Here is a 142,114-nt window from a genome sequence, read left to right on the forward strand (position 1 = left end):
GGAGCTCCATGTTGCTTTTGTGTGGGTGCTCAAGCTGCTTGATTCCATCCCACTGGGCTCAATGGGCATGGGACCAGAAGTGAGCAAACAGGGTTTCCTAGAGAGCGGCCAGGACAGCTGGTGTTATGTGAAGTGCATCAGGCAGGTGGAGTTGTTTTGGTACTGGAAGAGCTGTGCTGCTGCTTCGGGCAGTTGCCATTCACCACCACACTACCTTCCCTAGCTGTCATAGCCACGTTCAGACATATGTGCTGCCAGAGCCCTTGGTTTCCATGGCAGCGGGAAATGGCTTGGGCCCTGAACTTGTCTTTGGCTGTGGAGTTTTGAGCGCCTTCAGTGAGGAGGTGCATGTTAGTTTTGTGTGGGTGCTCAAGCTGCTTGATTCCATCCCACTGGGCTCAATGGGCATGGGACCGGAAGTGACCAAACAGGGTTTCCTAGAAATCTGCCAGGACAGCTGATGGTATGTGAAGTGCATGAGGCAGGTGGAGTTGTTTTGGTACTGGAAGAGCTGTGCTGCTGCTTCGGGCAGTTGCCATTCACCACCACACTACCTTCCCTAGCTGTCATAGCCACTTTCAGACATATGTGCTGCCAGAGCACTTGGTTTCCATGGCAGCGGGAAATGGCTTGGGCGCAGAACTTGTCTTTGGCTGTGGAGCTTTGTGTGCCTTCAGTGAGGAGCTCCATGTTAGTTTTGTATGAGTGCTCAAGCTGCTTGTTTCCATCCCACTGGGCTCAATGGGCATGGGACCGGAAGTGACCCAACAGGGTTTCATAGATAGCTGCCAGGACAGCTGATGGTATGTGAAGTTCATGAGGCAGGTGGAGTTGTTTTGGCACTGGAAGAGCTGTGCTGCTGCTTCGGGCAGTTGCCATTCACCACCACACTACCTTCCCTAGGTGTCATAGCCACTTTCAGACATATGTGCTGCCAGAGCACTTGGTTTCCATGGCAGCGGGAAATGGCTTTGGGCCTTGAACTTGTCTTTGGCTGTGGAGTTTTGAGCGCCTTGAGTGAGGATGTGCATGTTAGTTTTGTGTGGGTGCTCAAGCTGCATGATTCTATCCCTCTGGGCTCAATGGGCATGGGACCGGAAGTGAGCAAACAGGGTTTCCTAGATAGCTGCTAGGACAGCTGATGGTATGTGAAGTGCATGAGGCAGGTGGAGTTGTTTTGGCACTGGAAGAGCTGTGCTGCTGCTTCGGGCAGTTGCCATTCACCACCACACTACCTTCCCTTGGTGTCATAGCCACTTTCAGACATATGTGCTGCCAATGCACTTGGTTTCCATGGCAGCGGGAAATGGCATTGGCCCTGAACTTGTCTTTGCCTGTTGAGTTTTGAGCGCCTTGAGTGAGGAGCTCCATGTTAGTTTTGTGTGGGTGCTCAAGCTGCTTGATTCCATCCCACTGGGCTCAATGTGCATTGGACCGGAAGTGACCAAACTGGGTTAACTAGAGAGCTGCCAGGACAGCTGATGGTATGTGAAGTGCATGAGGCAGGTGGAGTTGTTTTGGCAGTGGAAGAGCTGTGCTGCTGCTTCGGGCAGTTGCCATTCACCACCACACTACCTTCCCTAGGTGTCATAGCCACTTTCAGACATATTTGCTGCCAGAGCACTTGGTTTCCATGGCAGCGGGAAATCGCTTGGGCGCTGAACTTGTCTTTGGCTGTGGAGTTTTGAGTGCCTTGAGTGAGGAGCTCCATGTTAGTTTTGTGTGGGTGCTCAAGCTGCTTGATTCCATCCCACTGGGCTCAATGGGCATGGGACCGGAATTGCGCAAACAGGGTTTCCTAGATAGCTGCCAGGACAGCTGATGGTATGTGAAGTGCATGAGGTAGGTGGAGTTGTTTTGGCACTGGAAGAGCTGTGCTGCTGCTTCGGGCAGTTGCCATTGACCACCACACTACCTTCCCTAGGTGTCATAGCCACTTTCAGACATATGTGCTGCCAGAGCACTTGGTTTCCATGGCAGTGGGAAATGGCTTGGGCCCTGAACTTGTCTTTGGCTGTGGAGTTTTGAGCGCCTTGAGTGAGAAGCTGCATGTTAGTTTTGTGTGGGTGCTCAAGCTGCTTGATTCCATCCCACTGGGCTCAATGGGCATGGGACCGGAAGTGACCAAACAGGGTTTCCTAGATAGCTGCCAGGACAGCTGATGGTATGTGAAGTTCATGAGGCAGGTGGAGTTGTTTTGGCACTGGAAGAGCTGTGCTGCTGCTTCGGGCAGTTGCCATTCACCACCACACTACCTTCCCTAGGGGTCATAGCCACTTTCACACATATGTGCTGCCAGAGCCCTTGCTTTCCATGGCAGCAGGAAATGGCTTGGGCGCTGAACTTGTCTTGGCTGTGGAGCGTTGAGTGCCTTGAGTGAGGAGCTCCATGTTAATTTTGTGTGGGTGCTCAAGCTGCTTGATTCTATCCCACTGGGCTCAATGGGCATGGGACCAGAAGTGAGCAAACAGGGTTTCCTAGATAGCTGCCAGGACAGCTGATGGTATATGAAGTGCTTGAGGCAGGTGGAGTTATTTTGGCACTGGGAGAGCTGTGCTGCTGCTTCGGGCTGTTGCCATTCACCACCACACTACCTTCCCTAGGTGTCATAGCCACTTTCAGACATATGTGCTGCCAGAGCACTTGGTTTCCATGGCAGCGGGAAATGGCTTTGGGCCTTGAACTTGTCTTTGGCTGTGGAGTTTTGAGCGCCTTGAGTGAGGATGTGCATGTTAGTTTTGTGTGGGTGCTCAAGCTGCATGATTCTATCCCTCTGGGCTCAATGGGCATGGGACCGGAAGTGAGCAAACAGGGTTTCCTAGATAGCTGCTAGGACAGCTGATGGTATGTGAAGTGCATGAGGCAGGTGGAGTTGTTTTGGCACTGGAAGAGCTGTGCTGCTGCTTCGGGCAGTTGCCATTCACCACCACACTACCTTCCCTAGCTGTCATAGCCACTTTCAGACATATGTGCTGCCAGAGCACTTGGTTTCCATGGCAGCGGGAAATGGCTTGTGCCCTGAACTTGTCTTTGGCTGTGGAGTTTTGAGCGCATTGAGTGAGGAGCTCCATGTTAGTTTTGTGTGGGTGCTCAAGCTGCTTGATTCCATCCCACTGGGCTCAATGGGCATGGGACCGGAATTGAGCAAATAGGGTTTCCTAGATAGCTGCCAGGACAGCTGATGGTATGTGAAGTGCATGAGGCAGGTGGAGTTGTTTTGCCACTGGAAGAGCTGTGCTGCTGCTTCGGGCAGTTGCCATTCACCACCACACTACCTTCCCTAGGTGTCATAGCCACTTTCAGACATATGTGCTGCCAGAGCACTTGGTTTCCACTACACCGGGAAATGGCTTTGGCCCTGAACTTGTCTTTGGCTGTGGAGTTTTGAGTGCCTTGAGTGAGGAGCTTCATGTTAGTTTTGTGTGGGTGCTCAAGCTGCTTGTGTCTGTCCAACTGGGCTCAATGGGCATGGACCGGAAGTGACCCAACAGGGTTTCCTAGATACCTGCCAGGACAGCTGATGGTATGTGAAGTGCATGAGGCAGGTGGAGTTGTTTTGGCACTGGAAGAGCTGTGCTGCTGCTTCGGGCAGTTGCCATTCACCACCACACTACCTTCCCTAGGTGTCATAGCCACTTTCAGACATATGTGCTGCCAGAGCCCTTGGTTTCCATGGCAGCAGGAAATGGCTTGGGCCCTGAACTTGTCTTTGACTGTGGAGATTTGAGCGCCTTGAGTGAGGAGCTCCATGTTAGTTTTGTGTGGGTGCTCAAGCTGCTTGATTCCATCCCACTGGGCTCAATGGGCATGGGACCGGAAGTGACCAAACAGGGTTTCCTAGATAGCGGCCAGGACAGCTGATGGTATGTGAAGTGCATGAGGCAGGTGGAGTTGTTTTGGCACTGGAAGAGCTGTGCTGCTGCTTCGGGCAGTTGCCATTCACCACCACACTACCTTCCCTAGGTGTCATAGCCACATTCAGACATATGTGCTGCCAGAGCACTTGGTTTCCATGGCAGCAGGAAATGGCTTGGGCGCTGAACTTGTCTTGGCTGTGGAGCGTTGAGTGCATTCAGTGAGGAGCTCCATGTTAGTTTTTTGTGGGTGCTCAAGCTGCTTGATTCCATCCCACTGGGCTCAATGGGCATTGGACCGGAAGTGAGCAAAAAGGGTTACCTAGAGAGCTGCCAGGACAGCTGATGGTATGTGAAGTGCATAAGGCAGGTGGAGTTGTTTTGGCACTGGAAGAGCTGTGCTGCTGCTTCGGGCAGTTGCCATTCACCACCACACTACCTTCCCTAGGTGTCATAGCCACTTTCAGACATATGTGCTGCCAGAGCACTTGCTTTCCATGGCAGCGGGAAATGGCTTTGGCTCCGAACTTGTCTTTGGCTGTGGAGTTTTGAGCACCTTGAGTGGGGAGCTCCATGTTAGCTTTGTGTGGGTGCTCAAGCTGCTTGATTCTATCCCACTGGGCTCAATGGGCATGGGACCGGAAGTGAGCAAACAGGGTTTCCTAGATAGCTGCTAGGACAGCTGATGGTATGTGAAGTGCATGAGGCAGGTGGAGTTGATTTGGCACTGGAAGAGCTGTGCTGCTGCTTCGGGCAGTAGCCATTCACCACCACACTACCTTCCCCAGGTGTCATACCACTTTCAGGCATATGTTCTGCCAGAGCCCTTGGTTTCCATGGCAGCGGGAAATGGCTTGGGCTCTGAACTTGTCTTTGGCTGTGGAGATTTGAGCGCCTTGAGTGAGGAGGTGCATGTTAGTTTTGTGTGGGTGCTCAAGCTGCTTGATTCCATCCCACTGGGCTCAATGGGCATTGGACCGGAAGTGACCAAACAGGGTTTCCTAGATATCTGCTAGGACAGCTGATGGTATGTGAAGTTCATGAGGCAGGTGGAGTTGTTTTGGCACTGGGTGAGCTGTGCTGCTGCTTCGGGCAGCTGCCATTCACCACCACACTACCTTCCCTAGGGGTCATAGCCACTTTCAGACATATGTGCTGCCAGAGCACTTGGTTTCCATGGCAGCAGGAAATGGCTTGGGCGCTGAACTGGTCTTTGGCTGTGGAGTTTTGAGTGCCTTCAGTGAGGAGCTCCATGTTAGTTTTGTGTGGGTGCTCAAGCTGCTTGATTCCATCCCACTGGGCTCAATGGGCATGGGACCGGAAGTGAGCAAACAGCGTTTCCTAGATAGCTGCCAGGACAGCTGATGGTATGTGAAGTTCATGAGGCAGGTGGAGTTGTTTTGGCACTGGAAGAGCTGTGCTGCTGCTTCGGGCAGTTGCCATTCACCACCACACTACCTTCCCTAGGTGTCATAGCCACTTTCAGACATATGTGCTGCCAGAGCACTTGGTTTCCATGGCAGCAGGAAATGGCTTGGGCCCTGAACTTGTCTTTGGCTGTGGAGTTTTGAGCGCCTTGAGTGAGGAGCTGCATGTTAGTTTTGTGTGGGTGCTCAAGCTGCTTGATTCCATCCCACTGGGCTCAATGGGCATGGGACCGGAAGTGACCAAACAGGGTTTCCTAGATAGCGGCCAGGACAGCTGATGGTATGTGAAGTGCATGAGGCAGGTGGAGTTGTTTTGGCACTGGAAGAGCTGTGCTGCTGCTTCGGGCAGTTGCCATTCACCACCACACTACCTTCCCTAGGTGTCATAGCCACTTTCAGACATATGTGCTGCCAGAGCACTAGGTTTCCATGGCAGCAGGAAATGGCTTGGGCGCTGAACTTGTCTTGGCTGTGGAGCGTTGAGTACTTTCAGTGAGGAGCTCCATGTTAGTTTTTTGTGGGTGCTCAAGCTGCTTGATTCCATCCCACTGGGCTCAATGGGCATTGGACCGGAATTGAGCAAAAAGGGTTACCTAGAGAGCTGCCAGGACAGCTGATGGTATGTGAAGTGCATAAGGCAGGTGGAGTTGTTTTGGCACTGGAAGAGCTGTGCTGCTGCTTCGGGCAGTTGCCATTCACCACCACACTACCTTCCCTAGGTATCATAGCCACTTTCAGACATATGTGCTGCCAGAGCACTTGGTTTCCATGGCAGCGGAAAATGGCTTGGGCTCTGAACTTGTGTTTGGCTGTGGAGTTTTGAGCAGCTTGAGTGAGGAGCTCCATGTTAGTTTTGTGTGGGTGCTCAAGCTGCTTGATTCCATCCCACTGGGCTCAATGGCATGGGACCGGAAGTGAGCAAACAGGGTTTCCAAGATTGCTGACACGACAGCTGATGGTATGTGAAGTGCATGAGGCAGGTGGAGTTGTTTTGTCACTGGAAGAGCTGTGCTGCTGCTTCGGGCAGTTGCCATTCACCACCACACTACCTTCCCTAGGTGGCATAGCCACTTTCAGACATATGTGCTGCCAGAGCACTTGGTTTCCATGGCAGCGGGAAATGGCATTGGCCCTGAACTTGTCTTTGGCTGTGGAGTTTTGAGCGCCTTGAGTGAGGAGCTCCATGTTAGTTTTGTGTGGGTGCTCAAGCTGCTTGATTCTATCCCCCTGGGCTCAATGGGCATGGGACCGGAAGTGAGCCAACAGGGTTTCCTAGATAGCTGCCAGGACAGCTGATGGTATGTGAAGTGCATGAGGCAGGTGGAGTTTTTTTGGCACTGGAAGAGCTGTGCTGCTGCTTCGGGCAGTTGCCATTCACCACCACACTACCTTAACTAGGTGTCATAGCCACTTTCAGACATATGTGCTGCCAGAGCACTTCGTTTCAATGGCAGCGGGAAATGGCTTCGGCTCTGAACTTGTCTTTGGCTGTGGAGTTTTGAGCGCCTTGAGTAAGGAGCTCCATGTTAGTTTTGTGTGGGTGCTCAAGCTGCTTGATTCCATCCCACTGGGCTCAATGGGCATGGGACCGGAAGTGACCAAACAGGGTTTCCTAGATATCTGCTAGGACAGCTGATGGTATGTGAAGTTCATGAGGCAGGTGGAGTTGTTTTGGCACTGGGTGAGCTGTGCTGCTGCTTCGGGCAGCTGCCATTAACCACCACATTACTTTCCCTAGGTGTCATAGCCACTTTCAGACATATGTGCTGCCAGAGCACTTGGTTTCCATGGCAGCAGGAAATGGCTTGGTCGCTGAACTTGTCTTTGGCTGTGGAGTTTTGAGTGCCTTCAGTGAGGAGCTCCATGTTAGTTTTGTGTGGGTGCTCAAGCTGCTTGATTCCATCCCACTGGGCTCAATGGGCATGGGACCGGAAGTGAGCAAACAGGGTTTCCTAGATAGCTGTCAGGACAGCTGATGGTATGTGAAGTGCATGAGGCAGGTGGAGTTGTTTTGGCACTGGAAGAGCTGTGCTGCTGCTTCGGGCAGTTGCCATTCACCACCACACTACCTTCCCTAGGTGTCATAGCCACTTTCAGACATATGTGCTGCCAGAGCCCTTGGTTTCCATGGCAGCGGGAAATGGCTTGGGCTCTGAACTTGCCTTTGGCTGTGGAGTTTTGATCGCCTTGAGTGAGGAGGTGCATGTTAGTTTTGTGTGGGTGCTCAAGCTGCTTGATTCCATCCCACTGGGCTCAATGGGCATGGGACCGGAAGTGAGCAAACAGGGTTTCCTAGATAGCTGCCAGGACAGCTGATGGTATGTGAAGTGTATGAGGCAGGTGGAGTTGTTTTGGCACTGGAAGAGCTGTGCTGCTGCTTCGGGCAGTTGCCATTCCCACCACACTACCTTCCCCAGGTGTCATAGCCACTTTCAGACATATGTGCTGCCAGAGCACTTGGTTTCCATGGCAGCGGGAAATGGCTTGGGCCCTGAACTTGTCTTTGTCTGTGGAGTTTTGAGTGCCTTGAGTGAGGAGCTGCATGTTAGTTTTGTGTGGGTGCTCAAGCTGCTTGATTCTATCCCACTGGGCTCAATGGGCATGGGACCGGAAGTGACCAAACAGGGTTTCCTAGATATCTGCCAGGACAGCTGATGGTATGTGAAGTGCATGAGGCAGGTGGAGTTGTTTTGGCACTGGAAGAGCTGTGCTGCTGCTTCGGGCAGTTGCCATTCACCACCACACTACCTTCCCTAGGTGTCATAGCCACTTTCAGACATATGTGCTGCCAGAGCCCTTGGTTTCCATGGCAGCGGGAAATGGCTTGGGCGCTGAACTTGTCTTTGGCTGTGGAGATTTGAGCGCCTTGAGTGAGGAGCTCCATGTTAGTTTTGTGTGGGTGCTCAAGCTGCTTGATTCCATCCCACTGGGCTCAATGGGCATTTGACCGGAAATGAGCAAACAGGTTTTCCTAGATAGCTGCCAGGACAGCTGATGGTATGTGAAGTGCATGAGGCAGGTGGAGTTGTTTTGGCACTGGAAGAGCTGTGCTGCTGCTTCGGGCAGTTGCCATTCACCACCACACTACCTTCCCTAGGTGTCATAGCCACTTTCAGACATATGTGCTGCCAGAGCCCTTGGTTTCCATGGCAGTGGGAAATGGCTTTGGCCCTGAACTTGTCTTTGGCTGTGGAGATTTGAGCACCTTGAGTGAGGAGGTGCATGTTAGTTTTGTGTGGGTGCTCAAGCTGCTTGATTCCATCCCACTGGGCTCAATGGGCATGGGACCGGAAGTGAGCAAACAGGGTTTCCTAAATAGCTGCCACAACAGCTGATGGTATGTGAAGTGCATGAGGCAGGTGGAGTTGTTTTGGCACTGGAAGAGCTGTGCTGCTGCTTCGGGCAGTTGCCATTAACCACCACACTACCTTCCCTAGGTGTCATAGCCACTTTCAGACATATGTGCTGCCAGAGCACTTGGTTTCCATGGCAGCGGGAAATGGCTTTGGCCCTGAACTTGTCTTTGTCTGTGGAGTTTTGAGCGCCTTGAGTGAGGAGCTCCATGTTAGTTTTGTGTGGGTGCTCAAGCTGCTTGATTCCATCCCACTGGGCTCAATGGGCATTGGACCTTGAAGTGAGCAAACAGGGTTTCCTAGATAGCTGCCAGGACAGCTGATGGTATGTGAAGTGCATGAGGCAGGTGGAGTTGTTTTGGCACTGGAAGAGCTGTGCTGCTGCTTCGGGCAGTTGCCATTCACCACCACACTACCTTCCCTAGGTGTCATAGTCACTTCCAGACATATGTGCTGCCAGAGCCCTTGGTTTCCATGGCAGCGGGACATGGCTTGGGCCCTGAACTTGCCTTTGGCTGTGGAGTTTTGGGCACCTTGAGTGAGGAGGTGCATGTTAGTTTTGTGTGGGTGCTCAAGCTGCTTGATTCCATCCTACTGGGCTCAAAGGGCATGGGACCGGAAGTGAGCAAACAGGGTTTCCTAGATAGCTGCTAGGACAGCTGATGGTATGTGAAGTGCATGAGGCAGGTGGAGTTGTTTTGGCACTGGGAGAGCTGTGCTGCTCCTTAGGCCTGCTGCCATTAACCACCACACTATCTTCCCTAGGTGTCATAGCCACTTTCAGACATATGTGCTGCCAGAGCACTTGGTTTCCATGGCAGCGGGAAATGGCATTGGCCCTGAACTTGTCTTTGGCTGTGGAGTTTTGAGCGCCTTGAGTGAGGAGCTGCATGTTAGGTTTGTGTGGGTGCTCAAGCTGCTTGATTCCATCCCACTGGGCTCAATGGGCATTGGACTGGAAGTGAGCAAACAGGGTTTCCTAGATAGCTGCCAGGACAGCTGATGGTATGTGAAGTTCATGAGGCAGGTGGAGTTGTTTTGGCACTGGAAGAGCTGTGCTGCTGCTTCGAGCAGTTGCCATTCACCACCACACTACCTTCCCTAGGTGGCATAGCCACTTTCAGACATATGTGCTGCCAGAGCACTTGGTTTCCATGGCAGCGGGAAATGGCTTGGGCCCTGAACTTGCCTTTGGCTGTGGAGTTTTGGGCGCCTTGAGTGAGGAGCTGCATGTTAGTTTTGTGTGGGTGCTCAAGCTGCTTGATTCCATCCCACTGGGCTCAATGGGCATGGGACCGGATGTGACCCAACAGGGTTTCCTAGATAGCTGCCAGGACAGCTGATGGTATGTGAAGTTCATGAGGCAGGTGGAGTTGTTTTGGCACTGGAAGAGCTGTGCTGCTGCTTCGGGCAGTTGCCATTCACCACCACACTACTTTCCCTAGGTGTCATAGCCACTTTCAGACATATGTGCTGCCAGAGCCCTTGGTTTCCATGGCAGCGGGAAATGGCTTTGGCCCTGAACTTGCCTTTGGCTGTGGAGTTTTGAGCGCCTTGAGTGAGGAGCTCCATGTTAGTTTTGTGTGGGTGCTCAAGCTGCTTGATTCCATCCCACTGGGCTCAATGGGCATGGGACCGGAAGTGAGCAAACAGCGTTTCCTAGATAGCTGCCAGGACAGCTGATGGTATGTGAAGTTCATGAGGCAGGTGGAGTTGTTTTGGCACTGGAAGAGCTGTGCTGCTGATTTGGGCAGTTGCCATTCACCACCACACTACCTTCCCTTGGTGTCATAGCCACTTTCAGACATATGTGCTGCCAGAGCACTTGGTTTCCATGGCAGCAGGAAATGGCTTGGGCGCTGAACTTGTCTTTGGCTGTGGAGTTTTGAGTGCCTTGAGTGAGGAGCTCCATGTTAGTTTTGTGTGGGTGCTCAAGCTGCTTGATTCCATCCCACTGGGCTCAATGGGCATGGGACCGGAAGTGAGCAAACAGCGTTTCCTAGATAGCTGCCAGGACAGCTGATGGTATGTGAAGTTCATGAGGCAGGTGGAGTTGTTTTGGCACTGGAAGAGCTGTGCTGCTGCTTCGGGCAGTTGCCATTCACCACCACACTACCTTCCCTAGGTGTCATAGCCACTTTCAGACATATGTGCTGCCAGAGTCCTTGGTTTCCATGGCAGCGGGAAATGGCATTGGCCCTGAACTTGTCTTTGTCTGTGGAGTTTTGAGCGCCTTGAGTGAGGAGCTCCATGTTAGTTTTGTGTGGGTGCTCAAGCTGCTTGATTCCATCCCACTGGGCTCAATGGGCATGGGACCGGAAGTGACAAACAGCGTTTCCTAGATAGCTGCCAGGACAGCTGATGCTATGTGAAGTGCATGAGGCCGGTGGAGTTGTTTTGGCACTGGAAGAGCTGTGCTGCTGCTTCGGGCAGTTGCCATTCACCACCACACTACCTTCAATAGGTGTCATAGCCACTTTCAGACATATGTGCTGCCAGAGCACTTGGTTTCCATGGTAGCGGGAAATGGCTTGGGCTTTGAACTGGTCTTTGGCTGTGTAGTTTTGGGCGCCTTGAGTGAGGAGCTGCATGTTAGTTTTGTGTGGGTGCTCAAGCTGCTTGATTCTATCCCACTGGGCTCAATGGGCATGGGACCGGAAGTAACCAAACAGGGTTTCCTAGATAGCTGCCACGACAGCTGATGGTATGTGAAGTTTGTGATTTGTGTGGAGTTGTTTTGGCACTGGAAGAGCTGTGCTGCTGCTTCGGGCAGTTGCCATTCACCATCACACTACCATGCCTAGGTGTCATAGCCACTTTCAGACATATGTGCTGCCAGAACACTTGGTTTCCATGGCAGCGGGAAATGGCTTTGGCCCTGAACTTGTGATTGGCTGTGGAGTTTTGAGCGCCTTGAGTTAGGAGCTGCATGTTAGTTTTGTGTGGGTGCTCAAGCTCTTGATTCCATCCCACTGGGCTCAATGGGTATGGGACCGGAAGTGACCAAACACAGTTTAATTGATAGCTGCCACGACAGCTGATGGTATGTGAAGTGCATGAGGCAGGTGGAGTTGTTTTGGCACTGGAAGAGCTGTGCTGCTGCTTCGGGCAGTTGCCATTCACCACCACACTACCTTCCCTAGGTGTCATAGCCACTTTCAGACATATGTGCCAGTAGAGCACTTGGTTTCAATGGCAGCGGGAAATGGCTTGGGCTCTGAACTTGTCTTTGGCTGTGGAGTTTTGAGCGCCATGAGTGAGGAGCTGCATGTTCGTTTTGTGTGGGTGCTCAAGCTGCTTGATTCCATCCCACTGGGATCAATGTGCATGGGACCGGATTTGAGCAAACAGGGTTTCCTAGATAGCTGCCAGGAGAGTGATGGTATGTGAAGTTTGTGATTTATGTAGAGTTGTTTTGGCACTGGAAGAGCTGTTCTGCTGCTTCGGGCAGTTGCCATTCACCACCACACTACCTTCCCTAGGTGTCATAGCCACTTTCAGACATATGTGCTGCCAGAGCACTTGGTTTCCATGGCAGTGGGAAATGGCTTTGGCGTTGAACTTGTCTTTGGCTGTGGAGTTTTGAGCGCCTTGAGTGAGGAGCTGCATGTTAGTTTTGTGTGGGTGCTCAAGCTGCTTGATTCCATCCCACTGGGCTCAATGGGCATGGGACCGGATTTAAGCAAACATGTTTTCCTTGATAGCGGCCAGGACAGCTGATGGTATGTGAAGTTTGTGATTTATGTAGAATTGTTTTGGCACTGGAAGAGCTGTGCTGCTGCTTCGGGCAGTTGCCATTCACCACCACACTACCTTCCCTAGGTGTCATAGCCACTTTCAGACATATGTGCTGCCAGAGCACTTGGTTTCCATGGCAGCGGGAAATGGCTTTGGCACTGAACTTGTGTTTCGCTGTGGAGTTTTGAGCGCCTTGAGTGAGGAGCTGCATGTTAGTTTTGTGTGGGTGCTCAAGCTGCTTGTTTCTGTCCCACTGGGCTCAATGGGTATTGGATTGGAAGTGAGCAAACAGGGTTTCCTAGACAGCTGCCAGGACAGCTGATGGTATGTGAAGTGCATGAGGCAGGTGGAGTTGTTTTGTCACTGGAAGAGCTGTGCTGCTGCTTCGGGCAGTTGCCATTCACCAACACACTACCATGCCTAGGTGTCATAGCCACTTTCAGACATATGTGCTGCCAGAACACTTGGTTTCCATGGCAGCGGGAAATGGCTTTGGCACTGAACTTGTGTTTGGCTGTGGAGTTTTGAGCGCCTTGAGTGAGGAGCTGCATGTTAGTTTTGTGTGGGTGCTCAAGCTGCTTGATTCCATCCCACTGGGCTCAATGTGCATGGGACCGGAAGAGAGCAAACAGGGTTTCCTAGATAGCTGCCAGAACAGCTGATGGTATGTGAAGTTTGTGATTTATGTGGAGTTGTTTTGGCACTGGAAGAGCTGTGCTGCTGCTTCCGGCAGTTGCCATTCACCACCACACTACCTTCCCTAGGTGTCATAGCCACTTTCAGACATATGTGCTGATAGAGCACTTCCTTTCCATGGTAGCGGGAAATGGCTTATGCACTGAACTTGTCTTTGGCTGTGGAGTTTTGAGCGCCTTGAGTGAGGAGCTGCATGTTAGTTTTGTGAAGGTGCTCAAGCTGCTTGATTCTATCCCACTGGGCTCAATGGGCATGGGACCGGAAGTGACCAAACAGGGTTTCCTAAATAGCTGCCTGGACAGCTGATGGTATGTGAAGTGCATGAGGCAGGTGGAGTTGTTTTGGTACAGGAAGAGCTGTGCTGCTGCTTCGGGCAGTTGCCATTCACCACCACACTCCCTTCCCTAGGTGTAATAGTCACTTTCAGACATATGTCCTGATAGAGCACTTGGTTTCCATGGCAGCGGGAAATGGCTTATGCACTGAACTTGTGTTTCGCTGTGGAGTTCTGAACGCCTTGAGTGAGGAGCTCCATGTTAGTTTTGTGTGGGTGCTCAAGCTGCTTGATTCCATCCCACTGGGCTCAATGGGCATGGGATCATAAGTGAGGAAACAGGGTTTCCTAGATAGCTGCCAGGACAGCTGATGGTATGTGAAGTTCATGAGGCAGGTGGAGTTGTTTTGGCACTGGAAGAGCTGTGCTGCTGCTTCGGGCAGTTGCCATTCACCACCACACTACCTTCCCTAGGTGTTATAGGCACTTTCAGACATATGTGCTGCCAGAGCACTTGGTTTCCATGGCAGCGGGAAATGGCTTGGGCGCTGAACTTGTCTTTGGCTGTGGAGTTTTGAGCGCCTTGAGTGAGGAGCTGCATGTTAGTTTTGTGTGGGTGCTCAAGCTGCTTGATTCCATCCCACTGGGCTCAATGGGCATTGGACCGGAAGTGAGCAAAGAGGGTTTCTTCGATAGCTGCCAGGACAGCTGATGGTATGTGAAGTGCATGAGGCCGGTGGAGTTGTTTTGGCACTGGAAGAGCTGTGCTGCTGCTTCGGGCAGTTGCCATTCACCACCACACTACCTTCCCTAGGTGTCATAGCCACTTTCAGACATATGTGCTGCCAGAGCACTTGGTTTCCATGGCAGCGGGAAATGGCTTGGGCTCTGAACTTGTCTTTGTTGTGGAGTTTTGAACGCCTTGATTGAGGAGCTGCATGTTAGTTTTGTGTGGGTGCTCAAGCTGCTTGATTCCATCCCACTGGGCTCAATGGGCATGGGACCGGATTTGAGCAAACAGGGTTTCCTAGATAGCTGCCAGGAGGGGTGATGGTATGTGAAGTTTGTGATTTATGTAGAGTTGTTTTGGCACTGGAAGAGCTGTGCTGCTGCTTCGGGCAGTTGCCATTCACCACCACACTCCCTTCCCTAGGTGTCATAGCCACTTTCAGACATATGTGCTGCCAGAGCACTTGGTTTCCATGGCAGTGGGAAATGGCTTGGGCTTTGAACTTGTCTTTTGCTCTGTAATTTTGGGCGCCTTGAGTGAGGAGCTGCATGTTAGTTTTGTGTGGGTGCTCAAGCTGCTTGATTCTATCCCACTGGGCTCAATGGGCATTGGACCGGAAGTGACCAAACAGTGTTTCCTAGATAGCTGCCTTGACAGCTGATGGTATGTGAAGTGCATGAGGCAGGTGGAGTTGTTTTGGTACAGGAAGAGCTGTGCTGCTGCTTCGGGCAGTTGCCATTCACCACCACACTACCTTCCCTAGGTGTCATAGTCACTTTCAGACATATGTGCTGATAGAGCACTTGGTTTCCATGGCAGCAGGAAATGGCTTGAGCAATGAACTTGTGTTTGGCTGTGGAGTTTTGAGCGCCTTGAAGCAGGAGCTGCATGTTAGTTTTTTGTGGGTGCTCAAGCTGCTTGATTCCATCCCACTGTGCTCAATGGGCATTGGTCTTGAAGTGAGGGTTTCCTCGATAGCTGCCAGGACAGCTGATGGTATGTGAAGTGCATGAGGCAGGTGGAGTTGTTTTGGCACTGGAAGAGCTGTGCTGCTGCTTCGGGCAGTTGCCATTCACCACCACACTACCATGCCTAGGTGTCATAGCCACTTTCAGACATATGTGCTGCCAGAGCACTTGGTTTCCATGGCAGCAGGAAATGGCTTGAGCAATGAACTTGTGTTTGGCTGTGGAGTTTTGAGCGCCTTGAGGGAGGAGCTCCATGTTAGTTTTGTGTGGGTGCTCAAGCTGCTTGATTCCATCCCCCTGGGCTCAAAGAGCATGGGACCGGGAGTGAGCAAACAGGGTTTCCTAGATATCTGCCAGGACAGCTGATGGTATGTGAAGTGCATGAGGCATGTGGAGTTGTTTTGGCACTGGAAGAGCTGTGCTGCTGCTTCGGGCAGTTGCCATTCACCACCACACTACCTTCCCTAGGTGTCATAGCCACTTTCAGACATATGTGCCAGTAGAGCACTTGATTTCCATGGCAGCGGGAAATGGCTTGGGCTCTGAACTTGTCTTTGGCTGTGGAGTTTTGAGCGCCTTGAGTGAGGAGCTGCATGTTAGTTTTGTGTGGGTGCTCAAGCTGCTTGATTCCATCCCACTGGGCTCAATGTGCATGGGACCTGATTTGAGCAAACAGGGTTTCCTAGATAGCTGCCAGGAGGGGTGATGGTATGTGAAGTTTGTGATTTATGTAGAGTTGTTTTGGCACTGGAAGAGCTGTGCTGCTGCTTCGGGCAGTTGCCATTCACCACCACACTACCTTCAATAGGTGTCATAGCCACTTTCAGACATATGTGCTGCCAGAGCACTTGGTTTCCATGGTAGCGGGAAATGGCTTGGGCTTTGAACTTGTCATTTGCTTTGTAATTTTGGGCGCCTTGAGTGAGGAGCTGCATGTTAGTTTTGTGTGGGTGCTCAAGCTGCTTGATTCCATCCCACTGGGCTCAATGGGAATTGGACCGGAAGTGACCAAACAGGGTTTCCTAGATAGCTGCCTGGACAGCTGATGGTATGTGAAGTGCATGAGGAAGGTGGAGTTGTTTTGGCACTGGAAGAGCTGTGTTGCTGCTTCGGGCAGTTGCCATTCACCACCACACTACCTTCCCTAGGTGTCATAGTCACTTTCAGACATATGTGCTGATAGAGCACTTGGTTTCCATGGCAGCAGGAAATGGCTTGAGCAATGAACTTGTGTTTGGCTGTGGAGTTTTGAGCGCCTTGAGGGAGGAGCTCCATGTTAGTTTTGTGTGGGTGCTCAAGCTGCTTGATTCCATCCCACTGTGCTCAATGGGCATTGGTCTTGAAGTGAGGGTTTCCTCGATAGCTGCCAGGACAGCTGATGGTATGTGAAGTGCATGAGGCAGGTGGAGTTGTTTTGGCACTGGAAGAGCTGTGCTGCTGCTTCCGGCAGTTGCCATTCACCACCACACTACCTTCCCTAGGTGTCATAGCCACTTTCAGACATATGTGCTGCCAGAGCACTTGGTTTCCATGGCAGCGGGAAATGGCTTTGGCCCTGAACTTGTGATTGGCTGTGGAGTTTTGAGCGCCTTGAGGGAGGAGCTGCATGTTAGTTTTGTGTGGGTGCTCAAGCTGCTTGATTCCATCCCCCTGAGCTCAAAGAGCATGGGACCGGAAGTGAGCAAACAGGGTTTCCTAGATATCTGCCAGGACAGCTGATGGTATGTGAAGTGCATGAGGCAGGTGGAGTTGTTTTGGCACTGGAAGAGCTGTGCTGCTGCTTCCGGAATTTGCCATTCACCACCACACTACCTTCCCTAGATGTCATACCTACTTTCAGACATATGTGCTGCCAGAGCCCTTGGTTTCCATGGCAGCAGGAAATGGCTTGGGCTCTGAACTTGTCGTTGTTGTGGAGCTTTGAGCGCCTTGAGTGAGGAGCTCCATGTTAGTTTTCCTTGTTGGTGCTTAAGCTGCTTGATTCCATCCCGCTGGGCTCAATGGGCATTGGACCGGAAGTGAGCAAACAGTGTTTCCTAGAGAGCTGGCAGGAAAGCTGATGGTATGTGAAGTGCATGAGGCAGGTGGAGTTGTTTTGGCACTGGAAGAGCTGTGCTGCTGCTTCCGGCAGTTGCCATTCACCACCACACTACCATGCCTAGGTGTCATAGCCACTTTCAGACATATGTGCTGCCGAGCGCTTGGTTTCCATGCCAGAAGGAAATGGCTTCGGCTCTGAACTTGTCGTTGTTGTGGAGCTTTGAGCGCCTTGAGTGAGGAGCTGCATGTTAGTTTTGTGTGGGTGCTCAAGCTGCTTGATTCCATCCCACTGGGCTCAATGGGCATGGGAATGGAAGTGAGCAAACAGGGTTTCCTAGATAGCTGCCAGGACAGCTGATGGTATGTGAAGTTTGTGATTTGTGTGGAGTTTTTTTGGCACAGGAAGAGCTGTGCTGCTGCTTCGGGCAGTTGCCATTCACCACCACACTACCTTCCCTAGGTGTCATAGCCACTTTCAGACATATGTGCTGCCAGAGCACTTGGTTTCCATGGCAGCGGGAAATGGCTTTGGCCCTGAACTTGTGATTGGCTGTGGAGTTTTGAGCGCCTTGAGTGAGGAGCTGCATGTTAGTTTTGTGTGGGTGCTCAAGCTGCTTGATTCCATCCCACTGGGCTCAATGGGTATGGGACCGGAAGTGACCAAACACAGTTTAATGGATAGCTGCCAGGACAGGTGATGGTGTGTGAAGTGCATGAGGCAGGTGGAGTTTTTTTGGCACTGGAAGAGCTGTGCTGCTGCTTCCGGCAGTTGCCATTCACCACCACACTACCTTTCCTAGGTGTCATAGCCACTTTCAGACATATGTGCTGCCAGAGCACTTCGTTTCCATGGCAGCGGGAAATGGCTTTGGCCCTGAACTTGTCTTTGGCTGTGGAGTTTTGAGCGCCTTGAGTGAGGAGCTGCATGTTAGTTTTGTGTGGGTGCTCAAGCTGCTTGATTCCATCCCACTGGGCTCAATGTGCATGGGACCGGATTTGAGCAAACAGGGTTTCCTAGATAGCTCCCAGGACAGCTGATGGTATGTGAAGTGCATGAGGCAGGTGGAGTTGTTTTGGCACTGGAAGAGCTGTGCTGCTGCTTCGGGCAGTTGTCATTCACCATCAAACTACCTTCCCTAGGTGTCATAGCTACTTTCAGACATATGTGCTGCCAGAGCACTTGGTTTCAATGGCAGCGGGAAATGAAATGGGCTCTGAACTTGTGTTTGGCTGTGGAGTTTTGAGTGCCTTGAGTGAGGAGCTGCATGTTAGTTTTGTGTGGGTGCTCAAGCTGCTTGATTCCATCCCACTGGGCTCAATGGGAATTGAACCGGAAGTGACCAAACAGGGTTTCCTAGACAGCTGCCACGACAGCTGATGGTATGTGAAGTGCATGAGGCAGGTGGAGTTGTTTTGGAACTGGAAGAGCTGTGCTACTGCTTCGGGCAGTTGCCATTCACCACCACACTACCTTCAATAGGTGTCATAGCCACTTTCAGACATATGTGCTGCCAGAGCACTTGGTTTCCATGGCAGCGGGAAAATGGCTTGGGCTCTGAACTTGTCTTTGGCTGTGGAGTTTTGAGCGCCTTGAGTGAGGAGCTGCATGTTAGTTTTGTGTGGGTGCTCAAGCTGCTTGATTCCATCCCACTGGGCTCAATGGTCATGGGACCGGAAGTGAGCAAACAGGGTTTCCTAGATAGCTGCCAGGTCAGCTGATGGTATGTGAAGTGCATGAGGCAGGCAGAGTTGTTTTGGCACTGGAAGAGCTGTGCTGCTGCTTCGGGCAGTTGCCATTCACCACCACACTACCTTCCCTAGGTGTCATAGCCACTTTCAGACATATGTGCTGCCAGAGCACTTGGTTTCAATGGCAGCGGGAAATGGCTTTGGCTCTGAACTTTTGTTTGGCTGTGGAGTTTTGAGCGCCTTGAGTGAGGAGCTGCATGTTAGTTTTGTGTGGGTGCTCAAGCTGCTTGATTCCATCCCACTGGGCTCAATGGGCATTGGACCGGAAGTGAGCAAACAGGGTTTCCTAGATAGCTGCCAGGACAGCTGATGGTATGTGAGGTGCATGAGGCAGGTGGTGCTGTTTTGGCACTGGACGAGCTGTGCTGTTGTTTTGGGCAGTTGCCATTCACCACCACACTATCTTCCCTAGGTGTCATAGCCACTTTCAGACATATGTGCTGCCAGAGCCCTTGGTTTCCATGGCAGCGGGAAATGGCTTGGGCTCTGAACTTGTCTTTGGCTGTGGAGTTTTGAGCGCCTTGAGTGAGGAGCTGCATGTTAGTTTTGTGTGGGTGCTCAAGCTGCTTGATTCCATCCCACTGGGCTCAATGGGCATGGGACCGGAAGTGAGCAAACAGGGTTTCCTAGATAGCTGCCAGGACAGCTGATGGTATGTGAAGTTTGTGATTTATGTAGAGTTGTTTTGGCACTGGAAGAGCTGTGCTGCTGCTTCGGGCAGTTGCCATTCACCACCACACTACCTTCCCTAGGTGTCATAGCCACTTTCAGACATATGTGCTGCCAGAGCACTTGGTTTCCATGGTAGCGGGAAATGGCTTGGGCTTTGAACTTGTCTTTTGCTCTGTAATTTTGGGCGCCTTGAGTGAGGAGCTGCATGTTAGTTTTTTGTGGGTGCTCAAGCTGCTTGATTCTATCCCACTGGGCTCAGTGGGCATTGGACCGGAAGTGACCAAACAGGGTTTCCTAGATAGCTGCCTGGACAGCTGATGGTATGTGAAGTGCATGAGGCAGGTGGAGTTGTTTTGGTACAGGAAGAGCTGTGCTGCTGCTTCGGGCAGTTGCCGTTCACCACCACACTACCTTCCCTAGGTGTCATAGTCACTTTCAGACATATGTGCTGATAGAGCACTTGGTTTCCATGGCAGCAGGAAATGGCTTGAGCAATGAACTTGTGTTTGGCTGTGGAGTTTTGTGCGCCTTGAGGGAGGAGCTCCATGTTAGTTTTGTGTGGGTGCTCAAGCTGCTTGATTCCATCCCACTGTGCTCAATGGGCATTGGTCTTGAAGTGAGGGTTTCCTCGATAGCTGCCAGGACAGCTGATGGTATGTGAAGTGCATGAGGCAGGTGGAGTTGTTTTGGCACTGGAAGAGCTGTGCTGCTGCTTCCGGCAGTTGCCATTCACCACCACACTACCATGCCTAGGTGTCATAGCCACTTTCAGACATATGTGCTGCCAGAGCACTTGGTTTCCATGGTAGCGGGAAATGGCTTGGGCTTTGAACTTGTCTTTTGCTCTGTAATTTTGGGCGCCTTCAGTGAGGAGCTGCATGTTAGTTTTTTGTGGGTGCTCAAGCTGCTTGATTCTATCCCACTGGGCTCAATGGGCATTGGACCGGAAGTGACCAAACAGGGTCTCCTAGATATCTGCCAGGACAGCTGATGGTATGTGAATTGCATGAGGCAGGTGGAGTTGTTTTGGTACAGGAAGAGCTGTGCTGCTGCTTCGGGCAGTTGCCATTCACCACCACACTACCTTCCCTAGGTGTCATAGTCACTTTCAGACATATGTGCTGATAGAGCACTTGGTTTCCATGGCAGCAGGAAATGGCTTGAGCAATGAACTTGTCTTTGGCTGTGGAGTTTTGAGCGCCTTGAGGGAGGAGCTGCATGTTAGATTTGTGTGGGTACTCAAGCTGCTTGATTCCATCAAACTGTGCTCAATGGGCATTGGTCTTGAAGTGAGGGTTTCCTCGATAGCTGCCAGGACAGCTGATGGTATGTGAAGTGCATGAGGCAGTTGGAGTTGTTTTGGCACTGGAAGAGCTGTGCTGCTGCTTCGGGCAGTTGCCATTCACCACCACACTACCTTCCCTAGGTGTCATAGCCACTTTCAGACATATGTGCTGCCAGAGCACTTCGTTTCCATGGCAGCGGGAAATGGCTTTGGCGCTGAACTTGTGTTTGGCTGTGGAGTTTTGAGCGCCTTGAGTGAGGAGCTGCATGTTAGTTTTGTGTGGGTGCTCAAGCTGCTTGATTCCATCCCACTGGGCTCAATGGGCATTGGACTGGAAGTGAGCAAACAGGGTTTCCTAGATAGCTGCCAGGACAGCTGATGGTATGTGAAGTGCATGAGGCAGGTGGAGTTGTTTTGGCACTGGAAGAGCTGTGCTGCTGCTTCGGGCAGTTGCCATTCACCACCACACTACCTTCAATAGGTGTCATAGCCACTTTCAGACATATGTGCTGCCGAGCACTTGGTTTCCATGGCAGCGGGAAATGGCTTCGGCTCTGAACTTGTCGTTGTTTTGGAGCTTTGAGCGCCTTGAGTGAGGAGCTGCATGTTAGTTTTGTGTGGGTGCTCAAGCTGCTTGATTCCATCCCACTGGGCTCAATGGGCATGGGAATGGAATTGAGCAAACAGGGTTTCCTAGATAGCTGCCAGGATAGCTCATGGTATGTGAGGTGCATGAAGCAGGTGGAGTTGTTTTGGCACTGGAAGAGCTGTGCTGCTGCTTCGGGCAGTTGCCATTCACCACCACACTCCTTTCTATAGGTGTCATAGCCACTTTCAGACATATGTGCTGCCGGAACCATTGGTTTCCATGGCAGCGGGAAATGGCTTATGCACTGAACTTGTCTTTGGCTGTGGAGTTTTGAGCGCCTTGAATAAGGAGCTGCATGTTAGTTTTGTGTGGGTGCTCAAGCTGCTTGATTCCATCCCAATGGTCTCAATGGGCATTGGACCGGAAGTGAGCAAACAGGGTTTCCTAGATAGCTGCCAGGACAGCTGATGGTATGTGAAGTTTGTGATTTATGTGGAGTTGTTTTGGCACTGGAAGAGCTGTGCTGCTGCTTCGGGCAGTTGTCATTCACCATCAAACTACCTTCCCTAGGTGTCATAGCTACTTTCAGACATATGTGCTGCCAGAGCACTTGGTTTCCATGGCAGCGGGAAATGGCTTGGGCTCTGAACTTGTGTTTGGCTGTGGAGTTTTGAGCACCTTGAGTGAGGAGCTGCATGTTAGTTTTGTGTGGGTGCTCAAGCTGCTTGATTCTATCCCACTGGGCTCAATGGGCATTGAACCGGAAGTGACCAAACAGGGTTTCCTAGATAGCAGCCAGGACAGCTGATGGTATGTGAAGTGCATGAGGCAGGTGGAGTTGTTTTGGAACTGGAAGAGCTGTACTACTGCTTCGGGCAGTTGCCATTCACCACCACACTACCTTCCCTACTTGTCATAGCCACTTTCAGACATATGTGCTGCCAGAGCACTTGGTTTCCATGGCAGCGGGAAATCCCTTGGGCTCTGAACTTGTGTTTGGCTGTGGAGTTTTGAGCGCCTTGAGTGAGGAGCTGCATGTTAGTTTTGTGTGGGTGCTCAAGCTGCTTGATTCCATCCCACTGGTCTCAATGGGCATTGGACCGGAAGTGAGCAAACAGGGTTTCCTAGATAGCTGCCAGGACAGCTGATGGTATGTGAAGTTTGTGATTTATGTGGAGTTGTTTTGGCACTGGAAGAGCTGTGCTGCTGCTTCGGGCAGTTGTCATTCACCATCAAACTACCTTCCCTAGGTGTCATAGCTACTTTCAGACATATGTGCTGCCAGAGCACTTGGTTTCCATGGCAGCGGGAAATGGCTTGGGCTCTGAACTTGTGTTTGGCTGTGGAGTTTTGAGCACCTTGAGTGAGGAGCTGCATGTTAGTTTTGTGTGGGTGCTCAAGCTGCTTGATTCTATCCCACTGGGCTCAATGGGCATTGAACCGGAAGTGACCAAACAGGGTTTCCTAGATAGCAGCCAGGACAGCTGATGGTATGTGAAGTGCATGAGGCAGGTGGAGTTGTTTTGGAACTGGAAGAGCTGTACTACTGCTTCGGGCAGTTGCCATTCACCACCACACTACCTTCCCTACTTGTCATAGCCACTTTCAGACATATGTGCTGCCAGAGCACTTGGTTTCCATGGCAGCGGGAAATGGCTTGGGCTCTGAACTTGTGTTTGGCTGTGGAGTTTTGAGCGCCTTGAGTGAGGAGCTGCATGTTAGTTTTGTGTGGGTGCTCAAGCTGCTTGATTCCATCCCACTGGGCTCAATGGGCATTGGACCGGAAGTGAGCAAACAGGGTTTCCTAGATAGCTGCCAGGACAGCTGATGGTATGTGAAGTGCATGAGGCAGGTGGAGTTGTTTTGGCACTGGAAGAGCTGTGCTGCTGCTTCGGGCAGTTGCCATTCACCACCACACTCCCTTCCCTAGGTGTCATAGCCACTTTCAGACATATGTGCTGCCACAGCCCTTGGATTTCATGCAGCGGGAAATGGCTTTGGCCCTGAACTTGTCTTTGGCTGTGGAGTTTTGAGCGCCTTGAGTGAGGAGCTGCATGTTAGTTTTGTGTGGGTGCTCAAGCTGCTTGATTCCATCCCACTGGGCTCAATGGTCATGGGACCGGAAGTGAGCAAACAGGGTTTCCTAGATAGCTGCCAGGACAGCTGATGGTATGTGAAGTGCATGAGGCAGGTGGAGTTGTTTTGGTACAGGAAGAGCTGTGCTGCTGCTTCGGGCAGTTGCCATTCACCACCACACTACCTTCCCTAGGTGTCATAGCCACTTTCAGACATATGTGCTGCCAGAGCACTTGGTTTCAATGGCAGCGGGAAATGGCTTTGGCTCTGAACTTGTGTTTGGCTGTGGAGTTTTGAGCGCCTTGAGTGAGGAGCTGCATGTTAGTTTTGTGTGGGTGCTCAAGCTGCTTGATTCCATCCCACTGGGCTCAATGGGCATGGGACCGGAAGTGAGCAAACAGGGTTTCCTAGATAGCTGCCAGGACAGCTGATGGTACGTGAGGTGCATGAGGCAGGTGGAGTTGTTTTGGCACTGGACGAGCTGTGCTGTTGTTTTGGGCAGTTGCCATTCACCACCACAATATCTTCCCTAGGTGTCATAGCCACTTTCAGACATATGTGCTGCCAGAGCCCTTGGTTTCCATGGCAGCGGGAAATGGCTTGGGCTCTGGACTTGTCTTTGGCTGTGGAGTTTTGATCGCCTTGAGTGAGGAGCTCCATGTTAGTTTTGTGTGGGTGCTCAAGCTGCTTGATTCCATCCCACTGGGCTCAATGAGCATAGGACCGGAAGTGAGCAAACAGGGTTTCCTAGATAGCTGCCAGGACAGCTGATGGTATGTGAAGTGCATGAGGCAGGTGGAGTTGTTTTGGAACTGGAAGAGCTGTGCTGCTGCTTCAGGAAGTTGCCATTCACCACCACACTACCTTCCCTAGGTGTCATAGCCACTTTCAGACATATGTGCTGCCAGAGCACTTGGTTTCCATGGCAGTGGGAAATGGCTTGGGCGCTGAACTTGTCTTTGGCTGTGGAGTTTTGAGCGCCTTGAGTGAGGAGCTGCATGTTAGTTTTGTGTGGGTGCTCAAGCTGCTTGATTCCATCCCACTGGGCTCAATGTGCATGGGACCGGAAGTGAGCAAACAGCGCTTCCTAGATAGCTGCCAGGAGGGGTGATGGTATGTGAAGTTTGTGATTTATGTAGAGTTGTTTTGGCACTTGAAGAGCTGTGCTGCTGCTTCGGGCAGTTGCCATTCACCACCACACTACCTTCCCTAGGTGTCATAGCCACTTTCAGACATATGTGCTGCCAGAGCACTTGGTTTCCATGGTAGCGGGAAATGGCTTGGGCTTTGAACTTGTCTTTTGCTCTGTAATTTTGGGCGCCTTGAGTGAGGAGCTGCATGTTAGTTTTGTGTGGGTGCTCAAGCTGCTTGATTCTATCCCACTGGGCTCAATGGGCATTGGACCGGAAGTGACCAAACAGGGTTTCCTAGATAGCTGCCTGGACAGCTGATGGTATGTGAAGTGCATGAGGCAGGTGGAGTTGTTTTGGTACAGGAAGAGCTGTGCTGCTGCTTCGGGCAGTTGCCATTGACCACCACACTACCTTCCCTAGGTGTCATAGCCACTTTCAGACATATGTGCTGATAGAGCACTTGGTTTCCATGCCAGCAGGAAATGGCTTGAGCAATGAACTTGTGTTTGGCTGTGGAGTTTTGAGCGCCTTGAGGGAGGAGCTCCATGTTAGTTTTGTGTGGGTGCTCAAGCTGCTTGATTCCATCCCACTGGGCTCAATGGGCATTGGTCTTGAAGTGAGGGTTTCCTAGATAGCTGCCAGGACAGCTGATGGTATGTGAAGTGCATGAGGCAGGTGGAGTTGTTTTGGCACTGGAAGAGCTGTGCTGCTGCTTCGGGCAGTTGCCATTCACCACCACACTACCATGCCTAGGTGTCATAGCCACTTTCAGACATATGTGCTGCCAGAGCACTTGGTTTCCATGGCAGCGGGAAATGGCTTTGGCACTGAACTTGTGTTTGGCTGTGGAGTTTTGAGCGCCTTGAGTGAGGAGCTGCATGTTAGTTTTGTGTGGGTGCTCAAGCTGCTTGATTCCATCCCACTGGGCTCAATGGGCATGGGACCGGAAGTGAGCAAACAGGGTTTCCTAGATAGCTGCCAGGACAGCTGATGGTATGTGAGGTGCATGAGGCAGGTGGTGCTGTTTTGGCACTTTACGAGCTGTGCTGTTGTTTTGGGCAGTTGCCATTCACCACCACACTATCTTCCCTAGGTGTCATAGCCACTTTCAGACATATGTGCTGCCAGAGCCCTTGGTTTCCATGGCAGCGGGAAATGGCTTGGGCTCTGAACTTGTCTTTGGCTGTGGAGTTTTTAGCGCCTTGAGTGAGGAGCTCCATGTTAGTTTTGTGTGGGTGCTCAAGCTGCTTGATTCCATCCAACTAGGCTCAATGGGCATGGGACCGGAAGTGACCAAACAGGGTTTCCTAGATAGCTGCCAGGACAGCTGATGGTATGTGAAGTGCATGAGGCAGGTGGAGTTGTTTAGGCACTGGAAGAGCTGTGCTGCTGCTTCGGGCAGTTGCCATTCACCACCAAACTACACTCTCTAGGTGTCATAGCCACTTTCAGACATATGTGCTGCCAGAGCACTTGGTTTCCATGGCAGTGGGAAATGGCTTGGGCGCTGAACTTGTCTTTGGCTGTGGAGTTTTGAGCGCCTTGAGTGAGGAGCTGCATGTTAGTTTTGTGTGGGTGCTCAAGCTGCTTGATTCCATCCCACTGGGCTCAATGTGCATGGTACCGGATTTGAGCAAACAGGGTTTCCTAGATAGCGGCCAGGAGGGGTGATGGTATGTGAAGTTTTTGATTTATGTAGAGTTGTTTTGGCACTGGAAGAGCTGTGCTGCTGCTTCGGGCAGTTGCCATTCACCACCACACTACCTTCCCTAGGTGTCATAGCCACTTTCAGACATATGTGCTGCCAGAGCACTTGGTTTCCATGGTAGCGGGAAATGGCTTGGGCTTTGAACTTGTCTTTTGCTCTGTAATTTTGGAGCCTTAAGTGAGGAGCTGCATGTTAGTTTTTTGTGGGTGCTCAAGCTGCTTGATTCTATCCCACTGGCCTCAATGGGCATTGGACCGGAAGTGACCAAACAGGGTTTCCTAGATAGCTGCCTGGACAGCTGATGGTATGTGAAGTGCATGAGGCAGGTGGAGTTGTTTTGGTACATAAAGAGCTGTGCTGCTGCTTCGGGCAGTTGCCATTGACCACCACACTACCTTCCCTAGGTGTCATAGTCACTTTCAGACATATGTGCTGATAGAGCACTTGGTTTCCATGGCAGCAGGAAATGGCTTGAGCAATGAACTTGTGTTTGGCTGTGGAGTTTTGAGCGCCTTGAGGAAGGAGCTCCATGTTAGTTTTTTGTGGGTGCTCAAGCTGCTTGATTCCATCCCACTGTGCTCAATGGGCATTGGTCTTGGAGTGAGGGTTTCCTCGATAGCTGCCAGGACAGCTGATGGTATGTGAAGTGCATGAGGCAGGTGGAGTTGTTTTGGCACTGGAAGAGCTGTGCTGCTGCTTCGGGCAGTTGCCATTCACCACCACACTACCATGCCTAGGTGTCATAGCCACTTTCAGACATATGTGCTGCCAGAGCACTTGGTTTCCATGGCAGCAGGAAATGGCTTTGGCCCTGAACTTGTCTTTGGCTGTGGAGTTTTGAGCGCCTTGAGTGAGGAGCTGCATGTTAGTTTTGTGTGGGTGCTCAAGCTGCTTGATTCCATCCCACTGGGCTCAATGGGCTTGGGCCCGGAAGTGAGCAAACAGGGTTTCCTCGATATCTGCCAGGACAGCTGATGGTATGTGAAGTTCATGAGGCAGGTGGAGTTGTTTTGGCACTGGAAGAGCTGTGCTGCTGCTTCGGGCAGTTGCCATTCACCACCACACTACCATGCCTAGGTGTCATAGCCACTTTCAGACATATGTGCTGTCAGAGCACTTGGTTTCCATGGCAGCGGGAAATGGCTTTGGCACTGAACTTGTGTTTGGCTGTGGAGTTTTGAGCGCCTTGAGTGAGGAGCTGCATGTTAGTTTTGTGTGGGTGCTCAAGCTGCTTGATTCCATCCCACTGGGCTCAATGGGCATGGGACCGGAAGTGAGCAAACAGGGTTTCCTAGATAGCTGCCAGGACAGCTGATGGTATGTGAAGTTCAGGAAGCAGGTGGTGCTGTTTTGGCACTGGACGAGCTGTGCTGCTGCTTCGGGCAGTTGCCATTCACCACCACACTATCTTCCGTAGGTGTCATAGCCACTTTCAGACATATGTGCTGGCAGAGCACTTGGTTTCCATGGCAGCGGGAAATGGCTTTGGCACTGAACTTGTGTTTGGCTGTGGAGTTTTGAGCGCCTTGAGTGAGGAGCTGCATGTTAGTTTTGTGTGGGTGCTCAAGCTGCTTGATTCCATCCCACTGGGCTCAATGTGCATGGGACCGGATTTGAGCAAACAGGGTTTCCTAGATAGCGGCCAGGAGGGGTGATGGTATGTGAAGTTTGTGATTTATGTAGAGTTGTTTTGGCACTGGAAGAGCTGTGCTGCTGCTTCGGGCAGTTGCCATTCACCACCACACTACCTTCCCTAGGTGTCATACCTACTTTCAGACATATGTGCTGCCAGAGCACTTGGTTTCCATGGTAGCGGGAAATGGCTTGGGCTTTGAACTTGTCTTTTGCTCTGTAATTTTGGGCGCCTTAAGTGAGGAGCTGCATGTTAGTTTTTGTGGGTGCTCAAGCTGCTTGATTCTATCCCACTGGGCTCAATGGGCATTGGACCGGAAGTGACCAAACAGGTTTTCCTAGATAGCTGCCTGGACAGCTGATGGTATGTGAAGTGCATGAGGCAGGTGGAGTTGTTTTGGTACAGGAAGAGCTGTGTTGCTGCTTCGGGCAGTTGCCATTGACCACCACACTACCTTCCCTAGGTGTCATAGTCACTTTCAGACATATGTGCTGATAGAGCACTTGGTTTCCATGGCTGCAGGAAATGGCTTGAGCAATGAACTTGTGTTTTGCTGTGGAGTTTTGTGCACCTTGAGGGAGGAGCTCCGTGTTAGTTTTGTGTGGGTGCTCAAGCTGCTTGATTCCATCCCACTGTGCTCAATGGGCATTGGTCTTGAAGTGAGGGTTTCCTCGATAGCTGCCAGGACAGCTGATGGTATGTGAAGTGCATGAGGCAGGTGGAGTTGTTTTGGCACTGGAAGAGCTGTGCTGCTGCTTCGGGCAGTTGCCATTCACCACCACACTACCATGCCTAGGTGTCATAGCCACTTTCAGACATATGTGCTGCCAGAGCACTTGGTTTCCATGGCAGCAGGAAATGGCTTTGGCCCTGAACTTTTGTTTGGCTATGGAGTTTTGAGCGCCTTGAGTGAGGAGCTGCATGTTAGTTTTGTGTGGGTGCTCAAGCTGCTTGATTCCATCCCACTGGGCTCAATGGGCATGGGACCGGAAGTGAGCAAACAGCGCTTCCTAGATAGCTGCCAGGAGGGGTGATGGTATGTGAAGTTTGTGATTTATGTAGAGTTGTTTTGGCACTTGAAGAGCTGTGCTGCTGCTTCGGGCAGTTGCCATTCACCACCACACTACCTTCCCTAGGTGTCATAGCCACTTTCAGACATATGTGCTGTCAGAGCACTTGGTTTCCATGGTAGCGGGAAATGGCTTGGGCTTTGAACTTGTCTTTTGCTCTGTAATTTTGGGCGCCTTGAGTGAGGAGCTGCATGTTAGTTTTGTGTGGGTGCTCAAGCTGCTTGATTCTATCGCACTGGGCTCAATGGGCATTGGACCGGAAGTGACCAAACAGGGTTTCCTAGATGGCTGCCTGGACAGCTGATGGTATGTGAAGTGCATGAGGCAGGTGGAGTTGTTTTGGTACAGGAAGAGCTGTGCTGCTGCTTCGGGCAGTTGCCATTCACCACCACACTACCTTCCCTAGGTGTCATAGCCACTTTCAGACATATGTGCTGATAGAGCACTTGGTTTCCATGGCAGCAGGAAATGGCTTGAGCAATGAACTTGTGTTTGGCTGTGGAGTTTTGAGCGCCTTGAGGGAGGAGCTCCATGTTAGTTTTGTGTGGGTGCTCAAGCTGCTTGATTCCATCCCACTGGGCTCAATGGGCATTGGTCTTGAAGTGAGGGTTTCCTAGATAGCTGCCAGGACAGCTGATGGTATGTGAAGTGCATGAGGCAGGTGGAGTTGTTTTGGCACTGGAAGAGCTGTGCTGCTGCTTCGGGCAGTTGCCATTCACCACCACACTACCATGCCTAGGTGTCATAGCCACTTTCAGACATATGTGCTGCCAGAGCACTTGGTTTCAATGGCAGCGGGAAATGGCTTTGGCACTGAACTTGTGTTTGGCTGTGGAGTTTTGAGCGCCTTGAGTGAGGAGCTGCATGTTAGTTTTGTGTGGGTGCTCAAGCTGCTTGATTCCATCCCACTGGGCTCAATGGGCATGGGACCGGAAGTGAGCAAACAGGGTTTCCTAGATAGCTGCCAGGACAGCTGATGGTATGTGAGGTGCATGAGGCAGGTGGTGCTGTTTTGGCACTTTACGAACTGTGCTGTTGTTTTGGGCAGTTGCCATTCACCACCACACTATCTTCCCTAGGTGTCATAGCCACTTTCAGACATATGTGCTGCCAGAGCCCTTGGTTTCCATGGCAGCGGGAAATGGCTTGGGCTCTGAACTTGTCTTTGGCTGTGGAGTTTTTAGCGCCTTGAGTGAGGAGCTCCATGTTAGTTTTGTGTGGGTGCTCAAGCTGCTTGATTCCATCCAACTAGGCTCAATGGGCATGGGACCGGAAGTGACCAAACAGGGTTTCCTAGATAGCTGCCAGGACAGCTGATGGTATGTGAAGTGCATGAGGCAGGTGGAGTTGTTTAGGCACTGGAAGAGCTGTGCTGCTGCTTCGGGCAGTTGCCATTCACCACCAAACTACACTCTCTAGGTGTCATAGCCACTTTCAGACATATGTGCTGCCAGAGCACTTGGTTTCCATGGCAGTGGGAAATGGCTTGGGCGCTGAACTTGTCTTTGGCTGTGGAGTTTTGAGCGCCTTGAGTGAGGAGCTGCATGTTAGTTTTGTGTGGGTGCTCAAGCTGCTTGATTCCATCCCACTGGGCTAAATGTGCATGGTACCGGATTTGAGCAAACAGGGTTTCCTAGATAGCGGCCAGGAGGGGTGATGGTATGTGAAGTTTGTGATTTATGTAGAGTTGTTTTGGCACTGGAAGAGCTGTGCTGCTGCTTCGGGCAGTTGCCATTCACCACCACACTACCTTCCCTAGGTGTCATAGCCACTTTCAGACATATGTGCTGCCAGAGCACTTGGTTTCCATGGTAGCGGGAAATGGCTTGGGCTTTGAACTTGTCTTTTGCTCTGTAATTTTGGAGCCTTAAGTGAGGAGCTGCATGTTAGTTTTGTGTGGGTGCTCAAGCTGCTTGATTCTATCCCACTGGGCTCAATGGGCATTGGACCGGAAGTGACCAAACAGGGTTTCCTAGATAGCTGCCTGGACAGCTGATGGTATGTGAAGTGCATGAGGCAGGTGGAGTTGTTTTGGTACATAAAGAGCTGTGCTGCTGCTTCGGGCAGTTGCCATTGACCACCACACTACCTTCCCTAGGTGTCATAGTCACTTTCAGACATATGTGCTGATAGAGCACTTGGTTTCCATGGCAGCAGGAAATGGCTTGAGCAATGAACTTGTGTTTGGCTGTGGAGTTTTGAGCGCCTTGAGGAAGGAGCTCCATGTTAGTTTTTTGTGGGTGCTCAAGCTGCTTGATTCCATCCCACTGTGCTCAATGGGCATTGGTCTTGAAGTGAGGGTTTCCTCGATAGCTGCCAGGACAGCTGATGGTATGTGAAGTGCATGAGGCAGGTGGAGTTGTTTTGGCACTGGAAGAGCTGTGCTGCTGCTTCGGGCAGTTGCCATTCACCACCACACTACCATGCCTAGGTGTCATAGCCACTTTCAGACATATGTGCTGCCAGAGCACTTGGTTTCCATGGCAGCAGGAAATGGCTTTGGCCCTGAACTTGTCTTTGGCTGTGGAGTTTTGAGCGCCTTGAGTGAGGAGCTGCATGTTAGTTTTGTGTGGGTGCTCAAGCTGCTTGATTCCATCCCACTGGGCTCAATGGGCTTGGGCCCGGAAGTGAGCAAACAGGGTTTCCTAGATATCTGCCAGGACAGCTGATGGTATGTGAAGTTCATGAGGCAGGTGGAGTTGTTTTGGCACTGGAAGAGCTGTGCTGCTGCTTCGGGCAGTTGCCATTCACCACCACACTACCATGCCTAGGTGTCATAGCCACTTTCAGACATATGTGCTGTCAGAGCACTTGGTTTCCATGGCAGCGGGAAATGGCTTTGGCACTGAACTTGTGTTTGGCTGTGGAGTTTTGAGCGCCTTGAGTGAGGAGCTGCATGTTAGTTTTGTGTGGGTGCTCAAGCTGCTTGATTCCATCCCACTGGGCTCAATGGGCATGGGACCGGAAGTGAGCAAACAGGGTTTCCTAGATAGCTGCCAGGACAGCTGATGGTATGTGAAGTTCAGGAAGCAGGTGGTGCTGTTTTGGCACTGGACGAGCTGTGCTTTTGTTTTGGGCAGTTGCCATTCACCACCACACTATCTTCCGTAGGTGTCATAGCCACTTTCAGACATATGTGCTGGCAGAGCACTTGGTTTCCATGGCAGCGGGAAATGGCTTTGGCACTGAACTTGTGTTTGGCTGTGGAGTTTTGAGCGCCTTGAGTGAGGAGCTGCATGTTAGTTTTGTGTGGGTGCTCAAGCTGCTTGATTCCATCCCACTGGGCTCAATGTGCATGGGACCGGATTTGAGCAAACAGGGTTTCCTAGATAGCGGCCAGGAGGGGTGATGGTATGTGAAGTTTGTGATTTATGTAGAGTTGTTTTGGCACTGGAAGAGCTGTGCTGCTGCTTCGGGCAGTTGCCATTCACCACCACACTACCTTCCCTAGGTGTCATAGCCACTTTCAGACATATGTGCTGCCAGAGCACTTGGTTTCCATGGCAGCGGGAAATGGCTTGTGCTCTGAACTTGTCTTTGGCTGTGGAGTTTTGAGCGCCTTGAGTGAGGAGCTGCATGTTAGTTTTGTGTGGGTGCTCAAGCTGCTTGATTCCATCCCACTGGACTCAATGGGCATGGGACCGGAAGTGAGCAAACAGGGTTTCCTAGATAGCTGGCAGGACAGCTGATGGTATGTGAAGTGCATGAGGCAGGTGGAGTTGTTTTGGCACTGGAAGAGCTGTGCTGCTGCTTCGGGCAGTTGCCATTCACCACCACACTACCTTCCCTAGGTGTCATAGCCCTTTTCAGACATATGTGCTGCCAGAGCTCTTGGTTTCCATGGCAGCGGGAAATGGCTTGGGCTCTGAACTTGTCTTTGGCTGTGGAGTTTTGAGCGCCTTGAGTGAGGAGCTCCATGTTAGTTTTGTGTGGGTGCTCAATCTGCTTGATTCCATCCCACTGGGCTCAATGGGCATGGGACCGGAAGTGAGCAAACAGGGTTTCCTAGATAGCTGCCAGGACAGCTGATGGTATGTGAAGTGCATGAGGCAGGTGGAGTTGTTTTGGCACTGGAAGAGCTGTGCTGCTGCTTCGGGCAGTTGCCATTCACCACCACACTCCCTTCCCTAGGTGTCATAGCCACTTTCAGACATATGTGCTGCCAGAGCCCTTGGTTTCCATGGCAGCGGGAAATGGCTTGGGCTCTGAACTTGTCTTTGGCTGTGGAGTTTTGAGCGCCTTGAGTGAGGAGCTGCATGTTGGTTTTGTGTGGGTGCTCAAGCTGCTTGATTCCATCCCACTGGGCTCAATGGGCATGGGACCGGAAGTGAGCAAACAGGGTTTCCTAGATAGCTGCCAGGACAGCTGATGGTATGTGAAGTGCATGAGGCAGGTGGAGTTGTTTTGGCACTGGAAGAGCTGTGCTGCTGCTTCGGGCAGTTGCCATTCACCACCACACTACCTTCCCTAGGTGTCATAGCCACTTTCAGACATATGTGCTGCCAGAGCCCTTGGTTTCCATGGCAGCGGGAAATGGCTTGGGCTCTGAACTTGTCTTTGGCTGTGGAGTTTTGATCGGCTTGAGTGAGGAGCTGCATGTTAGTTTTCCTTGTTGGTGCTTAAGCTGCTTGATTCCATCCCACTGGGCTCAATGGGCATGGGACCGGAAGTGACCAAACAGGGTTTCCTAGATAGCTTCCAGGATAGCTGATGGTATGTGAAGTGCATGAGGCAGGTGGAGTTGTTTTGGCACTGGAAGAGCTGTGCTGTTGCTTCGGGAAGTTGCCATTCACCACCACAGTACCTTTCCTAGGTGTCATAGCCACTTTCAGACATATGTGCTGTCAGAGCACTTGGTTTCCATGGCAGCGGGAAATGGCTTGGGCTCTGAACTTGTCTTTGGCTGTGGAGTTTTGAGCGCCTTGAGTGAGGAGCTACATGTTGGTTTTGTGTGGGTGCTCAAGCTGCTTGATTCCATCCCACTGGGCTCAATGGGCATTGAACCGGAAGTGAGCAAACAGGGTTTCCTAGATAGCCGCCAGGACAGATGATGGTATGTGAAGTGCATGAGGCAGGTGGAGTTGTTTTGGCATTGGAAGAGCTGTGCTGCTGCTTCGGGCAGTTGCCATTCACCACCACACTACCTTCCCTAGGTGTCATAGCCACTTTCAGACATATGTGCTGCCAGAGCTCTTGGTTTCCATGGCAGCGGGAAATGGCTTGGGCTCTGAAATTGTCTTTGGCTGTGGAGTTTTGAGCGCTTTGAGGGAGGAGCTGCATGTTAGTTTAGTGTGGGTGCTCAAGCTGCTTGATTCCATCCCACTGGGTTCAATGGGCATGGGACCGGAAGTGAGCAAACAGGGGTTCCTAGATAGCTGGCAGGACAGCTGATGGTATGTGAAGTGCATGAGGCAGGTGGAGTTGTTTTGGCACTGGAAGAGCTGTGCTGCTGCTTCGGGCAGTTGCCATTCACCACCACACTACCTTCCCTAGGTATCATAGCCACTTTCAGACATATGTGCTGCCAGAGCACTTGGTTTCCATGGCAGCGGGAAATGGCTTTGGTGCTGAACTTGTCTTTGGCTGTGGAGTTTTGATCGGCTTGAGTGAGGAGCTCCATGTTAGTTTTCCTTGTTGGTGCTTAAGCTGCTTGATTCCATCCCACTGGGCTCAATGGGCATTGGACCGGAAGTGACCAAACAGGGTTTCCTCGATAGCTGCCAAGACAGCTGATGGTATGTGAAGTTTGTGAGGCATGTGGAGTTGTCTTGTCATTGGAAGAGCTGTGCTGCTGCTTCGGGCAGTTGCCATTCACCACCACACTACCTTCCCTAGGTGTCATAGCCACTTTCAGACATATGTGCTGCCAGAGCACTTGGTTTCCATGGCAGCGGGAAATGGCTTGGGCACTGAACTTGTGTTTGCTTGTGGAGTTTGAGCGCCTTGAGTAAGGAGCTGCATGTTAGTTTTGTGTGGGTGCTCAAGCTGCTTGATTCCATCAGACTGGGCTCAATGGGCATTGGACCGGAAGTGAGCAAACAGGGTTTCCTAGATAGCTGCCAGGACAGCTGATGGTATGTGAAGTGCATGAGGCAGGTGGAGTTGTTTTGGCACTGGAAGAGCTGTGCTGCTGCTTCGGGCAGTTGCCATTCACCACCAAACTACCTTCCCTAGGTGTCATAGCTACTTTCAGACATATGTGCTGCCAGAGCACTTGGTTTCCATGGCAGCGGGAAATGGCTTGGGCGCTGAACTTGTGTTTGGCTGTGGAGTTTTGAGCGCCTTGAGTAAGGAGCTGCATGTTAGTTTTGTGTGGGTGCTCAAGCTGCTTGATTCCATCCCACTGGGCTCAATGGGCATTGGACCGGAAGTGAGCAAACAGGGTTTCCTAGATAGCTGCAAGGGCAGCTGATGGTATGTGAAGTTCATGAGGCAGGTTTAGTTGTTTTGGCACTGGAAGAGCTGTGCTGCTGCTTCGGGCAGTTGCCATTCACCACCACACTACCATTCCTAGGTGTCATAGCCACTTTCAGACATATGTGCTGCCAGAGCTCTTGGTTTCCATGGCAGCGGGAAATGGCTTGGGCCCTGAACTTGTGTTTGGCTGTGGAGTTTTGAGCGCCTTGAGTGAGGAGCTGCATGTTAGTTTTGTGTGGGTGCTCAAGCTGCTTGATTCCATCCTACTGGGCTCAATGGGCATGGGACCGGAAGTGAGCAAACAGGGTTTCTTAGATAGCTGCAAGCACAGCTGATGGTATGTGAAGTGCATGAGGCAGGTGGAGTTGTTTTGGCACTGGAAGAGCTGTGCTGCTGCTTCGAGCAGTTGCCATTCACCACCACACTACCTTCCCTACGTGTCATAGCCACTTTCAGACGTATGTGCTGCCAGAGCACTTGGTTTCCATGGCAGCGGGAAATGGCTTGGGCGCTGAACTTGTCTTTGGCTGTGGAGTTTTGAGCGCCTTGAGTGAGGAGCTGCATGTTAGTTTTGTGTGGGTGCTCAAGCTGCTTGATTCCATCCCACTGGGCTCAATGGGCATGGGACCGGAAGTGAGCAAACAGGGTTTCCTAGATAGCTGCCAGGACAGCTGATGGTATGTGAAGTGCATGAGGCATGTGGAGTTGTTTTGGCAGTGGAGGAGCTGTGCTGCTGCTTCGGGCAGTTGCCATTCACCACCACACTCCCTTCCCTAGGTGTCATAGCCACTTTCAGACATATGCGCTGCCAGAGCACAAAGTTTCCATGGCAGCGGGAAATGGCTTCAGCTCTAAACTTGTCTTTGGCTGTGGAGTTTTTAGTGTTTGAGTGAGGAGCTCCATGTTAGTTTTGTGTGGGTGCTCAAGCTGCTTGATTCCATCCCACTAGGCTCAATGGGCATTGGACCGGAAGTGACCAAACAGGGTTTCCTCGATAGCTGCCAAGACAGCTGATGGTATGTGAAGTTTGTGAGGCATGTGGAGTTGTCTTGTCATTGGAAGAGCTGTGCTGCTGCTTCGGGCAGTTGCCATTCACCACCACACTACCTTCCCTAGGTGTCATAGCCACTTTCAGACATATGTGCTGCCAGAGCACTTGGTTTCCATGGCAGCGGGAAATGGCTTGGGCACTGAACTTGTGTTTGCTTGTGGAGTTTGAGCGCCTTGAGTAAGGAGCTGCATGTTAGTTTTGTGTGGGTGCTCAAGCTGCTTGATTCCATCAGACTGGGCTCAATGGGCATGGGACCGGAAGTGACAAAACAGGGTTTCCTAGATAGCTGCCAGGACAGCTGATGGTATGTGAAGTGCATGAGGCAGGTGGAGTTGTTTTGGCACTGGAAGAGCTGTGCTGCTGCTTCGGGCAGTTGCCATTCACCACCAAACTACCTTCCCTAGGTGTCATAGCTACTTTCAGACATATGTGCTGCCAGAGCACTTGGTTTCCATGCCAGCGGGAAATGGCTTGGGCGCTGAACTTGTGTTTGGCTGTGGAGTTTTGAGCGCCTTGAGTAAGGAGCTGCATGTTAGTTTTGTGTGGGTGCTCAAGCTGCTTGATTCCATCCCACTGGGCTCAATGGCCTGGGACTGGAAGTGAGCAAACAGTGTTTCCTAGATAGCTGCCAGGACAGCTGATGGTATGTGAAGTGCATGAGGCAGGTGGAGTTGTTTTGGCACTGGAAGAGCTGTGCTGCTGCTTCGGGCAGTTGCCATTCACCACCACACTCCCTTCCCTAGGTGTCATAGCCACTTTCAGACATATGTGCTGCCAGAGCCCTTGGTTTCCATGGCAGCGGGAAATGGCTTGTGCTCTGAACTTCTCTTTGGCTGTGGAGTTTTTAGTGGCTTGAGTGAGGAGGTGCATGTTAGTTTTGTGTGGGTGCTCAAGCTGCTTGATTCCATCCCACTGGGCTCAATGGGCATGGGACCGGAAGTGAGCAAACAGGGTTTCCTAGATAGCTGCAAGGGCAGCTGATGGTATGTGAAGTGCATGAGGCAGGTTTAGTTGTTTTGGCACTGGAAGAGCTGTGCTGCTGCTTCGGGCAGTTGCCATTCACCACCACACTACCATTCCTAGGTGTCATAGCCACTTTCAGACATATGTGCTGCCAGAGCTCTTGGTTTCCATGGCAGCGGGAAATGGCTTTGGCCCTGAACTTGTGTTTGGCTGTGGAGTTTTGAGCGCCTTGAGTGAGGAGCTGCATGTTAGTTTTGTGTGGGTGCTCAAGCTGCTTGATTCCATCCCACTGGGCTCAATGGGCATGGGACCGGAAGTGAGCAAACAGGGTTTCCTAGATAGCTGCCAGGACGGCTGATGGTATGTGAAGTGCATGAGGCATGTGGAGTTGTTTTGGCACTGGAAGAGCTGTGCTGCTGCTTCGGGCAGTTGCCATTCACCACCACACTCCCTTCCCTAGGTGTCATAGCCACTTTCAGACATATGCGCTGCTAGAGCACAAAGTTTCCATTGTTACGGGAAATGGCTTTGGCTTTGAACTTGTCTTTGGCTGTGGAGTTTTTAGTGTTTGAGTGAGGAGCTCCATGTTAGTTTTGTGTGGGTGCTCAAGCTGCTTGATTCCATCCCACTAGGCTCAATGGGCATTGGACCGGAAGTGACCAAACAGGGTTTCCTCGATAGCTGCCAAGACAGCTGATGGTATGTGAAGTTTGTGAGGCATGTGGAGTTGTCTTGTCATTGGAAGAGCTGTGCTGCTGCTTCGGGCAGTTGCCATTCACCACCACACTACCTTCCCTAGGTGTCATAGCCACTTTCAGACATATGTGCTGCCAGAGCACTTGGTTTCCATGGCAGCGGGAAATGGCTTGGGCACTGAACTTGTGTTTGCTTGTGGAGTTTGAGCGCCTTGAGTAAGGAGCTGCATGTTAGTTTTGTGTGGGTGCTCAAGCTGCTTGATTCCATCAGACTGGGCTCAATGGGCATTGGACCGGAAGTGACAAAACAGGGTTTCCTAGATAGCTGCCAGGACAGCTGATGGTATGTGAAGTGCATGAGGCAGGTGGAGTTGTTTTGGCACTGGAAGAGCTGTGCTGCTGCTTCGGGCAGTTGCCATTCACCACCAAACTACCTTCCCTAGGTGTCATAGCTACTTTCAGACATATGTGCTGCCAGAGCACTTGGTTTCCATGGCAGCGGGAAATGGCTTGGGCGCTGAACTTGTGTTTGGCTGTGGAGTTTTGAGCGCCTTGAGTAAGGAGCTGCATGTTAGTTTTGTGTGGGTGCTCAAGCTGCTTGATTCCATCCCACTGGGCTCAATGGGCATTGGACCGGAAGTGAGCAAACAGGGTTTCCTAGATAGCTGCAAGGGCAGCTGATGGTATGTGAAGTTCATGAGGCAGGTTTAGTTGTTTTGGCACTGGAAGAGCTGTGCTGCTGCTTCGGGCAGTTGCCATTCACCACCACACTCCCTTCCCTAGGTGTCATAGCCACTTTCAGACATATGTGCTGCCAGAGCCCTTGGTTTCCATGGCAGCGGGAAATGGCTTGTGCTCTGAACTTCTCTTTGGCTGTGGAGTTTTTAGTGGCTTGAGTGAGGAGGTGCATGTTAGTTTTGTGTGGGTGCTCAAGCTGCTTGATTCCATCCCACTGGGCTCAATGGGCATGGGACCGGAAGTGAGCAAACAGGGTTTCCTAGATAGCTGCAAGGGCAGCTGATGGTATGTGAAGTGCATGAGGCAGGTTTAGTTGTTTTGGCACTGGAAGAGCTGTGCTGCTGCTTCGGGCAGTTGCCATTCACCACCACACTACCATTCCTAGGTGTCATAGCCACTTTCAGACATATGTGCTGCCAGAGCTCTTGGTTTCCATGGCAGCGGGAAATGGCTTTGGCCCTGAACTTGTGTTTGGCTGTGGAGTTTTGAGCGCCTTGAGTGAGGAGCTGCATGTTAGTTTTGTGTGGGTGCTCAAGCTGCTTGATTCCATCCCACTGGGCTCAATGGGCATGGGACCGGAAGTGAGCAAACAGGGTTTCCTAGATAGCTGCCAGGACGGCTGATGGTATGTGAAGTGCATGAGGCATGTGGAGTTGTTTTGGCACTGGAAGAGCTGTGCTGCTGCTTCGGGCAGTTGCCATTCACCACCACACTCCCTTCCCTAGGTGTCATAGCCACTTTCAGACATATGCGCTGCCAGAGCACAAAGTTTCCATTGTTACGGGAAATGGCTTTGGCTTTGAACTTGTCTTTGGCTGTGGAGTTTTTAGTGTTTGAGTGAGGAGCTCCATGTTAGTTTTGTGTGGGTGCTCAAGCTGCTTGATTCCATCCCACTAGGCTCAATGGGCATTGGACCGGAAGTGACCAAACAGGGTTTCCTCGATAGCTGCCAAGACAGCTGATGGTATGTGAAGTTTGTGAGGCATGTGGAGTTGTCTTGTCATTGGAAGAGCTGTGCTGCTGCTTCGGGCAGTTGCCATTCACCACCACACTACCTTCCCTAGGTGTCATAGCCACTTTCAGACATATGTGCTGCCAGAGCACTTGGTTTCCATGGCAGCGGGAAATGGCTTGGGCACTGAACTTGTGTTTGCTTGTGGAGTTTGAGCGCCTTGAGTAAGGAGCTGCATGTTAGTTTTGTGTGGGTGCTCAAGCTGCTTGATTCCATCAGACTGGGCTCAATGGGCATTGGACCGGAAGTGACAAAACAGGGTTTCCTAGATAGCTGCCAGGACAGCTGATGGTATGTGAAGTGCATGAGGCAGGTGGAGTTGTTTTGGCACTGGAAGAGCTGTGCTGCTGCTTCGGGCAGTTGCCATTCACCACCAAACTACCTTCCCTAGGTGTCATAGCTACTTTCAGACATATGTGCTGCCAGAGCACTTGGTTTCCATGGCAGCGGGAAATGGCTTGGGCGCTGAACTTGTGTTTGGCTGTGGAGTTTTGAGCGCCTTGAGTAAGGAGCTGCATGTTAGTTTTGTGTGGGTGCTCAAGCTGCTTGATTCCATCCCACTGGGCTCAATGGGCATTGGACCGGAAGTGAGCAAACAGGGTTTCCTAGATAGCTGCAAGGGCAGCTGATGGTATGTGAAGTTCATGAGGCAGGTTTAGTTGTTTTGGCACTGGAAGAGCTGTGCTGCTGCTTCGGGCAGTTGCCATTCACCACCACACTACCATTCCTAGGTGTCATAGCCACTTTCAGACATATGTGCTGCCAGAGCTCTTGGTTTCCATGGCAGCGGGAAATGGCTTTGGCCCTGAACTTGTGTTTGGCTGTGGAGTTTTGAGCGCCTTGAGTGAGGAGCTGCATGTTAGTTTTGTGTGGGTGCTCAAGCTGCTTGATTCCATCCCACTGGGCTCAATGGGCATGGGACCGGAAGTGAGCAAACAGGGTTTCCTAGATAGCTGCCACGACAGCTGATGGTATGTGAAGTGCATGAGGCAGGTGGAGTTGTTTGGCACTGGAAGAGCTGTGCTGCTGCTTCGGGCAGTTGCCATTCACCACCACACTACCTTCAATAGGTGTCATAGCCACTTTCAGACATATGTGCTGCCAGAGCACTTGGTTTCCATGGCAGCGGGAAATGGCTTGGGCGCTGAACTTGTCTTTGGCTGTGGAGTTTTGAGCGCCATGAGTGAGGAGCTGCATGTTAGTTTTGTGTGGGTGCTCAAGCTGCTTGATTCCATCCCACTGGGCTCAATGGGCATTGGACCAGAAGTGACCAAACAGGGTTTCCTCGATACCTGCCAGGACAGCTGATGGTATGTGAAGTTCATGAGGCAGGTGGAGTTGTTTTGGCACTGGAAGAGCTGTGCTGCTGCTTCGGGCAGTTGCCATTCACCACCACACTCCCTTCCCTAGATGTCATACCTACTTTCAGACATATGTGCTGCCAGAGCACTTGGTTTCCATGGCAGCGGGAAATGGCTTGGGCGCTGAACTTGTCTTTGGCTGTGGAGTTTTGAGCGCCTTGAGTGAGGAGCTGCATGTTAGTTTTGTGTGGGTGCTCAAGCTGCTTGATTCCATCCCACTGGGCTCAATGGGCATGGGACCGGAAGTGAGCAAACAGGGTTTCCTAGATAGCTGCCAGGACAGCTGATGGTATGTGAAGTGCATGAGGCAGGTGGAGTTGTTTTGGCACTGGAAGAGCTGTGCTGCTGCTTCCGGCAGTTGCCATTCACCACCACACTACCTTCAATAGGTGTCATAGCCACTTTCAGACATATGTGCTGCCAGAGCACTTGGTTTCCATGGCAGCGGGAAATGGCTTGGGTGCTGAACTTGTGTTTGGCTGTGGAGTTTTGAGTTCCTTGAGTGAGGAGCTCCATGTTAGTTTTGTGTGGGTGCTCAAGCTGCTTGATTCCATCCCACTGGGCTCAATGGGCATGGGACCGGAAGTGAGCAAACAGGGTTTCCTAGATAGCTGCCACGACAGCTGATGGTATGTGAAGTGCATGAGGCAGGTGGAGTTGTTTGGCACTGGAAGAGCTGTGCTGCTGCTTCGGGCAGTTGCCATTCACCACCACACTCCCTTCAATAGGTGTCATAGCCACTTTCAGACATATGTGCTGCCAGAGCACTTGGTTTCCATGGCAGCGGGAAATGGCTTGGGCGCTGAACTTGTCTTTGGCTGTGGAGTTTTGAGCGCCATGAGTGAGGAGCTGCATGTTAGTTTTGTGTGGGTGCTCAAGCTGCTTGATTCCATCCCACTGGGCTCAATGGGCATTGGACCGGAAGTGACCAAACAGGGTTTCCTCGATACCTGCCAGGACAGCTGATGGTATGTGAAGTTCATGAGGCAGGTGTAGTTGTTTTGGCACTGGAAGAGCTGTGCTGCTGCTTCGGGCAGTTGCCATTCACCACCACACTCCCTTCCCTAGATGTCATACCTACTTTCAGACATATGTGCTGCCAGAGCACTTGGTTTCCATGGCAGCGGGAAATGGCTTGGGCGCTGAACTTGTCTTTGGCTGTGGAGTTTTGAGCGCCTTGAGTGAGGAGCTGCATGTTAGTTTTGTGTGGGTGCTCAAGCTGCTTGATTCCATCCCACTGGGCTCAATGGGCATGGGACCGGAAGTGAGCAAACAGGGTTTCCTAGATAGCTGCCAGGACAGCTGATGGTATGTGAAGTGCATGAGGCAGGTGGAGTTGTTTTGGCACTGGAAGAGCTGTGCTGCTGCTGCTTCGGGCAGTTGCCATTCACCACCACACTACCTTCCCTAGGTGTCATAGCCACTTTCAGACATATGTGCTGCCAGAGCACTTGGTTTCCATGGCAGCGGGAAATGGCTTTGGTGCTGAACTTGTCTTTGGCTGTGGAGTTTTGAGTTCCTTGAGTGAGGAGCTCCATGTTAGTTTTGTGTGGGTGCTCAAGCTGCTTGATTCCATCCCACTGGGCTCAATGGGCATGGGACCGGAAGTGACAAAACAGGGTTTCCTAGATAGCTGCCAGGACAGCTGATGGCATGTGAAGTGCATGAGGCAGGTGGAGTTGTTTTGGCACTGGAAGAGCTGTGCTGCTGCTTCCGGCAGTTGCCATTCACCACCACACTACCTTCCCTAGGTGTCATAGCCACTTTCAGACATATGTGCTGCCAGAGCACTTGGTTTCCATAGCAGTGGGAAATGGCTTGTGCTCTGAACTTGTCTTTGGCTGTGGAGTTTTGAGCGCCTTGAGTGAGGAGCTGCATGTTAGTTTTGTGTGGGTGCTCAAGCTGCTTGATTCCATCCCACTGGGCTCAATGGGCATTGGACTGGTAGTGAGCAAACAGGGTTTCCTCGATAGCTGGCAGGACAGCTGATGGTATGTGAAGTGCATGAGGCAGGTGGAGTTGTTTTGGCACTGGAAGAGCTGTGCTGCTGCTTCGGGCAGTTGCCATTCACCACCACACTCCCTTCCCTAGGTGTCATAGCCACTTTCAGACATATGTGCTGCCAGAGCCCTTGGTTTCCATGGCAGCGGGAAATGGCTTTGGCCCTGAACTTGTCTTTGGCTGTGGAGTTTTGATCGCCTTGAGTGAGGAGCTGCATGTTAGTTTTGTGTGGGTGCTCAAGCTGCTTGATTCCATGCTACTGGGCTCAATTGACATCGGACCGGAAGTGACCAAACAGGGTTTCCTAGATAGCTGCCAGGACGGCTGATGGTATGTGAAGTGCATGAGGCATGTGGAGTTGTTTTGGCACTGGAAGAGCTGTGCTGCTGCTTCGGGCAGTTGCCATTCACCACCACACTCCCTTCCCTAGGTGTCATAGCCACTTTCAGACATATGCGCTGCCAGAGCACAAAGTTTCCATTGTTACGGGAAATGGCTTTGGCTTTGAACTTGTCTTTGGCTGTGGAGTTTTTAGTGTTTGAGTGAGGAGCTCCATGTTAGTTTTGTGTGGGTGCTCAAGCTGCTTGATTCCATCCCACTGAGCTCAATGGGCATTGGACCGGAAGTGACCAAACAGGGTTTCCTAGATAGCTGCCAAGACAGCTGATGGTATGTGAAGTTTGTGAGGCATGTGGAGTTGTCTTGTCACTGGAAGAGCTGTGCTGCTGCTTCGGGCAGTTGCCATTCACCACCACACTACCTTCCCTAGGTGTCATAGCCACTTTCAGACATATGTGCTGCCAGAGCACTTGGTTTCCATGGCAGCGGGAAATGGCTTGGGCACTGAACTTGTGTTTGCTTGTGGAGTTTTGAGCGCCTTGAGTAAGGAGCTGCATGTTAGTTTTGTGTGGGTGCTCAAGCTGCTTGATTCCATCAGACTGGGCTCAAAGGGCATGGGACCGGAAGTGAGCAAACAGGGTTTCCTAGATAGCTGCCAGGACAGCTGATGGTATGTGAAGTGCATGAGGCAGGTGGAGTTGTTTTGGCACTGGAAGAGCTGTGCTGCTGCTTCGGGCAGTTGCCATTCACCACCAAACTACCTTCCCTAGGTGTCATAGCTACTTTCAGACATATGTGCTGCCAGAGCACTTGATTTCCATGGCAGCGGGAAATGGCTTGGGCGCTGAACTTGTGTTTGGCTGTGGAGTTTTGAGCGCCTTGAGTAAGGAGCTGCATGTTAGTTTTGTGTGGGTGCTCAAGCTGCTTGATTCCATCCCACTGGGCTCAATGGGCATGGGACCGGAAGTGAGCAAACAGGGTTTCCTAGATAGCTGCAAGCGCAGCTGATGGTATGTGAAGTGCATGAGGCAGGTGGAGTTGTTTTGGCACTGGAAGAGCTGTGCTGCTGCTTCGGGCAGTTGCCATTCACCACCACACTACCTTCCCTAGGTGTCATAGCCACTTTCAGACATATGTGCTGCCAGAGCACTTGGTTTCCATGGCAGCGGGAAATGGCTTGGGCGCTGAACTTGTCTTTGGCTGTGGAGTTTTGAGCGCCTTGAGTAAGGAGCTGCATGTTAGTTTTGTGTGGGTGCTCAAGCTGCTTGATTCCATCCCACTGGGCTCAATGGGCATGGGACCGGAAGTGAGCAAACAGGGTTTCCTAGATAGCTGCCAGGACAGCTGATGGTATGTGAAGTTTGTGATTTATGTGGAGTTGTTTTGGCAGTGTAAGAGCTGTGCTGCTGCTTCGGGCAGTTGCCATTCACCACCACACTACCTTCTCTAGGTGTCATAGCCACTTTCAGACATATGTGCTGCCAGAGCTCTTGGTTTCCATGGCAGCGGGAAATGGCTTGGGCGCTGCACTTGTCTTTGGCTGTGGAGTTTTGAGCGCCTTGAGTGAGGAGCTCCATGTTAGTTTTGTGTGGGTGCTCAATCTGCTTGATTCCATCCCACTGGGCTCAATGGCCTGGGACTGGAAGTGAGCAAACAGGGTTTCCTAGATAGCTGCCAGGACAGCTGATGGTATGTGAAGTGCATGAGGCAGGTGGAGTTGTTTTGGCAGTGGAAGAGCTGTGCTGCTGCTTCCGGCAGTTGCCATTCACCACCACACTACCTTCCCTAGGTGTCATAGCCACTTTCAGACATATGTGCTGCCAGAGCACTTGGTTTAAAATGGCAGCGGGAAATGGCTTGGGCTCTGAACTTGTGTTTGGCTGTGGAGTTTTGAGCGCCTTGAGTGAGGAGCTCCATGTTGGTTTTGTGTGGGTGCTCAAGCTGCTTGATTCCATCCCACTGGGCTCAATGGGCATTGAACCGGAAGTGACCAAGCAGGGTTTCCGAGATAACAGCCAGGACAGCTGATGGTATGTGAAGTGCATGAGGCAGGTGGAGTTGTTTTGGCACTGGAAGAGCTGTGCTGCTGCTTCGGGCAGTTGCCATTCACCACCACACTACCATTCCTAGGTGTCATAGCCACTTTCAGACATATGTGCTGCCAGAGCTCTTGGTTTCCATGGCAGCGGGAAATGGCTTTGGCCCTGAACTTGTCTTTGGCTGTGGAGTTTTGAGCGCCTTGAGTGAGGAGCTCAATGTTAGTTTTGTGTGGGTGCTCAAGCTGCTTGATTCCATCCCACTGGGCTCAATTGGCAATGTACCGGAAGTGAGCAAACAGGGTTTCCTAGATAGCTGCCAGGACAGCTGATGGTATGTGAAGTGCATGAGGCAGGTGGAGTTGTTTGGCACTGGAAGAGCTGTGCTGCTGCTTCCGGCAGTTGCCATTCACCACCACACTACCTTCAATAGGTGTCATAGCCACTTTCAGACATATGTGCTGCCAGAGCACTTGGTTTCCATGGCAGCGGGAAATGGCTTGGGCTCTGAACTTGTCTTTGGCTGTGGAGTTTTGAGCGCCTTGAGTGAGGAGCTCCATGTTAGTTTTGTGTGGGTGCTCAAGCTGCTTGATTCCATCCCACTGGGCTCAATGGGCATGGGACCGGAAGTGACCAAACAGGGTTTCCTCGATAGCTGCCAGGACAGCTGATGGTATGTGAAGTTCATGAGGCAGGTGGAGTTGTTTTGGCACGGGAAGAGATGTGCTGCTGCTTCGGGCAGTTGCCATTCACCACCACACTACCTTCCCTAGGTGTCATACCTACTTTCAGACATATGTGCTGCCAGAGCCCTTGGTTTCCATGGCAGCGGGAAATGGCTTTGGCGCTGAACTTGTCTTTGGCTGTGGAGTTTTGAGCGCATTGAGTGAGGAGCTCCATGTTAGTTTTCCTTGTTGGTGCTTAAGCTGCTTGATTCCATCCCCCTGGGCTCAATGGGCATTGGACCGGAAGTGAGCAAACAGGGTTTCCTAGATATCTGACAGGACAGCTGATGGTATGTGAAGTGCATGAGGCAGGTGGAGTTGTTTTGGCAGTGTAAGAGCTGTGCTGCTGCTTCCGGCAGTTGCCATTCACCACCACACTACCTTCCATAGTTGTCATAGCCACTTTCAGACATATGTGCTGCCAGAGCACTTGGTTTCCATGGCAGCGGGAAATGTCTTTGGCCCTGAACTTGTGTTTGGCTGTGGAGTTTTGAGCGCCTTGAGTGAGGAGCTGCATGTTAGTTTTGTGTGGGTGCTCAAGCTGCTTGATTCCATCCCACAGGCTCAATGGGCATGGGACCGGAAGTGAGCAAACAGGGTTTCCTAGATAGCTGCCAGGACAGCTGATGGTATGTGAAGTTTGTGATTTATGGGGAGTTGTTTTGGCACTGGAAGAGCTGTGCTGCTGCTTCGGGCAGTTGCCATTCACCACCACACTCCCTTCCCTAGGTGTCATAGCCACTTTCAGACATATGTGCTGCCAGAGCACTTGGTTTCCATGGCAGCGGGAAATGGCTTGGGCCCTGAACTTGTCTTTGGCTGTGGAGTTTTGATCGGCTTGAGTGAGGAGCTCCATGTTAGTTTTCCTTGTTGGTGCTTAAGCTGCTTGATTCCATCCCACTGGGCTCAATGGGCATTGAATCGCAAGTGAGCAAACAGGGTTTCCTAGATAGCTGCCAGAACAGCTCATGGTATGTGAAGTGCATGAGGCAGGTGGAGTTGTTTTGGCAGTGTAAGAGCTGTGCTGCTGCTTCCGGCAGTTGCCATTCACCACCACACTACCTTCCTAGGTGTCATAGCCACTTTCAGACATATGTGCTGCAAGAGCACTTGGTTTCCATGGCAGTGGGAAATGGCTTGTGCTCTGAACTTGTCTTTGGCTGTGGAGTTTTGAGCGTCTTGAGTGAGGAGCTGCATGTTAGTTTTGTGTGGGTGCTCAAGCTGCTTGATTCCATCCCACTGGGCTCAATGGGCATTGGACTGGCAGTGAGCAAACAGGGTTTCCTCGATAGCTGGCAGGACAGCTGATGGTATGTGAAGTGCATGAGGCAGGTGGAGTTGTTTTGGCACTGGAAGAGCTGTGCTGCTGCTTCGGGCAGTTGCCATTCACCACCACACTACCATGCCTAGGTGTCATAGCCACTTTCAGACATATGTGCTGCCAGAGCACTTGGTTTCCATGGCCGCGGGAAATGGCTTTGGCCATGAACTTGTCTTTGGCTGTGGAGTTTTGAGTGCCTTGAGTGAGGAGCTGCATGTTAGTTTTGTGTGGATGCTCAAGCTGCTTGATTCCATCCCACTGGGCTCAATGGGCATGGGACCGGAAGTGAGCAAACAGGGTTTCCTCGATAGCTAACAGGACAGCTGATGGTATGTGAAGTGCATGAGGTAGGTGGAGTTGTTTTGGCACTGGAAGAGCTGTGCTGCTGCTTCGGGCAGTTGCCATTCACCACCACACTACCTTTCCTAGGTGTCATAGCCACTTTCAGACATATGTGCTGCCAGAGCACTTGGTTTCCATGGTAGCGGGAAATGGCTTGGGCTCTGAACTTGTCTTTGGTTGTGGAGTTTTGAGCGCCTTGAGTGAGGAGCTGCATGTTAGTTTTGTGTGGGTGCTCAAGCTGCTTGATTCCATTACTCTGGGCTCAATGGGCATTGAACCGGAAGTGAGCAAACAGGATTTCCTAGATAGCTGCCAGGACAGCTGATGGTATGTGAAGTGCATGAGGCAGGTGGAGTTGTTTTGGCACTGGAAGAGCTGTGCTGCTGCTTCCGGCAGTTGCCATTCACCACCACACTACCTTCCCTAGGTGTCATATCCACTTTCAGACATATGTGCTGCCAGAGCTCTTGGTTTCCATGGCAGCGGGAAATGGCTTGGGCTCTGAACTTGTGTTTGGCTGTGGAGTTTTGAGCGCCTTGAGTGAGGAGCTGCATGTTAGTTTTGTGTGGGTGTTCAAGCTGCTTGATTCCATCCCACTGGGCTCAATGGGCATTGGACTGGTAATGAGCAAACAGGGTTTCCTAGATAGCTGCCAGGACAGCTGATGGTATGTGAAGTGCATGAGGCAGGTGGAGTTGTTTTGGCACTGGAAGAGCTGTGCTGCTGCTTCGGGCAGTTGCCATTCACCACCACACTACCTTCCCTAGGTGTCATATCCACTTTCAGACATATGTGCTGCCAGAGCACTTGGTTTCCATGGCAGCGGGAAATGGCTTGGGCTCTGAACTTGTCTTTGGCTGTGGAGTTTTGAGCACCTTGAGTGAGGAGGTCCATGTTGGTTTTGTGTGGGTGCTCAAGCGCATGATTCCTTTACTCTGGGCTCAATGGGCATGGGACCGGAAGTGACCAAACAGGGTTTCCTAGATAATTGCCATCACACCTGATGGTATGTGAAGTGTATGAGGCAGGTGGAGTTGTTTTGGCACTGGAAGAGCTGTGCTGCTGCTTCCGGCAGTTGCCATTCACCACCACACTACCTTCAATAGGTGTCATAGCCACTTTCAGACATATGTGCTGCCAGAGCACTTGGTTTCCATGGCAGCAGGAAATGGCTTGGGCCCTGAACTTGTCTTTGGCTGTGGAGTTTTGAGCGCCTTGAGTGAGGAGGTGCATGTTAGTTTTGTGTGGGTGCTCAAGCTGCTTGATTCCATCCCACTGGGCTCAATGGGCATGGGACCGGAAGTGAGCAAACAGGGTTTCCTAGATAGCTGCCAGGACAGATGATGGTATGTGAAGTGCATGAGGCAGGTGGAGTTGTTTTGGCACTGGAAGAGCTGTGCTGCTGCTTCGGGCAGTTGCCATTCACCACCACACTACCTTCCCTAGGTGTCATAGCCACTTTCAGACATATGTGCTGCCAGAGCACTTGGTTTCCATGGCCGCGGGAAATGGCTTGTGCGCTGAACTTGTCTTTCGCTGTGGAGTTTTGAACGCCTTGAATGAGGAGGTCCATGTTGGTTTTGTGTGGGTGCTCAAGCTGCTTGATTCCATCCCACTGGGCTCAATGGGCATTTAACCGCAAGTGAACAAACAGGGTTTCCTAGATAGCTGGCAGGACAGCTGATGGTATGTGAAGTGCATGAGGCAGGTGGAGTTGTATTGGCACTGGAAGAGCTGTGCTGCTGCTTCGGGCAGTTGCCATTCACCACCACACTACCTTCCTTAGGTGTCATAGCCACTTTCAGACATATGTGCTGCCAGAGCTCTTGGTTTCCATGGCAGCGGGAAATGGCTTGGGCTCTGAACTTGTCTTTGGCTGTGGAGTTTTGATCGCCTTGAGTGAGGAGCTCCATGTTAGTTTTCCTTGTTGGTTCTTAAGCTGCTTGATTCCATCCCACTGGGCTCAATGGACATTGAACCGGAAGTGAGCAAACAGGGTTTCCTAGATAGCTGCCAGGACAGCTGATGGTATGTGAAGTGCATGAGGCAGGTGGAGTTGTTTTGGTACTGGAAGAGCTGTGCTGCTGCTTCGGGCATTTGCCATTCACCACCACACTACCTTCAATAGGTGTCATAGCCACTTTCAGACATATGTGTTGCCAGAACACTTGGTTTCCATGGCAGCAGGAAATGGCTTTGGCCCTGAACTTGTCTTTGTCTGTGGAGTTTTGAGCGCCTTGAGTGAGGAGCTACATGTTAGTTTTGTGTGGGTGCTCAAGCTGCTTGATTCCATCCCACTGGGCTCAATGGGCATAGGACCGGAAGTGACAAAACAGGGTTTCCTAGATAGCGGCCAGGACAGCTGATGGTATGTGAAGTTTGTGATTTATGTGGAGTTGTTTTGGCAGTGTAAGAGCTGTGCTGCTGCTTCGGGCAGTTGCCATTCACCACCACACTACCTTCTCTAGGTGTCATAGCCACTTTCAGACATATGTGCTGCCAGAGCTCTTGGTTTCCATGGCAGCGGGAAATGGCTTGGGCGCTGCACTTGTCTTTGGCTGTGGAGTTTTGAGCGCCTTGAGTGAGGAGCTCCATGTTAGTTTTGTGTGGGTGCTCAATCTGCTTGATTCCATCCCACTGGGCTCAATGGCCTGGGACTGGAAGTGAGCAAACAGGGTTTCCTAGATAGCTGCCAGGACAGCTGATGGTATGTGAAGTGCATGAGGCAGGTGGAGTTGTTTTGGCAGTGGAAGAGCTGTGCTGCTGCTTCCGGCAGTTGCCATTCACCACCACACTACCTTCCCTAGGTGTCATAGCCACTTTCAGACATATGTGCTGCCAGAGCCCTTGGTTTAAAATGGCAGCGGGAAATGGCTTGAGCTCTGAACTTGTGTTTGGCTGTGGAGTTTTGAGCGCCTTGAGTGAGGAGCTCCATGTTGGTTTTGTGTGGGTGCTCAAGCTGCTTGATTCCATCCCACTGGGCTCAATGGGCATTGAACCGGAAGTGACCAAGCAGGGTTTCCGAGATAACAGCCAGGACAGCTGATGGTATGTGAAGTGCATGAGGCAGGTGGAGTTGTTTTGGCACTGGAAGAGCTGTGCTGCTGCTTCGGGCAGTTGCCATTCACCACCACACTACCATTCCTAGGTGTCATAGCCACTTTCAGACATATGTGCTGCCAGAGCTCTTGGTTTCCATGGCAGCGGGAAATGGCTTTGGCCCTGAACTTGTCTTTGGCTGTGGAGTTTTGAGCGCCTTGAGTGAGGAGCTCAATGTTAGTTTTGTGTGGGTGCTCAAGCTGCTTGATTCCATCCCACTGGGCTCAATTGGCAATGTACCGGAAGTGAGCAAACAGGGTTTCCTAGATAGCTGCCAGGACAGCTGATGGTATGTGAAGTGCATGAGGCAGGTGGAGTTGTTTTGGCACTGGAAGAGCTGTGCTGCTGCTTCCGGCAGTTGCCATTCACCACCACACTACCTTCCCTAGGTGTCATAGCCACTTTCAGACATATGTGCTGCCAGAGCACTTGGTTTCCATGGCCGCGGGAAATGGCTTGGGCTCTGAACTTGTCTTTGGCTGTGGAGTTTTGAGCGCCTTGAGTGAGGAGCTCCATGTTAGTTTTGTGTGGGTGCTCAAGCTGCTTGATTCCATCCCACTGGGCTCAATGGGCATGGGACCGGAAGTGACCAAACAGGGTTTCCTCGATAGCTGCCAGGACAGCTGATGGTATGTGAAGTTCATGAGGCAGGTGGAGTTGTTTTGGCACGGGAAGAGCTGTGCTGCTGCTTCCGGCAGTTGCCATTCACCACCACACTACCTTCCCTAGGTGTCATACCTACTTTCAGACATATGTGCTGCCAGAGCACTTGGTTTCCATGGCAGCGGGAAATGGCTTTGGCGCTGAACTTGTCTTTGGCTGTGGAGTTTTGAGCGCATTGAGTGAGGAGCTCCATGTTAGTTTTCCTTGTTGGTGCTTAAGCTGCTTGATTCCATCCCCCTGGGCTCAATGGGCATTGGACCGGAAGTGAGCAAACAGGGTTTCCTAGATATCTGACAGGACAGCTGATGGTATGTGAAGTGCATGAGGCAGGTGGAGTTGTTTTGGCAGTGTAAGAGCTGTGCTGCTGCTTCCGGCAGTTGCCATTCACCACCACACTACCTTCCATAGGTGTCATAGCCACTTTCAGACATATGTGCTGCCAGAGCACTTGGTTTCCATGGCAGCGGGAAATGTCTTTGGCCCTGAACTTGTGTTTGGCTGTGGAGTTTTGAGCGCCTTGAGTGAGGAGCTGCATGTTAGTTTTGTGTGGGTGCTCAAGCTGCTTGATTCCATCCCACAGGGCTCAATGGGCATGGGACCGGAAGTGAGCAAACAGGGTTTCCTAGATAGCTGCCAGGACAGCTGATGGTATGTGAAGTTTGTGATTTATGGGGAGTTGTTTTGGCACTGGAAGAGCTGTGCTGCTGCTTCGGGCAGTTGCCATTCACCACCACACTCCCTTCCCTAGGTGTCATAGCCACTTTCAGACATATGTGCTGCCAGAGCACTTGGTTTCCATGGCAGCGGGAAATGGCTTTGGTGCTGAACTTGTCTTTGGCTGTGGAGTTTTGATCGGCTTGAGTGAGGAGCTCCATGTTAGTTTTCCTTGTTGGTGCTTAAGCTGCTTGATTCCATCCCACTGGGCTCAATGGGCATTGAATCGCAAGGGGGCAAACAGGGTTTCCTAGATAGCTGCCAGGACAGCTGATGGTATGTGAAGTGCATGAGGCAGGTGGAGTTGTTTTGGCACTGGAAGAGCTGTGCTGCTGCTTCCGACAGTTGCCATTCACCACCACACTACCTCCCTGGGGTCATAGCCACTTTCAGACATATGTGTTGCCAGAGCACTTGGTTTCCATGGCAGCGGGAAATGGCTTGGGCGCTGAACTTGTGTTTGGCTTTGGAGTTTTGAGCGCCTTTAGTGAGGAGGTCCATGTTGGTTTTGTGTGGGTGCTCAAGCTGCTTGATTCCATCCCACTGGGCTCAATGGGCATGGGACCGGAAGTGAGCAAACAGGGTTTCCTCGATAGCTAACAGGACAGCTGATGGTATGTGAAGTTCATGAGGCAGGTGGAGTTGTTTTGGCACTGGAAGAGCTGTGCTGCTGCTTCCGGCAGTTGCCATTCACCAGCAAACTACCTTCCCTAGATGTCATACCTACTTTCAGACATATGTGCTGTCAGAGCACTTGGTTTCCATGCAGCGGGAAATGGCTTGGGCGCTGAACTTGTTTTTGGCTGTGGAGTTTTGATCGCCTTGAGTGAGGAGCTGCATGTTAGTTTTGTGTGGGTGCTCAAGCTGCTTGATTCCATCCCACTGGGCTCAATGGGCATGGGACCGGAAGTGAGCAAACAGGGTTTCCTAGATAGCTGCCAGGACAGCTGATGGTATGTGAAGTGCATGAGGCATGTGGAGTTGTTTTGGCACTGGAAGAGCTGTGCTGCTGCTTCGGGCAGTTGCCATTCACCACCACACTACCTTCCCTAGGTGTCATAGCCACTTTCAGACATATGTGCTGCCAGAGCACTTGGTTTCCATGGCAGCGGGAAATGGCTTGGGTGCTGAACTTGTCTTTGGCTGTGGAGTTTTGAGTGCCTTGAGTGAGGAGCTCCATGTTAGTTTTGTGTGGGTGCTCAAGCTGCTTGATTCCATCCCACTGGGCTCAATGGGCATGGGACCGGAAGTGACAAAACAGGGTTTCCTAGATAGCTGCCAGGACAGCTCATGGTATGTGAAGTGCATGAGGCAGGTGGAGTTGTTTTGGCAGTGTAAGAGCTGTGCTGCTGCTTCCGGCAGTTGCCATTCACCACCACACTACCTTCCTAGGTGTCATAGCCACTTTCAGACATATGTGCTGCCAGAGCACTTGGTTTCCATGGCAGTGGGAAATGGCTTGTGCTCTGAACTTGTCTTTGGCTGTGGAGTTTTGAGCGCCTTGTGTGAGGAGCTGCATGTTAGTTTTGTGTGGGTGCTCAAGCTGCTTGATTCCATCCCACTGGGCTCAATGGGCATTGGACTGGTAGTGAGCAAACAGGGTTTCCTCGATAGCTGGCAGGACAGCTGATGGTATGTGAAGTGCATGAGGCAGGTGGAGTTGTTTTGCCACTGGAAGAGCTGTGCTGCTGCTTCGGGCAGTTGCCATTCACCACCACACTACCTTCCCTAGGTGTCATAGCCACTTTCAGACATATGTGCTGCCAGAGCACTTGGTTTCCATGGCCGCGGGAAATGGCTTGGGCTCTGAACTTGTCTTTGGCTGTGGAGTTTTGAGCGCCTTGAGTGAGGAGCTGCATGTTAGTTTTGTGTGGATGCTCAAGCTGCTTGATTCCATCCCACTGGGCTCAATGGGCATGGGACCGGAAGTGAGCAAACAGGGTTTCCTAGATAGCTAACAGGACAGCTGATGGTATGTGAAGTGCATGAGGCAGGTGGAGTTGTTTTGGCACTGGAAGAGCTGTGCTGCTGCTTCGGGCAGTTGCCATTCACCACCGCACTACCTTTCCTAGGTGTCATAGCCACTTTCAGACATATGTGCTGCCAGAGCACTTGGTTTCCATGGCAGCGGGAAATGGCTTGGGTGCTGAACTTGTCTTTGGCTGTGGAGTTTTGAGTGCCTTGAGTGAGGAGCTCCATGTTAGTTTTGTGTGGGTGCTCAAGCTGCTTGATTCCATCCCACTGGGCTCAATGGGCATTGGACTGGCAGTGAGCAAACAGGGTTTCCTCGATAGCTGGCAGGACAGCTGATGGTATGTGAAGTGCATGAGGCAGGTGGAGTTGTTTTGGCACTGGAAGAGCTGTGCTGCTGCTTCGGGCATTTGCCATTCACCACCGCACTACCTTTCCTAGGTGTCATAGCCACTTTCAGACATATGTGCTGCCAGAGCACTTGGTTTCCATGGTAGCGGGAAATGGCTTGGGCTCTGAACTTGTCTTTGGTTGTGGAGTTTTGAGCGCCTTGAGTGAGGAGCTGCATGTTAGTTTTGTGTGGGTGCTCAAGCTGCTTGATTCCATTACTCTGGGCTCAATGGGCATTGAACCGGAAGTGAGCAAACAGGATTTCCTAGATAGCTGCCAGGACAGCTGATGGTATGTGAAGTGCATGAGGCAGGTGGAGTTGTTTTGGCACTGGAAGAGCTGTGCTGCTGCTTCCGGCAGTTGCCATTCACCACCACACTACCTTCCCTAGGTGTCATAGCCACTTTCAGACATATGTGCTGCCAGAGCTCTTGGTTTCCATGGCAGCGGGAAATGGCTTGGGCTCTGAACTTGTGTTTGGCTGTGGAGTTTTGAGCGCCTTGAGTGAGGAGCTGCATGTTAGTTTTGTGTGGGTGTTCAAGCTGCTTGATTCCATCCCACTGGGCTCAATGGGCATTGGACTGGTAATGAGCAAACAGGGTTTCCTAGATAGCTGCCAGGACAGCTGATGGTATGTGAAGTGCATGAGGCAGGTGGAGTTGTTTTGGCACTGGAAGAGCTGTGCTGCTGCTTCGGGCAGTTGCCATTCACCACCACACTACCTTCCCTAGGTGTCATATCCACTTTCAGACATATGTGCTGCCAGAGCACTTGGTTTCCATGGCAGCGGGAAATGGCTTGGGCTCTGAACTTGTCTTTGGCTGTGGAGTTTTGAGCACCTTGAGTGAGGAGGTCCATGTTGGTTTTGTGTGGGTGCTCAAGCGCATGATTCCTTTACTCTGGGCTCAATGGGCATGGGACCGGAAGTGAGCAAACAGGGTTTCCTAGATAATTGCCATCACACCTGATGGTATGTGAAGTGTATGAGGCAGGTGGAGTTGTTTTGGCACTGGAAGAGCTGTGCTGCTGCTTCCGGCAGTTGCCATTCACCACCACACTACCTTCAATAGGTGTCATAGCCACTTTCGGACATATGTGCTGCCAGAGCACTTGGTTTCGATGGCAGCAGGAAATGGCTTGGGCCCTGAACTTGTCTTTGGCTGTGGAGTTTTGAGCGCCTTGAGTGAGGAGCTGCATGTTAGTTTTGTGTGGGTGCTCAAGCTGCTTGATTCCATCCCACTGGGCTCAATGGGCATGGGACCGGAAGTGAGCAAACAGGGTTTCCTAGATAGCTGCCAGGACAGATGATGGTATGTGAAGTGCATGAGGCAGGTGGAGTTGTTTTGGCACTGGAAGAGCTGTGCTGCTGCTTCGGGCAGTTGCCATTCACCACCACACTACCTTCCCTAGGTGTCATAGCCACTTTCAGACATATGTGCTGCCAGAGCACTTGGTTTCCATGGCCGCGGGAAATGGCTTGTGCGCTGAACTTGTCTTTCGCTGTGGAGTTTTGAACGCCTTGAATGAGGAGGTCCATGTTGGTTTTGTGTGGGTGCTCAAGCTGCTTGATTCCATCCCACTGGGCTCAATGGGCATGGGACCGGAAGTGAGCAAACAGGGTTTCCTAGATAGCTAACAGGACAGCTGATGGTATGTGAAGTGCATGAGGCAGGTGGAGTTGTTTTGGCACTGGAAGAGCTGTGCTGCTGCTTCGGGCAGTTGCCATTCACCACCGCACTACCTTTCCTAGGTGTCATAGCCACTTTCAGACATATGTGCTGCCAGAGCACTTGGTTTCCATGGCAGCGGGAAATGGCTTGGGCTCTGAACTTGTCTTTGGTTGTGGAGTTTTGAGCGCCTTGAGTGAGGAACTGCATGTTAGTTTTGTGTGGGTGCTCAAGCTGCTTGATTCCATTACTCTGGGCTCAATGGGCATTGAACCGGAAGTGAGCAAACAGGGTTTCCTAGATAGCTGCCAGGACAGCTGATGCTATGTGAAGTGCATGAGGCAGGTGGAGTTGTTTTGGCACTGGAAGAGCTGTGCTGCTGCTTCGGGCAGTTGCCATTCACCACCACACTACCTTCCCTAGGTGTCATATCCACTTTCAGACATATGTGCTGCCAGAGCACTTGGTTTCCATGGCAGCGGGAAATGGCTTGGGCTCTGAACTTGTCTTTGGCTGTGGAGTTTTGAGCACCTTGAGTGAGGAGGTCCATGTTGGTTTTGTGTGGGTGCTCAAGCGCATGATTCCTTTACTCTGGGCTCAATGGGCATGGGACCGGAAGTGACCAAACAGGGTTTCCTAGATAATTGCCATCACACCTGATGGTATGTGAAGTGTATGAGGCAGGTGGAGTTGTTTTGGCACTGGAAGAGCTGTGCTGCTGCTTCGGGCAGTTGCCATTCACCACCACACTACCTTCCCTAGGTGTCATAGCCACTTTCAGACATATGTGCTGCCAGAGCACTTGGTTTCCATGGCAGCGGGAAATGGCTTGGGCCCTGAACTTGTCTTTGCCTGTGGAGTTTTGAGCGCCTTGAGTGAGGAGCTGCATGTTAGTTTTGTGTGGGTGCTCAAGCTGCTTGATTCCATCCCACTGGGCTCAATGGGCATTGGATTGGGAGTGAGCAAACAGGGTTTCCTAAATTGCTGCCAGGACAGCTGATGGTATGTGAAGTGCATGAGGCAGGTGGAGTTGTTTTGGCACTGGAAGAGCTGTGCTGCTGCTTCGGGCAGTTGCCAATCACCACCACATTATCTTTCCTAGGTGTCATAGCCACTTTCAGACATATGTGCTGCCAGAGTACTTGGTTTCCATGGCAGCGGGAAATGGCTTGGGCTCTGAACTTGTGTTTGGCTGTGGAGTTTTGAGCGCTTGAGTGAGGAGCTCCATGTTAGTTTTGTCTGGGTGCTGAAGCTGCTTGATTCCATCCCACTGGGCTCAATGGGCTTTGGACCGGAAGTGAGCAAACAGGGTTTCCTAGATAGCTGCCAGGACAGCTGATGGTATGTGAAATGCATGAGGCAGGTGGAGTTGTTTTGGCACTGGAAGAGCTGTGCTGCTGGTTCGGGCAGTTGCCATTCACCACCACACTACCTTCCCTAGGTGTCATAGCCACTTTCAGACATATGTGCTGCCAGAGCTCTTGGTTTCCTTGGCAGCGGGAAATGGCTTGTGCACTGAACTTGTCTTTGGCTGTGGAGTTTTGAGCGATTTGAGTGAGGAGCTCCATGTTAGTTTTCCTTGTTGGTGCTCAAGCTGCTTGATTCCATCCCATTGGGCTCAATGGACATTGAACCGGAAGTGAGCAAACAGGGTTTCCTAGATAGCTGCCAGGACAGCTGATGGTATGTGAAGTGCATGAGGCAGATGGAGTTGTTTTGGCACTGGAAGAGCTGTGCTGCTGCTTCCGGCAGTTGCCATTCACCACCACACTACCTTCAATAGGTGTCATAGCCACTTTCAGACATATGTGCTGCCAGAGCACTTGGTTTCCATGGCAGCAGGAAATGGCTTGGGCCCTGAACTTGTCTTTGGCTGTGGAGTTTTGAGCGCCTTGTGTGAGGAGCTGCATGTTAGTTTTGTGTGGGTGCTCAAGCTGCTTGATTCCATCCCACTGGGCTCAATGGGCATGGGACCGGAAGTGAGCAAACAGGGTTTCCTAGATAGCTGCCAGGACAGATGATGGTATGTGAAGTGCATGAGGCAGGTGGAGTTGTTTTGGCACTGGAAGAGCTGTGCTGCTGCTTCGGGCAGTTGCCATTCACCACCACACTACCTTCCCTAGGTGTCATAGCCACTTTCAGACATATGTGCTGCCAGAGCACTTGGTTTCCATGGCCGCGGGAAATGGCTTGTGTGCTGAACTTGTCTTTCGCTGTGGAGTTTTGAACGCCTTGAATGAGGAGGTCCATGTTGGTTTTGTGTGGGTGCTCAAGCTGCTTGATTCCATCCCACTGGGCTCAATGGGCATTTAACCGCAAGTGAACAAACAGGGTTTCCTAGATAGCTGGCAGGACAGCTGATGGTATGTGAAGTGCATGAGGCAGGAGGAGTTGTTTTGGCACTGGAAGAGCTGTGCTGCTGCTTCAGGCAGTTGCCATTCACCACCACACTACCTTCCTTAGGTGTCATAGCCATTTTCAGACATATGTGCTGCCAGAGCTCTTGGTTTCCATGGCAGCGGGAAATGGCTTGGGCTCTGAACTTGTCTTTGGTTGTGGAGTTTTGATCGCCTTGAGTGAGGAGCTCCATGTTAGTTTTCCTTGTTGGTGCTTAAGCTGCTTGATTCCATCCCACTGGGCTCAATGGGCATGGGACCGGAAGTGAGCAAACAGGGTTTCCTAGATAGCTGCCAGGACAGCTGATGGTATGTGAAGTGCATGAGGCAGGTGGAGTTGTTTTGGTACTGGAAGAGCTGTGCTGCTGCTTCGGGCATTTGCCATTCACCACCACACTGCCTTCAATAGGTGTCATAGCCACTTTCAGACATATGTGTTGCCAGAACACTTGGTTTCCATGGCAGCAGGAAATGGCTTTGGCCCTGAACTTGTCTTTGTCTGTGGAGTTTTGAGCGCCTTGAGTGAGGAGCTGCATGTTAGTTTTGTGTGGGTGCTCAAGCTGCTTGATTCCATCCCACTGGGCTCAATGGGCATAGGACCGGAAGTGAGCAAACAGGGTTTCCTAGATAGCTGCCAGGACAGCTGATGGTATGTGAAGTGCATGAGGCAGGTGGAGTTGTTTTGGCACTGGAAGAGCTGTGCTGCTGCTTCGGGCAGTTGCCATTCACCACCGCACTACCTTTCCTAGGTGTCATAGCCACTTTCAGACATATGTGCTGCCAGAGCACTTGGTTTCCATGGCAGCGGGAAATGGAGTGGGTGCTGAACTTGTCTTTGGCTGTGGAGTTTTGAGTGCCTTGAGTGAGGAGCTCCATGTTAGTTTTGTGTGGGTGCTCAAGCTGCTTGATTCCATCCCACTGGGCTCAATGGGCATGGGACCGGAAGTGACAAAACAGGGTTTCCTAGATAGCTGCCAGGACAGCTCATGGTATGTGAAGTGCATGAGGCAGGTGGAGTTGTTTTGGCACTGGAAGAGCTGTGCTGCTGCTTCCGGCAGTTGCCATTCACCACCACATTACCTTCCCTAGGTGTCATAGCCACTTTCAGACATATGTGCTGCCAGAGCACTTGGTTTCCATGGCAGTGGGTAATGGCTTGTGCTCTGAACTTGTCTTTGGCTGTGGAGTTTTGAGCGCCTTGAGTGAGGAGCTGCATGTTAGTTTTGTGTGGGTGCTCAAGCTGCTTGATTCCATCCCACTGGGCTCAATGGGCATGGGACTGGTAGTGAGCAAACAGGGTTTCCTCGATAGCTGGCAGGACAGCTGATGGTATGTGAAGTGCATGAGGCAGGTGGAGTTGTTTTGGCACTGGAAGAGCTGTGCTGCTGCTTCGGGCAGTTGCCATTCACCACCACACTACCTTCCCTAGGTGTCATAGCCACTTTCAGACATATGTGCTGCCAGAGCACTTGGTTTCCATGGCCGCGGGAAATGGCTTTTGCCCTGAACTTGTCTTTGGCTGTGGAGTTTTGAGCGCCTTGAGTGAGGAGCTGCATGTTAGTTTTGTGTGGATGCTCAAGCTGCTTGATTCCATCCCACTGGGCTCAATGGGCATGGGACCGGAAGTGAGCAAACAGGGTTTCCTAGATAGCTAACAGGACAGCTGATGGTATGTGAAGTGCATGAGGCAGGTGGAGTTGTTTTGGCACTGGAAGAGCTGTGCTGCTGCTTCCGGCAGTTGCCATTCACCACCAGACTACCATGCCTAGGTGTCATAGCCACTTTCAGACATATGTGCTGCCAGAGCACTTGGTTTCCATGGCAGTGGGAAATGGCTTGGGCGCTGAACTTGTCTTTGGTTGTGGAGTTTTGAGCGCCTTGAGTGAGGAACTGCATGTTAGTTTTGTGTGGGTGCTCAAGCTGCTTGATTCCATTACTCTGGGCTCAATGGGCATTGAACCAGAAGTGAGCAAACAGGGTTTCCTAGATAGCTGCCAGGACAGCTGATGGTATGTGAAGTGCATGAGGCAGGTGGAGTTGTTTTGGCACTGGAAGAGCTGTGCTGCTGCTTCGGGCAGTTGCCATTCACCACCACACTACCTTCCCTAGGTGTCATATCCACTTTCAGACATATGTGCTGCCAGAGCACTTGGTTTCCATGGCAGCGGGAAATGGCTTGGGCTCTGAACTTGTCTTTGGCTGTGGAGTTTTGAGCACCTTGAGTGAGGAGGTCCATGTTGGTTTTGTGTGGGTGCTCAAGCGCATGATTCCTTTACTCTGGGCTCAATGGGCATGGGACCGGAAGTGACCAAACAGGGTTTCCTACATAATTGCCATCACACCTGATGGTATGTGAAGTGTATGAGGCAGGTGGAGTTGTTTTGGCACTGGAAGAGCTGTGCTGCTGCTTCGGGCAGTTGCCATTCACCACCACACTACCTTCCCTAGGTGTCATAGCCACTTTCAGACATATGTGCTGCCAGAGCACTTGGTTTCCATGGCAGCGGGAAATGGCTTGGGCCCTGAACTTGTCTTTGGCTGTGGAGTTTTGAGCGCCTTGAGTGAGGAGCTGCATGATAGTTTTGTGTGGGTGCTCAAGCTGCTTGATTCCATCCCCCTAGGCTCAATGGGCATTGGACCGGAAGTGAGCAAACAGGGTTTCCTAGATAGCTGCCAGGACAGCTGATGGTATGTGAAGTGCATGAGGCAGGTGGAGTTGTTTTGGCACTGGAAGAGCTGTGCTGCTGCTTCGGGCAGTTGCCAATCACCACCACATTATCTTTCCTAGGTGTCATAGCCACTTTCAGACATATGTGCTGCCAGAGTACTTGGTTTCCATGGCAGCGGGAAATGGCTTGGGCTCTGAACTTGTGTTTGGCTTTGGAGTTTTGAGCGCCTTGAGTGAGGAGCTCCATGTTAGTTTTGTCTGGGTGCTGAAGCTGCTTGATTCCATCCCACTGGGCTCAATGGGCTTTGGACCGGAAGTGAGCAAACAGGGTTTCCTAGATAGCTGCCAGGACAGCTGATGGTATGTGAAATGCATGAGGCAGGTGGAGTTGTTTTGGCACTGGAAGAGCTGTGCTGCTGCTTCGGGCAGTTGCCATTCACCACCACACTACCTTCCCTAGGTGTCATAGCCACTTTCAGACATATGTGCTGCCAGAGCTCTTGGTTTCCATGGCAGCGGGAAATGGCTTGAGCACTGATCTTGTCTTTGGCTGTGGAGTTTTGAGCGATTTGAATGAGGAGCTCCATGTTAGTTTTCCTTGTTGGTGCTCAAGCTGCTTGATTCCATCCCATTGGGCTCAATGGACATTGAACCGGAAGTGAGCAAACAGGGTTTCCTAGATAGCTGCCAGGACAGCTGATGGTATGTGAAGTGCATGAGGCAGGTGGAGTTGTTTTGGCACTGGAAGAGCTGTGCTGCTGCTTCCGGCAGTTGCCATTCACCACCACACTACCTTCAATAGGTGTCATAGCCACTTTCAGACATATGTGCTGCCAGAGCACTTGGTTTCCATGGCAGCAGGAAATGGCTTGGGCCCTGAACTTGTCTTTGGCTGTGGAGTTTTGAGCGCCTTGAGTGAGGAGCTACATGTTAGTTTTGTGTGGGTGCTCAAGCTGCTTGATTCCATCCCACTGGGCTCAATGGGCATGGGACCGGAAGTGAGCAAACAGGGTTTCCTAGATAGCTGCCAGGACAGCTGATGGTATGTGAAGTTCATGAGGCAGGTGGAGTTGTTTTGGCACTGGAAGAGCTGTGCTGCTGCTTCGGGCAGTTGCCATTCACCACCACACTACCTTCCCTAGGTGTCATAGCCACTTTCAGACATATGTGCTGCCAGAGCACTTGGTTTCCATGGCCGCGGGAAATGTCTTGTGCGCTGAACTTGTCTTTGGCTGTGGAGTTTTGAACGCCTTGAATGAGGAGGTCCATGTTGGTTTTGTGTGGGTGCTCAAGCTGCTTGATTTGAGCCCACTGGGCTCAATGGGCATTTAACCGCAAGTGAACAAACAGGGTTTCCTAGATAGCTGGCAGGACAGCTGATGGTATGTGAAGTGCATGAGGCAGGTGGAGTTGTATTGGCACTGGAAGAGCTGTGCTGCTGCTTCGGGCAGTTGCCATTCACCACCACACTACCTTCCTTAGGTGTCATAGCCACTTTCAGACATATGTGCTGACAGAGCTCTTGGTTTCCATGGCAGCGGGAAATGGCTTGGGCTCTGAACTTGTCTTTGGCTGTGGAGTTTTGAGCGCCTTGAGTGAGGAGCTCCATGGTAGTTTTCCTTGTTGGTGCTTAAGCTGCTTGATTCCATCCCACTGGGCTCAATGGACATTGAACCGGAAGTGAGCAAACAGGGTTTCCTAGATAGCTGCCAGGACAGCTGATGCTATGTGAAGTGCATGAGGCAGGTGGAGTTGTTTTGGCACTGGAAGAGCTGTGCTGTTGCTTCGGGCATTTGACATTCACCACCACACTACCTTCAATAGGTGTCATAGCCACTTTCAGACATATGTGCTGCCAGAACACTTGGTTTCCATGGCAGCAGGAAATGGCTTTGGCCCTGAACTTGTCTTTGTCTGTGGAGTTTTGAGCGCCTTGAATGAGGAGCTGCATGTTAGTTTTGTGTGGGTGCTCAAGCTGCTTGATTCCATCCCACTGGGCTCAATGGGCATAGGACCGGAAGTGAGCAAACAGGGTTTCCTAGATAGCTGCCAGGACAGCTGATGGTATGTGAAGTGCATGAGGCAGGTGGAGTTGTTTTGGCACGGGAAGGGCTGTGCTGCTGCTTCGGGCAGTTGCCATTCACCACCACACTACCTTCAATAGGTGTCATAGCCATTTTCAGACATATATGCTGCCACAGCCCTTGGTTTCCATGGCAGCGGGAAATGGCTTTGGCCCTGAACTTGTCTTTGGCTGTGGAGTTTTGAGCGCCTTGAGTGAGGAGCTCCATGTTAGTTTTGTGTGGGTGCTTAAGCTGCTTGATTCCATCCCACTGGGCTCAATGGGCATGGGACCGAAGTGACCAAACAGGGTTTCCTAGATAGCTGCCAGGACAGCTGATGGTATGTGAAGTGCATGAGGCAGGTGGAGTTGTTTTGGCACTGGAAGAGCTGTGCTGCTGCTTCGGGCAGTTGCCATTCACCACCACACTCCCTTCCCTAGGTGTCATAGCCACTTTCAGACATATGTGCTGCCAGAGCACTTGGTTTCCATGGCAGCGGGAAATGGCTTGAGCTCTGAACTTGTCTTTGGCTGTGGAGTTTTGAGCGCCTTGAGTGAGGAGCTGCATGTTAGTTTTGTGTGGGTGCTCAAGCTGCTTGATTCCATTCAATTGGGCTCAATGGGCATGGGACCATAAGTGAGCAAACAGGGTTTCCTAGATAGCTGCCAAGACAGCTGATGGTATGTGAAGTGCATGAGGCAGGTGGAGTTGTTTTGGCACTGGAAGAGCTGTGTTGCTGCTTCGGGCAGTTGCCATTCACCACCACACTACCTTCCCTAGGTGTCATAGCCACTTTCAGACATATGTGCTGCCAGAGCACTTGGTTTCCATGGCAGCGGGAAATGGCTTTGGCCGTGAACTTGTCTTTGGCTGTGGAGTTATGAGCGCCTTGAGTGAGGAGGTCCATGTTGGTTTTGTGTGGTTGCTCAAGCGCTTGATTCCATCCAACTGGGCTCAATGGGCATGGGACCGGAAGTGAGCAAACAGGGTTTCCTAGATAGCTGCCAAGATAGCTGATGGTATGTGAAGTGCATGAGGCAGGTGGAGTTGTTTTGGCACTGGAAGAGCTGTGCTGCTGCTTCGGGCAGTTGCCATTCACCACCACACTACCTTCCCTAGGTGTCATAGCCACTTTCAGACATATGTGCTGCCAGAGCACTTGGTTTCCATGGCAGCGGGAAATGGCTTTGGCTCTGAACTTGTCTTTTGCTGTGGAGTTTTGAGCGCCTTGAGTGAGGAGCTCCATGTTAGTTTAGTGTGGGTGCTCAAGCTGCTTGATTCCATATCACTGGGCTCAATGGGCATGGGACCGGAAGTGAGCAAACAGGGTTTCCTAGATAGCTGCCAGGACAGCTGATGGTATGTGAAGTTCATGAGGCAGGTGGAGTTGTTTTGGCACTGGAAGAGCTGTGCTGCTGCTTCGGGCAGTTGCCATTCACCACCACACTACCTTCCCTAGGTGTCATAGCCACTTTCAGACATATGTGCTGCCAGAGCACTTGGTTTCCATGGCAGCGGTAAATGGCATTGCCTCTGAACTTGTCTTTGGCTGTGGAGTTTTGAGCGCCTTGAGTGAGGAGCTCCATGTTAGTTTTCCTTGTTGGTGCTTAAGCTGCTTGATTCCATCCCACTGGGCTCAATGGGCATTGAATCGGAAGTGACCAAGCAGGGTTTCCTAAACAGCTGGCAGGACAGCTGATGGTATGTGAAGTGCATGAGGCAGGTGGTGTTGTTTTGGCACTGGAAGAGCTGTGCTGCTGCTTCGGGCAATTGCCATTCACCACCACACTCCCTTCCGTAGGTGTCATAGCCACTTTCAGACATATGTGCTGCCAGAGCTCTTGGTTTCCATGGCAGCGGGAAATGGCTTGGGCGCTGAACTTGTCTTTGGCTGTGGAGTTTTGAACGCCTTGAGTGAGGAGCTCCTTGTTAGTTTTCCTTGTAGGTGCTTAAGCTGCTTGATTCCATCCCACTGGGCTCAATGGGCATGGGACCGGAAGTGAGCAAACAGGGTTTCCTAGATAGCTGCCAAGACAGCTGATGGTATGTGAAGTGTATGAGGCAGGTGGAGTTGTTTTGGCACTGGAAGAGCTGTGCTGCTGCTTCCGGCAGTTGCCATTCACCACCACACTACCTTCCCTAGGTGTCATAGCCACTTTCAGACATATGTGCTGCCAGAGCTCTTGGTTTCCATGGCAGCGGGAAATGGCTTGGGCCCTGAACTTGTCTTTGGCTGTGGAGTTTTGAGCGCCTTGAGTGAGGAGCTACATGTTAGTTTTGTGTGGGTGCTCAAGCTGCTTGATTCCATCCCACTGGGCTCAATGGGCATGGGACCGGAAGTGAGCAAACAGGGTTTCCTAGATAGCTGCCAGGACAGCTGATGGTATGTGAAGTGTATGAGGCAGGTGTAGTTGTTTTGGCACTGGAAGAGCTGTGCTGCTGCTTCGGGCAGTTGCCATTCACCACCACACTACCTTCCCTAGGTGTCATAGCCACTTTCAGACATATGTGCTGCCAGAGCACTTGGTTTCCATGCCAGCGGGAAATGGCTTGGGCGCTGAACTTGTTTTTGGCTTTGGAGGTTTGAGCGCCTTGAGTGAGGAGCTGCATGTTAGTTTTGTGTGGGTGCTCAAGCTGCTTGATTCCATCCCACTGGCCTCAATGGGCATTGAATTGGGTGTGAGCAAACAGCGTTTCCTAGATAGCTGGCAGGACAGCTGATGGTATGTGAAGTGCATGAGGCAGGTGGAGTTGTTTTGGCACTGGAAGAGCTGTGCTGCTGCTTCGAGCAGTTGCCATTCACCACCACATTATCTTTCCTAGGTGTCATAGCCACTTTCAGACATATGTGCTGCCAGAGCACTTGGTTTCCATGGCAGCGGGAAATGGCTTGGGCCCTGAACTTGTCTTTGGCTGTGGAGTTTTGAGCGCCTTGAGTGAGGAGCTCCATGTTAGTTTTCCTTGTTGGTGCTTAAGCTGCTTGATTCCATCCCACTGGGCTCAATGGACATTGAACCGCAAGTGAGCAAACAGGGTTTCCTAGATAGCTGCCAGTACAGCTGATGGTATGTGAAGTGCATGAGGCAGGTGGAGTTGTTTTGGCACTGGAAGAGCTGTGCTGCTGCTTTGGGCAGTTGCCATTCACCACCACACTACCTTCAATAGGTGTCATAGCCACTTTCAGACATATGTGCTGCCAGAGCACTTGGTTTCCATGGCAGCAGGAAATGGCTTTGGCCCTGAACTTGTCTTTGGCTGTGGAGTTTTGAGCGCCTTGAGTGAGGAGCTCCATGTTAGTTTTGTGTGGGTGCTCAAGCTGCTTGATTCCATCCCACGAGGTTCAATGGGCATAGGACCGGAATTGAGCAAACAGGGTTTCCTAGATAGCTGGCAGGACAGCTGATGGTATGTGAAGTGCATGAGGTAGGTGGAGTTGTTTTGGCACTGGGAGAGCTGTGCTGCTGCTTCCGGCAGTTGCCATTCACCACCACACTACCTTCAATAGGTGTCATAGCCACTTTCAGACATATGTGCTGCCAGAGCTCTTGGTTTCCATGGCAGCGGGAAATGGCTTGGGCGCTGAACTTGTCTTTGGCTGTGGAGTTTTGATCTCCTTTAGTGAGGAGCTCCTTGTTAGTTTTCCTTGTAGGTGCTTAAGCTGCTTGATTCCATCCCACTGGCCTCAATGGGCATGGGACCAGAAGTGAGCAAACAGGGTTTCGAGATAGCTGCCAGGACAGCTGATGGTATGTGAAGTTCATGAGGCAGGAGGAGGTGTTTTGGCACTGGAAGAGCTGTGCTGCTGCTTCGGGCAGTTGCCATTCACCACCACACTACCTTCCCTAGGTGTCATAGCCACTTTCAGACATATGTGCTGCCAGAGCCCTTGGTTTCCATGGCAGAGGAAAATGGCTTTGGCCGTGAACTTGTCTTTGGCTGTGGAGTTTTGAGCGCCTTGAGTGAGGAGGTCCATGTTAGTTTTGTGTGGGTGCTCAAGCTGCTTGATTCTATCCCACTGGGCTCAATGGGCATTGGAACGGAAGTGACCAAACAGGGTTTCCTAGAAATCTGCCAGGACAGCTGATGGTATGTGAAGTGCATGAAGCAGGTGGAGTTGTTTTGGCACTGGAAGAGCTGTGCTGCTGCTTCGGGCAGTTGCCATTCACCACCACACTACCTTCAATAGGTGTCATAGCCACTTTCAGACATATGTGCTGCCAGAGCACTTGGTTTCCATGGCAGCGGGAAATGGCTTGGGCTCTGAACTTGTCTTTGGGTGTGGAGTTTTGAGCGCCTCGAGTGAGGAGCTCCATGTTAGTTTTGTGTGGGTGCTCAAGCTGCTTGATTCCATCCCACTGGGCTCAATGGGCATGGGACCGGAAGTGAGCAAACAGGGTTTCCTAGATAGCTGCCAGGACAGCTGATGCTATGTGAAGTGCATGAGGCAGGTGGAGTTGTTTTGGCACTGGAAGAGCTGTGCTGCTGCTTCGGGCAGTTGCCATTCACCACCACACTACCTTCAATAGGTGTCATAGCCACTTTCAGACATATGTGCTGCCAGAGCACTTGGTTTCCATGCCAGCGGGAAATGGCTTGGGCCCTGAACTTGTCTTTGGCTGTGGAGTTTTGAGCACCTTGAGTGAGGAGCTCCATGTTAGTTTTGTGTGGGTGCTCAAGCTGCTTGATTCCATCCCCTGGGCTCAATGGGCATGGGACCGGAAGTGAGCAAACAGGGTTTCCTAGATAGCTGCCAGAACAGCTGATGGTATGTGAAGTGCATGAGGCAGGAGGAGGTGTTTTGGCACTGGAAGAGCTGTGCTGCTGCTTCGGGCAGTTGCCATTCACCACCACATTACCTTTCCTAGGTGTCATAGCCACTTTCAGACATATGTGCTGCCAGAGCACTTGGTTTCCATGGCAGCGGGAAATGGCTTGGGCTCTGAACTTGTCTTTGGCTGTGGAGTTTTGAGCGCCTTGAGTGAGGAGCTGCATGTTAGTTTTGTGTGGGTGCTCAAGCTGCTTGATTCCATCCCACTGGGCTCAATGGGCATTGAATCGGAAGTGACCAAGCAGGGTTTCCTAGATAGCTGGCAGGACAGCTGATGGTATGTGAAGTGCATGAGGCAGGTGGAATTGTTTTGGCACTGGAAGAGCTGTGCTGCTGCTTCGGGCAGTTGCCATTCACCACCACACTACCTTCCCTAGATGTCATAGACACTTGCAGACATATGTGCTGCCAGAGCACTTGGTTTCCATGGCAGCGGGAAATGGCTTGGGCTCTGAACTTGTCTTTTCCTGTGGAGTTTTGAGCGCCTTGAGTGAGGAGCTGCATGTTAGTTTTGTGTGGGTGCTCAAGCTGCTTGATTCCATCCCACTGGGCTCAAGGGGCAGGGGACCCGAAGTGAGCAAACAGGGTTTCCTAGATAGCTGCCAGGACAGCTGATGGTATGTGAAGTGCATGAGGCAGGTGGAGTTGTTTTGGCACTGGAAGAGCTGTGCTGCTGCTTCGGGCAGTTGCCATTCACCACCACACTCCCTTCCCTAGGTGTCATAGACACTTGCAGACATATGTGCTGCCAGAGCACTTGGTTTCCATGGCAGCGGGAAATGGCTTTGGCCCTGAACTTGTCTTTGGCTGTGGAGTTTTGAGCGCCTTGAGTGAAGGAGCTCCATGTTAGTTTTGTGTGGGTGCTCAAGCTGCTTGATTCCATCCCACTGGGCTCAATGGGCATGGGACCGGAAGTGAGCAAACAGGGTTTCCTAGATAGCTGCCAGGACAGCTGATGGTATGTGAAGTTTAGGAAGCAGATGGAGTTGTTTTGGCACTGGAAGAGCTGTGCTGCTGCTTCGGGCAGTTGCCATTCACCACCACACTACCTTCCCTAGGTGTCATAGCCACTTTCAGACATATGTGCTGCCAGAGCACTTGGTTTCCATGGCAGCGGGAAATGGCTTTGGCTCTGAACTTGTCTTTGGCTGTGGAGTTTTGAGCGCCTTGAGTGAGGAGCTCCATGTTAGTTTTGTGTGGGTGCTCAAGCTGCTTGATTCCATCCCACTGGGCTCAAAGGGCATTGGACCGAAAGTGAGCAAACAGGGTTTCCTAGATAGCTGCCAGGACAGCTGATGGTATGTGAAGTGCATGAGGCAGGTGGAGTTGTTTTGGCACTGGAAGAGCTGTGTTGCTGCTTCGGGCAGTTGCCATTCACCACCACACTACCTTCAATAGGTGTAATAGCCACTTTCAGACATATGTGCTGCCAGAGCACTTGGTTTCCATGGCAGCGGGAAATGGCTTGGGCTCTGAACTTGTCTTTGGCTGTGGAGTTTTGAGCACATTGCGTGAGGAGCTCCATGTTAGTTTTGTGTGGGTGCTCAAGCTGCTTGATTCCATCCCACTGGGCTCAATGGGCATGGGACCGGAAGTGAGCAAACAGGGTTTCCTAGATAGCTGCCAGGACAGCTGATGGTATGTGAAGTTTAGGAAGCAGATGGAGTTGTTTTGGCATTGGAAGAGCTGTGCTGCTGCTTCGGGCAGTTGCCATTCACCACCACACTCCCTTCCCAAGGTGTCATAGCCGCTTTCAGACATATGTGCTGCCAGAGCACTTGGTTTCCATGGCAGCGGGAAATGGCTTGGGCGCTGAACTTGTCTTTGGCTGTGGAGCTTTGAGCGCCTTGAGTGAGGAGCTCCATGTTAGTTTTGTGTGGGTTCTCAAGCTGCTTGATTCCATCCCACTGGGCTCAATGGGCATGGGACCGGAAGTGAGCAAACAGGGTTTCCTAGATAGCTGCCAGGACAGCTGATGGTATGTGAAGTGCATGAGGCAGGTGGAGTTGTTTTGGCACTGGAAGAGCTGTGCTGCTGCTTCGGGCAGTTGCCATTCACCACCACACTACATTCCCTAGGTGTCATTGCGACTTTCAAATATATGTGCTGCCAGAGCACTTGGTTTCCATGGCAGTGGGAAATGGCTTGGGCTCTGAACTTGTCTTTGGCTGTGGAGTTTTGAGCACCATGAGTGAGGAGCTCCATGTTAGTTTTGTGTGGGTGCTCAAGCTTCTTGATTCCATCCCACTGGGCTCAATTTGCATGGGACCGGAAGTGACCAAACAGGGTTTCCTAGATAACAGCCAGAATAGCTGATGGTATGTGAAGTTCATGAGGCAGGTGGAGTTGTGTTGGCACTGGAAGAGCTGTGCTGCTGCTTCGGGCAGTTGCCATTCACCACCACACTACCTTCCCTATGTGTCATAGCCACTTTCAGACATATGTGCTGCCAGAGCACTGGGTTTCCATGGCAGCGGGAAATGGCTTTAATCGCTCTGAACTTGTGTTTGGGTGTGGAGTTTTGAGCGCCTTGCGTGAGGAGCTGCATTAAAGTTCTGTGTGGGTGCTCAAGCTGCTTGATTCCATCCCACTGGGCTCAATGGGCATTGGACTGGAAGTGACCAAACAGGGTTTCCTAGATAGCTGCCAGGACAGCTGATGGTATGTGAAGTGCATGAGGCAGGTGGAGTTGTTTTGGCACTGGAAGAGCTGTGCTGCTGCTTCGGGCATTTGCCATTCACCACCACACTACCTTCCCTAGGTGTCATAGCCACTTTCAGACATATGTACTGCCAGAGCACTTGGTTTCCATGGCAGCGGGAAATGGCTTGGGCGCTGAACGTGTCTTTGGTGGTGGAGTTTTGAGTGCCTTGAGTGAGGAGCTCCATGTTAGTTTTGTGTGGGTGCTCAAGCTGCTTGATTCCATCCCACTGGGCTCAATGGGCATAGGACCGGAAGTGAGCAAACAGGGTTTCCTAGATAGCTGCCGGGACAGCTGATGGTATGTGATGTGCATGAGGCAGGTGGAGTTGTTTTGGCACTGGAAGAGCTGTGCTGCTGCTTCTGGGAAGTTGCCATTCACCACCACACTACCTTCCCTAGGTGTCATATTCACTTTCAGACATATGTGCTGCCAGAGCACTTGGTTTCCATGGCAGCGGGAAATGGCTTGGGCGCTGAACTTGTCTTTGGCTGTGGAGTTTTGAGCGACTTGAGTGAGGAGCTCCATGTTAGTTTTGTGTGGGTGCTCAAGCTGCTTGATTCCATCCCACTGGGCTCAATGGGCATGGGCCCTGAAGTGAGCAAACAGGGTTTCCTAACTAGCTGCCAGGACAGCTGATGGTATCTGAATTCTGTGAGGCAGGTGGAGTTGTTTTGGCACAGAAGAGCTGTGCTGCTGCTTCGGGCAGTTGCCATTCACCACCACACTACATTCCCTAGGTGTCATTGCGACTTTCAAATATATGTGCTGCCAGAGCACTTGGTTTCCATGGCAGTGGGAAATGGCTTGGGCTCTGAACTTGTCTTTGGCTGTGGAGTTTTGAGCGCCATGAGTGAGGAGCTCCATGTTAGTTTTGTGTGGGTACTCAAGCTGCTTGATTCCATCCCCCTGGGCTCAATTTGCATGGGACCGGAAGTGACCAAACAGGGTTTCCTAGATAACAGCCAGAATAGCTGATGGTATGTGAAGTTCATGAGGCAGGTGGAGTTGTGTTGGCACTGGAAGAGCTGTGCTGCTGCTTCTGGCAGTTGCCATTCACCACCACACTACCTTCCCTATGTGTCATAGCCACTTTCAGACATATGTGCTGCCAGAGCACTGGGTTTCCATGGCAGCGGGAAATGGCTTTAATCGCTCTGAACTTGTGTTTGGCTGTGGAGTTTTGAGCGCCTTGCGTGAGGAGCTCCATTAAAGTTCTGTGTGGGTGCTCAAGCTGCTTGATTCCATCCCACTGGGTCTAATTTGCTTTGGACCGAAAGTGAGCAAACAGGGTTTCCTAGATAGCTGCCAGGACAGCTGATGGTATGTGAAGTGCATGAGGCAGGTGGAGTTGTTTTGGCCCTGGAAGAGCTGTGCTGCTGCTTCGGGCAGTTGCCATTCACCACCACACTACCTTCCCTAGGTGTCATAGCCACTTTCAGACATATGTGCTGCCAGAGCACTTGGTTTCCATGGCAGCGGGAAATGGCTTGGGCGCTGAACGTGTCTTTGGCGGTGGAGTTTTGAGTGCCTTGAGTGAGGAGCTCCATGTTAGTTTTGTGTGGGTGCTCAAGCTTCTTGATTCCATCCCACTGGGTCTAATTTGCTTTGGACCGAAACTGACCAAACAGGGTTTCCTAGATAGCTGCCAGGACAGCTGATGGTATCTGAATTTTGTGAGGCAGGTGGAGATGTTTTGGCACTGGAAGAGCTGTGCTGCTGCTTCGGGCAGTTGCCATTCACCACCACACTACCTTCCCTAGGTGTCATAGCCACTTTCAGACATATGTGCTGCCAGAGCACTTGGTTTCCATGGCAGCGGGAAATGGCTTGGTCGCTGAACTTGCCTTTGGCTGTGGAGTTTTGAGCGCCATGAGTGAGGAGCTGCATGTTAGTTTTGTGTGGGTGCTCAAGCTGCTTGATTCCATCCCACTGGGCTCAATGGACATTAGACCGGAAGTGAGCAAACAGGGTTTCCTAAATAACAGCCAGAATAGCTGATGGTATGTGAAGTTCATGAGGCAGGTGGAGTTGTTTTGGCACTGGAAGAGCTGTGCTGCTGCTTCGGGCAGTTGCCATTCACCACCACACTACCTTCCCTAGGTGTCATAGCCACTTTCAGACATATGTGCTGCCAGAGCACTTGGTTTCCATGGCAGCGGGAAATGGCTTGGGCTCTGAACTTGTCTTTGGCTGTGGAGTTTTGAGCGCCTTGAGTGAGGAGCTCCATGTTAGTTTTTTGTGGATGCTCGAGCTGGTTGATTCCATCCCACTGGGCTCAATGGGCATGGTACCGGAAATTTCCAAACAGGGTTTCGTAGATAGCTGCCAGGACAGCTGAAGGTATTTGAAGTGCATGAGGCATGTGGAGTTGTTTGGCACTGGAAGAGCTGTGCTGCTGCTTCGGGCAGTTGCCATTCACCACCACACTACCTTCCTTAGGTGTCATAGCCATTTTCTGACATATGTGCTGCCAGAGCCCTTGGTTTCCATGGCAGCGGGAAATGGCTTGGGCGCTGAAGTTGTGTTTGGCGGTGGAGTTTTGAGCGCCTTCAGTGAGGAGCTGCATGTTAGTTTTGTGTGGGTGCTCAAGCTGCTTGATTCCATCCCACTGGGCTCAATGGACATTAGACCGGAAGTGACCAAACAGGGTTTCCTAGATAACAAACAGAATAGCTGATGGTATGTGAAGTGCATGAGGCAGGTGAAGTTGTTTTGGCACTGGAAGAGCTGTGCTGCTGCCTTTGGCAGTTGCCATTCACCACCACACTACCTTCCCTAGGTGTCATAGCCACTTTCAGACATATGTGCTGCCAGATCACTTGGTTTCCATGGCAGCGGGAAATGGCTTGGCTCTGAACTTGTGTTTGGCGGTGGAGGTTTGAGCGCCTTGAGTGAGGAGCTCCATGTTAGTTTTGTGTGGGTGCTCAAGCTGCTTGATTCCCTCCCACAAGGTTCAATGGGCATTGGACCGGAAGTGAGCAAACAGGGTTTCCTAGATAGCTGCCAGCACAGCTGATGGTATCTGAATTTTGTGAGGCAGGTAGAGATGTTTTGGCACTGGAAGAGCTGTGCTGCTGCTTCGAGCAGTTGCCATTCACCACCACACTACCTTCCCTAGGTGTCATAGCCACTTTCAGACATATGTGCTGCCAGAGCACTTGGTTTCCATGGCAGCGGGAAATGGCTTGGGCACTGAAATTGTCTTTGGCTGTGTAGTTTTGAGTGCCTTGAGTAGGTGCTCCATGTTAGTTTTGTGTGGGTGCTCAAGCTTCTTGATTCCATCCCACTGGGTCTAATTTGCTTTGGACCGAAACTGACCCAACAGGGTTTCCTAGATAGCTGACAGGACAGCTGATGGTATCTGAATTTTGTGAAGCAGCTGGAGTTGTTTTGGCACTGGAAGAGCTGTGCTGTTGCTTCGGGCAGTTGCCATTCACCACCACACTACCTTCCCTAGGTGTCATAGCCACTTTCAGACATATGTGCTGCCAGAGCACTTGGTTTCCATGGCAGCGGGAAATGGCTTGGTCGCTGAAATTGTCTTTGGCTGTGGAGTTTTGAGCGCCTTGATTGAGGAGCTGCATGTAAGTTTTGTGTGGGTGCTCAAGCTGCTTGATTCCCTCCCACAAGGCTCAATGGGTATTGGACCGGAAGTGAGCAAACAGGGTTTCCTAGATAGCTGACAGGACAGCTGATGGTATGTGAAGTGCATGAGGCAGGTGGAGTTGTTTTGGCACTGGAAGAGCTGTGCTGCTGGTTCGGGCAGTTGCCATTCACCACCACACTACCTTCCCTAGGTGTCATAGCCAACTTCAGACATATGTGCTGCCAGAGCACTTGGTTTCCATGGCAGCGGGAAATGGCTTGGGCGCTGTACTTGTGTTTGGCTGTGGAGATTTGAGCACCTTGAGTGAGGAGCTGCATGTAAGTTTTGTGTGGGTGCTCAAGCTGCTTGATTCCATCCCACTGGGCTCAATGGGCATTGGACAGGAAGTGAGCAAACAGGGTTTCCTAGATAGCTGCCAGGACAGCTGATGTGTCTGAAATTTGTGAGGCAGGTCGAGTTGTTTCGGCAGTGGAAGAGCTGTACTGCTGCTTTTGGCAGTTGCCATTCACCACCCCACTACCTTCCCTAGGTGTCATAGCCACTTTCAGACATATGTGCTGCCAGAGCACTTGGTTTCCATGGCAGCGGGAAAGGGCTTGGGAGCTGAACTTGTCTTTGTCTGTGAAGTATTGAGCGCCTTGAGTGAGGAGCTCCATGTTAGTTTTGTGTGGGTGCTCAATCTGCTTGATTCCATCCCACTGGGTTCAAAGGGCATGGGACCGAAGTGAGTAAACAGGGTTTCCTAGATAGCTGCCAGGACAGCTGATGGTATGTGAAGTGCATGAGGCAGGTGGAGATGTTTTGGCACTGGAAGAGCTCTGCTGCTGCTTTGGGCAGTTGCCATTCACCACCACACTACCTTCCCTAGGTGTCATAGCCACTTTCAGACATATGTGCTGCCAGAGCACGTGGTTTCCATGGCATCGGGAAATGACTTGGGTGCTGAACTTGTCTTTGGCTGTGGAGTTTTGAGTGCCTTGAGTGAGGAGCGGCATGTAAGTTCCGTGAGGGTGCTCAAGCTGCTTGATTAAATCCCACTGGGCTCAATGGGCATTGGACCGGAAGTGAGCAAACAGGGTTTCCTAGATAGCTGCCAGGACAGCTGATGGTATGTGAAGTGCATGAGGCAGGTGGAGTTGTTTTGGCAGTGGAAGAGCTGTGCTGCTGCTTCGGGCATTTGCCATTCACCACCACACTACCTTCCCTAGGTGTCATAGCCACTTTCAGACATATGTACTGCCAGAGCACTTGGTTTCCATGGCAGCGGGAAATGGCTTGGGCGCTGAACGTGTCTTTGGTGGTGGAGTTTTGAGTGCCTTGAGTGAGGAGCTCCATGTTAGTTTTGTGTGGGTGCTCAAGCTGCTTGATTCCATCCCACTGGGCTCAATGGGCATTGGACCGGAAGTGAGCAAACAGGGTTTCCTAGATAGCTGCCGGGACAGCTGATGGTATGTGATGTGCATGAGGCAGGTGGAGTTGTTTTGGCACTGGAAGAGCTGTGCTGCTGCTTCTGGGAAGTTGCCATTCACCACCACACTACCTTCCCTAGGTGTCATATTCACTTTCAGACATATGTGCTGCCAGAGCACTTGGTTTCCATGGCAGCGGGAAATGGCTTGGGCGCTGAACTTGTCTTTGGCTGTGGAGTTTTGAGCGACTTGAGTGAGGAGCTCCATGTTAGTTTTGTGTGGGTGCTCAAGCTGCTTGATTCCATCCCACTGGGCTCAATGGGCATGGGCCCTGAAGTGAGCAAACAGGGTTTCCTAACTAGCTGCCAGGACAGCTGATGGTATCTGAATTCTGTGAGGCAGGTAGAGTTGTTTTGGCACAGAAGAGCTGTGCTGCTGCTTCGGGCAGTTGCCATTCACCACCACACTACATTCCCTAGGTGTCATTGCGACTTTCAAATATATGTGCTGCCAGAGCACTTGGTTTCCATGGCAGTGGGAAATGGCTTGGGCTCTGAACTTGTCTTTGGCTGTGGAGTTTTGAGCACCATGAGTGAGGAGCTCCATGTTAGTTTTGTGTGGGTGCTCAAGCTTCTTGATTCCATCCCACTGGGCTCAATTTGCATGGGACCGGAAGTGACCAAACAGGGTTTCCTAGATAACAGCCTGAATAGCTGATGGTATGTGAAGTTCATGAGGCAGGTGGAGTTGTGTTGGCACTGGAAGAGCTGTGCTGCTGCTTCTGGCAGTTGCCATTCACCACCACACTACCTTCCCTATGTGTCATAGCCACTTTCAGACATATGTGTTGCCAGAGCACTGGGTTTCCATGGCAGCGGGAAATGGCTTTAATCGCTCTGAACTTGTGTTTGGGTGTGGAGTTTTGAGTGCCTTGCGTGAGGAGCTGCATTAAAGTTCTGTGTGGGTGCTCAAGCTGCTTGATTCCATCCCACTGGGCTCAATGGGCATTGGACTGGAAGTGACCAAACAGGGTTTCCTAGATAGCTGCCAGGACAGCTGATGGTATGTGAAGTGCATGAGGCAGGTGGAGTTGTTTTGGCACTGGAAGAGCTGTGCTGCTGCTTCGGGCATTTGCCATTCACCACCACACTACCTTCCCTACGTGTCATAGCCACTTTCAGACATATGTACTGCCAGAGCACTTGGTTTCCATGGCAGCGGGAAATGGCTTGGGCGCTGAACGTGTCTTTGGTGGTGGAGTTTTGAGTGCCTTGAGTGAGGAGCTCCATGTTAGTTTTGTGTGGGTGCTCAAGCTGCTTGATTCCATCCCACTGGGCTCAATGGGCATGGGCCCTGAAGTGAGCAAACAGGGTTTCCTAACTAGCTGCCAGGACAGCTGATGGTATCTGAATTCTGTGAGGCAGGTAGAGTTGTTTTGGCACAGAAGAGCTGTGCTGCTGCTTCGGGCAGTTGCCATTCACCACCACACTACATTCCCTAGGTGTCATTGCGACTTTCAAATATATGTGCTGCCAGAGCACTTGGTTTCCATGGCAGTGGGAAATGGCTTGGGCTCTGAACTTGTCTTTGGCTGTGGAGTTTTGAGCGCCATGAGTGAGGAGCTGCATGTTAGTTTTGTGTGGGTACTCAAGCTGCTTGATTCCATCCCCCTGGGCTCAATTTGCATGGGACCGGAAGTGACCAAACAGGGTTTCCTAGATAACAGCCAGAATAGCTGATGGTATGTGAAGTTCATGAGGCAGGTGGAGTTGTGTTGGCACTGGAAGAGCTGTGCTGCTGCTTCTGGCAGTTGCCATTTACCACCACACTACCTTCCCTATGTGTCATAGCCACTTTCAGACATATGTGCTGCCAGAGCACTGGGTTTCCATGGCAGCGGGAAATGGCTTTAATCGCTCTGAACTTGTGTTTGGGTGTGGAGTTTTGAGCGCCTTGCGTGAGGAGCTGCATTAAAGTTCTGTGTGGGTGCTCAAGCTGCTTGATTCCATCCCACTGGGTCTAATTTGCTTTGGACCGAAAGTGAGCAAACAGGGTTTCCTAGATAGCTGCCAGGACAGCTGATGGTATGTGAAGTGCATGAGGCAGGTGGAGTTGTTTTGGCCCTGGAAGAGCTGTGCTGCTGCTTCGGGCAGTTGCCATTCACCACCACACTACCTTCCCTAGGTGTCATAGCCACTTTCAGACATATGTGCTGCCAGAGCACTTGGTTTCCATGGCAGCGGGAAATCGCTTTAATGGCTCTGAATTTGTCTTTGGCTGTGGAGTTTTGAGCGCCTTGAGTGAGGAGCTGCATGTAAGTTTTGTGTGGGTGCTCAAGCTGCTTGATTCCATCCCACTGGGCTCAATGGGCATTGGACCGGAAGTGAGCAAACAGGGTTTCCTAGATAGCTGCCAAGACAGCTGATGGTATGTGAAGTGCATGAGGCAGGTGGAGTTGTTTTGGCACTGGAAGAGCTGTGCTGCTGCTTCGGGCAGTTGCCATTCACCACCACACTACCTTCCCTAGGTGTCATAGCCACTTTCAGACATATGTGCTGCCAGAGCACTTGGTTTCCATGGCAGCGGGAAATGGCTTGGGCGCTGAACGTGTCTTTGGCGGTGGAGTTTTGAGTGCCTTGAGTGAGGAGCTCCATGTTAGTTTTGTGTGGGTGCTCAAGCTGCTTGATTCCATCCCACTGGGCTCAATGGGCATGGGACCGGAAGTGAGCAAACAGGCTTTCCTAGATAGCTGCCGGGACAGCTGATGGTATGTGATGTGCATGAGGCAGGTGTAGTTGTTTTGGCACTGGAAGAGCTGTGCTGCTGCTTCTGGGAAGTTGCCATTCACCACCACACTACCTTCCCTAGGTGTCATATTCACTTTCAGACATATGTGCTGCCAGAGCACTTGGTTTCCATGGCAGCGGGAAATGGCTTGGGCGCTGAACTTGTCTTTGGCTGTGGAGTTTTGAGCGACTTGAGTGAGGAGCTCCATGTTAGTTTTGTGTGGGTGCTCAAGCTTCTTGATTCCATCCCACTGGGTCTAATTTGCTTTGGACCGAAACTGACCAAACAGGGTTTCCTAGATAGCTGCCAGGACAGCTGATGGTATCTGAATTTTGTGAGGCAGGTGGAGATGTTTTGGCACTGGAAGAGCTGTGCTGCTGCTTCGGGCAGTTGCCATTCACCACCACACTACCTTCCCTAGGTGTCATAGCCACTTTCAGACATATGTGCTGCCAGAGCACTTGGTTTCCATGGCAGCGGGAAATGGCTTGGTCGCTGAACTTGCCTTTGGCTGTGGAGTTTTGAGCGCCATGAGTGAGGAGCTGCATGTTAGTTTTGTGTGGGTGCTCAAGCTGCTTGATTCCATCCCACTGGGCTCAATGGACATTAGACCGGAAGTGAGCAAACAGGGTTTCCTAGATAACAGCCAGAATAGCTGATGGTATGTGAAGTTCATGAGGCAGGTGGAGTTGTTTTGGCACTGGAAGAGCTGTGCTGCTGCTTCGGGCAGTTGCCATTCACCACCACACTACCTTCCCTAGGTGTCATAGCCACTTTCAGACATATGTGCTGCCAGAGCACTTGGTTTCCATGGCAGCGGGAAATGGCTTGGGCTCTGAACTTGTCTTTGGCTGTGGAGTTTTGAGCGCCTTGAGTGAGGAGCTCCATGTTAGTTTTGTGTGGATGCTCGAGCTGGTTGATTCCATCCCACTGGGCTCAATGGGCATGGTACCGGAAATTTCCAAACAGGGTTTCGTAGATAGCTGCCAGGACAGCTGAAGGTATTTGAAGTGCATGAGGCATGTGGAGTTGTTTGGCACTGGAAGAGCTGTGCTGCTGCTTCGGGCAGTTGCCATTCACCACCACACTACCTTCCTTAGGTGTCATAGCCATTTTCTGACATATGTGCTGCCAGAGCCCTTGGTTTCCATGGCAGCGGGAAATGGCTTGGGCGCTGAAGTTGTGTTTGGCGGTGGAGTTTTGAGCGCCTTCAGTGAGGAGCTGCATGTTAGTTTTGTGTGGGTGCTCAAGCTGCTTGATTCCATCCCACTGGGCTCAATGGGCATTGGACCGGAAGTGAGCAATCAGGGTTTCCTAGATAGCTGCCGGGACAGCTGATGGTATGTGATGTGCATGAGGCAGGTGTAGTTGTTTTGGCACTGGAAGAGCTGTGCTGCTGCTTCTGGGAAGTTGCCATTCACCACCACACTACCTTCCCTAGGTGTCATATTCTCTTTCAGACATATGTGCTGCCAGAGCACTTGGTTTCCATGGCAGCGGGAAATGGCTTGGGCGCTGAACTTGTCTTTGGCTGTGGAGTTTTGAGCGACTTGAGTGAGGAGCTCCATGTTAGTTTTGTGTGGGTGCTCAAGCTTCTTGATTCCATCCCACTGGGTCTAATTTGCTTTGGACCGAAACTGACCAAACAGGGTTTCCTAGACAGCTGCCAGGACAGCTGATGGTATCTGAATTTTGTGAGGCAGGTGGAGATGTTTTGGCACTGGAAGAGCTGTGCTGTTGCTTCGGGCAGTTGCCATTCACCACCACACTACCTTCCCTAGGTGTCATAGCCACTTTCAGACATATGTGCTGCCAGAGCACTTGGTTTCCATGGCAGCGGGAATTGGCTTGGTCGCTGAACTTGCCTTTGGCTGTGGAGTTTTGAGCGCCATGAGTGAGGAGCTGCATGTTAGTTTTGTGTGGGTGCTCAAGCTGCTTGATTCCATCCCACTGGGCTCAATGGACATTAGACCGGAAGTGAGCAAACAGGGTTTCCTAGATAACAGCCAGAATAGCTGATGGTATGTGAAGTTCATGAGGCAGGTGGAGTTGTTTTGGCACTGGAAGAGCTGTGCTGCTGCTTCGGGCAGTTGCCATTCACCACCACACTACCTTCCCTAGGTGTCATAGCCACTTTCAGACATATGTGCTGCCAGAGCACTTGGTTTCCATGGCAGCGGGAAATGGCTTGGGCTCTGAACTTGTCTTTGGCTGTGGAGTTTTGAGCGCCTTGAGTGAGGAGCTCCATGTTAGTTTTGTGTGGATGCTCGAGCTGGTTGATTCCATCCCACTGGGCTCAATGGGCATGGTACCGGAAATTTCCAAACAGGGTTTCGTAGATAGCTGCCAGGACAGCTGAAGGTATTTGAAGTGCATGAGGCATGTGGAGTTGTTTGGCACTGGAAGAGCTGTGCTGCTGCTTCGGGCAGTTGCCATTCACCACCACACTACCTTCCTTAGGTGTCATAGCCATTTTCTGACATATGTGCTGCCAGAGCCCTTGGTTTCCATGGCAGCGGGAAATGGCTTGGGCGCTGAAGTTGTGTTTGGCGGTGGAGTTTTGAGCGCCTTCAGTGAGGAGCTGCATGTTAGTTTTGTGTGGGTGCTCAAGCTGCTTGATTCCATCCCACTGGGCTCAATGGGCATTGGACCGGAAGTGAGCAATCAGGGTTTCCTAGATAGCTGCCGGGACAGCTGATGGTATGTGATGTGCATGAGGCAGGTGTAGTTGTTTTGGCACTGGAAGAGCTGTGCTGCTGCTTCTGGGAAGTTGCCATTCACCACCACACTACCTTCCCTAGGTGTCATATTCTCTTTCAGACATATGTGCTGCCAGAGCACTTGGTTTCCATGGCAGCGGGAAATGGCTTGGGCGCTGAACTTGTCTTTGGCTGTGGAGTTTTGAGCGACTTGAGTGAGGAGCTCCATGTTAGTTTTGTTTGGGTGCTCAAGCTTCTTGATTCCATCCCACTGGGTCTAATTTGCTTTGGACCGAAACTGACCAAACAGGGTTTCCTAGACAGCTGCCAGGACAGCTGATGGTATCTGAATTTTGTGAGGCAGGTGGAGATGTTTTGGCACTGGAAGAGCTGTGCTGTTGCTTCGGGCAGTTGCCATTCACCACCACACTACCTTCCCTAGGTGTCATAGCCACTTTCAGACATATGTGCTGCCAGAGCACTTGGTTTCCATGGCAGCGGGAAATGGCTTGGTCGCTGAACTTGCCTTTGGCTGTGGAGTTTTGAGCGCCATGAGTGAGGAGCTGCATGTTAGTTTTGTGTGGGTGCTCAAGCTGCTTGATTCCATCCCACTGGGCTCAATGGACATTAGACCGGAAGTGAGCAAACAGGGTTTCCTAGATAACAGCCAGAATAGCTGATGGTATGTGAAGTTCATGAGGCAGGTGGAGTTGTTTTGGCACTGGAAGAGCTGTGCTGCTGCTTCGGGCAGTTGCCATTCACCACCACACTACCTTCCCTAGGTGTCATAGCCACTTTCAGACATATGTGCTGCCAGAGCACTTGGTTTCCATGGCAGCGGGAAATGGCTTGGGCTCTGAACTTGTGTTTGGCTGTGGAGTTTTGAGCGCCTTGAGTGAGGAGCTCCATGTTAGTTTTGTGTGGATGCTCGAGCTGGTTGATTCCATCCCACTGGGCTCAATGGGCATGGTACCGGAAATTTCCAAACAGGGTTTCGTAGATAGCTGCCAGGACAGCTGAAGGTATTTGAAGTGCATGAGGCAGGTGGAGTTGTTTGGCACTGGAAGAGCTGTGCTGCTGCTTCGGGCAGTTGCCATTCACCACCACACTACCTTCCTTAGGTGTCATAGCCATTTTCTGACATATGTGCTGCCAGAGCCCTTGGTTTCCATGGCAGCGGGAAATGGCTTGGGCGCTGAAGTTGTGTTTGGCGGTGGAGTTTTGAGCGCCTTCAGTGAGGAGCTGCATGTTAGTTTTGTGTGGGTGCTCAAGCTGCTTGATTCCATCCCACTGGGCTCAATGGGCATTGGACCGGAAGTGAGCAATCAGGGTTTCCTAGATAGCTGCCGGGACAGCTGATGGTATGTGATGTGCATGAGGCAGGTGTAGTTGTTTTGGCACTGGAAGAGCTGTGCTGCTGCTTCTGGGAAGTTGCCATTCATCACCACACTACCTTCCCTAGGTGTCATATTCTCTTTCAGACATATGTGCTGCCAGAGCACTTGGTTTCCATGGCAGCGGGAAATGGCTTGGGCGCTGAACTTGTCTTTGGCTGTGGAGTTTTGAGCGCCTTGAGTGAGGAGCTCCATGTTAGTTTTGTGTGGGTGCTCAAGCTTCTTGATTCCATCCCACTGGGTCTAATTTGCTTTGGACCGAAACTGACCAAACAGGGTTTCCTAGACAGCTGCCAGGACAGCTGATGGTATCTGAATTTTGTGAGGCAGGTGGAGATGTTTTGGCACTGGAAGAGCTGTGCTGTTGCTTCGGGCAGTTGCCATTCACCACCACACTACCTTCCCTAGGTGTCATAGCCACTTTCAGACATATGTGCTGCCAGAGCACTTGGTTTCCATGGCAGCGGGAAATGGCTTGAGTATTGAACTTGTCTTTGGCTGTGGAGTTTTTAGCGCCTTGAGTGAGGAGCTGCATGTTAGTTTTGCGTGGGTGCTCAAGCTGCTTGATTCCATCCCACTGGGCTCAATTTGCATGGGACCTGAAGTTACCAAACAGGGTTTCCTAGATAACAGCCAGAATAGCTGATGGTATGTGAAGTTCATGAGGCAGGTGGAGTTGTTTTGGCAGTGGAAGAGCTGTGCTGCTGCTTCGGGCAGTTGCCATTCACCACCACACTACCTTCCATACGTGTCATAGCCACTTTCAGACATATGTGCTGCCAGAGCACTTGCTTTCCATGGCAGCGGGAAATGGCTTGGGCTCTGAACTTGTCTTTGGCTGTGGAGTTTTGAGCGCCTTGAGTGAGGAGCTCCATGTTAGTTTTGTCTGAATGCTCAAGCTGCCTGATTCCATCCCACTGGGCTCAATGGGCATTGGACCGGAAGTTTCCAAACAGGGTTTCGTAGATAGCTGCCAGGACAGCTGAAGGTATTTGAAGTGCATGAGGCAGGTGGAGTTGTTTGGCACTTCTAGAGCTGTGCTGCTGCTTCGGGCAGTTGCCATTCACCACCACACTACCTTCCCTAGGTGTCATAGCCACTTTCAGACATATGTGCTGCCAGAGCACTTGGTTTCCATGGCAGCGGGAAATGGCTTGAGCTCTGAACTTGTCTTTGGCTGTGGAGTTTTGAGAGACTTGAGTGAGGAGCTGCATGTTAGTTTTGTGTGGATGCTCAAGCTGCTTGATTCCATCCCACTGGGCTGAATGGGCATGGGCCCTGAAGTGAGCAATCAGGGTTTCCTATCTAGCTGCCAGGACAGCTGATGGTATCTGAATTCTGTGAGGCAGGTGGAGTTGTTTTGGCACTGGAAGAGCTGTGCTGCTGCTTCGGGCAGTTGCCATTCACCACCACACTACCTTCCCTAGGTGTCAAAGCTACTTTCAGACATATGTGCTGCCAGAGCACTTGGTTTCCATGGCAGCGGGAAATGGTTTGAACGCTGAACTTGTCTTTGGCTGTGGAGTTTTGAGCGCCATGAGTGAGGAGCTCCATGTTAGTTTTGTGTGGGTGCTCAAGCTATTTGACTCCATCCCACTGGGCTCAATGGGCATGGGACCAGAAGTGAGGAAACAGGGTTTCCTAGATAGCTGCCAGGACAGCTGATGGTATGTGAAGTGCATGAGGCAGGTGGAGTTTTTTTGGCACGGGAAGAGCTGTGCTGCTGCTTCGGGCAGTTGCCATTCACCACCACACTACCTTCCCTTGGTGTCATTGCGACTTTCAAATATATGTGCTGCCAGAGCACTTGGTTTCCATGGCAGCGGGAAATGGCTTTAATCGCTCTGAACTTGTCTTTGACTGTGGAGTTTTGAGCGCCATGAGTGAGGAGCTCCATGTTAGTTTTGTGTGGGTGCTCAAGCTGCTTGATTCCATCCCATTGGGCTCAAATTGCATGGGACTGGAAGTGACCAAACAGGGTTTCCTAGATAACAGCCAGAATAGCTGATGGTATGTGAAGTTCATGAGGCAGGTGGAGTTGTTTTGGCAGTGGAAGAGCTGTGCTGCTGCTTCGGGCAGTTGCCATTCACCACCACACTACCTTCCCTAGGTGTCATTGCGACTTTCAGACATATGTGCTGCCAGAGCACTTGGTTTCCATGGCAGTGGGAAATGGCTTGGGCTGAACTTGTCTTTGGCTGTGGAGTTTTGAGCACCATGAGTGAGGAGCTCCATGTTAGTTTTGTGTGGGTGCTCAAGCTGCTTGATTCCATCCCACTGGGCTCAATGGGCACTGGACCGGAAGTGAGCAAACAGGGTTTCCTAGATAGCTGCCAGGACAGCTGATGGTATCTGAATTTTGTGATATAGGTGGAGATGTTTTGTCCCTGGAAGAGTTGTGCTGCTGCTTCGGGCAGTTGCCATTCACCACCACACTACCTTCCCTAGGTGGCATAGCCACTTTCAGACATATGTGCTGCCAGAGCACTTGGTTTCCATGGCAGCGGGAAATGGCTTTAATCGCTCTGAACTTGTCTTTGGGTGTGGAGTTTTGAGCGCCTTGAGTGAGGAGCTGCATGAAAGTTCTGTGTGGGTGCTCAAGCTGCTTGATTCCATCCCACTGGGCTCAATGGGCATTGGACTGGAAGTGAACAAACAGGGTTTCCTAGATAGCTTCCAGGACAGCTGATGGTATGTGAAGTGCATGAGGCAGGTGGAGTTGTTTGGGCAGTGGAAGAGCTGTGCTGCTGCTTCGGGCAGTTGCCATTCACCACCACACTACCTTCCCTAGGTGTCATAGCCACTTTCAGACATATGTGCTGCCAGAGCACTTGGTTTCCATGGCAGCGGGAAATGGCTTTAATCGCTCTGAACTTGTGTTTCGCTGTGGAGTTTTGAGTGCATTTAGTGAGGAGCTCCATGTTAGTTATGTGTGGGTGCTCAAACTGCTTGATTCCATCCCATTGGGCTCAATGTGCATGGGCATTGGACTGGAAGTGAACAAACAGGGTTTCCTAGATAACAGCCAGGACAGGTGATGGTATGTGAAGTGCATGAGGCAGGTGGAGTTGTTTTGGCCCTGGAAGAGCTGTGCTGCTTTGGGAAGTTGCCATTCACCACCACACTACCTTCCCTAGGTGTCATATCCACTTGCAGACAAATCTGCTGTCAGAGCACTTGGTTTCCATGGCAGCGGGAAATGGCTTGGGCTCTGAACTGGTCTTTGGCGGTGGAGTTTTGAGCGCCTTGAGTGAGGAGCTCCATGTTACTTTTATGTGGGGGCTAAGCTGCTTGATTCCATCCCACTGGGCTCAATGGGCATTGGACCGGAAGTGAGCAAACAGGGTTTCCTAGACAGCGGCCAAGACATCTGATGGTATGTGAAGTGCATGAGGCAGGTGGAGTTGTTTTGGCACTGGAAGAGCTGTGCTGCTGCTTCGGGCAGTTGCCATTCACCACCACACTACCTTCCCTAGGTGTCATAGCCACTTTCAGACATATCTACTACCAGAGCACTTGGTTTCCATGGCAGCGGTAAATGGCTTGGGCGCTGAACTTGTGTTTGGCTGTGGAGTTTTGAGCGACTTGAGTGAGGAGCTGCATGTTAGTTTTGTGTGGGTGCTCAAGCTGCTTGATTCCATCCCACTGGGCTCAATGGGCATTGGACCGGAAGTGAGCAAACAGGGTTTCCTAGATAGCTGCCAGGACAGCTGATGGTATGTGAAGTGCATGAGGCAGGTGGAGTTGTTTTGTCCCTGGAAGAGCTGTGCTGCTTTGGGAAGTTGCCATTCACCACCACACTACCTTCCCTAGGTGTCATAGCCACTTTCAGACATATCTGCTGCCAGAGCACTTGGTTTCCATGGCAGCGGGAAATGGCTTGGGTTCTGAACTTGTCTTTGGCTGTGGAGTTTTGAGCGACTTGAGTGAGGAGCTCCATGTAAGTTTTGTGTGGGTGCTCAAGCTGCTTGATTCCAACCCACTGGGCTCAATGGGCATGGGACCGGAAGTGACCAAACAGGGTTTCCTAGATAGCTGCCAGGACAGCTGATGGTATGTGAAGTGCATGAGGCAGGTGGAGTTGTTTTGGCCCTGGAAGAGCTGTGCTGCTTTGGGAAATAGCCATTCACCACCACACTACCTTCCCTAGGTGTCATAGCCACTTTCAGACAAATCTGCCGTCAGAGCACTTGGTTTCCATGGCAGCGGGAAATGGCTTGGGCTCTGAACTGGTCTTTGGCTTTTGAGTTTTGAGCGCATTGAGTGAGGAGCTCCATGTTAGTTTTGTGTTTGTGCTCAAGCTGCTTGATTCCAACCCACTGGGCTCAATGGGCATTGGACCTGAAGTGAGCAAACAGGGTTTCCTAGATAGCTGCCAGGACAGCTGATGGTATGTGAAGTGCATGAGGCAGGTGGAGTTGTTTTGGCACGGGAAGAGCTGTGCTGCTGCATCGGGAAGTTGCCATTCACAACCACACTACCTTCCCTAGGTGTCATAGCCACTTTCAAATGTATGTGCTGCCAGAGCACTTGGTTTCCATGGCAGCGGGAAATGGCTGTAATCGCTCTGAACTTGATTTGGCTGTGGAGTTTTCAGCGCCTTGAGTGAGGAGCTCCATGTTAGTTTTGTTTGGGTGCTCAAGCTGCTTGATTCCATCCCACTGGGATCAATGTGCATTTGACCGGAAGTGACCAAACAGGGTTTCCTAGATAGCTGCCAGGACAGCTGATGGTATGTGAAGTGCTTGAGGCAGGTGGAGATGTTTTGGCAGTGGAAGAGCTGTGCTGCTGTTTCGGGCAGTTGCCATTCACCACCACACTACCTTCCCTAGGTGTCATAGCCACTTTCAAATATATGTGCTGACAGAGCACTTCGTTCCCATGGCAGCGGGAAATGGCTTGGGCGCTGAACGCGTTTTTGGCTGTGGTGTTTTGAGCAACTTGAATGAGGAGCAGCATGTTCGAATTGTGTGGGTGCTCAAGCTGCTTGATTCCATCCCACTGGGCACAATGGGCATGGGACCGGAAGTGAGCAAACAGGGTTTCCTATCTAGCTGCCAGGACAGCTGATGGTATGTGAAGTGCATGAGGCAGGTGGAGTTGTTTTGTCCCTGGAAGAGCTGTGCTGCTTGGGGAAGTTGCCACTCACCACCACACTACCTTCCCTAGGTGTCATAGCCACTTTCAGACATATGTGCTGCCAGAGCACTTGTTTTCCATGGCAGCGGGAAATGGCTTGGGCGCTGAAATTGTCTTTGGCTGTGGAGTTTTGAGCGCCTTGAGTAGGGGCTCCATGTAAGTTTTGTGTGGGTGCTCAATCTGCTTGATTCCATCCCACTGGGTTCAAAGGGCATGGGACCGAAGTGAGTAAACAGGGTTTCCTAGATAGCTGCCAGGACAGCTGATGGTATGTGAAGTGCATGAGGCAGGTGGAGATGTTTTGGCACTGGAAGAGCTCTGCTGCTGCTTTGGGCAGTTGCCATTCACCACCACACTACCTTCCCTAGGTGTCATAGCCACTTTCAGACATATGTGCTGCCAGAGCACGTGGTTTCCATGGCATCGGGAAATGACTTGGGTGCTGAACTTGTCTTTGGCTGTGGAGTTTTGAGTGCCTTGAGTGAGGAGCGGCATGTAAGTTCCGTGAGGGTGCTCAAGCTGCTTGATTAAATCCCACTGGGCTCAATGGGCATTGGACCGGAAGTGAGCAAACAGGGTTTCCTAGATAGCTGCCAGGACAGCTGATGGTATGTGAAGTGCATGAGGCAGGTGGAGTTGTTTTGGCAGTGGAAGAGCTGTGCTGCTGCTTCGGGCATTTGCCATTCACCACCACACTACCTTCCCTAGGTGTCATAGCCACTTTCAGACATATGTACTGCCAGAGCACTTGGTTTCCATGGCAGCGGGAAATGGCTTGGGCGCTGAACGTGTCTTTGGTGGTGGAGTTTTGAGTGCCTTGAGTGAGGAGCTCCATGTTAGTTTTGTGTGGGTGCTCAAGCTGCTTGATTCCATCCCACTGGGCTCAATGGGCATTGGACCGGAAGTGAGCAAACAGGGTTTCCTAGATAGCTGCCGGGACAGCTGATGGTATGTGATGTGCATGAGGCAGGTGGAGTTGTTTTGGCACTGGAAGAGCTGTGCTGCTGCTTCTGGGAAGTTGCCATTCACCACCACACTACCTTCCCTAGGTGTCATATTCACTTTCAGACATATGTGCTGCCAGAGCACTTGGTTTCCATGGCAGCGGGAAATGGCTTGGGCGCTGAACTTGTCTTTGGCTGTGGAGTTTTGAGCGACTTGAGTGAGGAGCTCCATGTTAGTTTTGTGTGGGTGCTCAAGCTGCTTGATTCCATCCCACTGGGCTCAATGGGCATGGGCCCTGAAGTGAGCAAACAGGGTTTCCTAACTAGCTGCCAGGACAGCTGATGGTATCTGAATTCTGTGAGGCAGGTAGAGTTGTTTTGGCACAGAAGAGCTGTGCTGCTGCTTCGGGCAGTTGCCATTCACCACCACACTACATTCCCTAGGTGTCATTGCGACTTTCAAATATATGTGCTGCCAGAGCACTTGGTTTCCATGGCAGTGGGAAATGGCTTGGGCTCTGAACTTGTCTTTGGCTGTGGAGTTTTGAGCACCATGAGTGAGGAGCTCCATGTTAGTTTTGTGTGGGTGTTCAAGCTTCTTGATTCCATCCCACTGGGCTCAATTTGCATGGGACCGGAAGTGACCAAACAGGGTTTCCTAGATAACAGCCTGAATAGCTGATGGTATGTGAAGTTCATGAGGCAGGTGGAGTTGTGTTGGCACTGGAAGAGCTGTGCTGCTGCTTCTGGCAGTTGCCATTCACCACCACACTACCTTCCCTATGTGTCATAGCCACTTTCAGACATATGTGTTGCCAGAGCACTGGGTTTCCATGGCAGCGGGAAATGGCTTTAATCGCTCTGAACTTGTGTTTGGGTGTGGAGTTTTGAGTGCCTTGCGTGAGGAGCTGCATTAAAGTTCTGTGTGGGTGCTCAAGCTGCTTGATTCCATCCCACTGGGCTCAATGGGCATTGGACTGGAAGTGACCAAACAGGGTTTCCTAGATAGCTGCCAGGACAGCTGATGGTATGTGAAGTGCATGAGGCAGGTGGAGTTGTTTTGGCACTGGAAGAGCTGTGCTGCTGCTTCGGGCATTTGCCATTCACCACCACACTACCTTCCCTACGTGTCATAGCCACTTTCAGACATATGTACTGCCAGAGCACTTGGTTTCCATGGCAGCGGGAAATGGCTTGGGCGCTGAACGTGTCTTTGGTGGTGGAGTTTTGAGTGCCTTGAGTGAGGAGCTCCATGTTAGTTTTGTGTGGGTGCTCAAGCTGCTTGATTCCATCCCACTGGGCTCAATGGGCATGGGCCCTGAAGTGAGCAAACAGGGTTTCCTAACTAGCTGCCAGGACAGCTGATGGTATCTGAATTCTGTGAGGCAGGTAGAGTTGTTTTGGCACAGAAGAGCTGTGCTGCTGCTTCGGGCAGTTGCCATTCACCACCACACTACATTCCCTAGGTGTCATTGCGACTTTCAAATATATGTGCTGCCAGAGCACTTGGTTTCCATGGCAGTGGGAAATGGCTTGGGCTCTGAACTTGTCTTTGGCTGTGGAGTTTTGAGCGCCATGAGTGAGGAGCTGCATGTTAGTTTTGTGTGGGTACTCAAGCTGCTTGATTCCATCCCCCTGGGCTCAATTTGCATGGGACCGGAAGTGACCAAACAGGGTTTCCTAGATAACAGCCAGAATAGCTGATGGTATGTGAAGTTCATGAGGCAGGTGGAGTTGTGTTGGCACTGGAAGAGCTGTGCTGCTGCTTCTGGCAGTTGCCATTTACCACCACACTACCTTCCCTATGTGTCATAGCCACTTTCAGACATATGTGCTGCCAGAGCACTGGGTTTCCATGGCAGCGGGAAATGGCTTTAATCGCTCTGAACTTGTGTTTGGGTGTGGAGTTTTGAGCGCCTTGCGTGAGGAGCTGCATTAAAGTTCTGTGTGGGTGCTCAAGCTGCTTGATTCCATCCCACTGGGTCTAATTTGCTTTGGACCGAAAGTGAGCAAACAGGGTTTCCTAGATAGCTGCCAGGACAGCTGATGGTATGTGAAGTGCATGAGGCAGGTGGAGTTGTTTTGGCCCTGGAAGAGCTGTGCTGCTGCTTCGGGCAGTTGCCATTCACCACCACACTACCTTCCCTAGGTGTCATAGCCACTTTCAGACATATGTGCTGCCAGAGCACTTGGTTTCCATGGCAGCGGGAAATCGCTTTAATGGCTCTGAATTTGTCTTTGGCTGTGGAGTTTTGAGCGCCTTGAGTGAGGAGCTGCATGTAAGTTTTGTGTGGGTGCTCAAGCTGCTTGATTCCATCCCACTGGGCTCAATGGGCATTGGACCGGAAGTGAGCAAACAGGGTTTCCTAGATAGCTGCCAAGACAGCTGATGGTATGTGAAGTGCATGAGGCAGGTGGAGTTGTTTTGGCACTGGAAGAGCTGTGCTGCTGCTTCGGGCAGTTGCCATTCACCACCACACTACCTTCCCTAGGTGTCATAGCCACTTTCAGACATATGTGCTGCCAGAGCACTTGGTTTCCATGGCAGCGGGAAATGGCTTGGGCGCTGAACGTGTCTTTGGCGGTGGAGTTTTGAGTGCCTTGAGTGAGGAGCTCCATGTTAGTTTTGTGTGGGTGCTCAAGCTGCTTGATTCCATCCCACTGGGCTCAATGGGCATGGGACCGGAAGTGAGCAAACAGGCTTTCCTAGATAGCTGCCGGGACAGCTGATGGTATGTGATGTGCATGAGGCAGGTGTAGTTGTTTTGGCACTGGAAGAGCTGTGCTGCTGCTTCTGGGAAGTTGCCATTCACCACCACACTACCTTCCCTAGGTGTCATATTCACTTTCAGACATATGTGCTGCCAGAGCACTTGGTTTCCATGGCAGCGGGAAATGGCTTGGGCGCTGAACTTGTCTTTGGCTGTGGAGTTTTGAGCGACTTGAGTGAGGAGCTCCATGTTAGTTTTGTGTGGGTGCTCAAGCTTCTTGATTCCATCCCACTGGGTCTAATTTGCTTTGGACCGAAACTGACCAAACAGGGTTTCCTAGATAGCTGCCAGGACAGCTGATGGTATCTGAATTTTGTGAGGCAGGTGGAGATGTTTTGGCACTGGAAGAGCTGTGCTGCTGCTTCGGGCAGTTGCCATTCACCACCACACTACCTTCCCTAGGTGTCATAGCCACTTTCAGACATATGTGCTGCCAGAGCACTTGGTTTCCATGGCAGCGGGAAATGGCTTGGTCGCTGAACTTGCCTTTGGCTGTGGAGTTTTGAGCGCCATGAGTGAGGAGCTGCATGTTAGTTTTGTGTGGGTGCTCAAGCTGCTTGATTCCATCCCACTGGGCTCAATGGACATTAGACCGGAAGTGAGCAAACAGGGTTTCCTAGATAACAGCCAGAATAGCTGATGGTATGTGAAGTTCATGAGGCAGGTGGAGTTGTTTTGGCACTGGAAGAGCTGTGCTGCTGCTTCGGGCAGTTGCCATTCACCACCACACTACCTTCCCTAGGTGTCATAGCCACTTTCAGACATATGTGCTGCCAGAGCACTTGGTTTCCATGGCAGCGGGAAATGGCTTGGGCTCTGAACTTGTCTTTGGCTGTGGAGTTTTGAGCGCCTTGAGTGAGGAGCTCCATGTTAGTTTTGTGTGGATGCTCGAGCTGGTTGATTCCATCCCACTGGGCTCAATGGGCATGGTACCGGAAATTTCCAAACAGGGTTTCGTAGATAGCTGCCAGGACAGCTGAAGGTATTTGAAGTGCATGAGGCATGTGGAGTTGTTTGGCACTGGAAGAGCTGTGCTGCTGCTTCGGGCAGTTGCCATTCACCACCACACTACCTTCCTTAGGTGTCATAGCCATTTTCTGACATATGTGCTGCCAGAGCCCTTGGTTTCCATGGCAGCGGGAAATGGCTTGGGCGCTGAAGTTGTGTTTGGCGGTGGAGTTTTGAGCGCCTTCAGTGAGGAGCTGCATGTTAGTTTTGTGTGGGTGCTCAAGCTGCTTGATTCCATCCCACTGGGGCTCAATGGGCATTGGACCGGAAGTGAGCAATCAGGGTTTCCTAGATAGCTGCCGGGACAGCTGATGGTATGTGATGTGCATGAGGCAGGTGTAGTTGTTTTGGCACTGGAAGAGCTGTGCTGCTGCTTCTGGGAAGTTGCCATTCACCACCACACTACCTTCCCTAGGTGTCATATTCTCTTTCAGACATATGTGCTGCCAGAGCACTTGGTTTCCATGGCAGCGGGAAATGGCTTGGGCGCTGAACTTGTCTTTGGCTGTGGAGTTTTGAGCGACTTGAGTGAGGAGCTCCATGTTAGTTTTGTGTGGGTGCTCAAGCTTCTTGATTCCATCCCACTGGGTCTAATTTGCTTTGGACCGAAACTGACCAAACAGGGTTTCCTAGACAGCTGCCAGGACAGCTGATGGTATCTGAATTTTGTGAGGCAGGTGGAGATGTTTTGGCACTGGAAGAGCTGTGCTGTTGCTTCGGGCAGTTGCCATTCACCACCACACTACCTTCCCTAGGTGTCATAGCCACTTTCAGACATATGTGCTGCCAGAGCACTTGGTTTCCATGGCAGCGGGAATTGGCTTGGTCGCTGAACTTGCCTTTGGCTGTGGAGTTTTGAGCGCCATGAGTGAGGAGCTGCATGTTAGTTTTGTGTGGGTGCTCAAGCTGCTTGATTCCATCCCACTGGGCTCAATGGACATTAGACCGGAAGTGAGCAAACAGGGTTTCCTAGATAACAGCCAGAATAGCTGATGGTATGTGAAGTTCATGAGGCAGGTGGAGTTGTTTTAGCACTGGAAGAGCTGTGCTGCTGCTTCGGGCAGTTGCCATTCACCACCACACTACCTTCCCTAGGTGTCATAGCCACTTTCAGACATATGTGCTGCCAGAGCACTTGGTTTCCATGGCAGCGGGAAATGGCTTGGGCTCTGAACTTGTCTTTGGCTGTGGAGTTTTGAGCGCCTTGAGTGAGGAGCTCCATGTTAGTTTTGTGTGGATGCTCGAGCTGGTTGATTCCATCCCACTGGGCTCAATGGGCATGGTACCGTGAAATTTCCAAACAGGGTTTCCTAGATACTGCCAGGACAGCTGAAGGTATTTGAAGTGCATGAGGCATGTGGAGTTGTTTGGCACTGGAAGAGCTGTGCTGCTGCTTCGGGCAGTTGCCATTCACCACCACACTACCTTCCTTAGGTGTCATAGCCATTTTCTGACATATGTGCTGCCAGAGCCCTTGGTTTCCATGGCAGCGGGAAATGGCTTGGGCGCTGAAGTTGTGTTTGGCGGTGGAGTTTTGAGCGCCTTCAGTGAGGAGCTGCATGTTAGTTTTGTGTGGGTGCTCAAGCTGCTTGATTCCATCCCACTGGGCTCAATGGGCATTGGACCGGAAGTGAGCAATCAGGGTTTCCTAGATAGCTGCCGGGACAGCTGATGGTATGTGATGTGCATGAGGCAGGTGTAGTTGTTTTGGCACTGGAAGAGCTGTGCTGCTGCTTCTGGGAAGTTGCCATTCACCACCACACTACCTTCCCTAGGTGTCATATTCTCTTTCAGACATATGTGCTGCCAGAGCACTTGGTTTCCATGGCAGCGGGAAATGGCTTGGGCGCTGAACTTGTCTTTGGCTGTGGAGTTTTGAGCGACTTGAGTGAGGAGCTCCATGTTAGTTTTGTTTGGGTGCTCAAGCTTCTTGATTCCATCCCACTGGGTCTAATTTGCTTTGGACCGAAACTGACCAAACAGGGTTTCCTAGACAGCTGCCAGGACAGCTGATGGTATCTGAATTTTGTGAGGCAGGTGGAGATGTTTTGGCACTGGAAGAGCTGTGCTGTTGCTTCGGGCAGTTGCCATTCACCACCACACTACCTTCCCTAGGTGTCATAGCCACTTTCAGACATATGTGCTGCCAGAGCACTTGGTTTCCATGGCAGCGGGAAATGGCTTGGTCGCTGAACTTGCCTTTGGCTGTGGAGTTTTGAGCGCCATGAGTGAGGAGCTGCATGTTAGTTTTGTGTGGGTGCTCAAGCTGCTTGATTCCATCCCACTGGGCTCAATGGACATTAGACCGGAAGTGAGCAAACAGGGTTTCCTAGATAACAGCCAGAATAGCTGATGGTATGTGAAGTTCATGAGGCAGGTGGAGTTGTTTTGGCACTGGAAGAGCTGTGCTGCTGCTTCGGGCAGTTGCCATTCACCACCACACTACCTTCCCTAGGTGTCATAGCCACTTTCAGACATATGTGCTGCCAGAGCACTTGGTTTCCATGGCAGCGGGAAATGGCTTGGGCTCTGAACTTGTGTTTGGCTGTGGAGTTTTGAGCGCCTTGAGTGAGGAGCTCCATGTTAGTTTTGTGTGGATGCTCGAGCTGGTTGATTCCATCCCACTGGGCTCAATGGGCATGGTACCGGAAATTTCCAAACAGGGTTTCGTAGATAGCTGCCAGGACAGCTGAAGGTATTTGAAGTGCATGAGGCAGGTGGAGTTGTTTGGCACTGGAAGAGCTGTGCTGCTGCTTCGGGCAGTTGCCATTCACCACCACACTACCTTCCTTAGGTGTCATAGCCATTTTCTGACATATGTGCTGCCAGAGCCCTTGGTTTCCATGGCAGCGGGAAATGGCTTGGGCGCTGAAGTTGTGTTTGGCGGTGGAGTTTTGAGCGCCTTCAGTGAGGAGCTGCATGTTAGTTTTGTGTGGGTGCTCAAGCTGCTTGATTCCATCCCACTGGGCTCAATGGGCATTGGACCGGAAGTGAGCAATCAGGGTTTCCTAGATAGCTGCCGGGACAGCTGATGGTATGTGATGTGCATGAGGCAGGTGTAGTTGTTTTGGCACTGGAAGAGCTGTGCTGCTGCTTCTGGGAAGTTGCCATTCATCACCACACTACCTTCCCTAGGTGTCATATTCTCTTTCAGACATATGTGCTGCCAGAGCACTTGGTTTCCATGGCAGCGGGAAATGGCTTGGGCGCTGAACTTGTCTTTGGCTGTGGAGTTTTGAGCGCCTTGAGTGAGGAGCTCCATGTTAGTTTTGTGTGGGTGCTCAAGCTTCTTGATTCCATCCCACTGGGTCTAATTTGCTTTGGACCGAAACTGACCAAACAGGGTTTCCTAGACAGCTGCCAGGACAGCTGATGGTATCTGAATTTTGTGAGGCAGGTGGAGATGTTTTGGCACTGGAAGAGCTGTGCTGTTGCTTCGGGCAGTTGCCATTCACCACCACACTACCTTCCCTAGGTGTCATAGCCACTTTCAGACATATGTGCTGCCAGAGCACTTGGTTTCCATGGCAGCGGGAAATGGCTTGAGTATTGAACTTGTCTTTGGCTGTGGAGTTTTTAGCGCCTTGAGTGAGGAGCTGCATGTTAGTTTTGCGTGGGTGCTCAAGCTGCTTGATTCCATCCCACTGGGCTCAATTTGCATGGGACCTGAAGTTACCAAACAGGGTTTCCTAGATAACAGCCAGAATAGCTGATGGTATGTGAAGTTCATGAGGCAGGTGGAGTTGTTTTGGCAGTGGAAGAGCTGTGCTGCTGCTTCGGGCAGTTGCCATTCACCACCACACTACCTTCCATACGTGTCATAGCCACTTTCAGACATATGTGCTGCCAGAGCACTTGCTTTCCATGGCAGCGGGAAATGGCTTGGGCTCTGAACTTGTCTTTGGCTGTGGAGTTTTGAGCGCCTTGAGTGAGGAGCTCCATGTTAGTTTTGTCTGAATGCTCAAGCTGCCTGATTCCATCCCACTGGGCTCAATGGGCATTGGACCGGAAGTTTCCAAACAGGGTTTCGTAGATAGCTGCCAGGACAGCTGAAGGTATTTGAAGTGCATGAGGCAGGTGGAGTTGTTTGGCACTTCTAGAGCTGTGCTGCTGCTTCGGGCAGTTGCCATTCACCACCACACTACCTTCCCTAGGTGTCATAGCCACTTTCAGACATATGTGCTGCCAGAGCACTTGGTTTCCATGGCAGCGGGAAATGGCTTGAGTTCTGAACTTGTCTTTGGCTGTGGAGTTTTGAGAGACTTGAGTGAGGAGCTGCATGTTAGTTTTGTGTGGATGCTCAAGCTGCTTGATTCCATCCCACTGGGCTGAATGGGCATGGGCCCTGAAGTGAGCAATCAGGGTTTCCTATCTAGCTGCCAGGACAGCTGATGGTATCTGAATTCTGTGAGGCAGGTGGAGTTGTTTTGGCACTGGAAGAGCTGTGCTGCTGCTTCGGGCAGTTGCCATTCACCACCACACTACCTTCCCTAGGTGTCAAAGCTACTTTCAGACATATGTGCTGCCAGAGCACTTGGTTTCCATGGCAGCGGGAAATGGTTTGAACGCTGAACTTGTCTTTGGCTGTGGAGTTTTGAGCGCCATGAGTGAGGAGCTCCATGTTAGTTTTGTGTGGGTGCTCAAGCTATTTGACTCCATCCCACTGGGCTCAATGGGCATGGGACCAGAAGTGAGGAAACAGGGTTTCTAGATAGCTGCCAGGACAGCTGATGGTATGTGAAGTGCATGAGGCAGGTGGAGTTTTTTTGGCACGGGAAGAGCTGTGCTGCTGCTTCGGGCAGTTGCCATTCACCACCACACTACCTTCCCTTGGTGTCATTGCGACTTTCAAATATATGTGCTGCCAGAGCACTTGGTTTCCATGGCAGCGGGAAATGGCTTTAATCGCTCTGAACTTGTCTTTGACTGTGGAGTTTTGAGCGCCATGAGTGAGGAGCTCCATGTTAGTTTTGTGTGGGTGCTCAAGCTGCTTGATTCCATCCCATTGGGCTCAAATTGCATGGGACTGGAAGTGACCAAACAGGGTTTCCTAGATAACAGCCAGAATAGCTGATGGTATGTGAAGTTCATGAGGCAGGTGGAGTTGTTTTGGCAGTGGAAGAGCTGTGCTGCTGCTTCGGGCAGTTGCCATTCACCACCACACTACCTTCCCTAGGTGTCATTGCGACTTTCAGACATATGTGCTGCCAGAGCACTTGGTTTCCATGGCAGTGGGAAATGGCTTGGGCTGAACTTGTCTTTGGCTGTGGAGTTTTGAGCACCATGAGTGAGGAGCTCCATGTTAGTTTTGTGTGGGTGCTCAAGCTGCTTGATTCCATCCCACTGGGCTCAATGGGCACTGGACCGGAAGTGAGCAAACAGGGTTTCCTAGATAGCTGCCAGGACAGCTGATGGTATCTGAATTTTGTGATATAGGTGGAGATGTTTTGTCCCTGGAAGAGTTGTGCTGCTGCTTCGGGCAGTTGCCATTCACCACCACACTACCTTCCCTAGGTGGCATAGCCACTTTCAGACATATGTGCTGCCAGAGCACTTGGTTTCCATGGCAGCGGGAAATGGCTTTAATCGCTCTGAACTTGTCTTTGGGTGTGGAGTTTTGAGCGCCTTGAGTGAGGAGCTGCATGAAAGTTCTGTGTGGGTGCTCAAGCTGCTTGATTCCATCCCACTGGGCTCAATGGGCATTGGACTGGAAGTGAACAAACAGGGTTTCCTAGATAGCTTCCAGGACAGCTGATGGTATGTGAAGTGCATGAGGCAGGTGGAGTTGTTTGGGCAGTGGAAGAGCTGTGCTGCTGCTTCGGGCAGTTGCCATTCACCACCACACTACCTTCCCTAGGTGTCATAGCCACTTTCAGACATATGTGCTGCCAGAGCACTTGGTTTCCATGGCAGCGGGAAATGGCTTTAATCGCTCTGAACTTGTGTTTCGCTGTGGAGTTTTGAGTGCATTTAGTGAGGAGCTCCATGTTAGTTATGTGTGGGTGCTCAAACTGCTTGATTCCATCCCATTGGGCTCAATGTGCATGGGCATTGGACTGGAAGTGAACAAACAGGGTTTCCTAGATAACAGCCAGGACAGGTGATGGTATGTGAAGTGCATGAGGCAGGTGGAGTTGTTTTGGCCCTGGAAGAGCTGTGCTGCTTTGGGAAGTTGCCATTCACCACCACACTACCTTCCCTAGGTGTCATATCCACTTGCAGACAAATCTGCTGTCAGAGCACTTGGTTTCCATGGCAGCGGGAAATGGCTTGGGCTCTGAACTGGTCTTTGGCGGTGGAGTTTTGAGCGCCTTGAGTGAGGAGCTCCATGTTACTTTTATGTGGGTGCTAAGCTGCTTGATTCCATCCCACTGGGCTCAATGGGCATTGGACCGGAAGTGAGCAAACAGGGTTTCCTAGACAGCGGCCAAGACATCTGATGGTATGTGAAGTGCATGAGGCAGGTGGAGTTGTTTTGGCACTGGAAGAGCTGTGCTGCTGCTTCGGGCAGTTGCCATTCACCACCACACTACCTTCCCTAGGTGTCATAGCCACTTTCAGACATATCTACTACCAGAGCACTTGGTTTCCATGGCAGCGGTAAATGGCTTGGGCGCTGAACTTGTGTTTGGCTGTGGAGTTTTGAGCGACTTGAGTGAGGAGCTGCATGTTAGTTTTGTGTGGGTGCTCAAGCTGCTTGATTCCATCCCACTGGGCTCAATGGGCATTGGACCGGAAGTGAGCAAACAGGGTTTCCTAGATAGCTGCCAGGACAGCTGATGGTATGTGAAGTGCATGAGGCAGGTGGAGTTGTTTTGTCCCTGGAAGAGCTGTGCTGCTTTGGGAAGTTGCCATTCACCACCACACTACCTTCCCTAGGTGTCATAGCCACTTTCAGACATATCTGCTGCCAGAGCACTTGGTTTCCATGGCAGCGGGAAATGGCTTGGGTTCTGAACTTGTCTTTGGCTGTGGAGTTTTGAGCGACTTGAGTGAGGAGCTCCATGTAAGTTTTGTGTGGGTGCTCAAGCTGCTTGATTCCAACCCACTGGGCTCAATGGGCATGGGACCGGAAGTGACCAAACAGGGTTTCCTAGATAGCTGCCAGGACAGCTGATGGTATGTGAAGTGCATGAGGCAGGTGGAGTTGTTTTGGCCCTGGAAGAGCTGTGCTGCTTTGGGAAATAGCCATTCACCACCACACTACCTTCCCTAGGTGTCATAGCCACTTTCAGACAAATCTGCCGTCAGAGCACTTGGTTTCCATGGCAGCGGGAAATGGCTTGGGCTCTGAACTGGTCTTTGGCTTTTGAGTTTTGAGCGCATTGAGTGAGGAGCTCCATGTTAGTTTTGTGTTTGTGCTCAAGCTGCTTGATTCCAACCCACTGGGCTCAATGGGCATTGGACCTGAAGTGAGCAAACAGGGTTTCCTAGATAGCTGCCAGGACAGCTGATGGTATGTGAAGTGCATGAGGCAGGTGGAGTTGTTTTGGCACGGGAAGAGCTGTGCTGCTGCATCGGGAAGTTGCCATTCACAACCACACTACCTTCCCTAGGTGTCATAGCCACTTTCAAATGTATGTGCTGCCAGAGCACTTGGTTTCCATGGCAGCGGGAAATGGCTGTAATCGCTCTGAACTTGATTTGGCTGTGGAGTTTTCAGCGCCTTGAGTGAGGAGCTCCATGTTAGTTTTGTTTGGGTGCTCAAGCTGCTTGATTCCATCCCACTGGGATCAATGTGCATTTGACCGGAAGTGACCAAACAGGGTTTCCTAGATAGCTGCCAGGACAGCTGATGGTATGTGAAGTGCTTGAGGCAGGTGGAGATGTTTTGGCAGTGGAAGAGCTGTGCTGCTGTTTCGGGCAGTTGCCATTCACCACCACACTACCTTCCCTAGGTGTCATAGCCACTTTCAAATATATGTGCTGACAGAGCACTTCGTTCCCATGGCAGCGGGAAATGGCTTGGGCGCTGAACGCGTTTTTGGCTGTGGTGTTTTGAGCAACTTGAATGAGGAGCAGCATGTTCGAATTGTGTGGGTGCTCAAGCTGCTTGATTCCATCCCACTGGGCACAATGGGCATGGGACCGGAAGTGAGCAAACAGGGTTTCCTATCTAGCTGCCAGGACAGCTGATGGTATGTGAAGTGCATGAGGCAGGTGGAGTTGTTTTGTCCCTGGAAGAGCTGTGCTGCTTGGGGAAGTTGCCACTCACCACCACACTACCTTCCCTAGGTGTCATAGCCACTTTCAGACATATGTGCTGCCAGAGCACTTGTTTTCCATGGCAGCGGGAAATGGCTTGGGCGCTGAAATTGTCTTTGGCTGTGGAGTTTTGAGCGCCTTGAGTAGGGGCTCCATGTAAGTTTTGTGTGGGTGCTCAAGCTTCTTGATTCCATCCCATTGGGCTCAATGTGCATGGGCATTGGACTGGAAGTGAACAAACAGGGTTTCCTAGATAGCTGCCAGGACAGCTGATGGTATGTGAAGTTCATGAGGCAGGTGGATATGTTTTGGCACTGGAAGAGCTGTGCTGCTGCTTCGGGCAGTTGCCATTCACCACCCCACTACCTTCCCTAGGTGTCATAGCCACTTTCAGACATATGTGCTGCCAGAGCACTTGGTTTCCATGGCAGCGGGAAATCGCTTTTATGGCTCTGAACTTGTCATTGTCTGTGAAGTTTTGAGCGCCTTGAGTGAGGAGCTCCATGTTAGTTTTGTGTGGGTGCTCAAGCTGGTTGATTCCATCCCACTGGGCTCAATGGGCATGGGACCGGAAGTGACCAAACAGGGTTTCGTAGATAGCTGCCAGGACAGCTGATGGTATGTGAAGTTCATGAGGCAGTTGGAGATGTTTTGGCAGTGGAAGAGCTGTGCTGCTGCTTCGGGCAGTTGCCAGTCACCACCACACTACCTTCCCTAGGTGTCATAGCCACTTTCAAATATATGTGCTGCCAGAGCACTTGGTTTCCATGGCAGCGGGAAATGGCTTGGGCGCTGAACTTGTTTTTGGCTGTGGAGTTTTGAGCGCCTTGAGTGAGGAGCAGCATGAGAGTTTTATGTGGGTGCTCAAGCTGCTTGATTCCATCCCACTGGGCTCAATGGGCATTGGACAGGACGTGAGCAAACATGGTTTCCTTGATAGCTGCCAGTACAGCTGATGGTATGTGAAGTGCATGAGGCAGGTGGAGTTGTTTTGGCACTGGAAGAGCTGTGCTGCTGCTTTGGGAAGTTGCCATTCACCACCACACTACCTTCCCTAGGTGTCATAGCCACTTTCAGACAAATCTGCTGTCAGAGCACTTGGTTTCCATGGCAGCGGGAAATGGCTTTGGCTCTGAACTGGTCTTTGGCGGTGGAGTTTTGAGCGCCTTGAGTGAGGAGCTCCATGTTAGTTTTGTGTGGGTGCTCAACCTACCTGATTCCATCCCACTGGGCTCAATTTGCATGGTACCGGATGTGACCAAACATGGTTTCCTAGATAGCTGCCAGGACAGCTGATGGTATGTGAAGTGCATGAGGCAGGTGGAGTTTTTTTGGCACGGGAAGAGCTGTGCTGCTGCATCGGGAAGTTGCCATTCACCACCACACTACCTTCAATAGGTGTCATAGCCACTTTCAAATATATGTGCTGCCAGAGCACTTGGTTTCCATGGCAGCGGGAAATGGCTTTAATCGCTCTGAACTTGATTTGGCTGTGGAGTTTTGAGCGCCTTGAGTGAGGAGCTCCATGTTAGTTTTGTGTGGGTGCTCAAGCTGCTTGATTCCATCCCACTGGGCTCAATGGGCATGGGACCGGAAGTGACCAAACAGGGTTTCCTAGATAGCTGGCAGGACAGCTGATGGTATGTGAAGTTCATGAGGCAGGTGGAGTTGTTTTGGCACTGGAAGAGCTGTGCTGCTGCTTCGGGCACTTGACATTCACCACCACACTACCTTCCCTAGGTGTCATAGCCACTTTCAGACATATGTGCTGCCAGAGCACTTGGTTTCCATGACAGCGGGAAATGGGCGCTGAACTTGTCTTTGGCTGTTGAATTTTGAGCGCCTTGAGTGAGGAGCAGCATGTAAGTTTTGTGTGGGTGCTCAAGCTGCTTGATTCCATCCCACTGGGCTCAATGGGCATTTGACAGGAAGTGACCAAACAGGGTTTCCTAGATAGCTGCCAGGACAGCTGATGGTATGTGAAGTACATGAGGCAGGTGGAGTTGTTTTGGCCCTGGAAGAGCTGTGCTGCTTTGGGAAGTTGCCATTCACCACCACACTACCTTACCTAGGTGTCATAGCCACTTTCAGACATATCTGCTGCCAGAGCACTTGGTTTCCATGGCAGCGGGAAATGGCTTGGGCTCTGAACTGGTCTTTGGCTGTGGAGTTTTGAGCGCCTTGAGTGAGGAGCTGCATGTAAGTTTTGTGTGGGTGCTCAAGCTGCTTGATTCCATCCCACTGGGCTCAATGGGCATTGGACTGGAAGTGAGTAAACAGGGTTTCCTAGACAGCTGCCAAGACATCTGATGGTATGTGAAGTGCATGAGGCAGGTGGAGTTGTTTTGGCACGGGAAGAGCTGTGCTGCTGCTTCGGGCAGTTGCCATTCACCACCACACTACCTTCCCTAGGTGTCATAGCCACTTTCAGACATATGTGCTGACAGAGCCCTTGGTTTCCATGGCAGCGGGAAATGGCTTGGGCTCTGAACTTGTCTTTGGCTGTGGAGTTTTGAGCGCCTTGAGTGAGGAGCTGCATGTAAGTTTTGTGTGGGTGCTCAAGCTGCTTGATTCCATCCCACTGGGCTCAATGGGCACTGGACCGGAAGTGACCAAACAGGGTTTCCTAGACAGCTGCCAGGACAGCTGATGGTATGTGAAGTGCATGAGGCAGGTGGAGTTGTTTTGGCACTGGAAGAGCTGTGCTGCTGCTTCGGGCAGTTGCCATTCACCACCACACTACCTTCCCTAGGTGTCATAGCCACTTTCAGACAAATCTGCTGTCAGAGCACTTGGTTACCAGGGCAGTGGAAAATGGGTTGAGGTCTGAACTTGTCTTTGGTTGTGGAGTTTTGAGCGCCTTGAGTGAAGAGCTCTATGTAAGTTTTGTGTGGGTGCTCAAGCTGCTTGATTCCATCCAACTGGGCTCAATTGACATTGGACCGGAAGTGAGCAAACTTCCGGTATTGCTAGATAGCTCCCAGGACAGCTGATGGTATCTGAAGTTTGTGCGGAAGGGGAGTTGTTTTGGTAGTGGAAGAGCTGTGCTGCTGCTTTGGGCAGTTGCCATTCACCACCACACTACCTTCCCTAGGTGTCATAGCCACTTTCAGACATATGTGCTGCCAGAGCACTTGGTTTCCATGGCATTGGGAAATGGCTTTAATCGCTCTGAACTTGTTTTTGGCTGTGGAGTTTTGAGCGCCTTGAGTGAGGAGCTGCATGTAAGTTTTGTGTGGGTGCTCAAGCTGGTTGATTCCATCCCACTGGGCTCAATTTGCATGGTACCAGATGTGACCAAACAGGGTTTCCTAGATAGCTGCCAGGACAGCTGATGGTATGTGAAGTTCATGAGGCAGGTGGAGTTGTTTTGGCACTGGAAGAGCTGTGCTGCTGCTTCGGGCAGTTGCCATTCACCACCACACTACCTTCCCTAGGTGTCATAGCCACTTTCAAATATATGTGCTGCTAGAGCACTTCGTTTCCATGGCAGCGGGAAATGGCTTGGGCGCTGAACTTGTGTTTCTCTGTGGAGTTTTGAGCACCTTGAGTGAGGAACTGCATGTTAGTTTTGTGTGGGTGCTCAAGCTGCCTGATTCCATCCCACTGGGCTCAATGGGCATTGGACCGGAAGTGAGCAAACAGGGTTTCCTAAATAACTGCCAGGACAGCTGATGGTATGTGAAGTTCATGAGGCAGGTGGAGTTGTTTTGGCAGTGGAAGAGCTGTGCTGCTGCTTCGGGCAGTTGCCATTCACCACCACACTACCTTCCCTAGGTGTCATAGCCACTTTCAGACATATGTGCTGCCAGAGCACTTGGTTTCCATGGCCGCGGGAAATGGCTTGGGCGCTGTAGTTTTCTTTGGTTGTGGATTTTTGAGCGCCTTGAGTGAGGAGCTGCATGTAAGTTTTGTGTGGGTACTCAAGCTGCTTGATTCCATCCCACTGGGCTCAATGGGCATTGGACCGGAAGTGACCAAACAGGGTTTCCTAGATAGCTGCCAGGACAGCTGATGGTATGTGAAGTGCATGAGGCAGGTGGAGTTGTTTTGGCACTGGAAGAGCTGTGCTGCTGCTTCGGGCAGTTGCCATTCACCACAACACTACCTTCCCTAGGTGTCATAGCCACTTTCAGACATATGTGCTGCCAGAGCACTTGGTTTCCATGGCCGCGGGAAATGGCTTTAATGGCTCTGAACTGGTGTTTGGCTGTGGAGTTTTGAGCGCCTTGAGTGAGGAGCTGCATGTTAGTTTTGTGTGGGTGCTCAAGCTGCTTGATTCCATCCCACTGGGCTCAATGGGCATTGGACCGGAAGTGAACAAACAGGGTTTCCTAGATAGCTGCCAGGACAGCTGATGGTATGTGAAGTTCATGAGGCAGGTGGAGTTGTTTCGGCAGTGGAAGAGCTGTGCTGCTGCTTTGGGCAGTTGCCATTCACCACCACACTACCTTCCCTAGGTGTCATAGCCACTTTCAGACATATGTGCTGCCAGAGCACTTGGTTTCCATGGCAGCAGGAAATGACTTGGGCGCTGAACTTGTGTTTAGCTGTGAAGTATTGAGTGCCTTGAGTGAGAAGGTGCATGTTAGTTTTGTGTGGGTGCTCAAGCTGCTTGATTCCATCCCACTGGGCTCAATGGACATTAGACCGGAAGTGACCAAACAGGGTTTCCTAGATAGCTGCCAGGACAGCTGATGGTATGTGAAGTTCATGAGGCAGGTTTAGTTGTTTTGGCAGTAGAAGAGCTGTGCTGCTGCTTTGGGCAGTTGCCATTCACCACCACACTACCTTCCCTACGTGTCATAGTCACTTTCTGACATATGTGCTGCCAGAGCACTTGGTTTCCATGGCAGCGGGAAATGGCTTGGGTACTGAACTTGTCTTTGGCTGTGGAGTTTTGAGCGCCTTGAGTGAAGAGCTCCATGTTAATTTTGTGTGGATGCTCAAGCTGCTTGATTCCATCAGACTGGGCTCAATGGGCATGGGACCGGAAGTGACCAATCAGGGATTCCTAGATAGCTGCCAGGACAGGTGATTGTAAGGGAAGTGCATGAGGCAGAATGAGTTGTTTTGGCACTTGAAGAGCTGTGCTGCTGCTTCTGGCAGTTGCCACTCACCACCATACTCCTTTGCTTAAGTGTCATACCCACATTTGGATATATGTGCTGCCAGAGCACTTGGTTTCCATGGCAGCGGAAATGGCTTGGGCTCTGAACTCTGTGTTTGGCTGTGGAGTTTTGAGCGCCTTGAGTGAGGAGCTGCATGTTAGTTTTGTATGGGTGCTCAAGCTGTTTGATTCCATCCCACTGGGCTCAATGGGCATGGGACCGGAAGTGAGCAAATAGGGTTTCCTAGATAGCTGCCAGGACAGCTGATGGTATGTGAAGTACATGAGGCAGGTGGAGTTGTTTTGGCCCTGGAAGAGCTGTGCTGCTGCTTCGGGCTGTTGCCATTCCCCACCACACTACCTTCCCTAGATGTCATAGCCACTTTCAGACATATGTGCTGCCAGAGCACTTGGTTTCCATGGCAGCGGGAAATGGCTTGGGCGCTGAAATTGTCTTTGGCTGTGGAGTTTTGAGCGCCTTATTAGTGGTTCCATGTTAGTTTTGTGTGGGTGCTCAAGCTGCTTGATTCCAACCCACTGGGCTCAATGGGCATTTGACAGGAAGTGACCAAACAGGGTTTCCTAGATAGCTGCCAGGACAGCTGATGGTATGTGAAGTACATGAGGCAGGTGGAGTTGTTTTGGCACTTGAAGAGCTGTGCTGCTTTGGGAAGTTGCCATTCACCACCACACTACCTTCCCTAGGTGTCATAGCCACTTTCAGACAAATCTGCTGTCAAAGCACTTGGTTTCCATGGCTGCGGGAAATGGCTTGGGCTCTGAACTGGTCTTTGGCTGTGGAGTTTTGAGCGCCTTGAGTGAGGAGCTGCATGTTCGTTTTGTGTGGGTACTCAAGCTGCTTGATTCCATCCCACTGGGCTCAATGGGCATTTGACCGGAAGTGAGCAAACAGGTATTCCTAGATAGCTGCCAGGACTTCTGATGGTATCTGAAGTTTGTGCGGAAGAGGAATTGTTTTGGTAGTGGAAGAGCTGTGCTGCTGCTTTGGGCAGTTGCCATTCACCACCACACTACCTTCCCTAGGTGTCATAGCCACTTTCAGACATATGTGCTGCCAGAGCACTTGGTTTCCATGGCCGCGGGAAATGGCTTTAATCGCTCTGAACTTGTCTTTGGCTGTGGAGTTTTGAGCGCCTTGAGTGAGGAGCTGCATGTAAGTTTTGTGTGGGTGCTCAAGCTGCTTGATTCCATCCCACTGGGCTCAATTTGCATGGTACCGGAAGTGACCAAACAGGGTTTCCTTGATAGCTGCCAGGACAGCTGATGGTATGTGAAGTTCATGAGGCAGGTGGAGTTGTTTTGGCACTGGAAGAGCTGTGCTGCTGCTTCGGGCAGTTGCCATTCACCACCACACTACCTTCCCTAGGTGTAATAGCCACTTTCAAATATATGTGCTGCCAGACCACTTCGTTTCCATGGCATCGGGAAATGGCTTTGGCGCTGAACTTGTGTTTCTCTGTGGAGTTTTGAGCGCCTTGAGTGAGGAACTGCATGTTAGTTTTGTGTGGGTGCTCAAGCTGCTTGATTCCATCCCACTGGGCTCAATGTGCATGGGACCGGAAGTGAACAAACAGGGTTTCCTAGATAGCTGCCAGGACAGCTGATGGTGTCTGAAGTTTGTGAGGCAGGTGGAGTTGTTTCGGCAGTGGAAGAGCTGTGCTGCTGCTTTGGGCAGTTGCCATTCACCACCACACTACCTTCCCTAGGTGTCATAGCCACTTTCAGACATATGTGCTGCCAGAGCACTTGGTTTCCATGGCAGCCGGAAATGTCTTGGGTACTGAACTTGTCTTTGGCTGTGGAGTTTTGAGCGCCTTGAGTGAGGAGCTGCATGTTAGTTTTGTGTGGGTGCTCAAGCTGCTTGATTCCATCCCACTGGGCTCAATGGGCATTGGACCGGAAGTGACCAAACAGGGTTTCCTAGATAGCTGCCAGGACAGCTGATGGTATGTGAAGTTCATGAGGCAGGTGGAGTTGTTTTGGCACTGGAAGAGCTGTGCTGCTGCTTCTGGCAGTTGCCATTCACCACCACACTACCTTCCCTACGTGTCATAGTCACTTTCTGACATATGTGCTGCCAGAGCACTTGGTTTCCATGGCAGCGGGAAATGGCTTGGGCTCTGAACTTGTCTTTGGCTGTGGAGTTTTGAGCGCCTTGAATGAGAAGCTGCATGTTAGTTTTGTGTGGGTGCTCAAGCTGCTTGATTCCATCCCACTGAGCTCAATGGGCATTGGACCGGAAGTGAGCAAACAGGGTTTCCTAGATAGCTGCCAGGACAGCTGATGGTATGTGAAGTTCATGAGGCAGGTGGAGTTGTTTTGGCACTGGAAGAGCTGTGCTGCTGCTTCGGGCAGTTGCCATTCACCACCACACTACCTTCCCTAGGTGTCATAGCCACTTTCAGACATATGTGCTGCCAGAGCACTTGGTTTCCATGGCAGCGGAAAATGGCTTGGGCTGTGAACTTGTCTTTGGCTGTGTAGTTTTGAGCGACTTGAGTGAGGAGCTCCATGTTAATTTTGTGTGGATGCTCAAGCTGCTTGATTCCATCAGACTGGGCTCAATGGGCATGGGACCGGAAGTGACCAATCAGGGTTTCCTAGATAGCTGCCAGGACAGGTGATTTTAAGGGAAGTGCATGAGGCAGATGGAGTTGTTTTGGCACTGGAAGAGCTGTGCTGCTGCTTCGGGCAGTTGCCATTCACCACCATAATCCTTTGCTTAAGTGTCATACCCACATTTGGATATATGTGCTGCCAGAGCATTTGGTTTCCATGGCAGCGGGAAATGGCTTGGGCTCTGAACTCTGTCTTTGGCTGTGGAGTTTTGAGCGCGTTGAGTGAGGAGCTGCATGTTAGTTTTGTATGGGTGCTCAAGCTGTTTGATTCCATCCCACTGGGCTCAATGGGCATGGGACCGGAAGTGAGCAAACAGGGTTTCCTAGATAGCTGCCAGGACAGCTGATGGTATCTGAATTGTGTGAGGCAGTTGGACATGTTTCGGCAGTAGAAGAGCTGTGCTGCTGCTTCGGGCAGTTGCCATTCACCACCAAACTGCTTTCCCTAGGTGTCATAGCCACTTTCAGAAATATCTCCTGCCAGAGCCCTTAGTTTCCATGGCAGCGGGAAATGACTTGAGCGCTGGACTTGTCTTTGGCTGTGGAGGTTTGAAACCCTTGAGTGAGGAGCTGCATGTTAGTTTTGTGTGGGTGCTCAAGCTGCTTGATTCCATCCCACTGGGTTCAATGGGTCCTGGACCGGAAGTGAGCAAACAGGGTTTCCTAGATAGCTGCCAGGACAGCTGATGGTATGTGAAGTGCATGAGGCAGGTGGAGTTGTTTTGGCACTGGAAGAGCTGTGCTGCTGCTTCGGGCAGTTGCCATTCACCACCACACTACCTTCCCTAGGTGTCATAGCCACTTTCAGACATATGTGCTGCCAGAGCACTTGGTTTCCATGGCAGCGGGAAATGTTTTTCGCCATGAACTTGTCTTTGGCTGTGGAGTTTTGAGCGCCTTGAGTGAGGAGGTGCATGTAAGTTTTGTGTGGGTGCTCAAGCTGCTTGATTCCATCCGACTGGGCTCAATGGGCATTGGACTGGAAGTGACCAAACAGGGTTTCCTAGATAGCTGCCAGGACAGCTGATGGTATGTGAAGTGCATGAGGCAGGTGGAGTTGTTTTGGCACTGGAAGAGCTGTGCTGCTGCTTCGGGCAGTTGCCATTCACCACCACACTACCTTCCCTAGGGGTCATAGCCACTTTCAGACATATCTGTTGCCAGAGCACTTGGTTTCCATGGCAGCGGGAAATGGCTTGGGCTCTGAACTTGTCTTTGGCTGTGGAGTTTTGAGCACCATGAGTGAGGAGCTCCATGTTAGTTTTGTGTGGGTGCTCAAGCTGCTTGATTCCATCGCACTGTTCTCAATGGGCATGGGACCGGAAGTGAACAAACAGGGTATCCTACATAGCTGCCAGGACAGCTGATGGTATGTGAAGTGCATGAGGAAGGTGGAGTTGTTTTGGCACTGGAAGGGCTGTGCACCTGCTTCGGGCAGTTGCCATTCAACACCACACTACTTTCCCTAGGTGTCATAGCCACTTTCAGACATATGTCCTGCCAGAGCACTTGGTTTCCATGGCAGCGGGAAATGGCTTTGGCCGTGAAGTTGTCTTTGGCTGTGAAGTTTTGAGTGCCATGAGTGAGGAGCTGCATGTTAATTTTGTGTGGGTGCTCAAGCTGCTTGATTCCATCCCACTGGGCTCAATGGGCATGGGACCTGAAGTGACAAAACAGGGTTTCCTAGATAGCTGCCAGGGCAGCTGATGGTATCTGAATTTAGTGAGGCAGGTGGAGTTGTTTTGGCACTGGAAGAGCTGTGCTTTTGCTTCGGGCAGTTGCCATTCACCACCACACTACCTTCCCTAGGTGTCATAGCCACTTTCAGACACATGTGCTGCCAGAGCCCTTGGTTTCCATGGCAGCGGGAAATGGCTTGGGCTCTGAACTTGTGTTTGTCTGTGGAGTTTTGAGCGCCTTGAGTGAGGAGCTGCATGTTAGTTTTGCGTGGGTGCTCAAGCTGCTTGATTCCATCCCACTGGGCTCAATGGGCATTGGACCGGAAGTGAGCAAACAGGGTTTCCTAGATAGCTGCCAGGACAGCTGATGGTATGTGAAGTGCATGAGGCAGGTGGAGTTGTTTTGGCACTGGAAGAGCTGTGCTGCTGCTTCGGGCAGTTGCCATTCACCACCACACTACCTTCCCTAGGTGTCATAGCCACTTTCAGACATTTGTGCTGCCAGAGCACTTGGTTTCCATGGCAGTGGGAAATGGCTTGGGCTCTGAACTTGTCTTTGGCTGTGGAGTTTTGAGTGAATTGAGTAAGGAGCTTCATGTAAGTTTTGTGTGGGTGCTCAAGCTGCTTGATTCCATCCCACTGGGCTCATGGGCACTGGACCGGAAGTGACCAAACAGGGTTTCCTAGACAGCTGCCAGGACAGCTGATGGTATGTGAAGTGCATGAGGCAGGTGGAGTTGTTTTGGCACTGGAAGAGCTGTGCTGCTGCTTCGGGCAGTTGCCATTCACCACCACACTACCTTCCCTAGGTGTCATAGCCACTTTCAGACAAATCTGCTGTCAGAGCACTTGGTTTCCATGGCAGTGGAAAATGGGTTGAGGTCTGAACTTGTCTTTGGCTGTGGAGTTTTGAGCGACTTGAGTGAAGAGCTGCATGTAAGTTTTGTGTGGGTGCTCAAGCTGCTTGATTCCATCCCACTGGGCTCAATGGGCATTTGACCGGAAGTGAGCTACAGGTATTCCTAGATAGCTGCCAGGACAGCTGATGGTATCTGAAGTTTGTGCGGAAGGGGAATTGTTTTGGTAGTGGAAGAGCTGTGCTGCTGCTTTGGGCAGTTGCCATTCACCACCACACTACCTTCCCTAGGTGTCATAGCCACTTTCAGACATATGTGCTGCCAGAGCACGTGGTTTCCACGGCAGCGGGAAATGGCTTGGGCTCTGAACTTGTCTTTGGCTGTGGAGTTTTGAGTGCCTTGAGTGAGGAGCTCCATGTAAGTTTTGTGTGGGTGCTCAAGCTGCTTGATTCCATCCCACTGGGCTCATGGGCACTGGACCGGAAGTGACCAAACAGGGTTTCCTAGACCGCTGCCAGGACAGCTGATGGTATGTGAAGTGCATGAGGCAGGTGGAGTTGTTTTGGCACTGGAAGAGCTGTGCTGCTGCTTCGGGCAGTTGCCATTCACCACCACACTACCTTCCCTAGGTGTCATAGCCACTTTCAGACATAAGTGCTGCCAGAGCACTTGGTTTCCATGGCAGTGGGAAATGGCTTGGGCTCTGAACTTGTCTTTGGCTGTGGAGTTTTGAGCGCCTTCAGTGAGGAGCTTCATGTTAGTTTTGTGTGGGTGCTCAAGCTGCTTGATTCCATCCCACTGGGCTCAATGGGCATGGGACCTGAAGTGAGCAAACAGGGTTTCCTAGATAGCTGCCAGGGCAGCTGATGGTATGTGAAGTGCATGAGGCAGGTGGAGTTGTTTTGGCACTGGAAGAGCTGTGCTGTTGCTTCGGGCAGTTGCCATTCACCACCACACTACCTTCCCTAGGTATCATAGCCACTTTCAGACACATGTGCTGCCAGAGCCCTTGGTTTCCATGGCAGTGGGAAATGGCTTGGGCTCTGAACTTGTGTTTGGCTGTGGAGTTTTGAGCGCCTTGAGTGAGGAGCTGCATGTTAGTTTTGTGTGGGTGCTCAAGCTCTTGATTCCATCCGACTGGGCTCAATGTGCATGGGACCGGAAGTGACAAAACAGGGTTTCCTAGATAGCTGCCAGGACAGCTGATGGTATGTGAAGTGCATGAGGCAGGTGGAGTTGTTTTGGCACTTGAAGAGCTGTGCTGCTTCGGGCAGTTGCCATTCACCACCACACTACCTTCCCTAGGTGTCATAGCCACTTTCAGACATATGTGCTGCCAGAGCACTTGGTTTCCATGGCAGCGGGAAATGGCTTGAGTATTGAACTTGTCTTTGGCTGTGGAGTTTTTAGCGCCTTGATTGAGGAGCTGCATGTTAGTTTTGCGTGGGTGCTCAAGCTGCTTGATTCCATCCCACTGGGCTCAATGGGGATGGGACCGGAAGTGACCAAACAGGGTTTCCTAGATAGCTGCCAGGACAGCTGATGGTATGTGAAGTGCAAGAGGCAGGTGAAATTGTTTTGGCACTGGAAGAGCTGTGCTGCTGCTTCATGCAGTTGCCATTCACCACCACACTACCTTCCCTAGGTGTCATAGCCACTTTCAGACATATGTGCTGCCAGAGCTCTTGGTTTCCATGGCAGTGGGAAATGGCTTGGGCCGTGAAGTTGTCTTTGGCTGTGGAGTTTTGAGCGCCTTGAGTGAGGAGCTCCATGTTAGTTTTGTGTGGGTGCTGAATCTGCTTGATTCCATCCCACTGGGCTCAATGGGCATGGGACCAGAAGTGAGCAAACGGGGTTTCCTAGATAGCTGCCAGGACAGATGAAGGTATCTGAATTTTGTGAGGCAGGTGGAGTTGTTTTGGCACTGGAAGAGCTGTGCTGCTGCTTCGGGCAGTTGCCATTCACCACCACACTACCTTCCCTAGGTGTCATAGCCACTTTCAGACATATGTTCTGCCAGAGCACTTGGTTTCCATGGCAGCGGGAAATGTCTTGGGCGCTGAACTTGTCTTTGGCTGTGGAGTTTTGAGCACCATGAGTGAGGAGCTCCATGTTAGTTTTGTGTGGGTGCTCAAGCTGCTTGATTCCATCCCACTGGGCTCAATGGGGATGGGACCGGAAGTGACCAAACAGGGTTTCCTAGATAGCTGCCAGGACAGCTGATGGTATGTGAAGTGCATGAGGCAGGTGGAGTTGTTTTGGCACTGGAAGAGCTGTGCTGCTGCTTCGGGCAGTTGCCATTCACCACCACACTACCTTCCCTAGGTGTCATAGCCACTTTCAGACATAAGTGCTGCCAGAGCACTTGGTTTCCATGGCAGCGGGAAATGGCTTGGGCTCTGAACTTGTCTTTGGCTGTGGAGTTTTGAGCGCCTTCAGTGAGGAGCTGCATGTTAGTTTTGTGTGGGTGCTCAAGCTGCTTGATTCCATCCCACTGGGCTCAATGGGCATGGAACCGGAAGTGAGCAAACAGGGTATCCTACATAGCTGCCAGGACAGCTGATGGTATGTGAAGTGCATGAGGAAGGTGGAGTTGTTTTGGCACGGGAAGGCCTGTGCTGCTGCTTCGGGCAGTTGCCATTCAACACCACACTACTTTCCCTAGGTGTCATAGCCACTTTCAGACATATGTCCTGCCAGAGCACTTGGTTTCCATGGTAGCGGGAAATGGCTTGGGCGCTGAACTTGTCTTTGGCTGTGTAGTTTTGAGTGCCATGAGTGAGGAGCTGCATGTTAATTTTGTGTGGGTGCTCAAGCTGCTTGATTCCATCCCACTGGGCTCAATGGGCATGGGACCTGAAGTGAGCAAACAGGGTTTCCTAGATAGCTGCCAGAGCAGCTGATGGTATGTGAAGTGCATGAGGCAGGTGGAGTTGTTTTGGCACTGGAAGAGCTGTGCTGTTGCTTCGGGCAGTTGCCATTCACCACCACACTACCTTCCCTAGGTATCATAGCCACTTTCAGACACATGTGCTGCCAGAGCCCTTGGTTTCCATTGTTGGCAACACCCTTGTCGCCACGTAATCCGAGCCGAGCGGAGGGACTAGGGTTGCAACGCAGACAACGCAGAGAGACAAGACAACACGCAGTACACCGAATGCCGATCGATGACAGAATGATTGATCTTTATTGCAACTCCAGACTTTCTTTTATACTCTGCTTAGCTCCTCCCAGTAGTGGCCACCCTAAATCCCTTCAGTTCCTCCCAGTACTGGCAACCCTAAATCCCTTCAGTTCCTCCCAGTGTTTATCCAATCCTCTAGTGGCCACCCTAAATCCCTTGAGTTTTATCCAATCCCTTGGCAGATAACTTGACAATAGGAAGCAGGAACTTGCGGTTAAGCCAGTGGCTATATGTATCAGGCCAAAATTACCAATCCTGTTATGCTCTGAGAAACAAGCTAAGCTGTGGAGTTAATCCTTGGGAGACTGGGGCCTGCATGTCCCCCTTTTTTTGTTTTTTTTTTTTTTAATGGACGCCTGTCTTAGGTTGTCCAGCAGTCAGTTGACGCCTTACCCGTCATGGGGAGCCCCACCTGGGGAATCCCTGTCTTAGGTTGGTCATCAGCGCTGCCAGATCTTACCCGTCTCTGGCTGCCCATCACACCATGTTCAGCCAAACTTGAGCGCTAGGATTTTCCACAGCTAAAACCATCATGGTTTGTCAAATAATGACCTGCTCCCAGGCTTGTTGCCTGCATAGGCGGCAAAGAAGACTAAACAGTACTGCAATCATGGCTATGACCATCAGCCCCATGGCCAAGATTCCGCTTTGTTCCTAAAACATCCATGCTGCCAGTTAAATGCCATTTCACAGGGGTAACACATATATGATGGTAAATCGGGGAGCAGCTGGAGATCTGCGTTTCCCATGGGCAGGATATCAGGAAGTTGCACCACTGCTGTCAGGGTCTCCTATCCTGCAAGAACATCATTAGGAGTGGGATCATGTTGAGTTGGAGCCAAGGAGATTTGTCGTGTAAGTCTCTCGGGAACCCATCTAGGTGTTTCTTCATCCTGGGGAAAAACACAAACAGAGCCTCGCCCCCACGTTAGTACTGGATCTGGTCCTCGCCATTTATTTGTGGCCAGATCTTTCCATTTTACTTGGCCTTTATTCTCATTAGCAGGGCGAAGCCAATGGCGCTCTGCAGGAGCTACATCATTAGTGACAGTTAAAAAAATTTAACACATAGATGGCAGATGCCAGTAAGGAATGGGGTGAGCTGCAATGCTCAGCCACATCCCCCTTCTTTATTTTTTCTAAATAAACTTTAAGGGTGCGGTTAGCACGTTCAACAATGGCTTGACCCTGAGGATTATAAGGAATGCCTGTTTTGTGAGTTATATTAAAATCTTGGCAGAACTTCTCAAAACCTTGGCTAACATAGGCCGGTCCATTATCGGTCTTAATTTGTTTGGGGACCCCCATATAGGCAAAGGCCTGTAAACAATGGGCTTCTTTCAATTTCTCTCAAGCTGTTCCTTTACCAATTCAATTGCAGCCTCTAATTTTTAACCCTGTCACAGACTGGTTGGGGGTCACCTTGAAGATGTCTGCCCAAACCTTTTCCAGGAAAGTATCCCTGTCTATTAAGCATATTTGGCACAGGCTGAGAGGTCAATACAACATTCATGGCACTCAACAAATCTCGTCCCCACAGATTGATAGGAATATGTGGTAAGACATACGGCTGGAAAACTCCTGAATGCCCTTCTTGATCCTTCCACCTTAACAACCTGGCACTTTTCTGTGGCTGAGAAGTTCCTATCCCTTGGAGAACGGTTGGGGTGGCCTCTAATGGCCAGGAACTTGGCCACTGTGCCTGGGATATAACTGTACTGTCAGCCCCGGTATCAAGTAAACCTGTGAATTTTCTCCCTTCTATCTCTAACTGTAAGGTGGGTCGGGTTTGCATGTCGGAGACCCAACATGCCAAGGGGCCAGAATGTCCAAATCCTCCTTGTCTATCTCTCTTAAGAATGGGGTTGTCAGTTGGAACCTTGGGGATCAAGATTAGCTGGGCAAATCTAGCTCCTGGTGGAATGATTATAGTGCCTTTGGCTGATTCTGCCATGACTTCTATTTCTGCAGGGGTATCCTCATCTATCACTCCTGGTAGTACCCTGATTCCATGCATAGTAGCACTACTTCTTCCTAGGATCAGGCCCAAGGTATTCTTAGGTAAGGGGCCCCTGACTCCTGTTTTTATCCGTTGGGGTCCCAGGAGCGGGGTCAATACCTCTCCAGAGGTGGCACAGAGGTCCAGTCCTGCGCTACCTGGTGTTGCTCTGAGGAGGGTTGAAATGTCGGTGTTCCTCGCCGTGGGAGAGGGACTCTGGAAGGAGTCTGCGCTGTTCCGGAAGTTGCAGGTGTCTGCTGGGCTCCGTACACCTGAGGTTGGGGGGCCCGGAGCGGGCCCCTGACCCCGTTTCCCGATAGGGGATTGCCTTGGGCATCATATCTGGACCTACAATCACTGCTCCAATGATAGCCTTTATGGCATCTTGGACAAAGATCTGGGGCCTGCAAGGATTGTGGGGGTGATCTTCCTTGTCGCAGAATTTTGGGGCACTGTTTTTTAAAATGTCCAGGCTGTCCACATCTGAAACAGGTTTTGGGAGGCGCCCTAGGGTGGGGCTGAGGGTGTTGAACAGCGGCTGCTATTACTTGCCCAAGGGCATGGGTGGAGTCAATATGTCTGCAGATTTTGAGATAATCATGCAGGGACTTATCTCTGTGGAACCTGAGAGCATCCTGACAATATTTATTAGCATTCTCAAAGGCTATATGCTTAATTACTGGCATTGCTGGTTCCACGTTACCAAAGATCTTAGTAGCAACCTGCATAATACGGTCCACAAATTCTTGAAAAGGTTCTGTGGGGCCTTGCAAGACCTTGGAAAGCTGGTCTCCTGTATTAGCATTAGGCAAGGCCTTCCAGGCTCCAAGGGCTGCATTTGCTATCTGTGCATAAACTCCTAGGTCATAATTAACTTGTTGTTGGATGCCCTCAAAAGGTCCAGTGCCAGTAAGCATTTCAAGGCTTCGATCTGCGTGTCCCCCAGCCGCGTTCTGCTCAGCAAAAAATCTGCATCTATCTTGAAAATCCCCTTTCCATAGGAGAAAGTCACCACCATCGAGAGCAGAGCGACACAATTGCATCCAATCACTAGGAGTAAGATTCAAACTCGAAAAGGATTCTATGAGTGCAAGAGTAAAGGGTGCCTGGGCACCATAATCTTTAACAGCCTGCTTTACATTTTTGAGGTCTTTAAATTGAAGGGGCTGATGCTCCCGGCGAGGGGGACCCCCTCGAACTGGGACCTCTATTACAGGGAAGCATCGAACCCCACCCACAGGCTGATCAGTGAGACCGTCACTCCATGGCCGCGTGGGGTAATTATTGCGTGAATGGCCCGTGGCTTCCTCCTCAGGAGGAGCGGTAGGGGTCACAAAATTAGGGGCATATGGTGGTAGTCTTGAACTGGACAATTTGCCAGAGGAACGTGCACCTATTCCTGCTTTCTTTAACTTTCTTTTAATGTCCCTAATTTCCCGCTTTAAGAAAACCTTCTCTTTATCCTTAATTTTCCGCTTTAAGAAAACCTCCTCATCTCGTTTGTCCTCACTCTCTTCCGAGGAAGAGGCCTCGTTCTCATCTGAAAAAGAGGCTTCACTCTCCTCTAAAGAAGAGACCTCACTCTCCTCTAAAGAAGAGGTCTCACTCGGGGTGGTTTCACTCGAGGCCACCTCGTTCCAGGCTTCCAAGGACCGTAGAACTTCCCACCCCTGGATTGCTTCAAAAGTAGTCTGTACTTCTCTTAACTGTCTCTCAACTTTCACTTTATCAGTAAATAATGAATCACGGACTAAGCGCCACAAAGAAAAGTTAACAATGGGGAAATTATCTGGGTCTTTTTGTAAACAGGATTGTAAATTGGCCTTAACCTGTTCCCAATCGGGAATATTGAAGTTGCCTGAAACAATAAACCAAGGACTGCTAGATTGAATGGCTTTAACAAAATTTCTAATCATTTTAAATTTAACTGGCATCCCCAGTTGACGTAGAAGTTCTTCAAGCTCGGTGGCCAATTTATCCCGTGAGAAGGCAGAACCCATTTTATCGTCCTTTTCAACGGATAAATTAAACACCAAGACCTAACTATACTTCAAAATAAATCTAAAACCTGACTATACTTCTAAATTAATCGAAAACTTACAAAATAAATCCAAAACCTAGTTATATTTCAAAATAAGTCTAAAACCTAACTATATTTCAAAATAAAACTAAAACCTAACTATATTTCAAAATCAAACTCCCTCTCCTACCAGTTTAGCAGAGACTTACAATACGTCCCACTTACCTGGATCAGCTGGCCAGCCTCTTGGGACGACCCTTCGTCGTATCCTCTCTTTCTCAATCTCGGTGAGACCTCCAGATGTTGGGAACACCCTTGTCGCCACGTAATCCGAGCCGAGCGGAGGGACTAGGGTTGCAACGCAGACAACGCAGAGAGACAAGACAACACGCAGTACACCGAATGCCGATCGATGACAGAATGATTGATCTTTATTGCAACTCCAGACTTTCTTTTATACTCTGCTTAGCTCCTCCCAGTAGTGGCCACCCTAAATCCCTTCAGTTCCTCCCAGTAGTGGCAACCCTAAATCCCTTCAGTTCCTCCCAGTGTTTATCCAATCCTCTAGTGGCCACCCTAAATCCCTTGAGTTTTATCCAATCCCTTGGCAGATAACTTGACAATAGGAAGCAGGAACTTGCGGTTAAGAAAGTGGCTATATGTATCAGGCCAAAATTACCAATCCTGTTATGCTCTGAGAAACAAGCTAAGCTGTGGAGTTAATCCTTGGGAGACCGGGGCCTGCATTCCATGGCAGTGGGAAATGGCTTGGGCTCTGAACTTGTGTTTGGCTGTGGAGTTTTGAGCGCCTTGAGTGAGGAGCTCCATGTTAGTTTTGTGTGGGTGCTGAATCTGCTTGATTCCATCCCACTGGGCTCAATTGGCATGGGACCAGAAGTGAGCAAACGGGGTTTCCTAGATAGCTGCCAGGACAGATGAAGGTATCTGAATTTTGTGAGGCAGGTGGAGTTGTTTTGGCACTGGAAGAGCTGTGCTGCTGCTGCTTCGGGCAGTTGCCATTCACCACCACACTACCTTCCCTAGGTGTCATAGCCACTTTCAGACATAAGTGCTGCCAGAGCACTTGGTTTCCATGGCAGCGGGAAATGTCTTGGGCGCTGAACTTGTCTTTGGCTGTGGAGTTTTGAGCACCATGAGTGAGGAGCTCCATGTTAGTTTTGTGTGGGTGCTCAAGCTGCTTGATTACATCCCACTGGGCTCAATGGGGATGGGACCGGAAGTGACCAAACAGGGTTTCCCAGATAGCTGCCAGGACAGCTGATGGTATGTGAAGTGCATGAGGCAGGTGGAGTTGTTTTGGCACTGGAAGAGCTGTGCTGCTGCTTCGGGCAGTTGCCATTCACCACCACACTACCTTCCCTAGGTGTCATAGCCACTTTCAGACATATGTGCTGCCAGAGCACTTGGTTTCCATGGCAGCGGGAAATGTTTTTCGCCATGAACTTGTCTTTGGCTGTGGAGTTTTGAGCGCCTTGAGTGAGGAGGTGCATGTTAGTTTTGTGTGGGTGCTCAAGCTGCTTGATTCCATCCCACTGGGCTCAATGGGCATAGGACTGGAAGTGACCAAACAGGGTTTCCTAGATAGCTGCCAGGACAGCTGATGGTATGTGAAGTGCATGAGGCAGGTGGAGTTGTTTTGGCACTGGAAGAGCTGTGCTGCTGCTTCGGGAAGTTGCCATTCACCACCACACTACCTTCCCTAGGGGTCATAGCCACTTTCAGACATATCTGTTGCCAGAGCACTTGGTTTCCATGGCAGCGGGAAATGGCTTGGGCTCTGAACTTGTCTTTGGCTGTGGAGTTTTGAGCACCATGAGTGAGGAGCTCCATGTTAGTTTTGTGTGGGTGCTCAAGCTGCTTGATTCCATCGCACTGTTCTCAATGGGCATGGGACCGGAAGTGAGCAAACAGGGTATCCTACATAGCTGCCAGGACAGCTGATGGTATGTGAAGTGCATGAGGAAGGTGGAGTTGTTTTGGCACTGGAAGGGCTGTGCTGCTGCTTCGGGCAGTTGCCATTCAACACCACACTACTTTCCCTAGGTGTCATAGCCACTTTCAGACATATGTCCTGCCAGAGCACTTGGTTTCCATGGCAGCGGGAAATGGCTTGGGCGCTGAACTTGTCTTTGGCTGTGAAGTTTTGAGTGCCATGAGTGAGGAGCTCCATGTTAATTTTGTGTGGGTGCTCAAGCTGCTTGATTCCATCCCACTGGGCTCAATGGGCATGGGACCTGAAGTGACCAAACAGGGTTTCCTAGATAGCTGACAGGGCAGCTGATGGTATCTGAATTTAGTGAGGCAGGTGGAGTTGTTTTGGCACTGGAAGAGCTGTGCTGTTGCTTCGGGCAGTTGCCATTCACCACCACACTACCTTCCCTAGGTGTCATAGCCACTTTCAGACACATGTGCTGCCAGAGCCCTTGGTTTCCATGGCAGCGGGAAATGGCTTGGGCTCTGAACTTGTGTTTGTCTGTGGAGTTTTGAGCGCCTTGAGTGAGGAGCTGCATGTTAGTTTTGTGTGGGTGCTCAAGCTCTTGATTCCATCCGACTGGGCTCAATGTGCATGGGACCGGATGTGACAAAACAGGGTTTCCTAGATAGCTGCCAGGACAGCTGATGGTATGTGAAGTGCATGAGGCAGGTGGAGTTGTTTTGGCACTTGAAGAGCTGTGCTGCTTCGGGCAGTTGCCATTCACCACCACACTACCTTCCCTAGGTGTCATAGCCACTTTCAGACATCTGTGCTGCCAGAGCACTTGGTTTCCATGGCAGCGGGAAATGGCTTGAGTATTGAACTTGTCTTTGGCTGTGGAGTTTTGAGCGTGTTGAGTGAGGAGCTGCATGTTAGTTTTGCGTGGGTGCTCAAGCTGCTTGATTCCATCCCACTGGGCTCAATGGGCATTGGACCGGAAGTGAGCAAACAGGGTTTCCTAGATAGCTGCCAGGACAGCTGATGGTATGTGAAGTGCATGAGGCAGGTGAAATTGTTTTGGCACTGGAAGAGCTGTGCTGCTGCTTCGGGCAGTTGCCATTCACCACCACACTACCATGCCTAGGTGTCATAGCCACTTTCAGACATATGTGCTGCCAGAGCACTTGGTTTCCATGGCAGCGGGAAATGGCTTGGGCCGTGAAGTTGTCTTTGGCTGTGGAGTTTTGAGCGCCTTGAGTGAGGAGCTCCATGTTAGTTTTGTGTGGGTGCTGAATCTGCTTGATTCCATCCGACTGGGCTCAATGGGCATGGGACCAGAAGTGAGCAAACGGGGTTTCCTAGATAGCTGCCAGGACAGATGAAGGTATCTGAATTTTGTGAGGCAGGTGGAGTTGTTTTGGCACTGGAAGAGCTGTGCTGCTGCTTCGAACAGTTGCCATTCACCACCACACTACCTTCCCTAGGTGTCATAGCCACTTTCAGACATATGTGCTGCCAGAGCACTTGGTTTCCATGGCAGCGGGAAATGGCTTGGGCTCTGAACTTGTCTTTGGCTGTGGAGTTTTGAGCACCATGAGTGAGGAGCTCAATGTTACTTTTGTGTGGGTGCTCAAGCTGCTTGATTCCATCCCACTGGGCTCAATGGGGATGGGACCGGAAGTGACCAAACAGGGTTTCCTAGATAGCTGCCAGGACAGCTGATGGTATGTGAAGTGCATGAGGCAGGTGGAGTTGTTTTGGCACTGGAAGAGCTGTGCTGCTGCTTCGGGCAGTTGCCATTCACCACCACACTACCTTCCCTAGGGGTCATAGCCACTTTCAGACATATGTGCTGCCAGAGCACTTGGTATCCATGGCAGCGGGAAATGGCTTGGGCTCTAAACTTGTCTTTGGCTGTGGAGTTTTGAGCGACTTGAGTGAGGAGCTGCATGTTAGTTTTGTGTGGGTGCTCAAGCTGCTTGATTCCATCCCACTGGGTTCAATGGGGCCTGGACCGGAAGTGAGCAAACAGGGTTTCCTAGATAGCTTCCAGGACATCTGATGGTATCTGAAATTTGTGAGGCAGGTGTAGTTGTTTTGGCACTGGAAGAGCTGTGCTGCTGCTTCGGGCAGTTGCCATTCACCACCACACTACCTTCCCTAGGTGTCATAGCCACTTTCAGACATATGTGCTGCCAGAGCACTTGGTTTCCATGGCAGCGGGAAATGTTTTTCGCCATGAACTTGTCTTTGGCTGTGGAGGTTTGAGCGCCTTGAGTGAGGAGGTGCATGTTAGTTTTGTGTGGGTGCTCAAGCTGCTTGATTCCATCCCACTGGGCTCAATGGGCATTGGACTGGAAGTGAGCAAACAGGGTTTCCTAGATAGCTGCCAGGACAGCTTATGGTATGTGAAGTGCATGAGGCAGGTGGAGTTGTTTTGGCACTGGAAGAGCTGTGCTGCTGCTTCGGGCAGTTGCCATTCACCACCACACTACCTTCCCTAGGTGTCATAGCCACTTTCAGACATATCTGTTGCCAGAGCACTTGGTTTCCATGGCAGCGGGAAATGGCTTGGGCTCTGAACTTGTCTTTGGCTGTGGAGTGTTGAGCGCCTTGAGTGAGGAGCTCCATGTTAGTTTTGTGTGGTTGCTCAAGCTGCTTGATTCCATCGCACTGGGCTCAATGGGCATGGGACCGGAAGTGAGCAAACAGGGTATCCTACATAGCTGCCAGTACAGCTGATGGTATGTGAAGTGCATGAGGAAGGTGGAGTTGTTTTGGCACGGGAAGGGCTGTGCTGCTGCTTCGGGCAGTTGCCATTCACCACCACACTACCTTCCCTAGGTATCATAGCCACTTTCAGACACATTTGCTGCCAGAGCACTTGGTTTCCATGGCAGCGGGAAATGGCTTGGGCTCTGAACTTGTGTTTGGCTGTGGAGTTTTGAGCGCCTTGAGTGAGGAGCTGCATGTTAGTTTTGTGTGGGTGCTCAAGCTCTTGATTCCATCGCACTGGCTCAATGGGCATGGGACCGGAAGTGACAAAACAGGGTTTCCTAATAGCTGCCAGGACAGCTGATGGTATGTGAAGTGCATGAGGCAGGTGGAGTTGTTTTGGCACTGGAAGAGCTGTGCTGCTTAGGGCAGTTGCCATTCACAACCACACTACCTTCCCTAGGTGTCATAGCCACTTTCAGACATATGTGCTGCCAGAGCACTTGGTTTCCATGGCAGCGGGAAATGGCTTGAGTATTGAACTTGTCTTTGGCTGTGGAGTTTTTAGCGCCTTGAGTGAGGAGCTGCATGTTAGTTTTGCGTGGGTGCTCAAGCTGCTTGATTCCATCCCACTGGGCTCAATGGGCATTGGACCGGAAGTGAGCAAACAGGGTTTCCTGGATAGCTGCCAGGACAGCTGATGGTATGTGAAGTGCATGAGGCAGGTGAAATTGTTTTGGCACTGGAAGAGCTGTGCTGCTGCTTCGGGCAGTTGCCATTCACCACCACACTACCTTCCCTAGGTGTCATAGCCACTTTCAGACATATGTGCTGCCAGAGCACTTGGTTTCCATGGCAGCGGGAAATGGATTGGGCCGTGAAGTTGTCTTTGGCTGTGGAGTTTTGAGCGCCTTGAGTGAGGAGCTCCATGTTAGTTTTGTGTGGGTGCTGAATCTGCTTGATTCCATCCCACTGGGCTCAATTGGCATGGGACCAGAAGTGAGCAAACGGGGTTTCCTAGATAGCTGCCAGGACAGATGAAGGTATCTGAATTTTGTGAGGCAGGTGGAGTTGTTTTGGCACTGGAAGAGCTGTGCTGCTGCTTCCAACAGTTGCCATTCACCACCACACTACCTTCCCTAGGTGTCATAGCCACTTTCAGACATATGTGCTGCCAGAGCTCTTGGTTTCCATGGCAGCGGGAAATGGCTTGGGCCGTGAAGTTGTCTTTGGCTGTGGAGTTTTGAGCGCCTTGAGTGAGGAGCTCCATGTTAGTTTTGTGTGGGTGCTGAATCTGCTTGATTCCATCCCACTGGGCTCAATTGGCATGGGACCAGAAGTGAGCAAACGGGGTTTCCTAGATAGCTGCCAGGACAGATGAAGGTATCTGAATTTTGTGAGGCAGGTGGAGTTGTTTTGGCACTGGAAGAGCTGTGCTGCTGCTTCGGGCAGTTGCCATTCACCACCACACTACCTTCCCTAGGTGTCATAGCCACTTTCAGACATAAGTGCTGCCAGAGCACTTGGTTTCCATGGCAGCGGGAAATGTCTTGGGCGCTGAACTTGTCTTTGGCTGTGGAGTTTTGAGCACCATGAGTGAGGAGCTCCATGTTAGTTTTGTGTGGGTGCTCAAGCTGCTTGATTACATCCCACTGGGCTCAATGGGGATGGGACCGGAAGTGACCAAACAGGGTTTCCCAGATAGCTGCCAGGACAGCTGATGGTATGTGAAGTGCATGAGGCAGGTGGAGTTGTTTTGGCACTGGAAGAGCTGTGCTGCTGCTTTGGGCAGTTGCCATTCACCACCACACTACCTTCCCTAGGTGTCATAGCCACTTTCAGACATATGTGCTGCCAGAGCACTTGGTTTCCATGGCAGCGGGAAATGTTTTTCGCCATGAACTTGTCTTTGGCTGTGGAGTTTTGAGCGCCTTGAGTGAGGAGGTGCATGTTAGTTTTGTGTGGGTGCTCAAGCTGCTTGATTCCATCCCACTGGGCTCAATGGGCATTGGATCTGAAGTGACCAAACAGGGTTTCCTAGATAGCTGCCAGGACAGCTGATGGTATGTGAAGTGCATGAGGCAGGTGGAGTTGTTTTGGCACTGGAAGAGCTGTGCTGCTGCTTCGGGAAGTTGCCATTCACCACCACACTACCTTCCCTAGGGGTCATAGCCACTTTCAGACATATCTGTTGCCAGAGCACTTGGTTTCCATGGCAGCGGGAAATGGCTTGGGCTCTGAACTTGTCTTTGGCTGTGGAGTTTTGAGCACCATGAGTGAGGAGCTCCATGTTAGTTTTGTGTGGGTGCTCAAGCTGCTTGATTCCATCGCACTGTTCTCAATGGGCATGGGACCGGAAGTGAGCAAACAGGGTATCCTACATAGCTGCCAGGACAGCTGATGGTATGTGAAGTGCATGAGGAAGGTGGAGTTGTTTTGGCACTGGAAGGGCTGTGCTGCTGCTTCGGGCAGTTGCCATTCAACACCACACTACTTTCCCTAGGTGTCATAGCCACTTTCAGACATATGTCCTGCCAGAGCACTTGGTTTCCATGGCAGCGGGAAATGACTTGGGCGCTGAACTTGTCTTTGGCTGTGAAGTTTTGAGTGCCATGAGTGAGGAGCTCCATGTTAGTTTTGTGTGGGTGCTCAAGCTGCTTGATTCCATCCCACTGGGCTCAATGGGCATGGGACCTGAAGTGACCAAACAGGGTTTCCTAGATAGCTGCCAGGGCAGCTGATGGTATCTGAATTTAGTGAGGCAGGTGGAGTTGTTTTGGCACTGGAAGAGCTGTGCTGTTGCTTCGGGCAGTTGCCATTCACCACCACACTACCTTCCCTAGGTGTCATAGCCACTTTCAGACACATGTGCTGCCAGAGCCCTTGGTTTCCATGGCAGCGGGAAATGGCTTGGGCTCTGAACTTGTGTTTGTCTGTGGAGTTTTGAGCGCCTTGAGTGAGGAGCTGCATGTTAGTTTTGTGTGGGTGCTCAAGCTCTTGATTCCATCCGACTGGGCTCAATGTGCATGGGACCGGATGTGACAAAACAGTGTTTCCTAGATAGCTGCCAGGACAGCTGATGGTATGTGAAGTGCATGAGGCAGGTGGAGTTGTTTTGGCACTTGAAGAGCTGTGCTGCTTCGGGCAGTTGCCATTCACCACCACACTACCTTCCCTAGGTGTCATAGCCACTTTCAGACATCTGTGCTGCCAGAGCACTTGGTTTCCATGGCAGCGGGAAATGGCTTGAGTATTGAACTTGTCTTTGGCTGTGGAGTTTTTAGCGCCTTGAGTGAGGAGCTGCATGTTAGTTTTGCGTGGGTGCTCAAGCTGCTTGATTCCATCCCACTGGGCTCAATGGGCATTGGACCGGAAGTGAGCAAACAGGGTTTCCTAGATAGCTGCCAGGACAGCTGATGGTATGTGAAGTGCATGAGGCAGGTGAAATTGTTTTGGCACTGGAAGAGCTGTGCTGCTGCTTCGGGCAGTTGCCATTCACCACCACACTACCATGCCTAGGTGTCATAGCCACTTTCAGACATATGTGCTGCCAGAGCACTTGGTTTCCATGGCAGCGGGAAATGGCTTGGGCCGTGAAGTTGTCTTTGGCTGTGGAGTTTTGAGCGCCTTGAGTGAGGAGCTGCATGTTAGTTTTGTGTGGGTGCTGAATCTGCTTGATTCCATCCGACTGGGCTCAATGGGCATGGGACCAGAAGTGAGCAAACGGGGTTTCCTAGATAGCTGCCAGGACAGATGAAGGTATCTGAATTTTGTGAGGCAGGTGGAGTTGTTTTGGCACTGGAAGAGCTGTGCTGCTGCTTCGAACAGTTGCCATTCACCACCACACTACCTTCCCTAGGTGTCATAGCCACTTTCAGACATATGTGCTGCCAGAGCACTTGGTTTCCATGGCAGCGGGAAATGGCTTGGGCTCTGAACTTGTCTTTGGCTGTGGAGTTTTGAGCACCATGAGTGAGGAGCTCAATGTTACTTTTGTGTGGGTGCTCAAGCTGCTTGATTCCATCCCACTGGGCTCAATGGGGATGGGACCGGAAGTGACCAAACAGGGTTTCCTAGATAGCTGCCAGGACAGCTGATGGTATGTGAAGTGCATGAGGCAGTTGGAGTTGTTTTGGCACTGGAAGAGCTGTGCTGCTGCTTCGGGCAGTTGCCATTCACCACCACACTACCTTCCCTAGGGGTCATAGCCACTTTCAGACATATGTGCTGCCAGAGCACTTGGTTTCCATGGCAGCGGGAAATGGCTTGGGCTCTAAACTTGTCTTTGGCTGTGGAGTTTTGAGCGACTTGAGTGAGGAGCTGCATGTTAGTTTTGTGTGGGTGCTCAAGCTGCTTGATTCCATCCCACTGGGTTCAATGGGGCCTGGACCGGAAGTGAGCAAACAGGGTTTCCTAGATAGCTTCCAGGACATCTGATGGTATCTGAAATTTGTGAGGCAGGTGTAGTTGTTTTGGCACTGGAAGAGCTGTGCTGCTGCTTCGGGCAGTTGCCATTCACCACCACACTACCTTCCCTAGGTGTCATAGCCACTTTCAGACATATGTGCTGCCAGAGCACTTGGTTTCCATGGCAGCGGGAAATGTTTTTCGCCATGAACTTGTCTTTGGCTGTGGAGGTTTGAGCGCCTTGAGTGAGGAGGTGCATGTTAGTTTTGTGTGGGTGCTCAAGCTGCTTGATTCCATCCGACTGGGCTCAATGGGCATTGGACTGGAAGTGAGCAAACAGGGTTTCCTAGATAGCTGCCAGGACAGCTGATGGTATGTGAAGTGCATGAGGCAGGTGGAGTTGTTTTGGCACTGGAAGAGCTGTGCTGCTGCTTCGGGCAGTTGCCATTCACCACCACACTACCTTCCCTAGGTGTCATAGCCACTTTCAGACATATGTGCTGCCAGAGCACTTGGTTTCCATGGCAGCGGGAAATGTTTTTCGCCATGAACTTGTCTTTGGCTGTGGAGTTTGAGCGCCTTGAGTGAGGATCTGCATGTTCGTTTTGTGTGGGTGCTCAAGCTGCTTGATTCCATCCCACTGGATTCAATGGGCTTTGGACCAGAAGTGAGCAAACAGGGTTTCCTAGATAGCTTCCAGGACAGCTGATGGTATGTGAAGTGCATGAGGCAGGTGGAGTTGTTTTGGCACTGGAAGAGCTGTGCTGCTGCTTCGGGAAGTTGCCATTCAATACAACCACACTACCTTCCCTAGGTGTCATAGCCACTTTCAGACATATGTGCTGCCAGAGCACTTGGTTTCCATGGCAGCGGGAAATGGCTTGGGCTCTGAACTTGTCTTTGGCTGTGGAATTTTGAGCGCCTTGAGTGAGGAGGTGCTAGTTAGTTTTGTGTGGGTGCTCAAGCTGCTTGATTCCATCCCACTGGGCTCAATGGGCATGGGACCGGAAGTGACCAAACAGGGTTTCCTAGATAGCTGCCAGGGCAGCTGATGGTATCTGAATTTAGTGAGGCAGGTGGAGTTGTTTTGGCACTGGAAGAGCTGTGCTGTTGCTTCGGGCAGTTGCCATTCACCACCACACTACCTTCCCTAGGTATCATAGCCACTTTCAGACACATGTGCTGCCAGAGCCCTTGGTTTCCATGGCAGCGGGAAATGGCTTGGGCTCTGAACTTGTGTTTGTCTGTGGAGTTTTGAGCGCCTTGAATGAGGAGCTGCATGTTCGTTTAGTGTGGGTGCTCAAGCTTCTTCATTCCATCCCACTGGCCTAATGTGCATGGGACCGGAAGTGACAAAACAGGGTTTCCTAGATAGCTGCCAGGACAGCTGATGGTATGTGAAGTGCATGAGGCAGGTGGAGTTGTTTTGGCACTTGAAGAGCTGTGCTGTTGCTTCGGGCAGTTGCCATTCACCACCACACTACCTTCCCTAGGTGTCATAGCCACTTTCAGACATATGTGCTGCCAGAGCACTTGGTTTCCATGGCAGCGGGAAATGGCTTGAGTATTGAACTTGTCTTTGGCTGTGGAGTTTTTAGCGCCTTGAGTGAGGAGCTGCATGTTAGTTTTGCGTGGGTGCTCAAGCTGCTTGATTCCATCCCACTGGGCTCAATGGGGATGGGACCGGAAGTGAGCAAACAGGGTTTCCTAGATAGCTGCCAGGACAGCTGATGGTATGTGAAGTGCATGAGGCAGGTGAAATTGTTTTGGCACTGGAAGAGCTGTGCTGCTGCTTCGGGCAGTTGCCATTCACCACCACACTACCTTCCCTAGGTGTCATAGCCACTTTCAGACATATGTGCTGCCAGAGCCATTGGTTTCCATGGCAGCGGGAAATGGCTTGGGCCGTGAAGTTGTCTTTGGCTGTGGAGTTTTGAGCGCCTTGAGTGAGGAGCTGCATGTTAGTTTTGTGTGGGTGCTGAATCTGATTGATTCCATCCGACTGGGCTCAATGGGCATTTGACCAGAAGTGAGCAAACGGGGTTTCCTAGATAGCTGCCAGGACAGATGAAGGTATCTGAATTTTGTGAGGCAGGTGGAGTTGTTTTGGCACTGGAAGAGCTGTGCTGCTGCTTCGAACAGTTGCCATTCACCACCACACTACCTTCCCAAGGGGTCATAGCCACTTTCAGACATATGTGCTGCCAGAGCACTTGGTTTCCATGGCAGCGGGAAATGGCTTGGGCTCTGAACTTGTCTTTGGCTGTGGAGTTTTGAGCACCATGAGTGAGGAGCTCCATGTTAGTTTTGTGTGGGTGCTCAAGCTGCTTGATTCCATCCCACTGGGCTCAATGGGCATTGGACCGGAAATGACCAAACAGGGTTTCCTAGATAGCTGCCAGGACAGCTGATGGTATGTGAAGTGCATGAGGCAGGTGGAGTTGTTTTGGCAGTGGAAGAGCTGTGCTGCTGCTTCGGGCCGTTGCCATTCACCACCACACTACCTTCCCTAGGTGTCATAGCCACTTTCAGACATATGTGCTGCCAGAGCACTTGGTTTCCATGGCAGCGGGAAATGGCTTGGGCTCTGAACTTGTCTTTGGCTGTGGAGTTTTGAGTGCATTTAGTGAGGAGCTCCATGTTAGTTATGTGTGGGTGCACAAACTGCTTGATTCCATCCCACTGGGTTCAATGGGCATTGGACCAGAACTGAGCAAACAGGGTTTCCTATCTAGCTGCCAGGACAGCTGATGGTATGTGAAGTGCATGAGGCAGGTGGAGTTGTTTTGGCACTGGAAGAGCTGTGCTGCTGCTTCGGGCAGTTGCCATTCACCACCACACTACCTTCCCTAGGTGTCATAGCCACTTTCAGACATATGTGCTGCCAGAGCACTTGATTTCCATGGCAGCGGGAAATGGCTTGAGCCCTGAACTTTTCTTTAGCTGTGGAGTTTTGAGCGCCTTGAGTGAGGAGCTGCATGTTAGTTTTGCGTGTGTGCTCAAGCTGCTTGATTCCATCTCACTGGGCTCAAAGGGCAATGGATCGGAAGTGAGCAAACAGGGTTTCCTAGGTAGCTGCCAGGACAGCTGATGGTATGTGAATTTTGAGAGGCAGGTGGAGATGTTTTGGCACTAGAAGAGCTGTGCTGCTGCTTCGGGCAGTTGCCATTCACCACCACACTACCTTCCCTAGGTGTCATAGCCACTTTCAGACATATGTGCTGCCAGAGCACATGGTTTCCATGGGAGCGGGAAATGGCTTGGGCTCTGAACTTGTCTTTGGCTGTGGAGCTTTGAGCGCCTTGAGTGAGGAGCTGCATGTTCGTTTAGTGTGGGTGCTCAAGCTTCTTCATTCCATCCCACTGGGCTCAATGGGCATGGACCGGAAGTGAGCAAACAGGGTATCCTAGATAGCTGCCAGGACAGCTGATGGTATGTGAAGTTCATGAGGCAGGTGGAGTTGTTTTGGCACTGGAAGAGCTGTGCTGCTGGTTCGGGCAGTTGCCATTCACCACCACACTACCTTCCCTAGGGGTCATAGCCACTTTCAGACCTATGTGCTGCCAGAGCACTTCGTTTCTATGGCAGCGGGAAATGGCTTGGGTGATGAACTTGTGTTTGGCTGTGGAGTTTGAGCGCCTTGAGTGAGGAGCTCCATGTTAGTTTTGTGTGGGTGCTCAAGCTCTTGATTCCATCCCACTGGGCTCAATGGGCATGGGACCGGAAGTGAGCAAACAGGGTTTCCTACCTAGCTGCCAGGACAGCTGATGGTATGTGAAGTGCATGAGGCAGGTGGAGTTGTTTTGGCACTGGAAGAGCTGTGCTGCTGCTTCGGGCAGTTGCCATTCAATACAACCACACTACCTTCCCTAGGTGTCATAGCCACTTTCAGACATATGTGCTGCCAGAGCACTTGGTTTCCATGGCAGCGGGAAATGGCTTGGGCTCTGAACTTGTCTTTGGCTGTGGAATTTTGAGCGCCTTGAGTGAGGAGCTGCTTGTTAGTTTTGTGTGGGTGCTCAAGCTGCTTGATTCCATCCCACTGGGCTCAATGGGCATTGGATCAGAAGTGAGCAAACAAGGTTTCCTAGATAGCTGCCAGGACAGCTGATGGTATGTGAAGTGCATGAGGCAGGTGGAGTTGTTTTGGCACTGGAAGAGCTGTGCTGCTGCTTCGGGCAGTTGCCATTCACCACCACACTACCTTCCCTAGGTGTCATAGCCACTTTCAGACATATCTGTTGCCAGAGCACTTGGTTTCCATGGCAGCGGGAAATGGCTTGGGCTCTGAACTTGTCTTTGGCTGTGGAGTTTTGAGCGCCTTCAGTGAGGAGCTCCATGTTAGTTTTGTGTGGTTGCTCAAGCTGCTTGATTCCATCGCACTGGGCTCAATGGGCATGGGACCGGAAGTGAGCAAACAGGGTTTCCTAGATAGCTGCCAGGACAGCTGATGGTATGTGAAGTGCATGATTAAGGTGGAGTTGTTTTGGCACGGGAAGGGCTGTGCTGCTGCTTCGGGCAGTTGCCATTCAACACCACACTACTTTCCCTAGGTGTCATAGCCACTTTCAGACATATGTCCTGCCAGAGCACTTGGTTTCCATGGCAGCGGGAAATAGCTTGGGCGCTGAACGTGTCTTTGGCTGTGAAGTTTTGAGTGCCTTCAGTGAGGAGCTGCATGTTAATTTTGTGTGGGTGCTCAAGCTGCTTGATTCCATCCCACTGGGCTCAATGGGCATGGGACCTTAAGTGACCAAACAGGGTTTCCTAGATAGCTGCCAGGGCAGCTGATGGTATCTGAATTTAGTGAGGCAGGTGGAGTTGTTTTGGCACTGGAAGAGCTGTGCTGTTGCTTCGGGCAGTTGCCATTCACCACCACACTACCTTCCCTAGGTGTCATAGCCACTTTCAGACATATGTGCTGCCAGTGCACTTGGTTTCCATGGCAGCGGGAAATGGCTTGGGCTCTGAACTTGTCTTTGGCTGTGGAGTTTTGAGCGCCTTGAGTGAGGAGCTGCATGTTAGTTTTGCGTGGGTGCTCAAGCTGCTTGATTCCATCCCACTGGGCTCAATGGGCATTGGACCGGAAGTGAGCAAACAGGGTTTCCTAGATAGCTGCCAGGACAGCTGATGGTATGTGAAGTGCATGAGGCAGGTGGAGTTGTTTTGGCACTGGAAGAGCTGTGCTGCTGCTTCGGGCAGTTGCCATTCACCACCACACTACCTTCCCTAGGTGTCATAGCCACTTTCAGACGTATGTGCTACCAGAGCCCTTGGTTTCCATGGCAGCGGGAAATGGCTTGGGCCGTGAAGTTGTCTTTGGCTGTGGAGTTTTGAGCGCCTTGAGTGAGGAGCTCCATGTTAGTTTTGTGTGGGTGCTGAATCTGCTTGATTCCATCCGACTGGGCTCAATGGGCATGGGACCAGGAGTGAGCAAACGGGGTTTCCTAGATAGCTGCCAGGACAGATGAAGGTATCTGAATTTTGTGAGGCAGGTGGAGTTGTTTTGGCACTGGAAGAGCTGTGCTGCTGCTTCGAACAGTTGCCATTCACCACCACACTACCTTCCCTAGGTGTCATAGCCACTTTCCGACATATGTGCTGCCAGAGCACTTGGTTTCCATGGCAGCGGGAAATGGCTTGGGTGATGAACTTGTCTTTGGCTGTGGAGTTTTGAGCGCCTTGAGTGAGGAGGTGCTTGTTAGTTTTGTGTGGGTGCTCAAGCTTCTTGATTCCATCCCACTGGGCTCAATGGGCATGGGACCGGAAGTGACCAAACAGGGTTTCCTAGATAGCTGCCAGGACAGCTGATGGTATGTGAAGTGCATGAGGCAGGTGGAGTTGTTTTGGCACTGGAAGAGCTGTGCTGCTGCTTTGGGCAGTTGCCATTCACCACCACACTACCTTCCCTTGGTGTCCTAGCCACTTTCACACCTATGTGCTGCCAGAGCACTTGGTTTCCATGGCAGCGGGAAATGGCTTGGCCTCTGAACTTGTCTTTGGCTGTGGAGTTTTGAGCGCCTTGAGTGAGGAGCTGCATGTTAGTTTTGTGTGTGTGCTCAAGCTGTTTGATTCCAACACAGTGGGCTCAATGGGCATGGGACCGGAAGTGAGCAAACAGCGTTTCCTAGATAGCTGCCAGGACAGCTGATGGTATGTGAAGTGCACGAGGCAGTTGAATGTTTTGGCACTGGAAGAGCTGTGCTGCTGCTTCGGGCAGTTGCCATTCACCACCAAACTACCTTCCCTAGGTGTCATAGCCACTTTCTGACATATGTGCTGCCAGTGCACTTGGTTTCCATGGCAGCGGGAAATGGCTTGGGCCCTGAACTTGCCTTTGGCTGTGGAGTTTTGAGCGCTTTAAGTGAGAAGCTCCCTGTTAGTTTTGTGTGGATGCTCAAGCTGCTTGATTCCATCCCACTGGGCTCAATGGGCATGGGACCGGAAGTGACCAAACAGGGTTTCCTAGATAGCTGCCAGGACAGCTGATGGTATGTGAAGTGCATGAGGCAGGTGGAGTTGTTTTGGCACTGGAAGAGCTGTGCTGCTGCTTCGGGCAGTTGCCATTCACCACCACACTACCTTCCCTAGGTGTCATAGCCACTTTCAGACATATGTGCTGCCAGAGCCCTTGGTTTCCATGGCAGCGGGAAATGGCTTGGGCCGTGAACTTGTCTTTGGCTGTGGAGTTTTGAGCGCCTTGAGTGAGGAGCTCCATGTTAGTTTTGTGTGGGTGCTCAAGCTCTTGATTCCATCCCACTGGGCTCAATGGGCATGGGACCGGAAGTGAGCAAACAGGGTTTCCTAGATAGCTGCCAGGACAGCTGATGGTATGTGAAGTGCATGAGGCAGGTGGAGTTGTTTTGTCACTGGAAGAGCTGTGCTGCTGCTTTGGGCAGTTGCCATTCACCACCACACTACCTTCCCTAGGGGTCATAGCCACTTTCAGACATATGTGCTGCCAGAGCACTTGGTTTCCATGGCAGCGGGAAATGGCTTGTGCCGTGAAGTTGTCTTTGGCTGTGGAGTTTTGAGCGTCTTGAGTGAGGAGCTCCATGTTCGTTTTGTGTGGGTGCTCAAGCTACTTGATTCCATCCCACTGGGCTCAATGGGCATTGGACCAGAAGTGAGCAAACAGGGTTTCCTAGATAGCTGCCAGGACAGCTGATGGTATGTGAAGTGCATGAGGCAGGTGGAGTTGTTTTGGCACTGGAAGAGCTGTGCTGCTGCTTCGGGCAGTTGCCATTCACCACCAAACTACCTTCCCTAGGTGTCATAGCCACTTTCTGACATATGTGCTGCCAGTGCACTTGGTTTCCATGGCAGCGGGAAATGGCTTGGGCCCTGAACTTGCCTTTGGCTGTGGAGTTTTGAGCGCTTTAAGTGAGAAGCTCCCTGTTAGTTTTGTGTGGATGCTCCAGCTGCTTGATTCCATCCCACTGGGCTCAATGGGCATGGGACCGGAAGTGACCAAACAGGGTTTCCTAGATAGCTGCCAGGACAGCTGATGGTATGTGAAGTGCATGAGGCAGGTGGAGTTGTTTTGGCACTGGAAGAGCTGTGCTGCTGCTTCGGGCAGTTGCCATTCACCACCACATTACCTTCCCTAGGTGTCATAGCCACTTTCAGACATATGTGCTGCCAGAGCACTTGGTTTCCATGGCAGCGGGAAATGGCTTGGGCTCTGAACTTGTCTTTGGCTGTGGAATTTTGAGCGCCTTGAGTGAGGAGCTGCTTGTTAGTTTTGTGTGGGTGCTCAAGCTGCTTGATTCCATCCCACTGGGCTCAATGGGCATTGGATCAGAAGTGAGCAAACAGGGTTTCCTAGATAGCTGCCAGGACAGCTGATGGTATGTGAAGTGCATGAGGCAGGTGGAGTTGTTTTGGCACTGGAAGAGCTGTGCTGCTGCTTTGGGCAGTTGCCATTCAATACCACACTACCTTCCCTAGGTGTCCTAGCCACTTTCACACCTATGTGCTGCCAGAGCCCTTGGTTTCCATGGCAGCGGGAAATGGCCTGGCCTCTGAACTTGTCTTTGGCTGTGGAATTTTGAGCGCCTTGAGTGAGGAGCTCCATGTTAGTTTTGTGTGTGTGCTCAAGCTGTTTGATTCCAACACAGTGGGCTCAATGGGCATGGGACCGGAAGTGAGCAAACAGCGTTTCCTAGATAGCTGCCAGGACAGCTGATGGTATGTGAAGTGCATGAGGCAGTTGAATGTTTTGGCAGTGGAAGAGCTGTGCTGCTGCTTCGGGCAGTTGCCATTCACCACCACACTACCTTCCCTAGGGGTCATAGCCACTTTCTGACATATGTGCTGCCAGAGCACTTGGTTTCTATGTCAGCGGGAAATGGCTTGGATGATGAACTTGTCTTTGGCTGTGGAGTTTTGAGCGCCTTGAGTGAGGAGCTCCATGTTAGTTTTGTGTGGGTGCTCAAGCTCTTGATTCCATCCCACTGGGCTCAATGGGCATGGGACCGGAAGTGAGCAAACAGGGTTTCCTAGATAGCTGCCAGGACAGCTGATGGTATGTGAAGTGCATGAGGCAGGTGGAGTTGTTTTGTCACTGGAAGAGCTGTGCTGCTGCTTTGGGCAGTTGCCATTCACCACCACACTACCTTCCCTAGGTGTCATAGCCACTTTCAGACATATGTGCTGCCAGAGCACTTGGTTTCCATGGCAGCGGGAAATGGCTTGGGCCGTGAAGTTGTCTTTGGCTGTGAGGTTCTGAACGTCTTGAGTGAGGAGCTCCATGTTCGTTTTGTGTGGGTGCTCAAGCTACTTGATTCCATCCCACTGGGCTCAATGGGCATTGGACCAGAAGTGAGCAAACAGGGTTTCCTAGATAGCTGCCAGGACAGCTGATGGTATGTGAAGTGCATGAGGCAGGTGGAGTTGTTTTGGCACTGGAAGAGCTGTGCTGCTGCTTCGGGCAGTTGCCATTCAATACCACACTACCTTCCCTAGGTGTCATAGCCACTTTTAGACATATGTGCTGCCAGAGCCCTTGGTTTCCATGGCAGCGGGAAATGGCTTGGGCTCTGAACTTGTCTTTGGCTGTGGAGTATTGAGCGCCTTGAGTGAGGAGCTGAATGTTCGTTTTGTGTGGGTGCTCAAGCTGCTTGATTCCATCCCACTGGGCTCAATGAGCATGGGACCGGAAGTGACCAAACAGGGTTTCCTAGATAGCTGCCAGGACAGCTGATGGTATGTGAAGTGCATGAGGCAGGTGAAATTGTTTTGGCACTGGAAGAGCTGTGCTGCTGCTTCGGGCAGTTGCCATTCATCACCATACTCCTTTGCTTAAGTGTCATACCCACATTTGGATATATGTGTTGCCAGAGCACTTGGTTTCCATGGCAGCGGGAAATGGATTTGGCCCTGAAATTGTGTTTGGCTGTGGAGTTTTGAGCGCCTTGAGTGAGGAGCTCCATGTTAGTTTTGTGTGGCTGCTCAAGCTGCTTGAATCCAACCCACTGGGCTCAATGATCATGGGACCGGAAGAGAGCAAACAGGGTTTCCTAGATAGCTGCCAGGACAGCTGATGGTATCTGAATTTTGTGACTCAGTTGGACATGTTTTGGCACTGGAAGAGCTGTGCTGGTGCTTCGGGCAGTTGCCATTCACCACCACACTACCTTCCCTAGGTGTCATAACCACTTTCAGACATATGTGCTGCCAGATCACTTGGTTTCCATGGCAACGGGAAATGGCTTGGGCTCTGAACTTGTCTTTGGCTTTTGAGTTTTGAGCGCCTTGAGTGAGGAGCTGCATGTTATTTTTGTGTGGGTGCTCAAGCTGCTTGATTCCATCCCACTGGGCTCAATGGGCATGGGACCAGAAGTGAGCAAACAGGGTTTCCTAGATAGCTGCCAGGACAGCTGATGGTATGTGAAGTTTATGAGGCAGGTGGATATGTTTTGGCACTGGAAGAGCTGTGCTGCTGCTTCGGGCAGTTGCCATTCACCACCACACTACCTTCCCTAGGTGTCATAGCCACTTTCAGACTTATGTGCTGCCAGAGCACTTGGTTTCCATGGCAGAGGGAAATGGCTTGGGCAAGGAACTTGTGTTTGGGTGTGGAGTTTTGAGTTCCTTGTGTAGGGAGCTCCATGTTAGTTTTGTGTGTGTGCTCAAGCTGTTTGATTCCAACACATGGGCTCAATGGGCATGGGACCGGAAGTGAGCAAACAGGGTTTACTAGATAGCTGCCAGGACAGCTTATGGTATGTGAATTTTGTGAGGCTAGTGGAGATGTTTTGGCAGTGGAAGAGCTGTGCTGCTGCTTCAGGCAGTTGCCATTCACCACGACACTACCTTCCCTAGGTGTCATAGCCATTTTTGGAAATATGTGCTGTCAGAGCACTTGGTTTCCATGGCAGCGAGAAATGGCTTTGGCTCTGAACTTGTGTTTGACTGTGGAGTTTTGAGCGCCTTGAATGAGGAGCTGCATGTTAGTTTTGTGTGGGTGCTCAAGCTGCTTGATTCCAACCCACTGGGCTCAATGGGCATGGGACCGGAAGTGAGCAAACAGGGTTTCCTAGATAGCAGCTAGGACAGCTGATGGTATGTGAAGTGCATGAGGCAGGTGGAGTTGTTTTGGCACTGGAAGAGCTGTGCTGCTGCTTCGGGCAGTTGCCATTCACCACCACACTACCTTCCCTAGGTGTCATAGCCACTTTCAGACATATGTGCTGCCACAGCACTTGGTTTCCATGGCAGAGGGAAATGGCTTGGGCTCTGAACTTGTGTTTGGCTGTGGAGTTTTGAGCGCCTTGAGTGAGGAGCTGCATGTTAGTTTTGTGTGGGTGCTCAAGCTGCTTGATTCCATCCCACTGGGCTCAATGGGCATGGGACCGGAAGTGAGCAAACAGGGTTTCCTAGATAGCTGCCAGGACAGCTGATGGTATGTGAAGTTCATGAGGCAGGTGGAGTTGTTTTGGCACTGGAAGAGCTCTGCTGCTGCTTCGGGCAGTTGCCATTCACCACCACACTACCTTCCCTAGGTGTCATATCCACTTTCAGACATATGTGCTGCCAGAGCACTTGGTTTCCATGGCAGCGGGAAATGGCTTTTGGCGCTGAACTTGTCTTTGGCTGTGGAGTTTTGAGTGCCTTGAGTGAGGAGCTCCATGTTAGTTTTGTGTGGGTGCTCAAGCTGCTTGATTCCATCCCACTGGGCTCAATGGGCATGGGACCGGAAGTGAGCAAACAGGGTTTCCTAGATAGCTGCCAGGACAGCTGATGGTATGTGAAGTGCATGAGGCAGGTGGAGTTGTTATGGCACTGGAAGAGCTGTGCTGCTGCTTCGGGCAGTTGCCATTCACCACCACACTACCTTCCCTAGGTGTCATAGCCACTTTCAGACATATGTGCTGCCAGAGCACTTGGTTTCCTTGGCAGCGGGAAATGGCTTGGGCGCTGAACTTGTCTTTGGCTGTGGAATTTTGAGCACCTTGAGTGAGGAGCTCCATGTTAGTTTTGTGTGGGTGCTCAAGCTGCTTGATTCCATCCCACTGGGCTCAATGGGCATGGGACCGGAAGTGACCAAACAGGGTTTCCTAGATAGCTGCCAGGACAGCTGATGGTATGTGAAGTTCATGAGGCAGGTGGAGTTGTTTTGGCACTGGAAGAGCTGTGCTGCTGCTTCCGGCAGTTGCCATTCACCACCATACTGCTTTGCTTAAGTGTCATACCCACATTTGGATATATGTGCTGCCAGAGCACTTGGTTTCCATGGCAGCGGGAAATGGCTTGGGTTCTGAACTCTGTCTTTGGCTGTGGAGTTTTGAGCGCCTTGAGTGAGGAGCTCCATGTTAGTTTTTTGTGGGTGCTCAAGCTGCTTGATTCCATCCCACTGGGCTCAATGGGCATGGGACCAGAAGTGAGCAAACAGGGTTTCCTAGATAGCTGCCAGGACAGCTGATGGTATGTGAAATTCATGAGGCAGGTGGAGTTGTTTTGGCACTGGAAGAGCTGTACTGCTGCTTCGGGCAGTTGCCATTCACCACCAAACTGCTTTCCCTAGGTGTCATAGCCCCTTTCAGAAATATCTCCTGCCAGAGCCCTTAGTTTCCATGGCAGCGGGAAAAGACTTGGGCGCTGCACTTGTCTTTGGCTGTGGAGGTTTGAAACCCTTGAGTGAGGAGCTGCATGTTAGTTTTGTGTGGCTGCTCAAACTGCTTGATTCCATCCCACTGGGCTCAATGGGCACTGGACCGGAAGTGAGCAAACAGGGTTTCCTAGTAAGCTGCCAGTACAGCTGATGGTATGTGAAGTGCATGAGGCAGGTGGAGTTGTTTTGGCACTGGAAGAGCTGTGCTGCTGCTTCGGGCAGTTGCCATTCACCACCACACTACCTTTCCTAGGTGTCATATCCACTTTCAGACATATGTGCTGCCAGAGCACTTGGTTTCCATGGCAGCGGGAAATGGCTTTTGGCGCTGAACTTGTCTTTGGCTGTGGAGTTTTGAGTGCCTTGAGTGAGGAGCTGCATGTTAGATTTGTGTGGGTGCTCAAGCTGCTTGATTCCATCCGACTGGGCTCAATGGGCATGGGACCGGAAGTGACCAAACAGGGTTTCCTAGATAGCTGCCAGGACAGCTGATGGTATGTGAAGTGCATGAGGCAGGTGGAGTTGTTTTGGCAGTGGAAGAGCTGTGCTGCTGCTTCGGGCAGTTGCCATTCACCACCACACTACCTTCCCTAGGTGTCATAGCCACTTTCAGACATATGTGCTGTCAGAGCACTTGGTTTCCATGGCAGCGGGAAATGGCTGTTGGCGCTGAACTTGTCTTTGGCTGTGGAGTTTAGAGCACCTTGAGTGAGGAGCTCCATGTTAGTTTTGTGTGGATGCTCAAGCTGCTTGATTCCATCCCACTGGGCTCAATGGGCATGGGACCGGAAGTGACCAAACAGGGTTTCCTAGATAGCTGCCAGGACAGCTGATGGTATGTGAAGTTCATGAGGCAGGTGCAGTTGTTTTGGCACTGGAAGAGCTGTGCTGCTGCTGCTTCGGGCAGTTGCCATTCACCACCATACTCCTTTGCTTAAGTGTCATACCCACATTTGGATATATGTGCTGCCAAAGCACTTGGTTTCCATGGCAGCGGGAAATGGCTTGGGTTCTGAACTTGTCTTTGGCTGTGGAGTTTTGAGCGCCTTGAGTGAGGAGCTGCATGTTAGTTTTGTATGGGTGCTCAAGCTGCTTGATTCCATCCCACTGGGCTCAATGGGCATGGGACCGGAAGTGACCAAACAGGGTTTCCTAGATAGCTGCCAGGACAGCTGATGGTATCTGAATTGTGTGAGGCAGGTGGAGTTGTTTTGGCACTGGAAGAGCTGTGCTGCTGCTTCGGGCAGTTGCCATTCACTACCAAACTGCTTTCCCTAGGTGTCATAGGCACTTTCAGAAATATCTCCTGCCAGAGCCCTTAGTTTCCATGGCAGCGGGAAAAGACTTGGGCGCTGCACTTGTCTTTGGCTGTGGAGGTTTGAAACCCTTGAGTGAGGAGCTGCATGTTAGTTTTGTGTGGGTGCTCAAGCTGCTTGTTTCCATCCCACTGGGCTCAATGGGCATGGGACCGGAAGTGAGCAAACAGGGTTTCCTAGATAGCTGCCAGGACAGCTGATGGTATGTGAAGTGCATGAGGCAGGTGGAGTTGTTTTGGCAGTGGAAGAGCTGTGCTGCTGCTTCGGGCAGTTGCCATTCACCACCACACTACCTTCCCTAGGTGTCATAGCCACTTTCAGACATATGTGCTGCCAGAGCACTTGGTTTCCATGGCAGCGGGAAATGGCTTTTGGCGCTGAACTTGTCTTTGGCTGTGGAGTTTTGAGCACCTTGAGTGAGGAGCTCCATGTTAGTTTTGTGTGGGTGCTCAAGCTGCTTGATTCCATCCCACTGGGCTCAATGGGCATGGGACCGGAAGTGAGCAAACAGGGTTTCCTAGATAGCTGCCTGGACAGCTGATGGTATGTGAAGTGCATGAGGCAGGTGGAGTTGTTTTGGCACTGGAAGAGCTGTGCTGCTGCTTCGGGCAGTTGCCATTCACCACCACACTACCTTCCCTAGGTGTCATAGCCACATTCAGATTTATGTGCTGCCAGAGCCCTTGGTTTCCATGGCAGCGGGAAACGGCTTGGGCTCTGAACTTGTCTTTGGCTGTGGAGTTTTGAGCACCTTGAGTGAGGAGCTCCATGTTAGTTTTGTGTGGGTGCTCAAGCTGCTTGATTCCATCCCACTAGGCTCAATGGGCATTGGACCGGAAGTGAGCAAACAGGGTTTCCTAGATAGCTGCCAGGACAGCTGATGGTATGTGAAGTACATTAGACAGGTGGAGTTGTTTCGGCAGTGGAAGAGCTGTGCTGCTGCTTCGGGCAGTTGCCATTCACCACCACACTACCTTCCCTAGGTGTCATTGCGACTTTCAGACATATGTGCTGC

The sequence above is a fragment of the Ochotona princeps genome, chromosome 2 (assembly GCF_030435755.1).
Source record: "Ochotona princeps isolate mOchPri1 chromosome 2, mOchPri1.hap1, whole genome shotgun sequence".
NCBI lineage: Eukaryota > Metazoa > Chordata > Mammalia > Lagomorpha > Ochotonidae > Ochotona > Ochotona princeps.